Genomic DNA, 144,179 nt, shown 5'->3' with positions numbered 1-144,179 from the left:
CTTGTATCTAAAGCTTTATGCATGGAGTTAAGAACTCCTCATGAAACCTAACCCTATTTGTTTTACCAAATAAAAATTCAGAATTGAAAAAGGGGGAGATGGAGAGATTTAGAGAAGAAAGGGATCGATAAAATCCCAACCTAATGAAGATGTTGTGTGTTCCTCCTCTACTTGTTACTCTCTATCTTTTACTATCTCTCTTCTTCTTCTTTTTCTGTGTTTTGTTGTGCATTTTTTTTTTTTGTTATTTTTTTTTATGCGTGCTTTTCTCTTTGTAATTTGTTGGAGACTCTTTAATTTATAAAGAAATTGGGAAACCGTTCCCCTTTTTTTTTTCTTCTCAACTGGGCAACTTTCATGGACAATTAGGGGGTATTTGGATTTTTGATTTCCATAACTCATAACTCTGTTTCCATAACTCATAACTCAAAAATGGTGAGACCCATGATGGAAACAAGTTATGAAGCTTGTTTGGATTTCAATAACTCTGTTTTCAGTTTTTGTTTCCATCACTCAATTCTTTGATTTTTTTAGTTATGAGTTATGGAAACTGTAAACACATTTTAGGTGTTTTTAGTTTCCATAACTTAGTTTTCAATGGCATTTTCATAATTAAATACACATTCATGGGACCCAGGCGCACCTTTTTCTTCTTCTTTCTTATTCTTTCTTTCTTTCTTCTTCACAGACTCACTCCAACGGCCATTTTCTTCTTCTTCTTCATTCTTTTTCTTTCTTTTCTTCTTCACATAAACACCGAATATACTTTATCAAAAAAAAAAAAAAAAAAAACACATGGGTACCGATTTCTCAAACCCAGAAAATCAAACCCATAAACACATGAGTTAGATCATACACACTAACACAGAAACACAAACCCACAAACTTTTCTCTCCTTAATCTTGTTTTTGTGTGCTTTCTCTTCAGCCAAGCACCAACAGAGGTAACCACAACACCATAAAAAAAAAAAAAAAAAACCAATAAAGCGCAAGCAACAGAGACAAAGAAAGGGGCATGAACAACAACAGAAAAACAAAGCACAAACAGAACAATACCCACAAAAATCAAGCCTTGGGGTTTTCAAAAATCAACACCGATAAAACATGGAGATCGGCGCAGGGTTGAAAGGTGGGAGATCGGCACTGATCAATTCCACTACACGTTGGAGGTGGGAGATCGGCGCTGCCGCTACACCAATCGGCGCCACTGCTACACCGATCATCTTCTATCTTACCTGAGTTTGGGTTTGTGTTAGGAGAGTAATAGGGCAATGGTGACTAAAAGAGAAGAAAATGAAATGAAAAGAGTTGAGGGAGGTAAGAAAGCTAACTATATTCACTGACATGGTGCTCAGGCAGTGGGTCTCACAAACAGTAGAAATATTTGAGTGATGGGAAGTGAAAGCAAAAACCAAACGGGTATGATATTTTAAACGATGAGTAACAAGTGACGAGTGACGAAAATTGAGTGATGAATAATGAGTAATGAGTGATGAAAAAAAAATCCAAATAAGGTGTTAACTTCTTTCACGTGTTCATGCCATTACCCACTTTTCAACTTTTCAATTTATTTATTTATTATTTTGTTGCCGTCGCCACCTTTTGTGCCTTTATCTCGTTTGTTTATTTTGGATAATGGTAGACTAGGTTTTGATAATGCTGTGCCCACCTTTTCTTTGGCTCATTTTTCTCTTCTTAGTCCTTTTTTTATAGGTAATGGTAGATTAGGTAGCATTTCAGCCTCACGTGGACCCTTATATATAAATTAATTACCTTTTTGTAGATGACCAAACACGTGGTCTCTTCCTATTGTATAGTCCACAGCATTAGTGTCACTGCTGTCTGTGTTGCCGTGTAGGTGCATGACACGTTTTATCACTCACTTTTTTTAGTTTCAAATGCCTTCCTTTTTGTTTTTGTTTTTGTTTTTTTTCTTGTTTTTTCCTTTTGGTAAAAGAAATTATTCTTTTATAATTTGAGAGTCTTTCGGTACTAGGTAATAGGTAATAATGGACTTACGTTTAGGCGTAGAGCCGCCCACACATGTGACGTTGGTTGTGTTAAAGAAGAGTGAGTCAATATATCAATATGAACGTGAAACTATTTTTTAGTGTTTATTTGATTACGACTTGACACTTTTTCCTGCTTGAAATTAGATTGATTTAGTGTCATGAAGTTCCTTTCTATGACACTTTTTCTTCATATAAATAATCACTTGAGCTAGTTGTGTAATCATTGAATCATAAAAAGGAACTTCATGAAGAAAAAAGATCAACGAGAGCTTACTTTTGATATAACAGAGAATCATCACTATGAATGATACAAAATTTACTCAGATTTCTGTAGTCGTATAAGTCTTATGCTTCCTAGAAAAAGAAAAAGGGACAAAGAAGAAGCTTATGCTGGTCGGAAATAGAACTCAATTGAGCTAGCCTTCAATATCAATCACATTCTTGTAATCTTAATATAGAGCCATTTAAGCTTGATAATAACTGCCCATGTTAGATTCACCAATTCACGTCAAACTTCTAGTACACATATATGTTGCTGATCCCAGTTGTTACTTGTTACAATTCAACATTTACCTGCCAAAAAAAAAAAAAAAAAGAATACAACTGTTACATGCATTGGCAAAGAGACAGCAAATACCTATAGCAAAGACAAAGTTAGAAACCATTACAAGCTTATTTGTCGGTATAGTCACGATACTGAAGCTGCAGGCATGAAATGATTATGTGCAGGTGACTGACAGTGCAATTCTCCTTTGACGAAACAGAAGTATGCAATATGCATTTGCATGTTCTCTTTTGCCAAAGGAGATTTGCACTGTTATTCTCTAACCCCACATCTGCTTCCTTTGCTATGCCTCATGTTCGAGTTGTTACTGTGACTCTACTGTGCCTTTTATACCACATGATTCGCACCAAATTTTGGATATGCGGAGGAAAGAAATAGAATATTTGGAAATGCTTGCCCGAGTGGTATATAGGATCACTTTCCATTACTCATGGCCTCATGGTCCCACATTTCCAATTCCCTCACCATCAGAGTTGGAAACCAAGGACTTGAATATATATATTCGTTACATCTTCGAGTTTTTCTGCACACTTTCTACTATTGAAAGCACTGATATACATTATCATTTATTGTAGCTGGATTTTATTTGAGTAAAAGGTAATTAAATTGTACCTAGATTTATTATTTGGCTTTCAGAAGCATAAGAAATTTTTTTTCATTTGTTCGTCGCACTGTTAGTGTAATAATCAGAAATTCAACCATTCAGTAAAATGACTCGGGAATATTAATCCAGTTACAAAGGAGGTCTGTATACATTCAAGCGAACTTTTGGTGCAATATTTTTGATTTCCAACACCATCTTGATCATTCCAGGACTAATGTGAGTTAAGATTATGAATTTACGACTATAACTTTTACGACATTATCTCTTCGTAATCAAAGGGGATTGAAATAATAAACCACCAATTCTTGGCGACAAACAATTTTTCATTTTTATTTTTATTTTTTTACCTTATTAGATTTTATGAGATTTTGTTCAATCTCTTCAACTTAAGGGCTTAAGGCATACCAACTATGTTTATATAAAGCAATTTTAAATTTTTAACTATTCACTCCTTAGGAATATCCATATATTAATTTTTTTTTAAATCCCTCTGGATCTACCAAACCAATCAAGAAAATCTTATATAAAAAAGAATTTAAAAAATATCAATTCTTTTTTAAGTTCTATAATCCTCATGAATAATATAAAAGGAAATGTGCATACTAATAGTTCATGACAATTATCCCTATTGTTAATTTCTACTATACGTATCTACATAAATCTTAAGAGTAATGTTACACACATAAACTATTTTACAATATTTTTATAAACTGTTGATGTGACAAATTCTTACTAGTTCTAATATAGGTCCATCACTAACATCACATTTTTACTTATAATAAATATTTGGAAAATAATAAACATACATCAATAATTTGTAAAAATATTGTAAAATAATTTATGCCTATAGCATTATTCAAATCTTAAACCAACAAGCAAATTCTGTTATCATGGTTATGGCTTTTTTGTTGTTGCCACGCTTATTAATCCTATCCAATAACGCCATCGTATCTAGTAAGAATAATTGTCGGTACTTTTTACACCACATATTACTTGTTGGGTGTCACCTTGACATTTAACAGAATTTGTCCTATATAAGGATTTCTCCGTAGTAATATCGGAGAATTGCTAAAATCTTAATCGACTTGACCAGTGTAATAAATAGGCTCTGATAACAACTAACCAGTGTAATAAAGAGGCTCTAATAACAACTAAAACTTTTTTTGATGAACTAATAACAACTAACACAATTGGGTAACTACAAGACATATAATATATCTATTTAAAGATAAACTTTTATGTTATCAAGTTGGTCCTTTAATCCATAAGGATAATCCAGAATCTACCAAAAAATAAGAAGAGAAGACCTTTATGAAATTTATTAATCAAAAGTCTAAATATCGGAAAATTATTGTGTATTCTCGAAGTATTATAAATGCGTATTCCCTCTTCTCACATGAATGATGAATCCCATTAATTAAATTCATGGTATGACCCACCATTCATGTAAGAGGAGGGAGTATAACCGTTAATTTACGGAGTCTTAGGGTGGTCTAGAATCCTAGAAAATCTTAATTCATGTTAGGCTAAATTTTTAGAGTAATGTTATAAATACAAATTATTTTATAATATTTTTACAAATCGCTGATGTGACAAATATTTTATTGGTTTTCATCTAGGCCCATCATTAATATCATTTTTTTATTTACCAATAATCACTGGCCACATCAACAATTTGTAAAATTTGTTATAAAATAGTTTGTATCTCTAGCATTATTCAAATTTTAATATATATAATCCAACCATTAATACCCTACCATATAAAGCCTCAATTTTAACTAAAAGTTTTCTAAAAATCTCTTTAATGTAATTAGAAATTAATGCCTTGTTCTAGGAATTTCTTACCGACAACAGTAAACTATCAAAGATCATATCCATTATGGCATATTCGGCCCTAAATTGTCGTGCATGTCAATACCCTTTGCAGGAACCTTTTGACCAACTAAATATAAACTGAAGAAAGAAAACTAGAGGTCAGAATTGAAGATAAGAATCACAAGTTGGTGGCAGAGAGAGAGAGAGAGAGAGAGCACACTATTAGATCTCCCCGAATGTTCTCTTTCAGTTTATTTATTTATTTATTTTTTAAATTTTAACCATTTTTCTTGTTGGGCTAACTAGTATATCCCTATGCTAGCTCTCCCCCTAACAAAAAGACTACTCTCATATACAAAATTCTTCCCCTGTTCTGTCATGAATGATAAAAGGTGAATCACTGAGAGGCAATCATCTCATCATCAGTCTCTGAGGAAGAAGCATCATCATCATCATCATCTCCACCATCCAAAGAAGACTCAGTTGGTTCGTGTGAGGGAGAAGGAGCAAAACCACCAAGGCGAGACTGGTGGCGAGTGATGCGACCAATCCTGGTGTTCATTTGACACATCTCATCGGAAAAATGGTCAAGACAACTACCGAAATTAGTACACTTGAGCTAAAGCTAATCCATGTTGGCAGCGAGAGAGACCTCAACTCCAAAAGAAAAAGAGGGAGAAACCGATGAGGAAAAGGGTCTAGAGGCAAGAGCAACATCTGTTGAAGTAGACTCCACCGAGGCCGCATAGTAGCCAATTGTGTATCACTCCTCCGAACAAATTCCTTGCTGATGGCAACCATGACATAAAAAGGAGAAGAGGGAGGAATAGTGACATGCACGTGAGAAAGGATGTGTGTGATAGTTGAAGGAAAGATTAGCTTATCACGTGTGGCAATGTCTCGATAGCAATCTATCATAGATTCTATCATGTGTAAAGGAAAATCTATAGAAAGAACTTCCATGAGAGAAAGAAGAAATGGAGCATGAGGCTCAGTAATAGTGTTATAGTGAGACCATGGAGTGTGAACAAAGATCATTATCATCTAAAGGATTCTTGGACCTTTAGCAAACTTAGTGGTGGAGAAATTTAGAATTTCTCCCTACACCATGGCCTTCTCACAAAAAAGTGAGGCCATCTCATCTCAAGAAATAGAAGTGAGATGACAGTGACTAGGGTAATTAGGACAATCAACCCCAAGAACATGTAGTACCTCGAAAATGAACTCCAAAGTGACTATGATATGTGTACCTCGGAATACTGTAGTAAACCTAGGTACAGAGGTATCGATGGCGTGCATATTGGAGTAGAAATCCTAAATGAGCACAATGGGACACCTCTTAGGTATCTCACATAAAGAAGCCCAACTCCGCGAGCTAAACGCACTAGGTAGAGGAGTGTCTGGAAAGTTAGATAGAATGACCTTATGTTCCAAATGAATTGCTCGGTCAGAGAAGTTCTAAAAGAAGTCATCTTTGGCCTTCTCATCATGGAACCTCATAGAATCAGGAAGAGAGGGAGCAAAAGAAGAATAAGAAGAAGAAGAAGAAGAATCATGATGTCTTATAAGGTTCTTGGAGGGAACATACTTTTTAGGTGCCATGAGAATGAAATCGAGAGAGAGAAGAAGAGAAACAGAGAAACACAGCAAGAGTATAAGACACAGGAAAGAAGAAAAGAACAAAGTGCAATGCATGAACATGTTATGAGCTAAAGAAAATTGCATCATAGGTAAAAAAAAACCAAATCCAAACTATAGCACTCACAAGATATAATCAATCACACAATCCTAGAATGCATGAAACATTGTTATCTTTAGAGAATGCAATGCATGAACATGTGAGATTATCTTTAGAGAACCCATCCCAAGAATCTTAGCAAAACCACAAAAACCCCAAAATTTTCCCAAAACCTAAGACCTAGGTCACAAAAAATGCATGAATGCATGAAAGATGAAGAGAAAGAGAGTTTAGAGAGAGATACCAACAAATTGATGCAAGGATTAGGTTGAAAACTTGATGGGTAGAGAGATTTGAGAGAAGAAATGGTGTTTGGGTTGAGAGAAAAGAGAAAAGAATTGAGATATTTAAGTGAAGAGCAAATCGGGTTAAACCTTAAGTATGTATAGAAACAGATAGCTCGATAGATCAAGAACGTGTTAAGGATGTTTTGAGAACTAAATCTTGATAGATTGAGGAGGTATCGATGGCAAAACAAGCTCAATAGATTGAAGAGATGTTGAGCAAATATCAAGCAGACAGTGACTTCAGAGAAAAGGCTTGATGGAACGGGTTATCTGTCAAGAGGTATCAAGAAAACCCAGAAAATCTTGATAGATCGAGGAGGTGTCGAGCGGCTATCAAGTTGCTATTGAGAATTCATAAAAGATGTTTCCCAAGGAGGAAAATAACAAGAGATGAATGCAATCAAGATAGACACCAAAACAAGCAATCAAAAAGCATGTTAAGTACTTAAACACATTATCAACTCTAGATGCAAAGCATTCCTAGATCAAAAACACACTAAATAAGTCTAACTAATTTTATTTTAAAAACAAGTTTAGAGAGCATATACTACCACATATATTCCTTGTAATGGACAAATAACACTGTACTTGTACAATAATATCAAGAGTAGCAAAAAGTATGTGTGTTGTGTGTGAAACTTTTTCAAGAGAGCATAAGAGGATCAAATATATTCACACACAATCATAACTGTTTGATAGAGACTATTACCTTCGAGATATATCATATAACTCCTACATCTACTAGAAACATGCTTGCAACCATATTTAAAATCATTTTGATTTTTTTACTTTACATGTTCTTTGCATATTTTTCTTTTAAGCATAAAATGACATAACATGCATGGGTATTTAAGAAAGAGAGGAAGTACCCAATTATGTAAGCCAAACATCTTGTTTTCGCTGTGCAAGTGCTACACCTTATCGAGCACGACTTTTATGAATTGCACGTAAATGTTATATGATTGATGAGTTTTAGTGGTGAGATTGTTATTTATACATTTCTCTTAAGATTTTCTAGTCCTTCCCGTAAAAAAGAGTGATTTAAGATATGAAAGATAGAAGATCAATAAAATCGTACAAATCACATAAAAGAGCCACAAAACTCACATTGCTTAGTTGTGCATGAAAATGCTCATCTAAACTACAAGAGATACAAAATTAAGAATTTTGTTTCAATAGCCATCCAAGGTACACAAATACTAGTATACACAAACACACACTGTTTTTGTATTTTTCAATTTTATTTATTTATTTATTGGTTAAAAAAACTTAAAACAAAGCATAAAGAAAACAAACAAAGCATAAAAATTAGACTAACTTAAACCATAACTCACACCATGCATGAGATCAGGAAAGTGAAGAAATCACTTGGAATCTTTTTCCTTCCAGATGGGAGACCTGGATGGAGAGAATTTATTTTGTATGAACATTTGTTCAGATGGATAAGGAGGAGAGTTGAAACCATTGAAGTTAGAGAGTAACATGATCGCCTTAATAAGTTCTCCAAGAGGGGCTAAAGAGAGTTGGAGTTGATTTTGGTTTCCAAAAGACGACACACTATTGCTTTATCGAGTGGCTAACCACTTATAATAATTTGGACGAGTGTGCCCAGATGATCCATAGTAGTGATAGAAATGAGGTTTCTTTGGTTGAGACTTCTTGTTGGTGGAGCGATGATTATTCTGCTTAATCTCTTTCTTACCAACCTTAAGGAGTGCTCTTAGAATGAATTTTTCCTTATCACTTTTATCCTTATTCACATTTTTAGTCTTAGGACCAGTTACCTCAGAGTTATCATTATTAGCAAGGAGAACAAAAATAACACCATTTAAAACATTAAAAGAGGTACTGCAAAAAGAGAGAGAGTGATCATACCCCAGACTTGTTTTGTCAAATGTAGACATCTAGAAATTTAGCATTTTATCCAGTTTAGCACTTGAAGTCTTTTCCAATTGTGCCCTTACCTAAAACAGTTCAGCATCTAGTTTCTTGATCTTTTCAACAAGAAAGTTATTCTCAAATCTCAATGCTCCGATGGTTTGATTAGCCTCATCAACCTTGGTGGAGAGTTCCTCTTGTTCCAACTCCACTTCACTAAGCTTTTTCGTAGCTAGCCTATAAAGTTTCGCATACTTCTCAGAGACCTTATACAACTTAGAGTAGGTAGTGTGGATGTTGTCTTGTTCATTTATCTTCTCAAACTTTGATTCCATCAGCTCTTCTTCCTCATCAATTAGTTCTACTCCTTCCTCAAGGGATTCAATAGTAGTTGTGAAAGCACTCACTATCTCGTCTTGATCACTATCATCTGAATCTGCTTCTGGATCCGTATCACTCAAGGTGGCAGATAGGGCTTTGCTTTTGCCAATGGATTTGAGATATGTGGGACATTCTTGCTTCATGTGTCCAAATCCTTGACACCCGTAACACTTTGGCCCAGCAAGAACATTATTGCCTTGACCATCATTCTTGAATTCTCTCTTGCCTTTGTCTTGGGACTTGAATTGAAAGAATCTAGGTTGTTTGCAATCCTTGTGACTTGCTTTCACATTCGCATTTTTTATAAACTTCTTGAATTGTCTGGTGATATAAGATTTGAGCTTAGTATCCTCTTCTTTAGACAACTCATCATTATCATCATTCTTAACTTTCAAAGCCATGTTCTTGCCTTTTGCTACCCTTGTGAACTCTTGCTAACCCTAGTTCATAGGTTTGCAAATTTCCAATCAGCTTTGTCAAAGGAATAGAGTCAAGATCCTTTGATTCTTTTATGGTAGTGATCTTGGCATGGAATCTCTCCAGAAGAGATATGAGGATCTTCCTAACAATTTTGGGTTCTGGAATCTGTTCTCCAAAATTGAAAGTTAAATTCACTATGTCCTTGAGCTTGGCATAGGATTCATTGAAAGACTCATCCTCATCTATCTTTATTTCCTCAAAGTTTGTAGTGAGCCTTTGGAGCTTGGATTTTTTAATAGCTTTTGTGCCCTCATAGGTATTCTGAAAAATAATCCATGCTTCCTTTGCATTGTTAGTGGAAGAGATCTTCTAGAATTCTTCATCAGTGACAATGCTAAATAGAGCATTGAGTGCTCTACTATTAAAGTTTGCGGCTTTGATCTTGGCATCATCCCACGATATTGGTGGCTCTTTAGGCTTCTTCTAACCTACTTCAATTGAAAGCCATACTTTATCATCCAAAGACTGTAAAAAAGCTCTTATGCATACTTCCTAGTATGCATAATTAGTACCATCAAATATTGGAAGAATAATCAGGGATTGCCTATGATCCACAATAACAAGGGTCAATGGATCACATAGCAATGATTAAAATCTAATTAGAGTATGTCCGCTTTGATACCACTTGTTCAATTAAGATAACTTGACCCTGGTTAATTAATTCAATTATCCAAGTTTATTAATTAGGTTTAATTGCATGCAAATCGTGAAGGCACCAACAAATCACCAAATAAACTAAATGCAGTGGAAAATAAATTGACACTATGATTCGTTGATAAATGGAGAAAATCTCTTGCAAGACAAATACCCTACCAAGTGATTTTATGGTCACCACTCCTAAAAATCCACTAATCAACAATCAAGTGGTTACAAGTATAAAGAATCTTACCAACTGCCCTGACTTATCCCGAAATACTAACCTAAAGTTGAACCTTCGCTTCAATACCTAATTGGACTTGATCTTGTAGTAGTCTTCTTTCCCTTGATGCATGAATCTCCAATCTGTGACTAATCATTTTGCACAAATCCTAGCACATGACTAACTCCAGCAACTTGAACGATATTGTTGGTTGTATAGTTCTTCACTTCATCAACAATGAAGATCAGGAAGCACTTGGTTACAAAATCTTATGGCGTACAAACGCATTAGCTTCTCATAGAGAAAATAAATCTCTAGGTCTCTATATCCGTATGTTGGTGGCTTTTAAAATAAGCCTTATATATGTCTAGGGCTGTGAGAAAAGAAAGCCTAAACAAATACAAAAGTCTGGGCCGAAATTCAAATTTGGAAAACTGAAAATCGTCGTTCTTGGTAAATTGAGTTGCTATCGAGCTATCTATTGAGTTTCACAATAAGTCTCAATAGTAGGCACTGTCAAGCTATCTGTTGAAACTTAATAAACAGCCTTTTTTTTTTTCACTTGTTTTTAAGACCAATCATCATGTCTTTTAATACAAACACTTGATGTGCTTGAACAATATATTTCTTGATGTATTAAACCCATCTTAGATCTACCAATTATAAATAAAGTGCATTTTGTCAAATGATTAGCCTATAACATAAAATATGACCCTAACATCTCTGATGGGTATCCGATGATCCGCTTGGAATGAAAAGTGATAAAAGCTTGATGCTTCCATTTCATATATGCATGTGCATACGTGAATTTTCTCTAGTTGTTGAAAGTCTTGAAGATGAAGTCCAGGACCACACTCTTGCGGTTTGAAGTTCACTCCATGCACAGAAGAGATATTAAAATAATTACTACAAGAAAATAATCATTGTAAAATCGGGCTGTTAGGAGCTTCAATATTTAGTTGAAAGGAATAATACTTGTCATAAGTTTCCTTAGAATTTATGCTTGTCCTTTTAGGATGTACTTACACTATGTGGAATAAGTTTAAGTTTCAACATGCATGACAATTGCGTTTCAATTGGCAGTACATGAAATTGAAATATCAAATTGACTTCGGCCTTTAGAATACCACTTTTAGGCTTACAAAAGAAATAAAGCTAATAATGCAAGAAAGAATGTACGAATAACAACGAAGGAATTCTAATTTATACTTATAAGAGAAAAGTTCTAGTAAATAAACTTAAGTGTGAATGGAGGGAGAGAGTTTAATCAAATATACCCAAGAATGAGTTGGCCAAGTCCTTTTATTGATCACTAGCTTAGAAGGATATGAGTATCCTTAATTAATAAGGGTTATTTGCCTTTCTTAAGAAGGGTTTCTAGCAAAGTGAAGTGAGGAATAATGAGAGAACGGAGTTTGGAAATGGTTTTCTACGAGGTGTATAAGCCATGGGCAGTATGAGGGCATGGATTTTCTGAGTGGGTTATGATGATTAAGGTTATTTTTTTTGACTTATGATTGAGTTAAGTATGCCTCTTAGTTTTTAAAAAATATATAGTTAAATGGTCAAGACATACTATACACATGTGAGAGAAGCCGCACATTGTAGAATTATGACAAGATCGTAAGTAATTAATATAACATAATTAGCTCAAAGATCCCAAACTCATAAGCTTAAGATTTTTGGTTAATTAAGTGAGGTCTCTATATGTTATATTAATTACTTATTTGGAGTCTCCTCAAATGTATTCTCCCAAGCATGTGGTATCAGAGCACATATCAGTATGCAAAAGGGGGCAAGGTGTTCAAGGTCCCTTTAGCATGTTAAGCAAAGATGAGTCATTTTCACAATTAGTTAAGATGGGACACTTGTACTTGACACACACACAAGTGTGCATCAAAAAAGGCAAGCCAATAAAACCTATATAAAAGGTAATGACTCACTTGTAAGGGAGAGGTTTTTGGTTATATTGTGAGAGTGAAATCTCACATTGAATAATAATGACAAAAGTTAGTGATTTTTATAATATAATTAAGTCCAAATTATAAGTTTAAACTTTTAAGTTAAGTGATGTCCTTATAAGTTATATTTAACTAATCAATTTGAGTCTTCCAAATTGTTATCTCTCCAACATAATAAGATTTGAAGATGAAAAATAAGTGGAAAACGAGAGAGAAACCAACATCTACGATCAGTTTTCCTTCCTTGGATAGTGGGTTCTTCGAATTTCTATATGGTCTTAGGCTTAGAAATGCAAGGTATAAAAGTTTGAGTCATTGGGTTTAATTTCCTCAATGGATAAAGATAGGGCCACTTCCATTAGGAAAACAAATATGGGCTTCATTCCAATCAATGATGCAAGAAAAACACATGTTGTGAGCCCTTTTTATTATGTAGATAAGATACGAGCTATGAGCCCAATCAATATAGAACAAAAATGTGGGCGTTGAGTCCATTTTGTGAAGTGAAGAAATTTGAATCTTTTTGGCTTTTTAAATAATTTAACTTAAAATTTATTTATTATTCATTGTAAATATATAATATTGATGTGGTCCACTAAAATTGTGCCTTATTGATGTGAAGATATAGCGAGCTCAAAAATATATATTAATTAATTGGTTCCTCAAATTTGATCCATATGGCGTGAAGGCTAACTTCAATATATTAGCAGCGTGCTTGGTAAAGAAAGCAAGTCAATAAAGGTGATCCACTGATCTGTATACAAGACTCGAGCTAAATATTTTCTTGAACCATCTAAATACAATCGGGGATAAAGAATGAAATGTCTTAAGATAACCAGAGGATGACAGATTGTTGAATATAATTCAAAATTATCAGCATCTTCCCCCACAAACAGTTATGTAAAGAAGATTGAAAAGGCTATGGAGAATTAAACTTTTCAGTTGGAATCAAGTTCCTACCCCAAAAGTCAACCCACCACTTTGTTTCCAATGTTCTTTAGCAATCAAAACACCGTAAAATTATTTCCATTCCTATATATATGCATGTAAAACCACCGTATTATGTTCACTTGAAATTAATTGTTTCTTCTTTTCCATAAGTTTTGTGTTGAAAAATGTTCATGCACATGACTTAAACAAGAAGAAGAAGCGAATTGAAGAATTATTATGCGGATATTCTTTATGGATAATTCATATTTCTTTATTCTTTCTACCAAGAGAGGAATTTTAATTTTTGCCATCTAACCTAGTGCAGAAAAAGAGCTAGGGTTGCGTGAATTGAAGCCACAGGACCACTTTGCAACTTACCAAACAAAGGGTATGTGCTAAGAATATCCTATTTACATGGCACATCCCAGAATTGTCTGGTTTTTTTCTCAGGTATATATAGATATGAACACCCAAAACTATTCGTCAACGAAATGGATCAAGCGTATGCACGGTTGCATTGCTGGGCAATTAGTCTTTTGGCAGTTAACCACTCACCTGCACTTCATACACGTATGTGATTTAGGTCACAAGGTGGAGACGTTCATTGCCAAAGGATATTTGCCCGGCAATTCAGCTGTGCAATCATTCAGTCACCTTAGATATATATCAAACCCAGGGTAATGTTTATATAATGCCTAGGCACTAGTTGTTAGTTAGTCTTCTTCTTCTTCTTTTTTTTCCATATGTAACTAGGGCATATACGTGCATGTATAACAGTCAAACACGTGGCTGCACATATACTCACAAGGTGTTTAATTTTCTCTTTGCGTTCACAATTACATTTTTGCAATATGGTGGTTCTAGAGATACTATAGATTTTTCTCCATAGGTATTATACTACACCAACATATCACTAATCACAACAAGTAAGTTAAATAGTTATTTATTATCTTGTTAGAGTGATTCTAAATAAATTTATTGTCAATTTAAATTTATAAGTTTATTATACTAAAATTTCTTTTAACTTTATTTTGTAAAGCCCTTGTAAAAAAATGCCCTAACGGTAATGGTTAAAATTCATTTAATGTTTTATTAAATAAATTTTTTATATATTTTTAAAAAATAAAGTACAATTGATCAACACTTAATCAAAAAAAATAAACATAATAACAATGAATCTGTGCATGTAATCCAATAAAACATTAAATCTTATATCCTATTCTTGGAAAAATGTGTATTACGAACCAGAATTGAGCATTTTATTATCCCTTAACATTTGCTCTATAACAAGATGACGAATGGGGTCCAACCAAAGTCTAACTCATCAATTAATCCAAGTCAAGTCCATGATTTATTATTATTATAAAATAAGTCAAGTCCACGTTAGCAAAATTAACGAAAGCTATTCTTTCCATTACTAATCCAAATCCAACCCACTTTGCCTTTTTTTTCCCTCCTCATCTTTGTCATCCTCCATCACTAATTTCATGACCAGAAGATCCTCACCATCGCTATCTCCACAGACTCCACTTACTACAACAAAGTTGTCTTTTTTTGAGGGATCAAAACCCTTGAAAAAAGTATGAAAAGCCCTAAAAAAAAAACCCTTGATGAACACTCATCATTTTCTTGTCCAGAAAGTAGATAGTAGCTCCTCACTCACCGAGTTGACCCAAACCCATGTCCTTGCTCTCTTTGACCCGACCTCTAGAAAGCTCCTAATCCTCGTGGATGTTCATTTCAGCAAACTGATTTCAACTGTGGTAGGTTTGAGTATGTGTGTGGATCTGTTTGGCAATGAATGGGTAAGTAATGTATTTTGCTGTGTTGGGCTTAGAAGTTGTTTTGGTTGTGGTTTTGTGTTGCAGATGAAGTGAAAATGAGTTGTGAGTTTGTGTTTTGTGTTTGTTGTGAAAATTTTGGCATCTTCGTGGGCATTTGATTTGAGTTTATACTTTCAAAAAAATTGATATTACATGTTTGAAATTTCATATCTAATATTGTTCATCATTTTTGCAAAAAATTCAAAACCTAACTTTTTAATTTGTTTCAAGTTTGATTTTGTGATAAAAACCTTTTTTTTTTTTTTTTTTTTGGTAGTAATGGAAAGTTAGAAGTGAGTTACAGAAGCTTAATGGAATTGACTGTAGATACATAAAATGCTAATTTTGAACCACGGGCTAATAAGATAAAGGTGAACTTAACCCTCATGTAGATTTGAGGTAATTACCCTAAGTACGTAAAATATGTCACTATAACTATTAACACGTGAGCGCCCAAAAAGCAATAAAGTATTTAACTAATTATATACTTCCCTAAAATGAATTAAAGAATTTTATTGTTGGTTATATTGATCCTCCAAACATTTCTTAATTAAAGAATGCTGCAAAATAATACTACTAATAATAATAATAATTATAGTGCTCAATTTGTATTCTTGTAAATGTGAGACATACCATTTTTTAACGAATTCTTAGTTCTCACATGCATTAAATATTTTGAAGATATATTTTTTTTAATGAGATTTGAAAATGTTCTCACGTATAAGGTTTTTTTAATTAGTAAACCATATAGATGTGTTTAATGAGTGAAGATTTAACGTTAACTTTATTTTTAATGGTAAATAGAAGATAAAGTTTTACTTCAAATTCATTTGGAAGAAATTTTTTCCAATTTACCTATTATATGACAATTTATAAAATCATTCATATATATTATTTAAATAAATTATATGATTCATTTAAAAGTTATGAAGTGAATACTTTTATGTGTAAATTACAGTGACCTACCCTGAGGTTTGGGATAATACTAATCACATCCATGGGTTTTTAAAAATGACAAATTTGGTCCTAAAACACTTACATCGTGTACTGCCGTTTGTTCACTCTCAACCAAACAATTTTCTAATTCATTTATATTCTCCATTTCTTCATTTTCTCTCTTGTTTGCCCAGAAAGACCAGAACATAAGTGCCTCTCTCACTCACTCTCAACCTCAAACCAGGACTCAAAGGATATACATTTCCATGTATTTAAGAAACATTCAAAAAACAAATCTCACTAAACTTGTATTCATTTTCCAAAACCATACATAGTCTCATTTAGGGGAAAAATTTACAGAACATTGAAAAAAAAAATCTCACCGGCCACATCAATGATCAAACCAAGATCAACCTAGTTAGATTTAGCTTCACAACGAAGACATTTTCATTATAAAAAATAAAAAAATAAAAAAATAAAAAAACTTTGATGAGAAAAACTCCACGAAACATGGGCAACAAATAGTATACTATATAACGTGGGCAACTGGGCGAACTTGCACTAAAAACTTGGCACTTTTAAATCAACTAGGCAAATCACATATAAGCTGGGCAAAATCACATAAATTTAACTTGGCAGAGTCATATATAAGCTAATCATCAAAATATTTAACAAAGCAGTTTATCTTCCCAGCTGGGCAGAAACAATGTGGGCAACAAATTAATTACAATAGAATGTGGAATAGAATGAGGACAAAAGAGAGAGAGAGAGAGAGAGAGAGAGAGAGAGAGAGGGAGAGAGAGAGGCTGAGTTCACCATTGCTGTGAAGAGGGAGAGAGAGAAGCTGAGTTCACCATTACTGTGAAGAGGTTGAGAGATAAGGATGATCAGGTCACGAGAGACGGGAAATATATTGAGAGGGGTAAGTGAGAGCAATAAAAAGTGAGGGTAATTTTGTAGCACTGTATGTCTCAAACTTTTCTCTCCTCTTTTCTCTCGATTTTGGAGAGAAAAGTTTTGTGTGGGCCCAGGTGGAAAATGCTTGGCCCCACACAAAAGTTTTCTCCCCCCCCCCCCCCTCCAACCAAACAACACACAAACTCATTTTCTCTCCTATTTTCACTTGAAAGTTTTCCATTCACCCTGTTTCACCTCCAAACAAACACACATTTAGAGCATTGTAAAAGTCTCATCCTATAAGTCTTTTTCTTGCCTACATAAACAAAAGTATAAAAGAGAAAAAGTCAAATCCACTTTGTAAAAGTTGAGATTTTATGATTGTGTTTAGGAAAGTTCTTAGTTTACATTTTACTAGCAATCTAAGATTTATATGGTAAATTAAACAATTGTGTACATTTTATGTAAATGTGTGCAATATTGTAAACTTTGTTTAGTCTACAACATAAGATTTACATTAATAATACAATTTAAATTAATAATTACCCTTGTATTTATATCAACTTTGTTTGGTTAAAGTTGAAACAATTAAATTAATTAATTATTCAAGTTTTTTAATATGTCTAATTACATTTAAAGTCCAGTTAATACAAGACAACATCATCAATCTAGAATAAAGTGTAGTAGAAAATAAATTTGGCACAAGTGATATGGTCACGATGGGAAAAATTTTCTTAGGAAAAACTCAACTGGTGATTATGTAAATCACCAATTCTGAAGAATTCACTAATAAAGATGAGGTTACAAGTATAAAGAATCTTATTTTATTTTAAAGTACCTACCTACAGTAGAACTTGTTAATCTATCGAAACTTATCTTTGACCCAGTTGGACTACTCTTCTTAGCAGACTTCTTCTATGCACGAATCTACCAATTTGTGACTAACTTTTACAACAACACTTGATTGATGCATTTGATTGATTTATGTTATTCGCAGCAATATGCTCCAATATGAACTAGTATTAGCTTGCTACAAAGCCCTAGGGGCACAAAGTTGCAGTAGCTTCTCAATACATGTCTCCTCTTTGTTGTACGATAACGGTTGTAAAGTATAGTTTTTACATCATTGGGAACCCTAGTGCACATATCCAACGACGTGCCAAGTTATCATGGGTTGAAACAGGAAAATTTGTTCGAAATTCTCATAGCTCGATTGGCCAAGAGGTGTTGAGTTAGATATTAAGCTTTAGTAATGCCCTATCAATCAACCTACTATCAAGATGCAGTTGAGGCACAAGAATTAGCAGTTTTCTTGAGTAGTTTTCTTGTTTCTTCAACACAGATCTTCGACACACAAGAGTACATAAGTACATAAATGTCCTAGAATATATTCTACTCATGTTACACGAAAAATAGACTAATCTAAAAGAGATTACTATCTCCCCCTCTAGCAATCTGATATAAAGGATTTCTATTGTTTCTTGTTTGCCCCAAATTTGATGTAATGATAAGATATTTTAACGAGACAATTAAAGGGTCGAGCAACTACATTGATTTAACAAAATATTTTAGTATAAATTAATATTATCATTGTATAGTTTTAGGATTATTATATATAAGTTTTAAAATCCCACATATTTTATAAGTTTTAAACTCATCAGAATGCCGTCCTTCCAAGGAGAATGATGCAATATGTTTGCTAAGATGAGGGAGGTGGTATTTACAAAAAGCCTAAATAGAGTAGCACGTGAGACAAGGGTGTCTGGAGTGCGCATATTTGAGACTTTCGAATGTTGCCTTTGATTTCTGGAGGCTTGTTGAGGGTCTACCTGGGGTCTTGATATTGAACAAACAAGGTACCAATGGAAATTTCATAAAATTAATTTTCCAACAAAATCAAGTTTGCACAAATCATAGCTTAGGGTGAGAAGTTATGCCTCCTGAAAGTTGGTACATTATAAAAAATTTCAAATGTTTAGTTTATGGGTGTGTATGGGTCGGGTTGAGGAGTATATTCAATCCAACCCACCACTGTATGTTAAAAAAAATCCAATCCATCATAGGGGTCCAACCCAACCCACATGGATCGGGTTGGACCCATGGTTTGAATATATATATTTTTTTAATTACTATTGTTATTATTAAATTGAGTATTAGAACAACACAACCACAAACTATTTTAAATTTTGATAGCACTTCAAAGTTTAAGCCAACAAGTGAGATAAGAAGGAGATTGAAATAAGAAAAACTTAGTTTATGTTTGATAACAGTTTTTATTTTCTATTTTCAAAAACTTGTTTTTGGGAATAGAAAGAAAGAAAAATCTTTTATTTTTGAAATAAAAAACATGTTTGGTTAGTTTAAATATAAAAAAAAAAAAAAGTTTTCTGAAGAAAAAAAATATAAAATTTGTTTGGTAATTTTGATGATGCTGAAATAGTATTATATACTTGTTACAAAAGGCAAATGGAAATTATTATCCAAATATAAAATGTAGCACTTATGGTGATAAAAAATTTCTAAAGAATTTATATGTTATATAGTTTATACTTTATGTGCACAAAGCTATATGGTATTAGAATTAGATGGACATTGCACAAAACTTTTGGCAATGCAGGTGACTGTACAACCAATTTTAACATTAAAAATAGGAAAAGTATTAGTTTACATTTTATTGTTATATAAAATTTAAATTGTAGATTAAACAAATGTGTATATGTATATATCTGCATTAATAGTGTATAATATTGTACACTTTGCATGAACAGTCAATATAAACCATCTTTTGACATCAAAAAATATTTGCTACTAATATATATAGTGAGAACCAACCTGGGAACTAAGCCACCATTGCACATGGAGACCCACCAAGAAATTATGAACAATTTATGCAATTTTCTAACAACACGCATAAATACTTTTTCAATATGCTTGCCTAAGATCTTCCAGCCTGTGATGCTTCTCTATAGGTCCGTTGAGTTTCACACAATGGAGGTTAAAAAAAAAAAATAGAGTGCAAAATAAAGAGAGAAAATTCTATGCGAGAGAAGAAAGGAGATAGAAAAAAAAAATTATTGAAATCTGTTGTTATTAAGATTCAAATTCTAGTGCTAACTCATTAAATAAGGCAAATTTATTAAATCAAGCTCATATTTTCATTGACTTTTGAAAACTAGAAATTTAAAATAGTTTTTTGCCTGTTTTTAATTTTCTTTACAAATTGAGTTTTGAGAACAATTTTTGTTTTCTATCTATTTTGGGTTGCCGAACAAGTTTTTTAGTTTCAAAAATAGAAAATTGATTTGAAAACAGAAAAAAAGGGAGAAAAAAAACAGTTACCAAACATACCCTTAGCGTTTGGGTTTTATTTAGGAAGATGAGAAAAAAAGTAAACAATAAAATTGTATAATATATTTTTAAATATATATGAAATATTTTTTTTTGAATTTTAAATAAATATTAAATATATGCAGATTGGGTTGAGTTAGGCGGATTTGTGAATCTTATTACACAAACCCAACCCTACCCACTCTAAAAAGCAATTTCAAAATCCAACCCAACCCACCTACCCCTAAAAATTGACCCAACCTAGTGGATTGGGTTAGATCGGATCAGTTTTGGCAGGTTGGCAGGTTGGCACACCCTTAGTTTTGGAAGGGGTTAAGCATTTTGCTCTTAGTTTGGAAGGTTTTTGTTTTTTGTTTTCTGTTTTGTTTCTGTGATATATCATTTGGTTTACATCTGATATGGGAAGTTATCATTATTTTTTAAAGGGATCAAAATACATGTGCGGTGGCTCAGGAATCATTTGGGTTGACCAATCGAATTTTCTAGTCACAATCGGTCAAACTTGGTCAAACCTTATGTTTTATCGTGGAACTCTTGAGTTTGACCTAATTTAACTATTTTTAGCAAAGCTAAAGAGTTTGAGGAGTTTTGGGGTCATGGTTCATGTCTCGGTTGAAATTAAAATTTTTATCATTTTTAACTTACAAATGGTAATTTACTTTCAGATCCAAACATGGTAACAACAATGCATTTGGGAAAATTTTATAATCTTTTTCTATATTTTAGAACTGATATATTAGATGTTTTGAATATCTTTATGATAATATTCAGTCTCTTTTTTATTAATATATTTTATTCATTTGTGAAATTTTCATGTAAATTTCCTATTATATTTTTAATATTGCGAGAAATAAATTTATCAAGAGTAGCTAGGAGTGTTCACGGGTCGAGTTTCTACTTAACCGAAACTCAACCTTTCAACTTCGGGTGTTGGAGAGGGAGACCCTCTGCCGACCGACAATTCAGTAAAAATTGACTACCAGACACTATGAAACACCTTTAGTCAAGTAGACCGAAGTCATTTTTTGTGGAACTCAAGAGATTTGGCACAAATATAAAGTGACGGAAGAGTGTAGAGCTGTCCACACAAATGTCGTTGGTTGTGTCAAGGAAGAGTGTCAATATATAAATATGACCGTGAAACTATTTTAATGTTTATTTGAAAATGGCATGACATTTTTTTCCCTCTTGAAATCAATTGGATATACTTCTGTTTCTTCATATAAATAATCACTTTAGCTAGTTAATTAAGTAATCAGAGGATCATAAGAAGGTTCTTCATGGAGAAAAAAAAATCAACACGAGGTTACTTTTGATATAACAGTAAATCATCACGATGAAGAATACAAAATTCACACAAAGATTTGTGTAGTGTACAAGTCTAATGCTTCCTAGAAAAAGAAAAGTGGGAAAAGAAGAAGAAGCTTATGCTGGTCGGAAATAGTACTAAATTGAGCTACCTTTCAATATAAATCACATTCTTGTAACCCATATTACACCTTAATATAGAGATCTATCTAAGCTTATACTACAAACAAGATAACCTGTTTCGACCCTTTTTTTTCAAGGGTTACTAAAATTTGTTCAAATAAACACTAAAGTATGACTATTACTAGATTTATTAAGTACCTTCAAAATAATTAACACAACCCTTGGAATAAATATATAAAAAAGTGGTTAGTTTTGTCACTAAAATGTAAATCCTCTTAAATTCACAACCCCTAATAAAAAATACCCAAAAAATATTTTCAACCCTTGAAAAAAATTTCAAAAAAACAAAAGAATATGCTGTTCGTGATTTCTTCGTCTGTGTCTCTTTGTCTCTCCCAATCAAAGCTCGGTGTTCTCTTCGTGACTTCGTCTCTCTCGGTCACGGTGTATTTCCTTCGTCTCTCAATCGCATTGATAAGAATTGGTATTGCCTAATCACAAACCCTAATTTCTTCTTTGAATTTTTGTGTTTCTTTGTTTTCTCCCACTTTCTCGTCGATTTTCATCGCATTTCTTTGATTTTCCTTTCGCACATTTCTCAGAAAACTCAAAAATCGAACGTCTCCTCTCATCTCGACTCCAACACCGCTGATTCCACTAGTTTGATTACAGGTTCTACCCTCTCTTATGAAATGTTCATTGTTGATTATTGATTGTTGATTTTGAAATTGGAAAATTCTCTGTACCTATTGATTGTTGATTTGTATGGTTGAACCTGTGCTCTATTCTGAAGTAATTATTTAATTTGCTCCTTCAAGCTTCATTTTCTTTGATTTTTGGGAGATTTTGTTGTGTTTGTTTATCGATTTGATTTTTCAGGAATTTCCCGCGCTTTTGGGTGGTTACCTATAACTTCTACTCCATTTTTTTTAAATTAAATACGAAATTCAAATAATTATTTAATTAGATCATCCAAAATTTGTTTAAATCTAGGAGATTTTTCTGTATTTCTTTATAAGATTTAACATTTCACGAATTTCCTGCGTTTTTTGAAGCACTACCTATAAGTACTTAGAACTGAATTGTTAATTACATAATTAACAAAAATAGAAAGAAGTTCTGTAACTTCTCATGGTTTAGCAAAAGAGTACTTCAGCAGATAGGAATGAGTTTTGGCTAAGGCAATTGCAGGCATGTTAAAGATTGCTTGGCAATGCAGCCTTTGAGGGAAACCATTTGTGGTGCACACAAAAGGAAAACATCATAAAATCCTCTGCAATACCTGTCATCCAATTTTTTATATTTTAATTGTAAAAGACACTGATGGAGAATCCATTTATTTTAATTGTGAAATGGGCAATGAGTATACAGGACCACAATTGTTCTGTTTACATGGGAAATTTCTTAGTTTACTTGTTTTATTGCTATCTGTTAGAGTTGTTGTTTTGTTTATTTTCAAATTGAAATCTAATATAATATTCCAAAGTGATAATTTTGGTTTTTGGTCTTTAAGCGTGTGCATAACATTTGAATTTGTTGTGATTAAATGCAAGGTTGTTCTTGTTGCAGTTATCCTTTGTTTTGAAAAACAAAAGAAGGGTAAAAGAGCAAAAACTGTGTCCAAATTCAACAGCTAGTCCATGTTTTGGTATGTATGAAGTTAGAATAATGTGTCATTAAGATTGGCTTCTAAAGTTACCATTGCTGCACTTATACAGGGTGTGCCTAATTAATTTATGTTTTTTTTTTTTTTTTTTTTAATTATTTTTTTAATTTTAGAAGAGAGAATTATTTCAAGATTTGGCTCTATTGTACAGGTATGCTCTTTATTATTGTCAATTTATTCTCATTGGTTTTATGCTCATGTTTTTTTCTTTGAATGGTTATGCAATTTAACTGTTGTATGCTGTAATTATAAACTTCTGTCTGCCTTTGGTTTCATTTTTTGGAACAAGGAATTATTTCAAGATTTGGCTCACGCATATACGACTTTAAAAAGATTCTGTAGCACATCTAGATTTTGAACTATCAAAGTAATTCTTAAAGAAGGATTATTTAAAACTTAGGATAGAAAAATGCACAGATCTTGAGTATGTCTCTCCTTAAGGCTAGTTATGCAAACAGGGAAATCTGAAGAGAGAATTTTATTACAGTTCATTATGTCTCCAGCTAGCTGCACCCCAAATAGGAGTTCATTTGCATTCCAAATTTCAACTTTCATCAAGTATTTTTCCATATAATTTCAAATCTAAATAGTAGAATAAATAATTTGGGACCATGCCTTAGGAAGTGAATGTCCCAAATTAAACTCCCTGCTGGGGCTATTACTACCAGATTTTCCTGGGTTTACATATATATATATATATATATATATATATAATTGGGGGCATTTTTTGCATTCCCTGGATTTGAATTCACCAATTCATGTTAAACTTCTAATCCACATGTTGTTGATCCTAGTTGTTACTTGTTATAATTCAGCTTTTTCCTGCCAAACAATTAAAGAATACAACTGTAACCATGGTAAGGGAAACCAAATACTTATAGTAAAGACAAAATTAGAAACCATCACAAGCTTATTTATTGGTATGGTCCTGATATCGAAGCTGCAAGGATGAAATGATAATTATGTGCAGGTGAATGGCAGAGCAATTCTCCTTTGTCGAAACAGAAGTTTGCAATATACATTAGTCTGCATGTTCTCTTTTGCCAAAGGAGATTTGCATTGTTATTCCCTTACCCAACATCTTCTTCCTTTGCTATGCCTCATGTTCAAGTTGCTACCATAACTCTGCTGTACCTTTTATACTACATGATTCGCACCAAATTTTGAATATGCATGGGAATGAAACAGGATATTTGGATATGCTTGCACAAGTTGTATATAGGATTGCTTTCTCATTACTAATGGCCTCGTGGTCCCAATTCCCTCAGCGGCAGAGTTGGAAACCAAGGACTTGAAGATATATTCGTTACATCTTCAAGTTTTTCTACGCACTTTCTACGTATTGAAAAAACTGATAGACACTATCATCAATTGTACCTAGATTTTCATTATGGCATATTCGGCCCTAAATTGTTTTTGCATGCCAATTCCCTTTGCATGAACCTTTAGCCCAACTAAGTATAAAGTGAAGAAAGAAAACTAAAGGTCAGAATTGAAGATAAGAATGGCAAGTTGGTGGCAAAGAGAGAGCACGCTATTAGATCTCCCCGAATGTTCTCTTTCAGTTTCTTTTTTCTCTTAATTTTAACAATTTCTCTAATGGGTATCCGATGATCTGCTTGGAATAAAAAGCGATAAAAGCTTGATGCTTCCATTTCATATATATATATATGTGTGTGTGTGTGTGTGAATTTCCACTAGTTGTTGAAAGTCTTTGAAGAGGAAGTCCAGGACCACACTTACGGAAGCACAGAAAAAAGGGCCAATCAACTGCACCATGCATGGATGGTTAAGTCTTAATTACAAGAAAATAGTCATCGCAAAATCGGGCTGTTAGGAGCTTCGATATTTAGGGTCTGTTTGGATTGAACTTATTGTTGCCGAAACTAAAAACTGAAAACACCGTAGCAAAATAATTTTTAAATGAGTGAATAGTGTTGTGAGACTTGTGAACAGTACATGAACTGTGTGTGAATACTGTTTTTTGTCTTTTACATAGTAAAATCATGTGATTTTACTGTCCATGTGCAGGAAAAAAAAAAAAAAAAGCTTGAAAACACCGCTTTCAGCCCAATCCAAACGGGTACTTAGTTGAAAGGAATTCAACTTGTCACAAGTTTCGTTAGAATTTATGTGTGTCCTTTTAGGATATACCTACGCACCATGTGGATAAGTTTAAGTTTCAACATGCATGACATTGCGTTTCAATTGGCAGTACATGTACCCGGAATATCAAACTTGACCTCGGCTAACGCTTTTTGGCCTACAAAAGAAATAAAGCTCCTAGTCCAAGAAAGAATGTACAAATAATAAAGGAATTGTAATTTATATCTAATAGTAAAGTAAAGAGTATAAGAGAAAAGGTCTAGCAATGAACTTTAGGGTGAATGGAGGGAGAGAGTGGAATCAAATATAAACGAGGATGAGTTTGCCGAATCCTTTTATTAATCACTACCTTAGAAGGATATGAGTATCCTTAATTAATAAGGGTTATTTGCCTTTCTTAAGAAGGGTTTCTAGCGAAGTGAAGTAAGGAATGAGAAAATGGAGTTTGGAAATGGTTTCTATGAGGCGTAAAAGCCATGGGCAGTATGATGGCATGGATTTTCTAAGTGGGTAATGATGATTAAGGTTATTTTGTTTGACTTGTGATTGAGTTCAGTATGCCTCTTAGATTTTTAAAATATGGATAAATTGTTAAGTCATATAGTATATCCATGCAAGACAAGTCGCATATTGAAAAATTATAACAAGAGTAAATGGTTAATATAATATAGTTAGCCCAAAAATCCCAAACTCATAAGCTTAAAATTTTTGGTTAATTAAGTGGAGTCTTTATATGCTATATTAATTACTCATTCAGAATCTCCACAAGATGTCCTCTCTCAAGCTAGTGGTATCAGAGTACATGTTGGTATGCAACAAGAAGGTAAGGTGTTCAATGTCCCTCTTGCATAAGCAGAGGTGAGTCCTTTTCACAGTTAGTTGAGATGGGACACGTATACTTGGAACCCGCACAAGTGTGCATCAAAAAAGGCAAGCCAATAACGATTTAGCTTAAAATTTATTTCTTCTTCATTGTAGATATATAATATTGATGTGGTCCACTAAAATTGCGCCTTATTGATGTGAATAGAGATACCTCAAAAGAAAAATATAATAATTAATTGGCCCCTCAAATTTGATCCATTTACATGAAGGCTAACTTCAATATATTAGCAGCGTGCTTGGTAAAGAAAGCAACTCAATAAAGGTAATCCACTGATCTGTATACAAGATTCGAGCTAAATATTTTCTTGAACCATCTACATACAAGAGGGGATAAAGAATGAAATGTCTTAAGATAACCAGAGGATGACACAATGTTGAATATAATTCAATTATTAGCATCTTCCCCCACAAACAGTTTTATAAAGAAGATTGAAAAGGCTATGGAGAATTAAACTTTTCAGATGGAATCAAGTTCCTACCCCAAAAGTCAACCTACCTCTTAGTTTCCAATGTTCTTTAGCAATCAAAACACGATAAAATTATTTCCATTTCTGTATATATGCATGTAAAACCATCTAATGATGTCCACTTGAAATTAATTGTTTCTTCTTTTCCATAAGTTTTGTGTTGAAAAACGCTCATGCACATGACTTAAACAAGAAGAAGAAGCGAATTGAAGAATTATTATGCGGATATTCTCTATAGATAATTCATATTTCTTTATTCTTTCTGAAAAGAGAGGAATGTTAATTTTTGCTATCTAAACTAGTACAGAAAAGGAGCTAGGGTTGCGTGAACTGAAGCCACAGGACCACTTTGCAACTTACCAAACAAAGGGTACGTGCTAAGAATATCCTGTTTACATAGCATATACCAGAATTGTCTCATTTTTTTATCAGGTATATATAGATATGAACACCCAAAACTATTCATCAACGAAATGGATCAAGCGTATGCATATATGCATGGTTGCATTACTGGGCAATTAGTCCTTTGGCAGTTAACCACTCACCTGCACTTCATACACGTACGTGATTTAGTTCACAAGGCAGAGACGTTCATTGCCAAAGGATATTTGCCCGGCAATTCAGCTGTGCAATCATTCAGTCACCTTAGATATATATCAAACCCAAGGTGATGTTTCTATAATACCAAGGCACTAGTTGTTACTGACATACACGCATTAACCTTTTTCTCTCTCCTTTTCTTAGGGTAACTAGGTCATATCTGTGCATGTATAACAGTCAAACACGTCGTTGCACATACACGCACATGGTGTCTAATTTTCTCTTTGCATTCACAATTACAAGCAAGAGAAACGTGAACAAAGTTTAACATTTTTGCAATACGGTGGTGCTAGGGATACTATCGATTTTTCTCCATAGGTATTGCACACCAATATATCATCAATTACAAAAAGTAAGTTAAACACTTATTTATTACCTTGTTAAAGTGATTTCAAATAAATTTATTCAATTTATAAGTTTATTATACTAAAATTTCTATTAACTTTATTTTGTAATTTATATATATATATATATATATATATGTGTGTGTGTATATATATCAAACCGAAACCTCTGACTTTTTTGCCAAGCTTCACAATTTTCCACATCGTCATTTAATTTTTTTTCTATTTTTAAAATTTTGATTTTGTTGACTGAGCTTGCCACATTATTATTATTTTTTAATTTGTTTATTATTTGGTTTTTAACTCTATAAAAACCAAACCAAACCCTAGATAACTTGAATCTAAAACTCTAAAACACTCAAATGTAACGATTCAATCTTTGCCCAAGTCTTCCTTGCAAATCAGATTTGGACTTTCAATGGAGATTCTGATATGGGCTTGGATCTCTGGTTTGATTGTGGATTTTGATACGGGTTTTCAATGGGGTTTTTGATGTAATTTTCTTATATTGTGATGGTTAAGTTATTTGGATCTATAGTTAGATCATATGGATGATATTGATAATGGTTTAATCATGGTTGACATTGGTATATGCGGTGGGGGTTGGCCAATTTTCTTTAATATTTGATGGCTGATTTTCTTCCATTCTTGGTATATTGTTTATGCGGTGATTTTCTTTAATCTTTTTTTTTTCTTTTTTCTTTTTTTTTGAGAGAATTCCTTGGTAGTTGATGTTGTATTTGCGGTGGTTGTTGAAATAAATTAATAGCTATTCATAAGATCATGATGAGAAAGTTGAAGAAGAAGAAGAAGAAGGAGATGGGAGTGTGTTAGAAAGAGAGTTTTTGTTAAATTGATCGGGTTTTGTTTTTAGGGAGGAGAGTTCTGTTAAAATAAGCTGATAGGTGGTGTGTTTTTTATTTTTTAATTTCTAACTAGAATTTTTGTTTTTTTTTTTAAATAAAATTTATTTAAATAATGTTGATATGTAAAAATGTCAGAGCTCTAAAAAAAAGTCAAAGGCACATTAGCCACATATTCAACAAGACATAAATTCATGTAATACATTTTTTTTTTCTCTTTTTATTTATATTTAATACCCGCAGACCAGACTACAATAAAGTTCCTCATTTTATAAATATAAATATGATGAGTTAGGTAGTTGGATCAGGATTTGATCAAGTAAAGATTTTTTATTTATTTATTTATTTTTTATTATAAGTATTTTTGAATGCAAAGTTAAAAAAGTTTGCATGGTTGTATAAGAATAAAAAATAGTGAAAAAAAGAGTTTGAAGAACTTTTGAAACAATCTAAACAAAAAAGTTTTTTAAAAAAATTTCTTTCATTCGTAATCCTTATAGTTATTCTGATTTTTATTTAACTTTTTTTTAACTACATAACGCACGTTTGTTTTTCAAGCCGTTCATACTAGCCACACTTCTCCTTTTCGAGCTACGGTTTCAGCCATTCATACTTTCTTCTTCTTTAGCGCTCTTTCTCTGGTTGCTACATTTGAGAAATCAAATCAAGGTTAGGCCTTTTCTATTTGCTAAATTTTTCTATTTGGATATAATATATTCAATCAAAACTCTATCTCCTAATTGTATCCTTTTGTAAGGATATATCCAAGTGTGTTGTTCATAAATTACTGTTGTTGTTGTTGTGTTTTTTTTTTCCCCCCTACTTTTTTATTTATTTTCAATGTTAAGATAGTCTTAAATTTGTGGTTGAAATTAGTTTTTCTTTCTTCTTCTTCTAATCTATGTGGGAGTATCTTCAGAGGGTGAATTTCCTTAAAAGCTAGCCCAGTTCTTAAAAACCAATTGATTATACTAAATTACAAAAAAAAGCAACATTATGATTCTATGGGTAGTTATAATTTTTTCCTATTTGCAGAAATACTGAAAACCCCTAAATTTAATTTAATTTGGGGTTTAGGCTCTTTTTGAAAATTTGAAATTTGATTTCCTTTAGGCTCATATTCCATGTTAATTAGAATTTAGAGGTGCATGATGTTTAAAAAGCAATCACACATTTGTTTTATTTCTATTACTAGAAATATATGTGATTTTAAATTTAACTATCATGTACATCGCATGGATTAGCGACTAGTACTTTTGTAAAAGAATGTCCTAAGAGCAGTAGTTAAAATTCATTTAATATTTTTTTTAAATAATTTTTTTATAAAAAAAAAAAAAAAAAAAAAAAAAAAAAACTCAAATTTTACATATATAAAAAAAAAAAAAAATACATATAATAACAATAAATTTGTACATATAAGCCAATAAAACATTAATGCATATATCTTATTTTTTAAAAATGTGTATTACGTACCATAATTAAGCAATTATTAACCCTTAACATGTGCTGTATAACAAGAAGATGGGTTTGGTTTTAAGATTTGTAGATATGGGAATAAAAGTCTTCCATTTTAAGTTCTATTCTTGTTTTCAAATGGAGTGGCTTCCTTTCTTTTGCTTTATTTGTGGGGTTTTGGGTCTTGGTGAGAATCATTGTTCTAGGTTTCAAGGTAAGTCCGAATGTCACAAGCATTTTGGGGACTGGACCAAAGAAAACAGTGGCCTTAAGGGAGTTTTTGAGAAACATGGAGCTGCTTGCAGGGGTGGATTGGAGGAGGAAAGAATGGAAGAAGACACCGGTGTCCAGCACATTCCGATGGTCGTTTGTCTGGCGAGTCTAGGTATGGAGCACTCAATTGCTTTATCAAATCACATAAGCTTCAACAACACAAACCGAGAGCTAGGCAGCTGGTCAGTTGTGCTGTTAGTGGAGAACCAGAGTAATGATGCTCTGGCGAGCCCATCGAGCCCAGCGCCCTCCCCTGTTGTGCACTCTCGTGTTTCCCAAAGGTTCTCAGTATGGGCTTTCAAATGTCATTCTCTGGGGCCCACAAATCACCTTAACCCGAAACCCACAAGTAAACCCTCTCCTAAGAATGAGCCCACCAATATCCCTTTATGCCCAATGATAGGGAATTTAAAAAAGGTTGCTAGAGCCCAAGAAATGAATGTCCAAAATTTTAATATGCAAGCACAAGAATACTTATGGGCTCTCGGGTTCATTGAGGAGAGGGGTGTGCTGTTGTTTGTTGTTTTTCTCCCAGTTGTTGTTTGCTTTCTTGATGTATCTCTTTCCAGTTGAATGAATAGTTCATGTTTTTATCCCAAAAAAAAAAAAAAAAAAAGATATGTGTTCTATAACAAGATGACAAATGGGGTCAAACCAAAGTCTAACGCATCAGTTAATCCAAGTCAAGTCCATGATTTCTTATTATTATTATTTTTTATAAAACTAGTCGCTAACCCGTGCGATGCACGGGAAAACTATTAGAAAATAATAAAGCATGCATATATTAAAAGACAATTTAAGTTCATGTGTGCTTGCAAGGGATACATACCTAAATAGTTCTTGCGGTAGAAATAAAAACCTTATCTTTGAGATAAAGAACTGATGTAAACAAACTAACCTTACATAAAACAAATTAAAAAAATAAAAAAATAAAAAAACATAAAACTGATGTCACGGGAAATTTAGCCACATAGTAGTAATATATAAATCTCTTAAAACCTAAACCTAAACCTAAACATAAGGACTAAATATATAAACAAACTAACCTTATAAAAGCTGAACTTTATAAGCTAAAATCTATATCGTGAGTTGTAGATCTTGAATGTTATACCGTGCGTTTAAGGCTTCCTACATCTGGAGAGAGAGAGAGTTTGCAGAAACCAAAGAAAATCTCTCTATAGTTTAAGAAACACAATATACCAAAATCAAAGAGATAAAATTTTCAGAGGACAAAATATTATAGATAATTTAAAAGAATTTTGGTTTAATTCTTTATATTTCTTAACTTGAGAAAGGGGTAAGGTTGCTAGGGTTTTGTAGATCTTAAATGCTTTAGGGCTTCCTACATCTGGAGAGAGAGAGTTTGCAGAAACCGTGGCTTTATATTTCTTAACTTGAGAGAGGGGTAAGGTTGCTAGGGTTTTGAGGAGTTATAATTTTTATTTATTTTTTATTTTTTATTTTTTAAATATTGTGCTGACGTGGAAAATTGTGGTGCCAACAAAGGCTTCGGTTTTATATATATATATAGATAAGTCAAGTCCTCGTTAGCAAAATTAACAAAAGCTATTCTTTCCATTACTAATCCAAATCCAACCCAGTTTCCCTCCTTTTCCCCTCCTCATATTTGTCATCCTCCATCACCAATTTCATGACCAGAGGTTCTTCACCACTGCCATGTCCACTACTACAAGAAAGTTGTCTACCCTTGAAGAACTACTCATCATTTTCTTGTTCGGAAAGTAGATAGCAGCTCCTCACTCACCGAGTTGACCCAAACCCATGTCCTCGTTCTCTTTGACCCGGCCTCTAGAGAGGTCCTAAAACTAAACTGCTCGTGGATGTTCATTTTAGCAAACTCATTTAAACTGTGGTAGGTTTGAGTATGTGTGTGGATCTGTTTGGCAATGAATTGGTGAGTAATGCATTTTGCTGTGTCGGGCTTGGAAGTTGTTTTTGGTTGTGGTTTTATGTTGCAGATGCAGTGAAAATGGGTTGTGAGTTTGTGTTTTTTGTTGGTTGTGAAAATTTTGGCATCTTCGTGGGCATTTGATTTGTGTTTATACTTTCAAACAATTTGATTTTACATGTTTGAAATTTCATATCTAATGTTCATCATTTTTGCAAAAAATTTCAAAACCAAACTTTTTGATTTGTTTTAAGTTTGATTTTGTGATAAAAATCGTTTTTTCTAAAGGAAAGTCATAAATGAGTTACAAAAGCTTAATGGAGCTGGATTTAAATATGTAAAATGCTAATTTTAAACCACGGATAAGTAAGATAAATACGAACCTAATCTCTTATAAATTTGAGGTAATTACCCTAAATATGTAAAGCATGTCACTGTCACTACTAACGTGTGAGCACCAAAAATTAAGGAATAAAGTACTTAGCTAATTATATACTTCCCTAAAAAGAATTAAAGAATTTTAATATTGGTTATATTGATCCACCGGACATTTCTCAATTAAAGAATGATAAAATTTGGTTACAAAATTGGTTGTAGCTTTAGCTTACAACCTTACTCAATGAAATAAATATTTTTATATATTTTGAAAATTTGACCGTTGAATTACATATTTTTTATGCTCTTAATACACATATCAAATTTTGTATCAATAAGATATTATTTACTATATGATCTATATGTTTATATTTTATGCATAATTTTAAATTACAAAAATTTGCAATTTAAAAAATTTATTGATGACATAACTATTGATCTTTAATTTTCTAGAAATTTTGCAAGTATGGAGGATATAAGAAGAAGAAGATGTAATCCAATGGTGAATTTGTCAAAATTCACTTCCAATAAAAAGATATTGAGTAAGGTTGTAGCCGAAGGCTACAACTAATTTTGTAGCTAAACTTTGTCCATTAAAAAATGCTGTAATAAAAATAATAATTGTTGTGCTCAATTTGTATTCTTGTAAATGTGACATACCATTTTTTTAATGAATTCTTAGTTCTCACATGCATTAAATATTTTGAAAGATTTTTTTTAATGAGATTTGAAAATGTTCTCATGTATAAGGTGTTTTCAATTAGTAAAAGATATAGACGCATTTAATGAGTGAAGATTCAACCTTCACTTTATTTTTAATGGTAAGTAAAAGATAAAGTTTTACTTCAAACTCATCTTTAAGAATTTCTTCCCATTTTCCTATTACGTGATGATTTATAAAATGATAAAATTTAGCTATAAAATTAGTTGTAACCAAAAGGTACAATCTTACTCAATATCATTAACATTACTACATATTTTTAAAATCTAACCGTTGGATTGCTTATTATTTAAACTCTTAATATACTTGTCAAATTTTGTGTCAATCAGATATTATTTACTATATAATCTATAAATTTATAAGTTATGCATAATTTTGAACTACAAAAATTTGCAATTTAAACAATTTATTGATGATATAACTATTGATCTTTAATTAATTTTCTAGAAAATTTTCATGTATGGAGGATATAGGAAGAAATTGTAATCCAATAGTGGATTTGTCACCTCCAATAAAAAAATATTAAGTAAGGTTGTAACCTTAGGCTACAATCAATTTGGTACCTAAACTTTATCCTTTATAATATCATTCATATATATATATATATATATATATATTATTTAAATAAATTACATGACTCATCGAATAACTTATGAAGTGAATAATTTTATTAAGGCGGAAATACCTTTTTCGTCCTTACATTTTGGTCCCTACTTTTCTATTTTAACAGTTTTAGTACCCAAAATGAAAAAACATATTCTATTTTGGTTCCTACTATCATCTCACTAAAAAACGTTGTCTACATGATAGATTGAGTGCACTGTTGGCACACAAAATGTTTATGTGTTCATAATAGTAATAATAATAATAAATTTTATTTGGCATTTAAAAAAAATGCCACATCAACATTTAAATTTAAAATTTTAATTTATCAATTTTAACGAAATAAAAAAAGAATTAAAAACCAAAAATTACATGAATTGAGATCTAAATTTATCTTGATCAAGAATAACAAGAACACAAACCTAGATTTAAATAGAAGAAGAACATTTTCCTTTTTTTGAGATTTTGTTTCTAAGATAACAAACACAAAATTAAGCACACAAACAAACCCAAAAAAATTAAAATTATACCCACACACACACACACACACACTCTCTCTCTCTCTCTCTCTCTCTCTCTCTCTTGACTAGCTCAGCCTCTTTCTTTTCCTCTCTTTTCTTCTTTAACTTTCTTTTCCTCAGCCCAAACTCAGCCTCTCTCACAGAGCCCTATCCCAACCATCCTCTTTTCCTCTCTCACTCTTGTTTCCTCTCATGGCTCATTAAGCCAATCCCAACCATGGCCGAAAGTCATTCACCTTCTCTACCTTATCCTCTTAAACCCACACCCTAAGCAAACACGAGCAAGAAGAAAGCAGAGGCAGCAGTAGGGGTGGCTAAGAGAAGAGGTGGTTTTGTTGTCAGATATGAGGTTAATTACCTTTGGGTTTGATAGTTTCGAATCTGAGGTTGGAGGTGGATTGGTTGTTAGCTCTAAGGTTTGGATTCGAGGTTTGTGTTTGGTTTCTCAGAAAGCACAAGATCGAAAATTTGGGTTTTGAGTTTTGAGTTTGTGTTTAGTGGCCGAAAATCTGGGTTTGAGTTTAGTGTTTTGTGTTCGGTTTCTCAAAAAGTATAAGAAAATGGAAGAAAAGTTTAGTGTTCTTCCAAAAAATAATGAAAAAAAGAAAAAAGAAAAAGTGTGTGGCCATGTGATTTGAAAGTGAAATATATACTCAATTTTGATGTTTTGGTGGTGTGAGGGTTTCATTTTTTGGATTTGTTCATGGTTAATTTTGTGTTGATGTGGATTTGCTATTAACTTTTTGGGTTTTAAATTTTTTAGGTTTGTGTTCTTGTTCAAATGTTTAATATGTTCATGTTTAATCTAGGTTTCAATCTAGGTTTTAATCTAGATTTTAATTTCTTGCTCAAATTTTCTGGGTTTTAAATTTTGTGTTCATGTTTAATCTAATGTGGATCTGATGTTTAATTTTGTGTTCTTATTAATTAGGTTTGTGATATTTGGTTTTTAATTCTGTTTTTAATTTATTTTTTATTTAGTTAAAATTAATAAATTAAAATTTTAAATTTAGATATTGACGTGGAATTTTTTAAATGCTAAATAAATTTTTTTTTTATTATTTTAATGGTTACGTCAGCATTTTGTGTGACAACAGTGTACTCCATTTGTCATTTATATAATTTCCGTTAGTACCAAAATAAAATGCGTTTTTTATTTTAAGAATTAAAAGTAGTAAAATAGAAAAGTAGAGATCAAAATGAAAATGAGACCAAAATGTAGAGAAGAAAAAGGTATTTCTGCCTTTTATTAACAGTGACATATCAAGATCTTTGATGAACCCATAAAGATAGTTTACCTGTCATACTAATTCATTATTAGGAGTTGTATTTAGTGTAATTTAGAACCAACCAACCAGCCAAACATCATTGGCCCATAATAGTCTCATGACCACATAATTGTCTGGTGTAGTTACCTGCTACATGATAGGATGTGTAAGTACCAAATCAACGTCTTTGAATTTTACACAAAAATATACACATTCATGGTTGCCATCAAGAACGCTGATATCATTAGGGGGGTTCATCTAGAAAATGCTACACTAATAATTAGTTTATTATTGACACAATAATTTTAAAAATGATTGATTCATAATGAAAATAATGGTGAACTCTACACAATATTTTTCACGACCGTAAACATATCTTTTTTTTTTTTTTTTTTTCAGAACAGTATCTTGCTGTGCCTTGTGATTTGTGAATAATATACATAATAAACGTAGGGTTCATAATGAGCTTGGAAAAAAAAAAAAACTATAAAAAAAATATTAAGTGGCAAGGCAATTACTAATCAGCAATATCTGTTTTTCTTTTTTTTAATAAGAAATACCTTGAACTTTCTTTAATGAAAGTTAGCCATAATCGACAAGAACATTGAGGTGTGGAGGAGTGTTGTTTTGTTTTGTTTTTTATGTTTTTTTTTTTTTTTTTTTTTTTTTGAGTGTGGCAAAATGTGCATTAGGGTGTGTTTATTTGAAAGTGAAATAGAGTGGATAGAAAAATTTAATAAAAAAATGGGAAATAAAACTTTTTGGGAGTATGTTTGGTTAAATGGAAAGAGAGAAAAAAAAAAAAAAAAAAAGTTGGGAGTAATTGCTTTACCACTTCATAAAGCCAATACGGTCCCATCGATCATTTTTCAGGTGCGTTCTCATCATTTTTCCTTCCAGGAAAAAGCTACTTATTAATTATTATTAAAAGTAGTTCAATGTTATTAAAAAAATGTAACCCAAATGATGAAAAAAAAAAAAACGTGTTAGGAATCAGTTGAAGGATTTGAAGTAATATTCTACGACACGAAGGTCAATTCCGTGATAAAATTGACCATATATTGAGCCTCAAATGCTTCAGCCTCTCATAGTACGCAACAAGAAAACCCAAACATTTCACAGCCACAATTGATGGACGCAGAGGAAGTCATGAAACTCTTTGATTATTGTTGGTTCGAGCCTCAAATCTTCACAAAACAACCAAATCTATCCAATTCATCAAGTTTTGAAGCAAACCCAGATAACGAAATTCAAGAAAAACCATCAAAACCTGAGATTTCACGCATCTCTACCCTCCATACTAGGTCCATGAGTGACCAACTGAGCTTCAAAACAAGCTTTGGATATGGTTCGGTTGTTGGGATAAATCCCGTCAATGTGTAAATTAAATTAAATATAACTCAAGCAATAAAAAAAATAGAGATATACAGAAGCGATAAAAAAAAAAATTAAAAATTAACCAACAAGAAAACAAAGAAATTACATGAAAAACCCTCTAGGGTAGAGGGAAAAACCACGGGGAAAATCCAATCAATCTACTATAATAAATTACAAATTACTATTTACAACACTTAAGTTATACCCAAAACTTTACAACACTTAAGTTATACCCAAAACCTAAGTTCACAATAAATTGGAAAAATGTAATAATACCTCTAAGAACAAATACAACTTTACCACAAAAGCCGGTAGCAAGATCTTCTACTCTAAATACTTTAACTCTCTGTGGTTGTTGTATCCAAATAATCGTCCTAGAAAAAACCTCAATTTATCTTTCTTATATGTATTGAGCAAAAGAAAAATCACATTTTCTTTTTTTCCTTAATGCCACACAAAGCACTATTATTTTTCCTTTCCGTCAGCTTCAAATCTATGTTTCTCTCACTCACTATTCATGAAACCCACGTACAAAGCTTTATATAAAAGCTTTCAACCCACCTGACACTCCTATTATAATTAGGAATAGGAGTTTTATTCATGCAAGCCAACTATTCCTTTCTCTATTACAATTAGGAGTCTTCAATGCTTGCATTCCTAATTGGGCTGGACTATTGGTGCAGCCGTGCACCCTAACATCAATCTCTATCTCCTAACTCGGACCTCCTCACCCCGAAGCTCAATACCATCCTTTCAGGAAAAGAGGTCACAGAATCAGAGACACCAAAACAGAGAGATTTTGAAGTATTATCATCGAAAAATAAAGTTAAAAAGTAGTAGTGGGAGGAAAAGTGGTGAAGTAAGAGCTTGTCAGACCTTGAATTTGAAGAGCTAAAAGGGTTTACGGATTTGGGTTTTTTTTTTTTTTTTTTTTTTTTTTTTTGAAGATAGGAATTCAAGCTTGGCTTCAGTCATTCCTGGATTGCATAGATTGGGAAAGAAAGATGATGAAGAAGAGGAAGTGGATGAGTCTACAATTCCAAGGCCTTGTCTTTCTGAAGCTTGGGAGGTTTTAGATAGGAGAAAGAGAGAAAACCCATTGATAAATTGGAGAATTTCTGCTTTGAGCAATGAGACTGACATGAAAGACACTGAGTTTGTGGGCTCATGCTGTTGCTTCCACTGTGAGGTAATGATGTGAACATTCTTGTTAAGGTTTTCCTTCTTTTTTTCTTTTTCAAATTCTTTATACAAAATTGTAAATTTTATTGTTTTTGCTTCTTATTTTCCTTTGTTCACGTATACAAGTTTTAATAAAGGTAGAAGAAAATTTTCTCTAGCTTTTTGTTGATAATATGATTAAAATAAAAATAATAATCATTCATTTTTCCCCCTCCTCCAAATGATAGAAGAACCTTAATCTCAATCATTTGAAAGTCAAATCTTCACTTTTATAAATGTTAAAGGTAAAAAGATTAAATGATATGGTCATAAATTTCTTGGCTTCTAATATGTTTCTTATTGTAAACATCTCAAACTTAACCATGTAAATTGTCATTTGGAGATTAGTTGTTTCTTTGCATAATTTGGATATTCAATATGGAATATCCAATGCCTAAAACCAAGGCTAGTCCAAACGTTTTGGAGGCTTAATGCGAAATCTTCTAATGGGCCTTTACATTGTTACTTCAATAATATTTAACTAATATTTTATATAATAATAAAAAATCCATTCTTTTTACTTTTTAATATGACTTTTTTTATTTTAGAGAATGCTAAAGTTATAACAAATTTTACTACAAACTGATGTCACAACGAATGTGATCAATGATATGAGGCTTACAAAGATGCTAGACATATTATAAAATTTACAACATGATGAATACAAAGATATATCACCAATTACAAAAATTCATTCAAAAAGACAATAGTTTGTTAAAGTCTGTCTATCATATTCATTGTCACATCAAATTATAAAGGTTATGAAGTAAACTTTATAGTATTTTTAACATTTTTCTATTTGAATTACTTGTGATTAGTGACACGTCTATTTATAAGACCTATTTATTTAACTTTGTCTTATCTCTATATCTAGGATTACTTAATTCTTTGGGCCTTCTTATTAGTGAAAAAAAAAAATATAAACTAATTTTTTTAATATTTCCCTAAAATATTAACTTTTCTCTATTATGGGGCCCTAGGCAATGGCCTAAGTGGCCTAGGCCTTGGGCTAGCCCTGCGTGAAATTGCCAAGTATTTGCCCAAGCCTTGGCAATTGGAACCCTCAGTAAAAGACAGATCCCATGAGTCTCTCCTTGCTTGCACAAACAACAAAAGTACAATGGACAAAAAGTCCAATCCACTTTGCGAGAGTCAAGATTCTACTATTGTATATTATATTTGTTGAAATACTCACTTACGAGTGGTGTGGTTGGTTAAGAAGTATAATCTCATATTGAATACTAATGAGAAAAATGAGTAATTAATATTAGTTGAACTCATACCCATAGTCATTGGGAGGCTTAAGTAGTGTTTTTATATGTTATATTAATTTTTCAATTTGAATCTTCTTAAGATTTTTATCTCCCCACAATATCAACTCAATTTGAGAAATTGAAATTTATCAACTCAATTTGATAAATGGAAATTTTTTTAAAAAATGACAAAGAAAATCAATTTTTTGTTCACATATTGGCCAAAATATTTGGTGGAATTAACCCAAACAAACAAAATGCATCGGGATGAACTAGAATTTAGGTCAAGATGAAATACAAGGGTAATTCGTACAATTAACTAATCGGAATGAAATTCTTCAGTTATTTTGGGCATAAAGAAATGGAAGTGATTACTTCAAATTTGTGATCAATTGGACTTGAATTTCATTTAGCATGCTCGTATTGCAGCAAACATGGTAAGTCTCCATATCTTACCTAGAAAAATCTACATCTCTTTTAAATGAACAATTCTTTATCCTCTTCCTCAAAAAAAAAAAAAAAAAAAAAACAACAACAACAACAACAACAATTCTTTATCCTTGGATCTTTCCTAGAAAAAAATTATTTTCTCTTTTAAAATGAACAAATCCTCATCTTTGGAATTAATATTTAAAATTTTTCCACCCTTTTAAAATAGTTATATCCTTATTGAAAAAGTCCCCATATCTTATTTATTTATTTATTTATTTAAAATCCAATCCCCATATCTTTTAAGATAATTAAATCCTAAAATCCATTAACTGAAATTAACTACTGAATTAAAAAATAAAATAAAATAAATTAACGGAAGTCCACAAGGTTTTTTTTTTTTTTTTGATAAACAGGAAGTCCACAAGTTAGTTGAAAGATTAAGTGAAATACAAGATTAGTCTCTCATCTTAGCAAACCCAAAGTGCACCAAATAAAATATCACCTGTAGGTGATGCAATCCTTCACTCCTAACTAAAATAACTGAAACAACCATCCCTAACTCCCTCCTATAAAATCCTAATACTTTTGCCCTCTCTGTCTCTCAAAACTCTCAAGATTTCTGCACTAATGAGTCAGTCATTTACTTTCCAACCACTATCTCCCTCTCAAATGCTTTCGCTAGACCTATCAATGGCTAACAAAAATCAACCAATCCTTGATATTGACATTGCCAGTGATGTAGAATTTCGTCCTTCCACAGAAACATTGGACCCAAAGATAACCCAGCTGATCATGCATCTTAAATCACTGCAGAAGGACATAAAAGACTATAGCAAGAGGTTCAATGAGTTGCTGAAGCCTTTCGTTCAAGAATATCGGTGGTAACAGTGAAGGAACTAAAGAATTAAAGAATGATGGAGGCCTGTAGGGAGATGATGGAGGCCTGTAGGGAGATGATGGAGTCCGATTCATTACATGATCAAGGTGGTGAACTTACTGCTAATGCTGAAGACATTTCTACTAATATTGAAGGATTGGAAGAAGATTTACGGGAAATGATAGCCGCAAGTAGTGGTGAAGCTGATGAGCCTTTTGAGCAAACCATGCGGACACTCATGCGTGAATGTAAAGAAAGACGCAAGAAAGATAGAAATGATGGAAAGATGAGTTTGATGGAGTGCAAAGAAGAGTTTGACGTATCTAGGAAATAATCCAGGGCTCTAATTGTGAGGAAGGCTCATTCTTTTGAAGTTCGGATTAATATGTCTCAACTGCTCGTTGATTTAGTGTTTATGATGTCAGGGAAAGAAGAATTTGAAGCAAAGATTGAAAGGTTCAAATCTGCACTCAAATTGGTCAGTACTGAGGATGAGAATTCCATGGTGATTAACAAGATTGGCACTCTACTGGAACAGGCCAAAAGGAATGAACCAATGAAAGGAAAGTGGGCTGGTTTGGAACAAACAGGACTAGATGAAAGCAATAAGGAGGAAAGCTCAAACAAAAGAAGCCGAACTGATGACCTATTTGATCAATTCCTCAAGAATGTTCTGCATCTGCTCCTTGATCAATTCCTTGAGCTGGCTCTGCATTTGGAATGTATTATGAGTCATCCACATCATCCCAAAACACAAAACTGAATGTATGTGGCTCAGTCAAAATTGAAAAGTGATCTCAAACAATCTAAGAAGAAGCCGAACGGTATATGGAAGGAAATTGATAAATTGAAGGAAATTTTTTCATTCAAACAAGAGCATAAAGATGTCAAGGAAACTCCGGATATAATGGAGTATATGATAGCTGAATTATGGAATTAATCAGAATCTTCATACAAGTTCGAATGAAAGGTTTGAGGCTTAATTTCCTTGCTCTTGTAGTATCCGAATCTTCCATGCAAGGTGCAAAGGTTAAACATAGATTAGATATATTTCTGTTTTGTTTCCTGATTTGATATTGTGGGATTTGTTTAGCTCTGTTGGTAATAGTACAAACCACTTGTTAGTTGTTTGGCACAGAGATTTAAACACCAAATTGTAGTTGGTAAAATGAATTGAATTGTAAACTTTTTCCAAATAAACATACATTTGATAATGGTAGATAGTTGATAATGAATTTGAATTCTAGTTTGTTCCCCCTTTATTACTGTGTTTTATGCTCAAAGTCCACAACTTAGTTGACAGATTAAGTGAACTTTTGTAAAAGGTTCTTGGATTCTTTTTAAGGATTGAACTTAAATGGGAAGATAGTGTGTAAATTTGGGTCATCTTAAAACATATAAACAAATGTATCCTACCTATATCATTTTCAAAAATTTGAAAGAAGAAGAGAGAATTTGGCTAATATTCTATTAGTTCAATTGAAAAAATTATTGTAAAATGTCTTGGAGTTTGACAGAATATATGACATGCATGGTCACTCTTGGAAAGACTGGAATTTAAATTTTCTTCTCTTATGCTAGGTGGAACTCATTATGGCATGTTACTTATCCCCCAAAAATAACTTTTATGAAGCTTAACTCTGATATAATGGAACCTGTGTGCATACCCCAAAGTATCAAAGTTGTGTCAGACTGTGAGTTCTTGGTACAACTTGACTGTCGTTATTGATAACCAGAAGGAAAAGTTCAAGCCTCGCAGTAAAAGTGTGAAACTCCACATTGAAATGCATCATTTCACAAGGACAATACAGTAAAACCTCGGCATCTTCGTTGTAATGTATTCTGAGGAGCAGCATTGTACTAAACCATGTTCTACGTTTAGCATTTCTCAAAACACATCCTTCAAATGTGCACCACCTTTATAAGCCATTAGTTCATCATGCATAATAGTAGTGAGTTTCAGATTGATAACTTATCTCTAAATTCTTGGAGGTTCTTTTTATGGGAGGATAACTTGCTTGTACCATAAAAAAATAACAATAATAATAACAACAAATATTTTGCAGTATATAACTAGTAAGACATTGTTATATTGCTCCTGCATTTATTCTTGTCCCAGTTTCCAAATCAACACAGTATTTCACGGACCACGGTTTGTTTAATTTGGGGTTTAGTTACCTCTCTCACAGAAGAAATGAGAGAGATGTTAGATAATTTTATTTAATCCAAAAATATGTATTGTGTTAACGTATATTATGTTATGGGCTTTAGGCCCAGCTAGATTATTTGTATAGCACACTTGTACTACACTTTACTTGTACCGCACACACATACCTCTTATATAAAGGCACTCTTGTATATTCTTTGATTATGAAATACAATACAATCATTCAGTATTTCTAACATGGTATCAAAGCCACTGCTCTGACATTTTCTTAGCAGTCTTGTCTTTATTGGTGTTACTCCATTCTCAACATCGCTTCTGCCATCACAACAGTTGCCACAGCCTCTCATCGTTGAACCTCCGACATCTTCCAGTCGTTGCCTTTGGGTTCCAGACCTATAGCCACTGTTGTTGAGGAGTCCTACACCACACAGATCACTACATGTGTCATCACCGTCGCGAATATTACTTCAATCACATTTCTAGAGGCATCACTGAAATCGTCTTGCGCCGATCTACCTGTTGATGAAAGCCTCGCAGTCATTGGAGACCGCACGCGCCCTCACGCGCTGCCTGAAGCTTCTTCGTCAGCGTCCCACGCGCCCCACGTGCCACACGTGCTGTCCTCAGCTTTAGCTAATGTCACCCGTGACGTCATCAATGCCACGTCAGCCCTAGCTGCGTCAACATCCAGTCATCTGCTGACGTTAGCGCCATGTCATCTTGCTGACATCATCCACTGACCGTTGACCGCGTTGACTTGGGCCATTGACTTTGACCTTTAACTTTTCTTTAGGGTTGACTTTTGCAGTCCAGGTTTTCCTTACCCAGCTTTTCGTGTAGATTTCATTTTTGCAGTTTGTTTTTGCATATTGTGTCTCTAAATGGATAAAAATGATATTTTTCTTCCTCACCCCATCAATACTATATTGAAGAGGAATAAGAATTACTTATCTTAATCTTAAGCTATGCGTAGTTTTCTTAAGGGTCGCATGCTCTAGCATTATTGTACTAGTGCGATCACCATTCCTATCAAGGGAGCAAGTGTAGAAGATGCAGCCTTCCTTGGTCGCATGATTGAATGAGATAGTCACAACCACATGATCCTCACATGGATTCTGAACACTTCCATTCCCTCCATCTCCAATCTATTGGGCAGTTTTGAGGATGCAAAATCAGCATGGGATATGTTTGCCAAAAGGTATTCCATTACTCACGGATTCATGAAATATCAATTAGTGGTTGAATTGTATCAACTCAAGCAAGAACCAGGGCAATCCATCAATGACTACTATGATTAGCTTCACTTCATTTGGGACCAAATTGACATTTCTGATCCAACTTGGGCATGCTCAAAGTATGCTCAGCAATATGCTTCCATTTGAGATGAATTTCGCCTCTATGAATTCCTGATGTCACTTCACAAGGACTTTGAGCCCATTCGAGGTCAGCTTCTAAATCGCAGTCCTGCTCCCTCTCTTGATACTACTGTGAACGAGTTGGTTAGAGAAGAAACTCGTCTTGCAACCCTTCAAGCTTAAAATAAGCTCAATGTTTTGGCTATTACTCCTTCTGCTCCACCCATAGAGCAACCTCAGCAATCAGGTGATTCCTCTGGCTCTAGCAATCGTCGCAAGTAGACCAACAAAAAGTTCTGTAACTATTGCAAGCATCCTGGCCACACCATTGAGACTTGTTACCGTCGCAACAAATCTACTGCTGCTGTTGCTAATACTGAGCCTACTTCGTTGATGGCTTCCATTTCAGCTGAGTCCCAGTCTTCTGGATCCACTATCAACCTCCCCCCCATTGAACTACAGGAGATCATAGCTCAGGCTGTTCATATGGTTGGTAATGCATCTCTTTCCACTGCTCTCTCAGTTCTACCGGGTAAGTCTCAAACTTGGCTTTTTGATTCTACCTGTTGCAATCACATGACACCTCACACGTCCTTATTTTCCAAACTTGACCCTGCACCACATCCTTTAAATATTCATATAGCTGATGGTTCCACCATGCATGGGAATAGTCTAGGTTTTGTTTCCACCTCCAACCTCTCTGTTCTTGGAGTCTTCCATATACCTGACCTATCCTATAATTTGTGCTCTGTGGGACAATTAGCTGAACTACGTTATCACCTTATTTTTTATTATTCTGGGTGTATTATGGAGGATCCGAGGACGGGGCAAGAGCTTGGGACCGGTCCTAGAGTTGGGCGTATGTTTCCTGTGGACAATCTTCATCTTCCACCTATTGCTCTTGTTTCTGTTGCTGCTGTAACTGCTGCAGTTCCTTCCTTACCATCTCTCGCACTTTGGCATTCTTGTCTTGGTCATGCACCATTTTCTCAGGTACAATAATTAGCTTCTAAGGGTCTGTTGGGTTCTGTGTCCAAAGACAATTTTGATTGTAGTTCATGTCAGTTAGGAAAACAACCAGTTTTGCCTTTCAATAATAGTGAATCCATTTCTAATAGTATTTTTAAGTTAATTCATTTTGATGTTTGGGGACCTTCTCCTGTTGCTAGTATTGGTGGATTTCGATATTTTATTGTTTTTATTGATGATTATTCTCGTTATAGTTGGATCTTTCTTATGAAATCTCGTTCTGAAATTTTACCAATATACAGCAACTTTGCAAAAATGGTTGAAACACAATTCTTCAAACATATCAAAACTTTTCGATTTGATAATGCTCTTGATAATACTCAATATGCATTTCAAGCTCTGTTACATTCCTATGGCATTGTACATCATTTAACTTGTCCAGGTACCTCTCAGCAAAATGGTCCAGCCGAAAGAAAACTTCGTCATATTTTTGACACTGTTCGTGCTCTTCTTCTTTCTACCAAAGTTCCTGCCTCATTTTGGGGTGAAACTGCTCTTCATGCTGTTCATACGATTAATCACATTCCAAGCGTTGTCATCCATAATCAGACTCCGTATGATCGTCTGTTTGGGTCACCCCCTGACTATCATCACCTTCTCTTCTTTGGATCTGCTTGTTTCATTTTTCTTCAACCTCATGAGCACAACAAACTTGAACCTCAATCTAGACTCTGTTGTTTCCTTGGTTATGGAGAAACTCAAAAAGGGTATAGGTGTTATGATCCTGTCTCTCATTGTCTTCGTGTTTCTTGTAATGTTGTCTTTTGGGAACACCGATTGTTTGTTGAACTCTCTCACTTTCGTTCTTCCTTGACTATCTCCTCGGTTTTAGAAATCTTTCCAGATGAGTCTCTTATTCCTTCTACAAATACTTTTGATCCTCCTTTGGACTTCTCTATTCAACCTCCAGATATTTTTTATGCTTCTCCTAGACAGGTCGAAGATGAACAGGTTGATGACGAGCTACCCCACCTTGAGCCTGGGTCCCCTGCTCCTGCTCTGCTTGAAAATCCTCCATAAGACATTCCACCTCGCCATTCAACCCGGGTAAGATCCATTCTTGCACATTTACTTGACTATCATTGTTACACTGCCCTTGCTACAGTTCACGAGCCTCACACCTATCATGAGGCCTTCACTGACCTTTTATGGCAGATTGCAATGAAAGAGGAACTTGATGCATTAACGAAACCATTGTCTAATCCTTCTCTTTACAAACGATTGGTTGGCAGCCTAGTTTGTCTCACAGTTACTCGTCCAGACATCTCCTATGCTGTTCATCAGGTGAGCCAGTATCTGTCTGCTCCATGATCAACTCACTATGCTGCTGTTCTGTGCATTCTTTGATACCTGAAGGGCACTCTCTTCCATGGTCTTTTCTACTCAGCTCAGTCTCCTCTTGTACTTCGTGCATTCTCTGATGTTGATTGGGCAGGAGATCCCACTAATCGCAGGTCCACTACAGGTTATTGCTTTCTCCTTAGTTCATCTTTGATTTCTTGGCGAAGTAAGAAATAAACCTTTGTACCCGCTCCAGTACTGAAGCTAAATATCGTGTCCTTGCTAATACCACATCTGAGCTCATTTGGCTACAATGGCTTCTTAAGGATTTGGGTGCATCCACATCCTCTGCTACTCCCCTTTATTGTGACAACTAGAGTGCCATTCACATTGCTCACAATGATGTCTTCTATGAACGGACTAAACACATCGAGATTGATTGTCATTTTATCCGTTATCATCTTGTCCATAGTGCTCTCAAGTTTTTCTCCGTCTCCTCCAAAGATCAACTTGTAGATATCTTTACCAAGTCACTTCCTAAGGGACGCACTCGTGATTTGGTTGACAACCTCAAGCTGGTCTCACACCCACCTTGAGTTTAAGGGGGGCTGTTAACGTATATTATGTTATGGGTTTTAGACCCAGTTAGATTACTTGTATAACACACTTGTACTACACTTTACTTGTACCACACACATAGGCTTACTTGTACCGCACACATATGCCTCCTATTTAAAGGCACTCTTTTATATTCTTTGATTATGAAATACAATACAATCATTCAATATTTTTAACATATTGCAATTACAGAGTGTCTCCCATGTGAAGTCCAGCACCAATCTAGTACATTGTTCTAATATTGACATAGGGAATTAAGGGTGAGACTACAAATGCTAGGTAGTTTACAAAGCCCAAATTCTGGTGGTTAAAAAGACTCACATTAGTGCTTGTATGATAGAAAAAAGACTACATTTTAGCTAACCAAACTCAAATTTTACCTGCATCAAGTCATGCAAAGTTGTGTAAACATATATGGTTGCTATAGTAACGGTATAATTTATCCTGACATTATTCATTTTGCATTTAGTTTATTGTTTTTCTTTATGTATCTAGATGATGAAGAAATAAAGTGAATGGTAATTTTTGTGTATAAAAAAAATGAACAATTAAAAAAATAAAGAAAATTGATATTTTAATGAAATTTAGTATAAAATAGATAATCTAATGTGGGGTATTTTCAGAAGTGAGTATGTAAAATAGAAGAAGTAAGTTCTTATACTATAATATACATGAATTTTTGCATGAACTAATTCAAATGTATATGGTTATTTACCTCACATGTATAAAGGATAAGCAAGGTTCATACTCCATACCCTTTATTCCCTTTATTTTAGAACACCAAAAGAATCAAGTCCCTCAACTCCTACACCGACTATATCTATGGCTTAGATAACTTTGGACAAAAGGAACTACCCTAAACAACACACTATATTGTAAATCACAATATGCAATTCTTGAAAATAAAAAAACTTAATAATTATTATGTTTATTCTTTTTTTTAGTAATCTATGTGTTTTCAATATACACCAGGTTCAACATTTTAATAATTCGTGTTTGTTACGTTTATACATATAATTATCATTTTTATTATCACAATGTCTTGTTAGAATAAGTTTTCACACAAAAAATTAATCGCTTTTATGTTTATTAAAATTGTTGTTAGTTATGTTTATTAAAATAACTTCAACATGATTCTGGCAATACAATGCAATGTATTTGGATTGGGTTGCTTCTGTAACTAGATAATTAGCATCAAAAAACCATTTTTAATGTAAAAGCAAATTAAATGATGATGAGCAATAAGAGTTCGAGTCTATGAGATCCTTTTGATGACTTATATTGCGTATTGAAAGAATTTGATATTCATTACACTACATTTAGAACATATGGGGTCATTATGAGTTCTTAATTATGTCATTTGTACTCATAAATGCACCATCAATCTTTCAAAGCTTAATGAATGCAGTGTTTAAGTGTTTCTTAAGAAAGTTTGTGTTAGTATTTTTTGATGATATTATGGTTTGTAGATCTCAGAGGTTCACATGTTGAATCTAAAGCAGTATAAATTCTACACAAAAACATCTGATATGCCAAACAATCAAAATGTCACTTTGGTTGTAAGAGGTGGAATATTTGGGACACATAATTTCGGAAAAAGTTTCTCTCCAAAAGAGAAACCCTTCAAATTTTGCCAATATTTTATTTTAGATGTGAATTTTGAAAATCTAACTGTTGAATTATATATACGTTATGTTTTTAACACACACACCAAATTTCATTCAAATCTAATTTATTTGATATTCAATTAATAAATTTATTTTTAATACATAATTTTAGACTACAAAAGAAGGTTGTGCGTCAACTTTGGTGTGACAAGCTCATACTTACGTATATACTTGTCCATGCCCAATACCCTACCCAAAAATTTACTAACCCACCAAGTCCAAGCCGCCTTGATTTTCAACAAATTTGTGCAGTTGTAGAGGTTGGTGGATTGGAAATGTTTTTACGTGCTAGTTTACACATCTAACATAAAAGTGAATTACTTTTATTAATTTTTATGTTTCTCAAAATTGTTGTTAGTTATGTTTATCATAATACTTTCAACACAACAAGGATTGAGGCAATGCAATGTATTTGGATGGGAGTGCTTCTATAACTAGATGACCAGCATTGAAAACCATTTTTAATGCAATAGCTAAATGATAATGTGCAATATTAGTCAAGACTCCTCTTAAATTTAAAAAAAAAAAACAATAAGAGTTCATGAGAGATTCTTTTGATGATGACTTAATGAACACAATATATTAAGTGTTTCTTAAGAAGGTTGTATTAGTATGTTTTTATTATATTTTGGTCAATAACACCTTAAGGATCACTTGCTACTTCTAAAGCAAGTCCTAGAAGTTCTACACAAAAACATCTTTTATGTCAAACAATCTAAATGTCACTTTGGTTGTGAAAAAGAGGTGGAATATTTGGGACACATAATTTCAGAAAAGGTTTCTCTCCAAAAGAGAAACCCTTCAAATTTTGCCAATATTTTTTCTTTAGATATTAATTTTAAAAATCTAACTGTTGAATCGCATATTCTTTATGTTCTTAACACACATGTTAAATTTTGTTCAAAAATCAGTGTTATTTACTATTAGATTAATAAACTTATATTTTTATACATAATTTTAGACTACAAAAATATGAAATTTAAACATTTAATTAATGTCATAGTTATTGATCTTTGAACTTCTTGAAAGTTTGCAAGTATGGAGGATGTATTAATAATATACAATCTAATAGTTAGATTTTCAAAATTCACATCTAATAAAAAGATATAAGAGTATTTCGATGGATTTCTCTTCAAACTAGTTTGGAGAGAAACTTTTTCCCATAATTTCTAGGGTGGAGTTAGAAGTGATTCTTGAAGAGGGATTTTTAACTATTAGATCTCAACATAAATGATTATGGTCACTAGATGCCATAATCGTAATTGCCTTCCTATCTTTCCCAGTAGCATCCACATTCACTTTAATTTACCCCAATTTACACTTGCAGGCTCTAAACAAAGGTTAACTGGATTTGATCCCATTTGATTTATCTACACATTTAATCTTTGTTTGTTTACCTTTTTTTTTTTTTTTTTTGAGAAGAAAGAAACTAAGTTATTTTATTCCAAAACGATGGCTAAATCAGCTTGAACAAAAGAAAAAACTGATGGTGGGACATCTTCCATCCATATTACATTATTTGGGTAATTTACTACTAGTTTAGCCAAATAATGTGCAACTTTGTTACCCTCTCTCTTAACATGAGAGTTGGATAATTTAGAAAAAAGGTTCTCAAAAACACATGCATCCGAAATAAGCAAACCATAGGAAGACAAGCTTGGTTCCTTCATCTTCAAACCATTCATCACGATGCTTGAATCACCCTCGACTACCACTCCGTCCAAGCCTAGCTTTGCAGCAAATTCCAAAACTCTGATGGCTGCCATGGCCTCCACTTCAATGGACTTATATGCTTGATTAAGTTGTTGTGATAGCGAATCGATGACTTGCCCATTGTTGTTTCGAACAACGACTCCAATAGTCGACTTGTTTGATTTTGAGAAAATAGCACCATCGCAATTAACCTTGAAGACCTCTACTTGGGGTGGCTACCATGTATGTTGGAAGCTGAAAGGGTTTAGCAGCAGAAACAGGTCAAACAACCCAAAACAAGCAATCAACCATAGCTTCTTCCAATGATTCCCGAACTGGTGTTGTAATATTGGAAGGGTGTTTTATGGGTAACCAACAGTGTTGCCAAATCTTGATGTACGCACCATTAAGGATAACATCATGCCCTCCCAATATAATCTTCCATGCATATGAACCTGAAACTAAATCCTGGGTGGCAGAAATTTTTTGTTGTTGCAGGACAAAAAGGGTGTCTCGACTTAGGGCATTAAAGAAGATGTTGAGTCAGGTTTAAGTCTCAGTTAGGGAGCCCATGTGATTGCACTTGGGACCCTGCACTTGATTGCCCTTAAAAACCTTAACACCCTGCACGTGATAAGAGTAAGTGGTATAATTGGTATTATACCCGTAACTTCTCCCCCCATTATCTCCTCGCAAGCATGTTACCGAACTAGCTAGATTTGAAGGAGATTTATTATCCTTGAAACTCAATCCCCAAATTTTAGGGAGAGTAGTATCCAGAATTGAGCTTTTATGATAATAAAGAGTTTCTGTTTCAAGTAACCTTGTCGTTTCAACCAATCTCTTCGGTTCAGCCACCTTTTCCAAATCAACTATTGTTGGGTGTCATGATATGGAGCCAGAATTAATGTCATCATCAATTTCAGTTAATATTGATAGAAAATCATTCTCAATTAATATCAATCCCGACTTTTAGGGAGAGAAAAATCCAGAATTTTGATATTATGAGAATTAATTCCTTCCATTGCACGCTCCTTTCCCGTTTCTGCTGTTACCAAGCCTTTTGAATTAATTACAACATTAATGCTCTCCTCATCATCCTCAGTTACCGTATCAGGTTTCCCTACCACTACAACAACTGATGGACTTCCCTCCTTCGATGAAAATTTCTCAGTCATTGCCACTTGACCTTCTTCGTTGCTAGCATTATTTTTTCTATCATAGTACCCAGGCACCAGAATTACCCTTCTTCCACTTGTTTGATATGGTGCCACTCTGAGATAGGAACCAAACTATTGTTTATCAGTGGTCAGAGAGATCTTACTTCGAATTTAGAGCTCGCATTTTTTGTCATCGTGTTTAAAACTGTAAAGTTGTGATTTCCAACTATATTGTGTTGGCTTTAATTCCATGTCAAATTTGATTGTAATTTCTTCAATCATTTTCCCTGTATGTATGTGGGTTTATCTATAAGGGATGAGTGTGAGAGATCAATGAAGAATCAAGCTTCAAAAGTTGAATCAGTGGATTTCACGACTGGCTCGCGAGTAGCTCGTGAGAAGCAACCCATGAAAAGGCCATGTGTAGAGCACATGACTGGAAGATGAAGAGTCGTGCCAGGCTGTCAATTTTGTGATTATCTCGCAAGAAGGGCCAACCCGTAAAGGACCCGTGAAAGTTTTTGTTTAGCAAAAAATTGTGTTTTGCTTTACCAAGTATTTACCCACACTATATATACCTTCATTACCCATAAATTGTAAGGAGTGCTTTTTAGAGAGAAAACCCTAAAAATACACTTGAGAGTTAGAGATTGTTATATCCACAAACATTTCCTTGTGGTTTTCCTCAACTTCTACCTCTCCATCTCTAAATCTTTGAGAGGTTGCTAGCCCAAACACTTACTACATCCATTCTGAGTGTAAAGTGAGATTTTGGTGCTGTTGGGAAGCATTGGAAGGAGCCATTCATTGGCGAATGTAATCGGGCTGAATTGCAAGATCTGGAAAGCTAAAGAAGACAAGACTCTAAGAAGTCTGTTGGTAGCAAGAGCTTGGAGGGCTCAAGTACATGGGGTAGACTAGGCTTGAAGAGTCTTTTGTTATTCGTGTACTCTAAGTTTATTCTCTATTGGATCAATTTCGACTTGGAGAGTTGTGGAGAGGTTTTTTGCCAAGTTCTTCGGTTTCCTCTTCGATAACATGTCTCGGTGTTATATAGTGTTTGCATCTCTCTTCCATACTCTTTAAGCTTTCATTTTATTGTTGATGATGGATGAATATGACTTAGGGTAGTGTTATCGGTTCATTGCGCTTATTTACTCTTGTTTTGCACTTAGTCTAAGTTAGTGTAAAAGTAATCTAACCGCAATTTTTAATTAGGGGTCTAAACAAGTTCTTGGGTTTTACTACAAATCCGAGCTTTCATAAATGACCACACCTCTCATACTAAAAACAAACCTAGGATTTCTCCCCATTCTCTAGCTTGAAAACCCTACCTCGGCATAAAGGAAGGGTAATATCCACTATGACACGTACCCGAATGAAGTTACCTCGATCGTTATCTGTGGATTCAAGTGACCTTCGAACCTCTCCAATGGTCTCGCAAATGCTTTCTGCAACCTTTTTTGGCATGAAGCGGATAGGAATATTGTGTACCTGAACCCAAAAACATTGCTTTATCAAAAACTAGATCACTAAGTTTTGAAAACTCTTCAAATCTTTGCAAGACCACAAGGCGTTTGTCAAACTCCATGGCTAATTTTCAATTATCCTTTCCACATTTGAACTGTTGTCGAAAACAAAAAGCACATATGATCTCCCAAATTTCTAATTTTATAACCATTCACCGACCTCCATTGCTGTTGAAAAGTACAGACCACTGCCTCCATAACGAGATGGCATGAAGTTAAAAACTTTGCTACTATAATGTATTCTCCTGATTTGTGAATTTTTGGAAGGAAAAAGCCAGTATGTTCTCTGTTGGATAGAGATAATTCAGACCAATTTTTAGTGAGGTCTTCCATGGTGAGCAGTGAAGAAAAAGAAAGAGAAGTAACACTGCGAAGGAGAGTAACAAAAGGAGGAAAAGTGTTTCCCAAAACCCCAAACAAAAAACAAACCAACAAACTCAAGAGGCACTAAGAGAAGAGGGAAAAAACCCAACTTTCTCAACGATAGAGAGACCGACTTAAACTTGGTTAAGCCATGAGGTATTACCTTAGCTTAAACTTATCTCATTCTCAAAAAAAAAAAAAAAAAAAAAAAAAAAAAAAAACCTTATCTCTTATTATAACCATTACTTCGTTACTTGTAATGGTTATGTTTGACCTATTGAACTCATTAGTAGGCCTTTAAATACTAACGCTATTTTTTAAAACTTATAATGGAGTTTTATAAGAATTTTATAAATGACTATGAAAGGTTAGGCACAATTCATTATCTCATAACCACTTGCATTTAAAGCTTAAATCTTTCCTAATTAAAGGTTGTTGAGAGACCTCTCTTTTTTTTTTTTTTTTGGGTAATTTAGCAACAAAAAAAAGAAAGTCTCAACAAAAAGCAAGTAGATTGATGAAACAAAACCCTTTATATACGAAATCCCATTTGGGTGCCCTGTATTTATCCTTTTTTGAAAAGACTATATTTATCCTTTACTAGAGTATCATCTCATAATCACGGATTCATTCACTTTCTGATGACAAAAAAGATTCTCCACACAAACCCAAAGTGCACCAAATAAAATATCACCTGCAGGTGATGCAATCCTTCACTCATAACTGAAATAACTGAAACAACCATCCATAAGTCCCTGCTATAAAATTCTAATACTTTGGCCCTCTCTGTCTCTCAAACACCCAATATTTCTGAACTAATCAGTCTGTCTTTTATTTCCCAAAAGATTTTTGTAGAGATATCAATGGCTACCAAAGATCAAGAAATCCTTGATCTTGATGACCCAAAGATAAGCCAACTTATCATGGATCTTCAGTCACTGCAGAAGGACATAAATGGCCATAGTAGGAGGTTCGATGAGTTGCTGAAGCCTTTCGATCAAGAAGAAGATGCTGTCAAGGAGACTTTGAATGATATTGATATTGACCTTGCCAGAGATTCAGAATTTCGTCTTTCCACAGAAACATTGGACCCAAAGATAAGCCAACGGATCATGCATCTTATGTCACTACAGGAGGACATAAATGACCATAGTAAGAGGTTCGATGAGTTGCTGAAGCCTTTCGATCAAGAAGAAGATGCTGTCAAGGAGACTTTGAATGATATTGATATTGACCTTGCCAGAGATTCAGAATTTCGTCTTTCCACAGAAACATTGGACCCAAAGATAAGCCAACGGATCATGCATCTTATGTCACTACAGGAGGACATAAATGACCATAGTAAGAGGTTCAATGAGTTGCTGAAGCCTTTCGTTCAAGAAGAAGATGCTGTCAAGAAGACTTTGAATGATATTGATATTGACCTTGCCAGCGATTCAGAATTTCATCTTTCCACAGAAACATTGGACCCAAAGATAAGCCAACTGATCATGGATCTTCAGTCACTGCAGAAGGACTTAAATGACCACAGTAAAAGGTTCAATGAGTTGCTGAAGCCATTCGCTCAAGATGAAGATGCTGTCAAGGAGACTTCGAATGAGTTTCCAAAGTTATCGAAGGATATCAGTGATATTGATCTTGGAGATGGAAGCTTCGACCCAGGCCCGAGCAGCGAAGACAGTGAAAAAACTGAAGAGGAAAATGAAGAATTAAAGGAAGATGAAAATGTGAAAAGGCGGTTCCTTGCGAAGGTGGAGAAGGCCTTTGGAAACTCATCAGATGATGAAGGTGATGACAATTGTATTGAAGATTTGGAACAAGATTTACGGGGAATGATAGCTGCAAGAATTAGTCAAACATTCGGGAAAGATAGAGATGATGGAAAGAAGAGTTTGATGGAGTGCATAGAAGAGTTTGACATAGAAAGTGAAGAATTCAGTAAAATGATTTTGATAAAGGCTGATGCTTTTGAAGTTGGGAAAAAACTGTCTCGACTGCTCGTTGATCTAGTGTTTATGATGTCAGGGAAAGAAGAATTTGAAGCAAAGATTGATGGGTTGAGATCTGCACTCAAATGGGCCAGTACTGAAGTTGAGAATTCCACGGTGATAAACAAGATTGCCACTGTACTGGAACACGCCATAATATTGAATGAAGTAATGAAAGAAAATCGTACGCAGGAGGCTGATCTGTGTCTTCTCTTTCATCAATTCTGCAACCTAGCTCTAGATTTGGAATCTATTATGAGTCATCCACAACTTCCCAAAGAGCAAAACTTAATATACATGGCTCTGTCAACATTTGAATGTGGTCTCAAGCAATCTGAGAAGAAGCTGAACGATCTACGGAAGGATGTTAATAAATTTCAGGCAATTTTTTCATTCAAACTACATAATATGGATGATGAAATGGAAAATATGATTGCCAAATCATGGAAGTTCGAGTGAAAGGTTTGAGGCTCAATTTCCCTGTTCTTGTAATGTCAAAAGCTCCGATGCAAAGGTTAGGAAGGTGAAAAGATTAATCATACATTCATAGATTAGATATAAATTTCTGATTTGTAGCCTTATTTGATATTGTGGGATTTGTTTAGTTCTGTAGGTACCTGTAAAAACCGTTTGTTAGTTGTTTGGAGCAGAGATTTAAACCCCAAATTGTAGTTGGTAAAATGAATTGAATTGTAAACTTGTGCCAAATAAACATGTTTTTGGTAATCGTAGATAGTTGATGATGAATTTGTATTCTGGTTTGCTCCCTCCTCCCCTTATTACTGTGTGTTTTGCTCAAAGTCCACAACTTAGTTGAAAGATTAAGTAAACTTTTGTAAAAGTTTCTTGGATTATTTTTAAGGGCTGAACTTTAATAGGAATATTGTTTGTAAATTTGGGCCATTTTAAAGCATAACAACAAAAGTGTCCCACCTATATCATTTCAAAAATGTGAAAGAAGAGAGAATTTGGCCAATATTCTATTGGTTCAGTTCAAAAGAATATTGCAAATTGGCTTGGAGTTTGACAGAGTATTTGATATGTAGGGTCAATCTTGGAAGGACCGGAATTTTTTAATTTTCTACTCTTATGCCAAGTGGAACTCACTATGGCATGTTACTAATCCCCCAAATGAACTTTTATGAAGCTTAACTGTGATATAAAGGAACCTGTGTGCATGAACCAAAGTATCAAAGTAGTGTCAGACTGAATTCTAGGTACAGCTTAACCAATGGTGAAACTACACATCGAAACGCAGCATTTTGCATGGAAAACACAGTAAAAACATTTTCATATTCTTTGTAATGAATTCTAAGGAGCAGCACCATACCAAATCATGTTCTGCATTTAGCCTTTCTCAAAACACATTCCTCAAATGTGCACCACCCACCCACACAACTGCAGCTTGTTGCCTTTATAAGCTATTACTTCTTCATGCATAATAATGTGGATTTTCAATTTGAATAATGTCTTGCTTTACTTGTCTATAATATTGCCATTGGGAATTGAGGGTGTGACTAAATTACTATGTAGTTTTAAAAGCCCAAATTCCTGAGGAAAGACATGGTTATGTACCACTCAAACATAAAGGATAAGCAAGGACCATGCTGCATGCCCTATTTTTCCAGCCTATCTTAGATCACCAAAAGTCTTAACTCCTACACCAGCTTATACTTATAGGTTAAGACTTCATCATAGACAGCCATAATCCTCTAAGCCTTCGAACCAACAGGTGGCTGATTGAGTTGTTATTATTGCAGTAGTGGCCCATATGGCCATATCCCTTTGCACCTTTGTTCTTGACTTGTCACTAGGACATACAGCGTAATCAGGAATGACAAAATCTGCCACAAATGTAACAAAACTCAGATAGTCTTCCGAACTTTTAAACAGAATCCATAATTTGGTGTGGGGGATTGTGTGTGTGTGTGTGTGTGTGTGTTTGATTGCTGCTAATTGATAATGGCAAATGCAATTGTTTGACCTCTAAAAAACGACCAGTGATAGTTACCCACTATATGTATAGGATACTGTTGAGATCGTGTTTTCACCATTTAGTAATTATAACTAAAATCGTGTTTCCAAAACACAATTTCACAATTATAACATGTACGATTGTATGTAACACAGTGTGCAATGATAATTTTCCTCTAAAAACTTTGTTTTGGGCTTTTTTCCCACCAATGTGCATATCTCTCTCTCTCTTTCTCTCTCATTTTTAGCCAAAAAGTAAAAATATCATTCTTATTGTTTTTTAGAAAATAAAAATTAATGAGCATTTGAATCATGATGGGGAATATGGGTGGCTAACTGGCCATGGATTGGGTTTAAGACATGAACCGGTTGACTAGTGAATGACCCATAATTAGCATGTTGTAATATTAGACCAAAAGAAACACTAGAAAGGAGTCTGCTCTTTTTTTCTTTTTTCTTTTATTATTATTATTATTATTATTATTTATCTCTCATGGTATTGTGAGTGCAACTTTTTGATGAGGTGAGGTTCTAATTTCATGAATAAGGGTTATTAGTAATTTCCTAACCTAATTACACTGAAACATGATCCGGAAAAATCATCTTATTTATTACTACAAGGTCTACAACATGTATAAAATAAAGAATTTTTCATGTACTATTTGCCTTCATTCGCACCAGCTCGTATTAAGACTTTTAACTATTTTAATATAAGAACTTAATTTTTCTATTTTACCTAACCATTTTTCAAAACATCCCACATAGATTATCTATTCTACCTTTTTATTTTATTTAAATAATCATTTTTTATTTATTATTATTATTATTATTATTATTATTATTATTATTATCTTTCCTTTGTTTTCTAAGCAAACAAACAGCAACTCAACCCAAATCCCCATCCAAATCAAACCCACTAATCAACCCAATCCATGTCCATAGCAACTTCCTGCTTTTCCTTTTAATGTTCTTCACTCTTCCATTGAAGACTCAAAGCTCTACTAGGTTAGCTGAGATTATATCGACAATAGAAGGTTCTCATGGGCTTTTTGTCAAACACCTAGGCAACAAAGTGAACCAATACATTTTCTTTGATTAGTCACACTAATTTCAACCAAACCCAATTTGTTACTCATGGTCAAATCACCAAACACTTTAGTGGCAATGCAAAAAAGGCATGAAGTATGACCACCAAGTTCATATTTTTTTTTCTTGAAGGTAGACACAACACAAAAAAACCTCAACCTAAATAAAGGTTTTGTCCCCTTCAATGATCTAGCGGCAGCCAACCCCTCTTTCAATTTTAATGAAAACCCAGATGGAAAATGGGGCATTTGTTAGCTGGGCATAGTCCGTTGGCTCTGGTGAGTCTAGTTGTGGATGCGGTGACTCGGTCTTAAAGGTGAGGCAAGGCAAAAAGAACACTAGCCTTGCCACTGTGCAAATCAATTCTATAGGAGAAACGAGGCGGCATGGTCAACAAACGTTAGCTTGGCTTAGGATTTGAGCTTTAGCCAATGATTGAATCTCAAATGGCAATGTTGGGTTTAGGATTTAAACAGTAGTGTTGTTGGTAACTTGGGATTCAAGAGGAGATAGATAAAGAATATAGTTAAGGAGAGAAGAGCATTTGATGGATGGTGGAGAAGTGAGAGAAAAACTCATTTAAAAAATGAAAATACACATCTACAAGCTGTATTTGGAGTGTATTTTTGCATTTTAATAGTTTATATGTTAGTTATGTTTATACATATTATTATCATTTTTATTCTCACAAAGTTCCATAAGAATAAGATCTCAACAATAATAATCATATTTATGTTTATTTGTTGTTGGTTATGTTGTTATCAACATGGATTTTGACAATGCAATGCAATGTATGTAGATGGGGTTGCTTATATATCTAGATAAACAATATCAAAAAAATTATTTAAATAAAATAACAAAATGATGATGATCAATATTAGTCAAAATCCCTCTTGAAACATTTTTCAAATACAATAAGAGTTCAAGTCTCTAAAAATATTTTGATGACTGATGTTTTGTTAAAGATATATATATATATATATATATATATATATATAATATGATTGATTGTATTTTTGCCTAATAAGTTGTTATTGTTCTTATTAATAGTAGGGGAGAATTTATTGCATTAGAAATATCATATTTGTCATCGATGTCCTACTGTCTTATGTCATGATTCATTTTTTTTTTTTTTAATTGGATACATGGTTAGATTAAAAAATTTCTTCACATTTTATACTCTGTTAGTTTTGCTACATCCTGCATGTATATTTTTTTTTCACATTTTACGTGTTAGTTTCTCATAAAAAATTGTAAAAAGAATATCGTATTAAGTATGTAGTACTATGAATTCTATTTTGATTTCATTATACAAAGACCATATGAGAGAACTCCTAAAGACTAGGACAACCCAAACATGGAAATTACTAATTTCCTCAACAATCCCTCCCTTAAACTGATGTTCCGAGAGAGAGAGAGAGAGAGAGAGAGAGAGAGAGAGAGAGAGAGAGAGAGAGAGAGAGAGAGAGAGAGAGAGAGAGAGAGAGAGAGAGAGAGAGAGTAATTCAATTCATAAAGTATTTATTTTATTTTTATTTTCTAGTTTGGCTAGAACCTCATTATAGGATTTGTTGCCATCCAAGTTATTGCCCAACTAATATTAGTTCTCAAGATGTCTGTGGTTTGTTATGAGAAATTATCTTTTATTAATTAACTAGTGTGTAATCTGCACAATGCAAATGATACTTTTATTTATTTATTTATTTAGAATCATTATACTTTCATTTAGGCCAATATATATTATTGATCTATAAAAATTACTATGTATAAACATAACGAACATAAAATATTTGAACTTGATTTATTTTGAAAAAAATCATCTTGTTTACTTAAAAAAAAATATATATGAATAAAAATAATGAATAAACATAACAAGTATTATGTATATTTTCATATTTTCAACATGTCATATCGTGATTTAAGACAATAATATTGTATAAAGTTTTCTTTAGGATGCTACTAACTTTTGGAGAGAAACCCTTCAAATTCTGCCAAAATTTTTTTTTTAGATGTGAATTTTGAAAATCTAACCATTGAATTGTATGTTATTTATATTCTTAACACATACTTTAAATTTTGTTTAAATCGGATGTTATTTGCTATTCCATTAATAAACTTATTTTTATCCATAATTTTAGACTACAAAAACATAAAATTTAAACACTTGATTGATGTTATAGCTATTTATTTTTGAACTTCGTGAAAGTTTGCAAGCATGGAAGATATAATAAGAATATGTAATCCAACAGTTAGAGCAATTGCATCTGTGTGTGCAAAATAGAAAAAGCAATAAGTTTTACATATTTTTTCTCAAAAATTGCCCACATCAATGGGTCTATAATACTTTTCATATGCAAAACTGCTGCAGTAACCGTGTTAATAAACACAATTATTGTAGCTTTGCATTTTAATATTTTATTAATTTTTTCTCTCACCATCAAACCTCTACACTCTCTCTCTTCACTCTTCTACTTCATCTCTTCTTCTCCATCTCTCTCTCTCTCTCTCTCTCTCTCTCTCTCTCATCAATCCATCCACCCACCACCACAACCCAGCACCATCCAACCACCACCACCACAATATTACAATACAAAATAATCCAACCTCAAAATCAACGAAAAATCAAACACACACACGCACATGCACACACACACACACTAATAGAGACAGAGAGAGTATTGTTGCAAACTTCTGGTTGTGGGTTAGTGCTTGGAGGTCGACTAGAACATGTCTTGGTGCTTGTGAAGGAAGTTGGTGTTTATGGGTTAACTGGAACAGTTTCTGTGCTTGACACTACTTATGGAGATAGATGCTTGTGGCGGTGTGGGGTTTGAATAGTAGGAGAGGCGGTTTGGCCATGAGGGAGAGAGGGAGAGGTGATCTAAGCAAAGGAGAAGAAGAAGAAATAGTTAGGGGCGACAGCTAAGACATAAGAAAGAGATTGTGGGTTTGGATGAGAGAGGGATGAGAGAGATTAGATCTGATGAGTTTGCGTGTTTATCATGAAAGGAGAGAGAGAGAGAGAGAGATATTAAATGAAAATATTAAAAAAATGATAAAACTGATTATTTAAATAAGATAAAGGTGTATAATAAGTAAATTGATGTGGGTACTTTTGCAAAGTGGTTGTGTAAAATAGAAAAGGTGGGTTCTTAGTATAAAATAGACATAAAATTTTAGAAAAATTGATGTTAATGCTCTTAGATTTTCAAAATTTACATCCAATAAAAAAAATATAGAAATAATTTGAAAGATTTCTCCAAATTAGTTTGGAGAGAAACTTTTTCCCATAATTTGGGTGAGTTAAAAGTAATTTGTGAAGAGAGATTTTTAACTATTGAATCTCAACACAAATGTTTTTTTTCTTTTTTTTCTTCATATGGTCATTGGATGCCACAACCACAAATTTCTTCCTATCTTTCCACGTAGCATCCAGATTCAATTTAATCCACCCCAATTTACACTTGCAAGCTCCAAATAGAGGTTAATTCAGTTTGATCCCATTCGAATAAACTATAGTTTTTGACAGTTTTTAGACCCCTTAAAAACACAATTGGATTAACCTAAGTAATTAGCCAAGTTGTTACTTAGTCTAAATTTCAAATCTAGGTTATCACAATCAAACAATCATATCATGCAAAGCAGCGGAAAGATAAATAATACAAAGATATGATCACCTAGGAAACCAAACCGGTAAAAACTTGGGGAGGATTTAACCTAGCTATCCTCAAGGTAAACCTAAATCCACTATCTTGAAAGAATCGAAGTTCATACAATAAGACTTACAAGCCCCCACGCTCGACTTCTTATTACTACCCACCAGTAGAACTTATTGACACGACCACGTGCAAGCTCCGAATCCACGGACACCTTCTTTCTTGGATTCACCACCAGATACAAGCACACCTGCTTATGTTTCTTTAAGTTTCAATGGCAGTAACTAAATTGATCATCAAGGTGTAGATAATATCTCCTCCTTGAAAACCCTAAATTTGTGTAAAGGAAAGCTCCTCTAGATCTCACAAGAGATTTACACAAACAGCAATATGAGTAACACTAAAACGTGGCTAGGGTTTGCCTTTTATACCTAGGGTAAATTAGAAAACCCTAAACGCTTTAAACAAACTAGGGTTGAGTTGGAATTCTACAGAAAAACGCCTCTGACCAGATTTTTGATTGATCGAGCTTAAGCTTTGATCGATCGAACCAGGCCGAGAAGCTTAAATGGTTCCTACATCAGCTTATTTCAACTTTACATAAACGAACCAACTTTGAGCAAGTCTAAACACGACTAAACATATTATTTTGATCATGGTTTGCCAACAATACACATTAGAGTTCTAAATACATAAAATCTAAGTCTTTAGAACCTAACAAACTCCCCTTTTGGCAATCCGTGACAAAACACAACTAGAAGCTCAAAGTTTACAAAGAAAAGCCCTTTACAAAAGTAATGCTCATAAAAAAAAAATCCAATCCTAACTACTATCCATCAGTTGCAAGTGTAGATAGCAGCTCAATTGAATCAACCTGTATTTTTCCTGAAATACTAAACAAAACGCATAACCGCATGTATGGAAAATACAAGTAAACAAAATAAATTCTTGATTTCAAACAACACACAATAAAGATATATATCAATGAAAAACTCATAAATATAAATCAATAAGCAATTGAAAACAAAGAAACATATAAAGCAATAAAAGTAACTCCCCCTAACACGAATATCCCAACAAAAGTATGGCAAGAGCTAAAAAAGATAAAATACAAAGTGAAGCACCTAGATACAATCTAAAATCCACAAGTTCCAACCAACAAAAAATACTCTCCCCCTGAAGGCAAAACTCTACAAGTGCTCAAAATAAGTACTCCCCCTTTTTGTGACGAAGTGCCAAAGGGCAATCAAAATCCATCATCAAAAGGGAGGTGGCGGTGAAGATTGTCTAAACTATGCCAACTCTACGCGTAAAGCATGGATCTCATCGAGCACGTCCACCAAAATCTGTCCATGAGCCGCCTAAACGGTCAAGACATGATCCAATGTACGTCAAATGTCTGAATCATCCGAAGTAGTCGGTGGAGGAATATCAGCATCAACAGCAGTAGCACCAGACGTCTCAGCAGCATCAGCACCTGTAGAAGAGGGAGGAGGGGGAACAACACCAGAAGGCACACCTTTAGGACGCATAGGATCAACTCTCAAGTGAGCAGCCCTCTGCTTAAGAAAGGTAGCACCTATGGGAGCAACCATATGAACAGGCTCGCCAGAAGGGAAACCATCTAGACCAAGAAACAACAAAATCCTATGAATGAAAATAGGATGGATAAGCACATGCCCTACGGCAGAACTCCTATGAACCTTGTTCAAAGAGTGAAGGAACAGATGTGGAAAGCTGATAGACGCACCAAAAACAAAATCGTACAAAAACACACATCGCTCTAGAGGGATGGTGTGGAGATGAGAAATAGGCCACAAAGAATGACATGCTATCCTAAAGAAAAGATAGGCAGTCTCGGTAAGCTCAGCATACATGATCCGAGGATTAGAACCCCACTAGATAGAAGACCTAGTGATGTATGACATGACGACATCTAAGGGTGGAGACTCATCATAAGGATAGTCAGGCTCCTTGACGACCAGAACCCCAAGAGCTTCAGCCACTACCCGAGGAGTAACGATGAACTCAACACCTCGTATCCAACTCCTAATAAGGGTGTTGGAATCATAGACGTGACAAGAGAGATTCGAGAAGAACTCTCTAATCAGGGCGATCGAGGGTGGATGATCTATCTCTAATAGGGACAACCAACCTCTAGACTCAAAGTTAGCCCTAATGGCAAGATCAATCTCATCTAAAACCACAAAACGCTCAGCCCAAATCTTACGCTTACAATTTAGTTTCTCAAAGGCCTCTCTGCTTCTGTCATTCCTAAACGCCTCACTCCTAGAGGGAGACTCAAAGGAAGTGTTGGGGGTCCTATTGGCTCTAGTTTTCCTAGGCATGGTGCTAGGATAAGGACCAAGACACAAAGCAAGAAAAAAAAAACAAAAAACCAAGGGCAGACTGCAAGTTAGCACAAAAAAATATAGAACAAAAATCTATATGATGCATAAACAAATTAAATGTAGTGATGCATGGCCTAATGCAGTGCGATTAAGTTCAAGTTCACAAATTTGGCTTGAACATAGAGTTTCTAACAAAAACCTCAAAATTTTGAAAAACCACTTGATCAATTTGTAATAAATTGACGAATTGATCATTACATAAGATAGATTACATAAAACAATGATCAATTACATCACTTTAACAAGCCAATTTCATCAATTGAAACCAATTTGAACAAAATCCCCAAATCGGGTTCAATACAAGCCCTAGAATTTTCAATTTCTCACAAAACACCAAATTGATCAAATTAATCATCATGTAACATGATTATTACAATATAGGAACAAAACCCAATGATCAATTTCAGAAAAAGAAGCTTGATTCAACAAAAATCCCAAATTTTAAAAGGTCCGAAAATCCCAACAAAATGCATGAGTTTATGCATGAAAACATGAAAATAAATGCAAAGGGAAGGGTATAAAGGTCTTACCGGCCTTGGGAGAGGAAAACCTTGCAAAAAGAATGGACGAAAACGACAAAAAAAAATTGAGATTAAGCCTTGACCGAGTCGAATGGAGAGAGAAAAGTTAAAAAAACCTTTTAAAAACCCACTTGATAGTTTTTAAAAAACTTCTCATACGACTTTTGATTGATCGAAGTATTAGGTTCGATCGATCGAAACAAATAGAGGCTCACCTAAATTTTTAAAACTAATTTCGATTGATCGAAAAACAGACTCGATCAATCGAAACAGACAGAGACTCACAAAAATTTTGAGAAAACACAATTTTTGAAAAAGTTGTAGAAACATCTCAAAGCATTGAAATTGAGGAACAAAATGCATGAGCATGTGATGATATGATTTTCAAAAACAAGGATTGAAGCCCAAATTTCACAAAATTAAAATTTCCTACATTCTCCATAAATTTTCATGCATCAAATTAGTTTTGCACAAAAACCAAAGTATTTGCAAACTTGGTTGGTCAAACCAAAGACACACACAATAACATGTACAATGTTTAGCAAAGAGTAACTTGTGTAGTGTGTGCAACTAGCAAAAACTTGAAAAACATGTGAGGTGATATGTAAATAGAAATCAATCACAATTTCTACAAAATTCATCACATAGAATTTGAAAGAGACTATCACCAAAAGAGTTACATCATATAACTCCCACATCTCCTAGATTATAAGCTTACAATCATGTAAGTTTCTTGATTTTGCCTCATATTGTACACAAAAATTTTAATTATTCAGAAACTTATTAAAATAGCCGGGATAATGTACACACCAATTTTATTTGATAGATTTAATCATTAAGTCCAATAATGTACACACCAATTTTAGCATTTAAACCAAGGCTACGCCTTATGTTTTTTTTTTTTTTTTTTTTTGTGTGCATGTGCTACACTTTCTCAAGCACAAAATCTTACGATATGCATTAAGGCGTTCATGATTGGCTAGTGAACAGTGGTGAGATGGTTATTTATGCATTTCTCTAAAAGTTCAAGTTCGACAATCAAAGAAATGTGACTTCAAGATCAAGACAAAGTGATCAAAACCATAAACATCTTTCCCACACAACATGTATTACAAAGCTTCAACTAGTAAAGTGTAATAAGTAAGCTCATCAAAGCTAAACAAGGTACAAAAGACATGTTATGTGAAAATATATTGACCAACCTTGTTCTCAAAAACCATGAAAATAGTGCAAAACACAATTTGGATCCATTTGCTTCCCTTTTTTTTTTTTTTCTTCTTTTTTTTTATTTAAAAAAAAATAAATAAATAACCTAGAATGAAATGCATGAATGTTATGCAATGCAAATCTTAGAAAACAAAGAAAACACAAAACCAAAAAACAAATGGTCACAAAGGGTAGAGCAACAAAGTACAAGGACCATGTCAGAAAGACTCAATTAGTTCGAGTCTTTTGCATCCAAAACCTTTTAGATACACCATGAGCATTGGAGTTCTTATTCATATGGGAATGATTACCAACTCCAGGATTGGAATAAAGGTTTAAAGCCTTTACCAATTCACCAATGAGTACCATAGGATCTTGTGCTTGAGGCACAGGTACTTTTGGTTTGTTTGCTCTCTTAACAGCTTGCAGCTTGTAACAGTTTGGACGAATGTGTCCAAACTTTCCACAAAAATGACAAACCCATGCAGGTTTATCATGTGACTTGTCCTTAGAAAAGGTAGGCTGCTTAGGTTTAGACTCTTTCAGATCAACCCTAATCTTCCTAAATGGTGAAAGTAATGAAGTTTCCATCCTCGTCATAATCAAACTCATCATTAGAAACTTCACCATCACTAAGGGTTACAGCCATAGCCTTACCCTTAGACTTCAAATAGGTAGGACATTCAGATTTCATGTGACCATACCCTTGACATTCAAAACACCGAGGACCCATAGAATTATTTGAAGATTGACCTACTTTTTCTCTAGGTTTATCATTATTGTTAACCTTAGTGGGGTCATTCTTCCTAAAGTTTCTAGGTTCAGCAGTGTTCGTACCTCTTGCCTTTCTGTTACTATTCCTGAGAAAGTTTCTAAAGTTCTTGGCAAGGTAAGCAATCTCTATAGCAGATAGCTCATCATCAGATCCACCAATCTCAACATCATCAACTGACTTAAGAGCCATTGATTTGGATTTGCTAGTTTTGGGTAGGTCCAACTCATAAGATTGAAGTGATCCTACAAGTTCATCAATAGGGATGGAGTCCACATCCTTGCTTTCAGTGATGGCGGTTACCTTGGGTCTAAAATCTTCAGTTAATGATCTAAGAATCTTCCTAACAATTTTAAGTTGATCATAAATTTCACCCAAGTTAAAAGCAAAATTAACAATATCATTGAGTTTAACATAGAATTCATCAAAAGATTCATCATCAAACATCCTAATGCTTTCAAATTTAGAAATTAACTTCTGCAATTTGTTGATTTTGACAGCCTTTGTGCCTTCATGCACAATCTGGAGGATATTCCAAGCAGTATGAGTAACCTCAACATTAGAGATTCTCTTAAATTCCTCCATAGAAACAGCATTAAAGATAGCATTCATAGCCTTGCTATTGAACGCGACTGCTTCTTTTTGAGAAGTTTGCCACTCACTAACAGGAGTAGTGGGCTTCTCCCATCCGGATTCAACGGAATTCTAGACTCTCTCATCAATCGATTTCAGGATTGCTTTCATCCTTACTTTCCAATAAGCATAATTATTCCCATCAAAATGAGGAGGAATAACAAGAGAGTGTCCGTGTTCTATGACAATAGGGGTCAAGGATCAGCTCAGTGATCAAAAGATCAACAATAAGAGAGTAACCTGCTCTGATACCACTTGATAGTTTTTAGACCCCTTAAAAACACAATTGGATTAATCTAGGTAATTAGCCAAGTTGTTACTTAGTCCAAATTCCAAATCTAGGTTATCACAATCAAACAATCATATCATGCAAAGCAGCGAAAAGATAAATAACACAAAGATATGATCATCCAGGAAACCAAATCGGTAAAAACCTGGGGAGGATTTAATCTAGATATCCTCAAGGTAAACCTGAATCCACTATCTTGAAAGAATCGAAGTTCATACAATAAGACTTACAAGCCCCCACGCTCGACTTCTTATTACTACCCACCAGTAGAACTTACTAACACGACCATGTGCAAGCTCCGAATCCACGGACTCCTTCTTTCTTGGATTCACCACCAGATACAAGCACACCTGCTTGTGTTTCTTTAAGTTTCAATGGCAACAACTGAATTGATCATCAAGGTGTAGATAATATCTCCTCCTTGAAAACCCTAAGTTTGTGTAAAGGAAAGCTCCTCTAGATCTCACAAGAGATTTACACAAACAACAATATGAGCAACATTAAAACGTGGCTAGGGTTTGCCTTTTATATCTAGGGCAAATTAGAAAACCCTAAACATTTTAAACAAACTAGGGCTGAGTTGGAATTCTGTAGAAAAACGTCTCTGACTCGATTTTCGATTGATCGAGCCTAAGCTTCGATCGATCGAACCAGGCCAAGAAGCTTAAATGGTTCCTGCATCAGCTTATTCCAACTTTACATAAACGAACCAACTTTGAGCAAGACTAAATACGACTAAACATATTGTTTTGATCATAGTTTGCCAACAATACACATTAGAGTTCTAAATACATAAAGTCTAAGTCATTAGAACCTAACAGTTTTTTTCCCCTTCAGAGCTACAGTAAACTCTTAAAGATAGAAGTTTACTATTCATAGATTGCAAAATGTTTTAGATATAGCACCATCATTGTAGCATGGTTTTTAGTATTTGAGGTGCTAAAAATAGTAATTTGGTATTTTAGCGTCATCAATGCTAATGCTCTTAGTAAGGCTTGAAATACTATCGTTATTTTGCTTAACTAATAATAGAATTTTATAAGAATTTTATAAATGATTATTAAAGGTTAGGCACAATTCATCATCTCATAATCACTTTAAAGGTTTTTGAGAGGCAGGTTTTTTTGTAATTTAGAGGAAAAAAAAAAAAAAAAAAAAAGAAGAAGAAGATTGATGGAACAATACTCTTTATATATGAAATCCCATTTGGGTGCCCTGTATTTATCCATTTTTGAATACTATATATATCCTTTATATGTAATCAGAAGTGAACGCGCCCGTGTCCGTTGACCTCCACACCATTTCCACCGATACCCACTTCGATCGGGTCCTCGCTGAGGCTCAACAGCTCGAGGACTCCCTAATCATCGTTTGGATGGCAAGCTGGTGCAGAAAATGTATATATTTGAAACCAAAACTGGAAAAGCTGGCTGCAGATTACTATCCAAGATTGAAGTTCTGCTGTGTTGATGCCAATACTGTTCCACACAAGCTTGTCACTTGTGCTGGAGTAACTGTAAGTTTCTCGTGAGGCTCCAATAATTTTGGTGTTTTAGAAAGGTGCAGAGGCAAACTAAGAGTAAAATGAGAAATGACTTGAGTGTGTTTGATTGTTGCACCATCTGCAGAAACTGAATGTATATTAGCAATTATTGACTGTGTAGGCTTCAAAGGTTTGCCTTACAAGGAGTATCTACCCAAGCAATACTTGGTTCATTTGTCAATTGAGGGATCCACATTCTTCATATGTTTGCTGTGTTGACTAGTTTTGATGAGTTTATAGCACACTCAGAGAGAAAAGAGAAGCTGGACTCTGAGCTCTGTCAGGGTTTTGAACTCTGAGCTCTGTCAGCCAAAGCAAAAATGCCAAAATTTGTATTATCTAAACGGCAACTAGAAAGATTTGATTGCAACTATCAAATATATACTTTACTACAGTAGTCAAAATATTTAACTCCACCATAAGTTCATTCACATTCTGATGACAGACAAGATTCTCCACTCATTAGTCTCCTATCTCAGCAAATTAACCAAAAGTGCACCAAATAAAATATCACCTGCAGGTGATGCAATCCTTCTCTCATAACTTAAATAACTGAAAAAACGATCCCCAAGTCCATCCCATAAAATCCTAATACTTTGGCCCTCTCTGTCTCTCAAATTCTCAAGCTTTAATTCCCAAACATTATCTCCCTCTCAAAAGCTGATCACACGTCTTACGTCTCTGCAGAATTGCATTAAAGACAATACTAAGAGCTTCAATGAATTGCAGAAGCTTTTATATCAACAAGAAGATGCTGTCAAGGAGACTTTGAATGAGAATTTACGGTTACGGGGAATGATAGCCGCAAGGAGTAGTAAAACATTCAAGAAGGAAGAAACTGGTCAGGATTTTCGGCAAAAGAGGCAAAATTGGATGCATGAAAGAAAAGAAAGCTGCAAGAAAGATAGAGATGATGGAAAGAAGAGTTGATAGAGTGCATAAAAGAGGTTGACGTATCTAGTAGAGAATTCAGCGCTCTGATTTTGATGAAGTTTCATGCTTTTAAAGTTGGTAAAAGTCTGTCTCTACTGCTCGTTGATTAGTGTCTATGATATCGGGGAAAGAAGAATATGAAGCAAAGATTGAAGGGTTGAAATCTGCACTCAAATGGGCCAGTACTGAAGAAGAGGATTCCATGGTGATAAACAAGATTGTCACTGTACTGGAACACGCCATAGTATTGAATGAACCGGTGAAAAAAAACTGGGCTGGTATGGAACAAAGAGAACTAGATGAAAGCAATCAGGAGAAAAGCTCAAAGAAAAGAAGCAAAATTGATGATGAATGTGATCAATTCTTCAAGAATGTTCTGCCTCTTCTCATTAATAAATTCTTCAAATTAGCTGCAGATTTGGAATCTTTTATGAGTCATCCACAACTTCCAAAAGCACAAAACTTAACATATATGAATCTGTCAACATTTGAATGTGATCTCAAGAAACCTGAGAAGAAGCTGAAGGGTCTACAGAGGTATATTGATATATTGAGGGGATTTTTTTCATTAAAACTAGAGGATACGGATGTGAAGATAATTTTGGGTGTAATGGGGCATGTGATAGCGGAATCATGAAAGTTTGAGTAGAAAGTTTGAGGCTCAATTTTCCTGTTCTTGAAATGTCCAAAGCAAAGGTTAGGAAGGTACAAAGATAATCATAGATTCATAGATTCATTTCTGTTTTGTTGCCTGATTTGATATTGTGGGATTTGTTTAGTTCTGTAGGTACTAGTGCAAACCGCTTGTTAGTTGTTTGGAGCAGAGATTTAAACACCAAATTGTAGTTGGTAAAATGAATTGAATTGTAAACTTTTGCCAAATAAACATGTTTTTGATAATGGTAGATAGATGATGATGAATTTGAATTCTGGTTTGCTGCTCCCCTTATTACGGTGTGTTTTGCTCAAAGTCCACCACTTGAAAGATTTTGTGAACTTTTGTAAAAGTTGGTTCTTGGATTCTTTTCAAGGGCTGAATTTAATGGAAATATTGTTTGTAAATTTGGGTCATTTTAAAGCATAACAACCAAAGTGTCCCACCTATATCGTTTTAAAAAATATGAAAGAAGAGAGAATTTAGTCAATATTCTATCGGTTCAGTTCAAAAAATTATTGCAAAATGTCTTGGAGTTTGACAGAATATTTGATATGCATGGTCAATCTTGGAAGGACTGCAGGAGTCTGAATTTTCTTCTGTTATGCTAAGTGGAACTTACACTGGCATGTTACTAATCCCTCAAAATGAACTGTTTTGAATAATTTGTTTTGGCTTTTGCCCACCAATGTGCATATCTCTCCCTCTCTTTTAGCCAAAAAGCAGAAATATATTTTTTTATTGGTTTTTAAAAAAATATAGATTAATGAGCATTTGAATCATGACGTGGCTGATTGGCCATGGATTGGCTGACAGGTGAATGGTCCATAGTATTGTTAGTGCAAGACTTCTTGATGAAGTGAAGTTCTAAATATTTCTTTTTAGCAGGTGCAAGGTTCTAATTTCATTAGTGCAACCTAATGACACTGACACATGATCTGGCATCATGTTTATTAATACAAGGTCTACCACGTGTGAAATAAAGGAATTTCCATATACTATTTGTCTTCTACTGTCTAAAGTATTCTTTTACATGAGTTAAGGTTAGTTTATGGCTGTCACTTAGGTTTTGGGTTTAACCCACCTGAAGCAGCACCTCTGAAGCCCTTTAATATTTAGGCTCTTCGAATTAATTCCTCAATATATGTAAGGTTATTGTGTTCATAATTTAGTACAGTTCAGAGATAATTGTGCTTATTTACTGTTCCTGTTAATGAAAAAAAATACAGAGAAAAATAAATAAGCTTCACATTGATGGAGATAAAAATATGATCAGTTAAACCATCATATTGAATTGTAGATGTATAGGTTTCAGTGAAGGCAGATATATATATATATATATATATATATATATATATATATAATTTGATATTTAGGGGTATAGAATTTGAATTTTGATGTCACATTTGAAAGCACCAAAAGGAGCCAACCAATTGAATTAAAATACTCCTAACAATCAATAGTTAATACAAATAGTTGACAGAGATCCTATTTTGCAACTTTAGGAAAAATCAAAATTTTTGAGCAAAAATTTCCGCAAGGGAAAAATGACTGGTTTACACATCTAAGGTCAAAATCCTCATTTTATGTTCATATATATTTTAAATAAATCTAAAATAAGGTAAAATCCACACCATAACAATTAACAAGTCTCTATGGATGTTAGGGCAAACCCATATCCAAGTCTTTATTCATGTATTTGAATTGTATGTTTTAGCAAAGATCTACGTTGAAGACACGAGAAAGCATTTCAAAGATTATAAACACCCCATTTTGCAACTAACATTTAACTTCAACCGAGGGCAAAAGAGTAATTTTATATCTCGAGGGTAACCATAATTTTGACAGTTTTATTTCTAATTATATCACGTAGAGTAAATCTTGAAGTCATAACGATCAAAATGACAAATCATGGACCTCAATCAAACTATCGGATTGAAAGATTTTATGAAATAAATTTTAATGACTAATATGCACTTACACGAACTAAGTCCAACCTTATGTGATTATGAAAAATTGATTTTATTTAATCTAATTTGCGTCCAATTTAAATTTAATGACGTGTCATAATCCTATTGATTGAGACTATGAACTATTCTAGAATTGCATGTGTCCAATTTAATTCGAATAATCAATATTAATTAAATTCTTAATCTTGGTTAAATTAATCTTTGATTGGATGGATTTAATATTTATTAGCTAAAATGAGGCCCAATGTAGTATTAGCGAGGTTGAATTTATATGAAAAATCATGCAAAAGAGGAAAGTTGATGGGCTATCACTAGGTTCAAGTGTCAATTCGCACTTGGACTAGACATTATTGATCTCCTTCTGTTTTCGGTCCTTTCTTGCTCCCAACTCACTTTGACTACGAACTAAACCACCTACCCCTCTAAAATCATCCCCCTCACTATAAAAAGGGGGTGGAATGCTCATCCAATGAACCCAACCCCCCTAGAACTCTAGAGGAGGTAATAAAGAGGATTTTCTTTGATGCTTTGGTCTTTTTGGTCTCCAACCACTTGAAGGTGAAGACCGCTCTTCTTAGTCTCGGGTTTAGAACTTATTACTTGTTACCTCACTCCTTAAAGGATCTAAAGGATTACCTTGGTTCTCTTTTATGGCCTGTTTGGAAGTTTAAAAAAGGAGGGGGAGTAGAGTAGAGAGAGGGAGAGTAATTCAATTACCTTATTTGGAAGTTTTTTAAGGAAGGAGGGGGAGGAGTTTGGAGGGGTTTGAAAGGGTTTCAACTACCTCTAACCCCTTATTTTTAATTCCCCAAAATTGGAGAGATTTGGAGGGAGAGTAAAGTAGATAAATTATTGACTAGATAAATTTCTCAATTTACCTTTCTGAATTAATAATAGACCAATATTGCAAGTCCATTTTCCAATAGGGGTAAATTTTTCTATTTTAATCATTTCCTCTCCTCTCCATCCTAATTTTTAAAACATCCAAACTAGGAGAAGGGCTAATTACTTCCTTCCTCAGTAATTTTAAAAACATCCAAATAAGGTGGAGGGGAACTATTCCCCTCTACTCTCCTCCCCACTACTCTCCTTCCCTCTACTTCCCTCTACTCTCCTCCCTCTTTAAACTTCCAAACAAGCCATTAAGGTTTTAGAGGAAGCAACAAAGAACGGTAGCATTGTGGTTTGGCCTTCTAGTCAGGCCACATTGAGACAATTTGTTGCCTCACTCCTCCACAACCTCTAAAAAGAATCTCCTCCCTCCCTTATGGCCTGTTTGGAAGTTAAAAAAAGGAGGGGGAGTAAAGTAAAGGGAGGGAGAGTAATTCAATTACCTTGTTTGGAAGTTTTTTAAGGAATGAGGGGGAGAGGTTTGGAGGGGTTTCAACTACGTCTAAACCCTCATTTTTAATTCCCCCAAATTGGAGAGATTTGGAAGGAGAGTAGAGTAAATAAATTATTTTCCAAATGAATTCTCCAATTTACCCTTTCTAAATTAAAAAAAGTACAAACCGATTATATAAATCATCTTTGTTTGTTTCCTGAGAAAATTTAAGGTGAATGAAAAAAAAAAAAAAATGAATCTCACTATTTCACTGACATTGAAGCTAAACAACCATGTAATTTTTGTTAAAAACCATTGAAAGACCACGAAAATGAAAAAATAAATAATAAAAAATCAGAAAATTTTGAGGTATTAAAGCTGTTGAAGCTCTCCAAAGCTCGCCGAAATCTCACCGAAGAACTGGTTGTACGAGAGTTTGATGAGCTGAAGCTGAGTCAAGTTCGCGACACTCCTCAGAATTATGCCGGAGAAGGCGTTTGATGAAAGATCAAGGTAGTTGAGGCCGATAGGAAGTTTACCGAAGATCTTGCCGAAGAGATGGTTCTACGCGAGGTTGAGGATTTTCAAACCAGTGAGATTCCCGATACCCAACAGGAGAATTCTGGTGAGCGAGTTGTACTGCAAGAACACGGAGCGTAGGAGCGTGAGCGTAGACTCTATCTCTCTCTCCCGGTCTTTGTTTCCAGGTGGGTCTGCTGGTTCTTGGTCTTTGTTTCGTTGCTCAGAAAATTTTGAATTCTAATTTTACTTTTTGGATGTCATATGATAGACTGAGGTGGAGCTAGTTTTTTGTTTGGTTGGTGAGAAATGCAGGGAACTGTAGAAATTTATGAAGGATTTTTATTTTTATTATAATTTTTTGAGGTAATAAAAATTATTTTATAATAGTTAATAGTAGTTTTATATTTTTATTAGTGGTATTTAATGGAATGAGAATGTTGATTAAATAATTATTTAATCTAACAAATTAATTATAGACCAATGTTGCAAGTGCATTTTCAAATAGAGGTAAATTTGTCTATTTAAATCATTTTCTCTTTCCTCCATCCTAATGTTTAAAACATCCAAACAAGAGGAAGAACTAATTACTCCCTTCCCCCTTACTAGTTTTAAAAAAAGTCCAAACAAGGTAGAAGATAACCATTCCTCTCTACTCTTCTCTCCACTACTCTCCTCCCCTCTACTCCCCTCTACTCTCCTCTCTCTCTAAACTTCCAAACAAGCCATTAGAGTGCTTTGCAAGTTTTTATAACATGTCTCTTTCAATAATATGTTAGAATCTCGGATCTATATGTGTTTATATTTTATATGTGCTTTGGATGATGTAACATGACCATTGATCACTATAGTGTTGAAGATTGATTTCATGGTAACTTAGCCTGATCTCAGCCCACCTAGTAACCTAGCCTCCAAACTTAGATAAAAAGATTAATTGATCAATGTTTTTCCATATTGTTTAGATATTTGGTTGACCCCAATCAAATTAACCAATTACCCAAGTTTATTAACATCACTATCACATAACATGGAGGTTTATAATGTCTCTTTACATAATAAGGTGCCTATTAATTTAGGATGAATAAATAAAATCCAAAAACCCATTCATTGATGACTCAAAATAATAAATAAAAAGGTTAAATTATAAAATTGCACTCTCTAATTTTGTCCAAAATAAAATTAAATCTATAGCTTCTTATTTATTTATTACAGTTTTATGACTATTAGTTTTATTAAATGTAATCCTTCTATCTAATTTTGTCCAAAAACAAGATTGGTTTCTCATCTAAGCAAACCCAAAGTGCACCAAATAAAATATCACCAGCACGTGATGGAATCTTTCACTCGTAACTGATAATAACTGAAACAAAACCATCCCTAAAAGTCCCTCCTATAAAATCCTAATACTTTGGCCCTCTCTGTCTCTCGGACTCTCAAGTTATCTGCACCGATCAGTCTGTCCTTTATTTCCCGAACACTTTCTCCCTTTTATTTCCCGAACACTTTCTCCCTCTCAAAGGCTTTCGTAGAGATATATCAATGGCTAACAAAGATCAAGAAATCCTTGATCTTGACCTTGCTAGAGTTTCAGAATTGCGTCTTTCCACAGAAACATCGGACATAAAAGACTATAGTAAGAGGTTCAATGAGTCGCTGAAGCTTTTCCTTCAAGAAGAAGATGATGTGAAGTATATCAGTGATATCAATCTTGGAGACTACGAAAATTTCAACCCAGGACCGAGAAGTGATGACAGTAAAGAAACTGAAGAATTAAAGAAAGATGAAGATGTGAGAAAGCGGTTCTTAGGGAAGGTGACGGAGGCCTTTGGAAACTCATCTGATGATGAAGGTGATGAATATACTGCTAATACTGAAGACATTTCCACCAATGTTGAAAGATTGGAACAAGATTTACGGGGAATGATAGCTGCAAGTATTGTTGAAGCATTCAAGAAGGAAGAAGCTGGTGAGGATTTTGAACAAAAGATGCAAACACTGATGCGTGAATGTAAAGAAAGATTCAAGAATGATAGAGATGATGGAAAGAAGAGTTTGATGGAGTACATAGAAGAGTGTGACATCGAAGTATCTGATAAAGAATTCAGGGTTCTGAGTGTGATAAAGGCTCATGCTTTTAAAGTTGGGATTAATCTGTCTCGACTGCTTGTTGATTTAGTGTTTATGATGTCAGGGAAAGAAGAATTTGAAGCAAAGATTGAAAGGTTCAACTCTGCACTCGAATGGATCTGTACTGAAGATGCGAATTCCATTGTGATTAAGAACATTGTCATTCTGCTGGATCTGGCCAAAACGAATGTACCAATGAAAGGAAAGTGGGCTGGTTTGGAACAAACAGAAATAGATGAAAGTGTTCAGTAGGAAAGCTCAAACAAAAGAAGCCAAATTGATGTCCTATTTGATCAACTCCTCAAGAAAGTTCTGCATCTGCTCCTTGATCAATTCCTAGAGCTAGCTCTGCATTTGGAATGTATTATGAGTCATCCACATCTTCCCAAAGAACTAAATGTGGCTCAGTCAGCCCTTGAATGTGGTCTCGAGCAATCTAAGAAGAAGCTGAATGATATATGGAAGGATATTAATAAATTGAAGGTAATTTCTTCATTCAAACTAGAGCATACAGATGTGAAGGAAACTCGGGATGTAATGGAGTGTATGATAGTTGAATTATGGAATTAATCAGAATCTTCGTACAAGCTCGAGTTAAAGGTTTGAGGCTCAATTTCCTTGTTCTTGTAGTGTCCAAAGCTCTCATGCAAAGGTTAGGAAGGTGAAAAGGTTAAACATAGATTCATTGATTAGATTTAAACTTCTGTTTTGTCGCCTGATTTGATATTGTGTGATTTGGTTAGTTCTGTTGGTACTAGTACAAACTGCTTGTTAGTTGTTTGGGGCAGAGATTTGAACTCCAAATTGTACTTGGCAAAAATGAATTGAATTGTAAACTTTTGCCAAATAAACATGTATTTGATAATGGTAGATAGTTGATGATGAAATTGAATTCTGGTTTGCTCCCCCTTTAAAATACTGAGTATTTTGCTTTGAACTCCACAACTTAGTTGAAAGATTAAGTGAACTTTTGTAAAAGGTTCTTGGATTCTTTTTGAGGACTGAACTTAAATGGGAAGATTGTGCCTAAATTTGGGTCATCTTAAAGCTTATCAACAAATGTATACCACCTATATTGTTTTCAAAAATGTGAAAGAATAAGAGAATTTGGCTAATATTCTGTTAGTTCAATTGAAACAATTATTGTCAAATATCTTGGAGTTTAATATTTTACATGCATGGTCAATCTTTGAAAAAACTAGAATTCTAATTTTCTTCTCTTTTTTAATTTTGCTTCAAAAAGTGGAAATTAATATGAAGTTGTGTGCATGACCCCAAAGTATCAGATTCAAAGTTGTGTCAGACTAAATTCTTTGTACAACTTGACCAAATGGTATTGATAACCAGAATGAAAAATTTATGCCTCACAGTGAAACTACCCATTGAAATGTAGCACTTCACATGGGCAATACAATAAAACTTTTACATCCAAATTCTTTGCAAGGAGCAGCATTGTACCAAACCATGTTCTTCATTTAGCCTTTATCAAAACACAATATTCATCAAATGTACACAGGAGAAATGAGAGAGATGTTACTAGCTTAATGATGAATCATTTCACTAATCACATTTATATTATTATATACCTCTCTTTCTTACATAACACACTCTGATTATATAAATATATTTTGTATTTAATCTCTAACTAACAATAATATCTTGTAACTGATCTTATAATCCTCTAATAGACCCGCGGCTAGGAGCAAAACGTCACCGTTCTATCTTTGTCTAGTCTTCTTTAATGTCTCTAACTATACGGCATCGTTTATGTAAGTGGCTTCACGTGCGTTTGGTTGCTGAACAGTAACAATGGCACGTGAGGTTTTTAGTGACCGTCCCCAAGTTGAAAAAAGTCCAGCATCAACTAGAATGGCAGGTAGTTTACAAAAGGCCCAAAAGAGGTAAGATGGATCTGGGCTTGCTGGTGGACCTGTCAAGGCAGATGGATAAAAAGATTCAATAGATCTACTCCAAATTCAATTTGTTGAAATTATAAATTGATGCCAGCTCTGTTGTTAGCATGTTCACCAATAATGATTCCTTAAATGTTGAATATGCACCTATGGTTGATGATTGCAAGACATCAAATCCCCCAATAGAATATCAACCACGGCTTTAGAGAAGCCTAATCTTGTGTTGATTCCCTTGCAAAGATGGTTATCCACTTACAACAAACTTTCTAATTTTGGATATTCTGCATGTAGAGTTAATTTTACTTTTGATGTATGTCTTATTGATCTGAGATATAGCAGAATTTGTACTGATACTACCTCTGTGGTATACCGTAGGTCATGCACTTGTTTCTCACTATTTTAGGAACTTGGTCAATTTCTTTGTCCAATGTAAAATATTTTATATATAAAAATTTTACATGTAAAATATTTTCACAAAAATATTTTACGGTGTTTGTTGTGACATGCAAAATTGGTTGTTTAGCCACATAAGTTGCAAATGAGCAGATGACTAGACCACCTATATTAGCCACCAGAACAGTAGCTTACTGTATGTTTTTAGACTCTTTAAATTAGATTAACCTAGTAGATTAGCTAAGTGATTACTTAGTCCAAATTTCAGATCTAAGTTAACACAATCATATAATCATATCAATGTAAAGTGCGGAAAATAAAGAACACAAAAATATGATGACCTAGGAAACCAAACCGGTAAAAACCTGGGAGGATTTAACCTAACTATCCTCAAGGTAAACTTGAATCTACTATGAAAGAATCGAAGTTTTACAATAGGACTTAGACCACTAACATCCTATTGCTACCCACCAGTAGAAACTTACTAACACGACCACGTGCAAGCTCCGAGACCACGAACTCCTTCTTTCTTGGATTCTCCAGCAAATACAAGCACACTCACTTGTGTTTCTTTAAGCTTTTTAATGCAGCAACTGAATTGATCACCAAGTTCTTGACATAGTCTTGAATCTTGGAAACCCTAAGTATGTGTGAAGGCAACCACCTTTTGATCTCACAAAAGATTCACACACACAGCATAATGGACAATCAAAAACATGGCTAGAGTTTTCCCTTTTATACTTAAGACAAAACATAAAACCCTACACGTCAAATGGGCTTGAGCTGAGTTGGAAGAATTTTGCATAAAAACATTCTGCCTGAGTTTCGATCAATCAAGTCTAATTCTCGATCAATCGAGCTAGACAGAATTGTACAGTAAATTCTGCATTAACTCGATTCGAACTTTACATAAAACACATACACTTTGAGCAAGTCTAAACAAAACTAAAACTTGGTTTGATTATGGTTTACCAACAATACAAATTAGAGTTCTAATACATTAGTTCCTAATCCTTAGAACCTAACAAATATCCCCTTTGGCAATCCATGACAAAACACAAAACTAAACAAAATTGCTCAAAGTTTACATAAAGATAACCCAATATAAAAACATAGCCCAACACAACAAATTCAACCTAACTACTATCTATCAGTTGTAAGTGTAGATAGCAGCACCACTGAATCAACTTGTATATTTCCTGAAATACTCAACAAACACATAAACGCACGTGGAAAATACAAGTAAAACAAAAATAACTTCGTGATTTCACATAACGCACAATAAAGACATATATCATGAATAACTCATAAATATAAATCAATAAACAATGTGAAACAAGAAACATATACCAATCAATGTATCTCCCACTATCATGAAAAACCCAAAAATACATCATGAAGCAAAAATGTAAATACACAATGAAGCATCTAGATACAATCTAATAGCTCCACGAGCTCCACAAGTACAAAAAAATCTCCCCCTAACTACAAAAATCCTCTAGAAGTGTACTCCCCCTTTTTGTGACGGAATGCCAAAGGGCAATCACAAATCATCAAAAGGAGGTGGTAGAGACGATCGTCTCAAATGCTCCAGATCTGTTCGCAAAGCACGAAGCTCATTAAGCATGTCTACCAAAAGCTGTCCATGAGCCACCTGAACGGTCATGACAATATCCAACATACGTCGAATGTCTGAATCATCCGAGGTAGGAGGTGGAGGAACATCAGCAGCATCAGCATTAGCAGCATGATCAACAGGCTCCTCAGTTGTTGCATCACCTGTAGAAGAGGGAGGAGGAGGTGCGACACTAGAAGGCTTTACCCTAGGGCATTTAGAGCTAGCTCTTAAATGAGTAGCCCTCTACCTAAGAAAGGTGGCACCTATGAGAGCAATAATGTATACAGGCTCAGACAAGGAAAACTCAACTAAACCGAGATGCAAAAGAATCCGGTGAATAAAGACAGGGAAGAACAAAGCATGAGCAGTAGAACTACTCCTATGCACCTCAATCAAGGAACGAATGAAAAGATGAGGAAAGCTAATAGGAGTATTAGTAACTAGGGCATACAAAAATGCACAACACTCCAAAGGAATGGTGTGTAGATGAGAGATAGGCCAAAATGAATGACAAGCAATCCTAAAGAAAATATAATGAATCGGAGTAAGCTCAGCAGTGGTGATCCGAGGATCAGAACCCCACTGGATAGAAGACCCAGTGATATAAGACATGATGTCATCCAAAGAAGGAGGCTCATCATAAGGGTAGACAGGATGCCAGACCACTGGTACCCCAAAGGCATCAGCCACTATCGAAGGAGTAATGGTATACCCTACACCCCATACCTAACTCCTCATAAGAGTGTTGGCATCATAGGAGTGGACAGAAAGATTCGAATAGAACTCTCTAATCAAGGCAGCCGGAGGTGAACGTGAAATATCCAACAAAGGTAGCCAACCCCTACGGTCAAAGTTACGCCTAATCTCGGGATTTAGCTCATCTAAAAGTACCTTTCTCTTAACCCAAATGTTTCTCCTAAGGTTAAGCTTCTCAAATGCTTCCTAGTTTTTCTCACTCAAGAACCTATCACTATCAAAGGTGGGGGAAGGAAAAGAAGTGGAGGTCCTATTGGCTCTAGTTTTCCTAGGCATGATGCTGAGGAAAGGACAAGACACACAGAAAAGAACCAAACAAAAAAACAAAGAAAAACCAAGGCAGACTGCAAGTTAGCACAAAAAAATAGAAATAACAATTCTATATGATGCATGAACATTATCAACACATGATGCATGCCCTAATGCAATGAGAATAAGTTCAATTTATCTTTAAAATCACAAAATTGGCTTGAGCATAGAGTTTACATAAAAAACCCCAAAAATTTTGAAAAACCACTTGTTCGATTTGTACTAAATTGACCAATTGATCATCACACAAGTTAGAAAACAGTTTAGAATGATCAAATTAATCAATCAAACAAGCCAATTTTATCAATTAAACTCAAATTGAACAAAATCCTCAAATCAGGTAGTTTCAAGCCCTAGAATTTTCAATTTCTCACAATACATCAAATTGATCAAATTAAACACCAAAGATCATGTTTATAACATCCCCCAACAAAAACCCATTGATCAATTGTGAAAGAAAAGACTTAATTCATCAAAAACCCCAAAAATTTCATAGGTTCGAAATTTCCCAAATAATGCATGATTTGATGCATGAAAAGTGAAATTAAATGCAAAAGAAAGGGTATAAAGGTCTTACCGGCCTTGGGAGAGAAAAAACTTCCAAAAAGAATGGTGGAAAACGACAAAAAATCGGATTGGAACCTTGACCGAGTCATATAGAGAGAGAAAAAGTTGAAAAACTTTTGAAAAAGTGAGTTTGAACATGTGAAAATCAAGTGTTTTAAAAAAATCTCTATACGATTTTCGATTGATCGAAAATAAGGTTCGATCGATCGAAACACATAAAACCAACCAAGAAATTTTAAATGCGGTTTCAATTGATTGAAAAATAGATTTGATCAATCGAAATACACAGAACCAACAAAAATTTTTTGGAAACAAGATTTTTGAAAAACAAAGGAAAATATTGCAAAAACTCCTCAAAGCATTGAATTTTGTGAACAAAATGCATGAGTATGAGATGAAATGCTTTTCAAAATCACATGTTTTGAACCCAGTTTTCCCAAAATTAAGATTTTCAAACAATTCTCCTTAAATTCTCAGGCTTCAAGCATATTTTGCATAAAATACAAGGAATTTTAAAACTTGGTTGGCCAAACCAAAATCACACACAATAACATGTACAGAGTTTAGAAAGAGTAACTTGTGTAGTGTGTGCAACTAGCAAAAACTTGAGATACATGTGAGGTGATATGTAAATAGAAATCAACCACAATTTCAACAAAATTCATCACATTGAATTTGAAAGAGACTATCACCTAAAGAGTTACATCATATAACTCTCACATCTTCTAGAAAACAAGCTTGCAATCATGTAAGTTTCTTGAATAGCCTCATATTGTACACACCAATTTTATTTGTTCAGAAACTTATTAATAATAGCCGGGATAATGTACACACCAATTTTATTTGCTTAATTTAACATTATGTCCAATAATGTACACACCAATTTTATCATTTAAGCCAAGGCTATACCTTATGTTCTTTTTGTGCATGTGCTACACTTTCTCGAGCACAAAATCTTACGATATGCACTAAAGTGTTTATGATTGGCTAGTAAACAGTGGTGAGATGGTTATTTATTCATTTCTCAATAAGTTCAAGTCCGACAATCAAAAGCATGTGACTTCATGATCAAGATCATGAGATCAAAAGCTATAAATATCTTCCCACATAACATGCACTATAAAGCTTCAACTAGTAAAGTGCAATAAATAAGCTCATCCAAGCTAAACAAAGTACATAGACATGTTATGTAAAGATTAAATTGGCCAACCTAGATTTCAAATCCAAGAAAAAAAAATGCAAAACACAATTTGCTTCCCTTTTCCTTTTTCCATTTTTTTTTAATTATGAAAAGAAGAAACAAAAACAATCCTAAAATGAAATGCATGAATGTTATGCAATGCAAGTCCTAAAAACAAAAATAAAACAAAATAAATAAATAATTACAATGGTCACAAAGAGTAGAGTAATGAAGCACAAGGACCATGTCAGAAAGACTCACTAATTAGATTGAGCCTTTTGCATCCAAAACTTTTTAGATGCACCTCGAGCATTGGAGTTCTTATTCACATGAGAATAATTACCAACTCCAGAATTGGAATAAAGGTTTAAAGCTTTTACCAATTCACCAATAAGTACCATAAGATCTTGTGCTTGAGGCATAGGCACTTTTGGTTTGTTTGCTCTCTTAACAGCTTGCAGCATGTAACAGTTTGGACGAATGTGTCCAGACTTTCCACAAAAAATGACAAACCCAAGCAGGCTTACCATGCAACTTGTCCTTAGTAAGGGTAGAATCCTTAGGTTTAGATTTTTCCAGATCAACCCTAATCTTCCTAGGTGGTGTAACTTCTACAGATTTAGCCTCACTCACAGAGGGTTTGACAATCTCACTCACAAGGGGTTCAGAAGAAGAAGAAGGAACAAAGTTTGTGGAATGGGGTGAAGACACAGAGATGCTTTCTACAAAACCTAAGCCAGTTTTGTCAGAGGGAGACTTTTGAACACTTAGCATGTGATCTAGTTTGGAGCTTGCAGACCTATCAGTTTGTTCTCTAGCAACAGATAGTTCGTGTTCCAATTTCTTGACTTTTTCAAGCAAAAGCATATTCTCAGCCTTCAAATTATTCAAAAGTTCAGTAGCATCAAATAAATTCACAAGAAAACTTTTCTTATCAAGCTCAAGAGATGCAATTTTCTTTAAGCCTAATTCAACATTCATAGTATCCTTTGTAGCAACTTTGCAAAGTTTATTATAGGCTTCTTGAAGACCTGCATCCTCAGAGAGTTCCCCATCAAAAGGGTTCTCTTCAATAGACAAACTTTTATTGACTACAGCAGTAGAAGTGAAAGCAATGAAGTTTCCATCCTCATCATAACCAGACCCATCATCAGAAACTTCATCATCGCTAAGGGTTACAGCCATAGCCTTACCCTTAGACCTCAAGTATGTAGGACATTCAGATTTCATATGACCATACCCTTGACATCCAAAACATTGAGGACCCATTGAATTATTAGAAGGTTGACCTACTTTTTCTTTAGGTTTTTCAGTGTTATTAACCTTAGTAGGATCATTCCTCCTAAAATTTCTAGGTTTAGCAGTGTTATTGCCTCTTGCCCTTCTGTTATTGTTCCTAAGAAAATTTCTAAAGTTTTTGGCAAAGTAAGCAATTTCAGTAGCAGAGAGATCATCATCAAATCCACTCGCCTCAACATCATCAACAGAATTGAGAGCCATTGATTTTGATTTGCTAGTCTTAGGTAGGTCCAACTCATAGGATTGAAGAGATCCTACAAGTTCATCAACAGGGATGGAGTCCACATCCTTCTCTTTGTGATGGCTGTCACTTTGGGTCTAAATTATTCAGTTAAAGATCTAAAAATCTTCCTAACAATTTTAGGTTGATTATAGATTTCACCCAAATTATATGCAGAATTAACAATATCATTAAACTTAGGATAGAATTCATCAAAAGATTCATCATCAAACATCCTAATACTTTCAAATTTAGAAGTTAATTGCTGCAACTTATTAATTTTAATAGCCTTTGTGCCTTCATGCACAGTTTAGAGGATATTCCAAACAGTGTAAGGAACCTCAGCATTAGAGATTCTCTTAAATTCCTCCATAGAAACAGCGTTAAAGATAGCATTCATAGCTTTGCTATTGAACGCGGCTGCTTCTTTTTGAGAAATTTGCCACTCACTAACAAGAGTAGTAGGCTTCTCCCATCCATATTCAACGGAATTCCAGACTCTCTCATCAATAGATTTCAAGAAAGCTTTCATCCTTATTTTCCAATAAGCATAATTATTCCTATCAAAGTGAGGTGGAATAACAAGAGAGTGTCCGTATTCCATGACAACAGGGGTCAAGGATCTGCTCAGAGATCAAAAGATCTACAACAAGAGAGCAACCTACTCTGATACTACTTGTATGTTTTTAGACCCCTTAAAACACAATTAGATTAACTTAGTAAATTAGCCAATTAATTACTTAGTCCAAATTTCAGATCTAGGTTAACACAATCATATAATCATATCAATGTAAAGTGCGGAAAATAAAGAACACAAAGATGATGACTCAGGAAACCAAACCGGTAAAAACCTGGGGAGGATTTAACCTAGCTATCCTCAAGGTAAACTTGAATCCACTATGAAAGAATCGAAGTTTTACAATAGGACTTAGACCACTAACATCCTATTGCTATCCACTAGTAGAAACTTATTGACACGACCACGTGCAAGCTCCAAGACCACAGACTTCTTCTTTCTTGGATTCTCCAGCAAATACAAGTACACCCGCTTGTGTTTCTTTAAGCTCTTTAATGCAGCAACTGAATTGATCACTAAGTTCTTGACATAGTCTTGAATCTTGGAAACCCTAAGTATGTGTGAAGGCAACCACCTCTTAATCTCACAAAAGATTCACACACACAGCATAATGGACAACCAAAAACGTTGCTAGAGTTTTCTTTTTTATACTTAAGACAAAACATAAAACCCTACACGTCAAACGGGCTTGGACTGAGTTGGAAGAATTCTGCAGAAAAACATTCTGCCCAAGTTTCGATCGATCGAGTCTAATTCTCAATTGATTGAGCTAGACAGAATTGCACAGTAAATTCTGCATTAACTCAATTCCAACTTTACATAAAACGCATACACTTTGAGCAAGTCGAAACAAGACTAAAACTTGTTTTGATCATGGTTTGCCAACAATACAAAGTAGAGTTCTAATACATTAGTTCCTAATCCTTAGAACCTAACACTTACATATTGTTATAAAATGATTTTACCAATTTTTTAAAAATCAAAGGTTTCACTACAATTTACAAAAGATTTTACGTTTAACAGAAAACATTTTTAAATTTTATCAAATTTTACAATGAAATGAACAAATGTTTCCTAAAAACATTTTAGTTACACGAAACAACAATGGAGTCCATTATATTTAAAGTCTTAAAGGTTGTTGAGACTTTAGAGTACTATAAGCCTACTAGGTCTCTAGTCTAGGAACTATTTTTAAAGGGAAGAATTAATGGATGTTCTAAGTGCATTAGCTTAAAAACTATTTTTATAAACTTTTAAAGGAAGAATAAAAAAGTAACTAATTTTTCTTTATCTCTTTTTATATTTTCGATGAAAGTGATGTCAAAATTTTACTAAAATGATTTATTAACAATTGTCGCAAGGACACTTATTAATAGAACATTTCTTTAAAAAATTTATTTATTATCTTTCAAGTTATACAATTTGAATTTCTAATCTAATTTTATGCATTGAGATTCGGTGCCATGCTACTTTTTTATGTGAGAGAGATGTTAAAAAAGTAAAAGTTAATGAATGATCTAAATGCATTAATTCAAAAAATATTTTTAGAAACTTTTGCTATTGTTGAAGTTAAAAGTACTATGAATGATTGAGATTAAAAGCAAAAGCATTTGTAACTACTCATATACACATAATTAGACGAGACTAGCCCGACCGAAAGGAAAGCGAACACCTCTAAGAATAGAAGAATCCATGGAGACTAATAAGGGATCATAAGGATGTGTTTGGTATAGTAGATTTTAGAGAGGATGAAAAATTAAAAAAATTAAAAAAATTAAAATAAAATAAAAAGAGGAAAGAAAACTTTTTATCCTCTCTATTTTCCACCCTCTCTATTTTCTATCCTCCTATTTTTTCGTCTCTCCAATATGTTACATACTTACATTAAAAACAACAACAAAAAACATTGGTGAAAAATTATGCGTCATCCATTCAAATTTGGCTGGTGATATTTCTTTTTCTTAAACACGCTTTGTAAATTATCTCTTTATCAATGTATTTATTCTATCACCTACCTCAAAGATACAAATATTTAAAGAATAGGTATAATTTGAAAATAATATATATATATATATATATATATATATATATAAGAAACAAAAAAAGCATAAAAGAACAACAAAATTTCATAATATTTTCACAACATATTAAATTACGATTGGGTTTTTGAGTTATGGTTGGGTCTTAGTATAATCTTTTTTTTAATTAATTTTATTTTGACTTATGATGAACTGACACATTATTTTATTGTGAAAATATTGTGAGATTATGTTGAGTTGAAGAATAACTCAAAACTTACTAAGCATATATAAAGCTATATGTTATTTGCTCACATGTAAGTTCATCCACAATTTTCAATTATTGAGATTAAGTCATAAAACCAAGTCTTTTACAATTACAACAGAAGGAAAAAAAAAAAATGCTAAGCATATATATATATATATATATATATATATTTTTTTTTTTCTTTTTTCTTTTTGAGAGAATCTATAAGAATGATAATTTATAGTACAGTAATGGCTACACTAGATTATCAGTTGAGGTCTTTCACAAAAGAAGCAAAAATAAAAAATGATTAATTGAGGAGTGAGGAGTGAGGACTCTGATAGTCTGATAGACCAACATTTCCTCTGTTGGTTGGGCTTTGATCATGCTTGTTACCAACCAAATTTTAAGTGCACCTAGGGGCAAATACTAGCTCTGTTTGCCACCTACCTTATTGATTGGTCTCGTGAGCTCTAGTCTGCCACCATGGATCATCTTCATCTTCATCTTCATGCCATGCTCATAGTTAGTGTTCACTTTTGGGTGGTCTTCACTGTTAGGACATATGCAATTCATTGTTAGGAACATATGTCATTTTATGTAATTGACTAATCCTTTGACATAACGCACTTTACTTGTACTTGGGTAGATCTAGGATGTGTTTAATGCTTCAAGAAACAAGGTTTCAAGTTCAAGTGTTAAAACCATGCAAGTCTGTCCAAGAATCAAGGAATGAAGTGTAGGATTTTAAAACTCATCAGCTAGATTGATAGCTAGCATCTATTGAGGTTTAAAAGTTGCTGAAGCCCGTGGCTCTACAGCTACCTCGATAGATAGGGTATTTGTTGAGGTTTATGAAGTTCGGTTTTTTAGAACTGTTTTTCATCCAATTCGTGAGTATGTGTTTAGGCTTTCTTTTCTCACAGCCCTAAACATATATAAAGATTATTTTAAAGGCCGTAAAAGGTTGTGCAAGTGTGCAGAAAAGTCTTGTTCATGCAAATTGTGACGGGAAACAGAATTTGCCCTAGTTCATCTTTTTCTTGAAGAAGCTGCTGTGTTTGTACACCGTAGGGTTTTGTGACCAAGCAACTTCATGATCTTCATCGTCTGGATGAACTGAAGAACTTTGCAACCAACATCCTTCTCAAGTTGGTGATCAAGTCGCGTACTGGGATCTGCGTAATTGGTTAGTCACGTACTGAGAGCCGTGTATTGAAAAGGAGAGATTGTCACTACAGAACATGTCCAATTGGGTATTGGGGTAAGGGTTCAACTGTAAGTTGATATAAGGTATTAGGATTCCTTTACTTGCAACCTCCTGTTTTGATAATAGTGGATTTTTGGGAGTGATGACCTTAAAACCACCCGGTAGGGTTTTTGCCGTGTAGGCTTTCCTCATTCGTAAACAAATCACCGTGTCAATTTAATTTACATTGCATACTTTAGTTAATTGGTGATTTGTTTGTGCTGCCATGTAAAATTGCATGTTAATTTGATTAATTAATAAACTTGGCTAATTAATCAATTAATTCATTATAAGGGGTCAATACGTTTTTGGCCTATCAGGTGGTATCAGAGCGGGCACACTCTAATTAGGGTTAATCTTTGTTGTGTGATCCATTGACCCCTGTTTGTCATGGATAGATGACAGTCTCTTATATACCTCCTTTATTTGATAGCACTAAATATGCATACTAGAAAGTATGTATAAGAGATTTCTTGCAATCTTTAGATGAGAAAGTGTGGCAAGCTATAAAGAGAGGCTAGACCAAGCCTACAAAAGCACCGGCCAACTGGGATGATGCTAAGATCAAGGCGGCAAACTTCAATAGCAAGGCATTAAATGCTCTATTTAGTGCAGTCATGAATAAGGAGTTCAAGAAGATATCCTCCACTGAAACTGCAAAGGAAGCATGGACCATCCTCTAGACAACCTATGAAAGAACCAAGGCTGTCAAGGATTCAAAGTTTCAGAGGCTCACTACTAGCTTTGAAGAGATTAAGATGGAGGAGGATGAGTTGTTTGATGAGTTCTATGCTAAGCTCAAGAACATAGTAAACTTAACTTTTAATCTTGGGGAAACCATTCCTAAACCCAAGATTGTGAAAAAGATGCTCAGATCTTTGCAAGAAAGATTCCATGCCAAGATCACCGCGATTGAGGAATCAAAGGATATTGACAAAATTCCTTTGACAGAGTTAGTTGGCAATTTGCAGATTTATGAGTTGGGTTTGACAAGGATCGGGAAATCGAGCAAGAGCAAGAGCATGGCATTGAAGGCCAAGAGTAGTGATACTGATGAGTCTTCTGATGATGAAGATTCTAAGATAAAGTCCTACATCACTAGGAAATTCAAGAAGTTTATGAAGAATGTTAATACAAAGGGCTTTGACAAGGACCGTAGATAGTCAAGTTCTTCTCAGTCTAAAAGCCAAGATAAAAGGAAGAAGGATGCTAGGTATGGCGGTCAATACACTGTTGCCTCAGGACCAAAGTGCTTTGGGTGTCAAGGTTTCGATCATATGAAACAAGAGTGCCCTACTTATCTCAAGACCATTGGGAAGAGCAAGGCATTTGCTACTATGTTGAGTGACATTGAGCCTGAGGATGACTCCGATAATGAGGATGATGGAATCCTAAATGCCTTCACTGCCACTGTAAATCCTACTGAAGGGATTGTTGAAGATGTGGATGAAGAAGAGGAATTAGTGGAGTCCAAGTTTGAGAAGATGGATGAACAAGATGACATCCACACAACCTATGCAAAGTTATACAAGGTCTTAGAAAAGTATGAGAAGTTGTATAGGTTGGCCACCAAGAAACTTAGTGATGTGGAGCTTGAGCGGGAAGAAATCTCTACGAAATTTGATGAAGCAAATCAGATCTCGATGAGATGCTCAGTCTTCAGAAATCTGTTTTCGATCGAACCGGTTTAGGGTATGATTTCTCTTCTCCTAGTATTGCTTCTACTAGTGCTATTGTTTTTGTTCCTCCTGCTAATAATATTGAAGCTGAGAACAATGATGTTAAAAATGAATTAGCTAGTGAGAACATAGACAAGGGTAAATCTATCTTAGGAGCACCCCCTAAGCTTGATAAGAAAGAGATTAAACACCCTAGGGCTAAGAAGGAAAACTCTTAAAAGCCTAAGTAGAAAAAGCAGCATTTCTGTCATCATTGTGGAGCAGCTGGACATACTCGACGTAATTGCTACAAGTGGCTAGCCACTCAAAAGAGTAATAGCATGATCACGTCGAGAGATCAAAATCAGCTTCCATCCTCTTTCGCTCCTCTTAGTGATATGCTCAAAGCCCTCATGTTCCTTTCGAACTTGAATGGTTTTAACTCTTCCCCCTCACCGCCGGATCAAGGGTTCTCTAAATGAAAAGGTTTTTCCAAGGTGTGGGAGGAAAAGGGCTCCAAGTGATTTTGTCACTTCTTTTCTCTCTCTCTCTCTCTCTCTCTTCCTTTCTTGTTTTTGTTTTTGCATTACTTATGTGTTTTACTTTATTGTTTTGAGTCAGTCTAGTTTTATACATTGCTTTGTTTTGTTTAACATGTTTTTGTTTGGTTAGTTTTCAGTTTTGTTTTATTTTGTTTTTCATATAAAAATTAAAAAAAAAAATTGAAAAATTGAAAAATACAAAAACAGTGTGTGTTTGTGTACATTGGTACTTGTGTACCTTGGATGGCCATTGAAACAAACTTTTCTAAACTTTGCATCTCTTATAGCTTAAACGAGCATCTCTATGCATAATTTAGCAAGCGAGCTTTGTGGCTCATGTTTGTGATGTGTAAGATTAAGTAATTTCTTGTACTTAACACTCGTATCACTCTTTTTAACGGGAATGACTAGAAAATCTTAAGAGAAAGGCATAAATAACCATCTCACCACTGTTGCCTGCCAATCATGAAATGACATTTGTATGCTTCGGCATAGCAACAGTGGAATGTCAAATGCTTAACATATTTTGGTATTTCTTTTCTCTCTCCTATATGCCCATGCATGGTTTGCTCAGAAAGAAAAAATATATGCAAAGAAAAATTAAAAAGCCTTGCTTTATATATGATTGCAAGCGTATTCTAGGAGATGTGCGAGTTATAGGATGTACCTCGAAGGTGATAGTCCCCATCAAACAGTTATGATTGTGTGTGAGTTAAAGTGATTTTCCCATATCTCAAATCGTCATAACATGTAGACACATATGCAATCTTGCGATGTTTTTCACACACAACACGCAATATTCTTTGCTACTATTGATACATGTGCAAGTACAATGTGATTTGGCCATCATAAGAAATACTTGTGTCTATATATGCTCACTAAACTGTCTTAACTTGTTTTTGAAATATAAAATTGGTTAGACTTGTTTAGTGTGTGTGTGTGTGTGTGGTTTTGGGATCTATGTGATTACTTTTTTTCTTGATTAAGAGATGTTTTTGAGAGGTTAAAATGTTGTTTGGATCCTTGGTTGAGTTGCATGTTTGATTGCATTCATATCTATGTTTTTCTCTTCTTGAAAAACTGTTTTTAAGCAATCTCGACACCTCTCAACACCTGTTTTATCTATCGAGCTCCTCAGCTTCTTTTTATTGCAATTTCGACAACTTCTCAATAGCTCCTCAATCCATCGAGAAAGTTTCTATCTCCTTGATAGCTGCTCGATAGCTCCTTGATCTATCGAGCTTGTTTTTGCTATGGACACCTCTGGACAACTACTCGATAGCTATGTCTCTTCGTGCCTTTAAAGCTTGACACCTCTCGACACCTCTCGATTTGTCGAGAATTATGAGCTTCCTATAAATATGCACGTCGCGATTCAGATCTCATTTTCCTCAATCTCTCTCAATACTTTTGTGTCTTCTCACCTCCCAAACACAATTTTCTCACTTCAAACTCCTTTCCTAAGAGATTTTCGGCCTTGCTCAAGTGTTTCTTCACTGGTAAGGTTCCTAAATCCTTCATTCTTCATGCATTAGACCTAGGTTTTTAGGTTTTCAAAATTTTTTTTGGGTTTTTCAAAATTGGTGGAGTTTTTGCAAAAAATTTTGGTTGGGTTTTGCTTTAATAAGTTTCAAAACATCATGCATTGCATTTCATGAGCATTTTAACTATATTGTCATGCATTTTAGATGTGTGCTCTATATGTTGTCTCTTTGTGTGCTGCTAGGATTGGATTGGGTTGAGCCCATGATGTCTTTACAATTGCATATCACATGCTTATGCATATGTACTTTACATTCTCTATATTCTTATATATTGACTGTATTGGTGCTTTTCTGTGTGTCTTTTTCTCTCCCTCTCTCTAGTTTACATTAGTTATGTCATGGCACCTAAACATAAGTTCTTCTGACCCCACTCCCTCTCACATCCGGTTTTGTGATGAGAAGGCCAAATCGGACTTCTTTGAGAACTTTTCTAGATGAGGCGTTCATTCAGAACACCAAGTCATTTTGTCGGACTTCTCTGACACTGACCTACCCAGTTTCATTCACAGTAAGGGTTGGGAGTCACTGTGTGACGTCTCGGTCACTTGTCCATCCGTGCTGATACAAGAGTTCCACTCTAACATGCATGGATTTGATTATTTAGTACCTCTTTTGTTACTCGCGTTCGAGGTATGCGCATTGTGGTCACACCGGATATTATATCCGATGTGCTCCGTGTCTCGAGGGTAGAGCATCCTGACTACCCCGGTTGTTAGTGCCTGAGGACTATGTCTAAAGAAGAGCTTATGTCAGCTTTTTATGAGCGTCCCTCTGATTGGGGCGATCGTCAGTTTACTTCGTGTTCGACCTTTGCTAAAAGTCCTAGGTTCATGAACATGGTTATGACTTTTGTTTTGCATCCTCTTTCTCACTATAACTCTATTACCGAGCCCCGTGCTTGATTTTTGCTTTCTCTTTTAGAGCATCTTACTATAGATTTTCCCTCTCATTTCATTCTTTCCATCATAGATGTGTTTAGGGATACGGCGACCCGTGATAAGCTCATCTTCCCTTCGGCTATCATGAGGATCTTACGCCATTTTTCTGTTCCCTTTCTCGTTTCTGACCACTTCTCTATTATGTGTGCCATTGACGCTGCTACCGTTAAACGGAGCGAGGCATAGCTACTTTTGAGGCGGTTCAGTATGGCAGCTCCTCCCACTCCTTCAGCTCCATCCACCTTCGCTTCCTTTTCTTTTGCAAGTGGTGTGACTCTTGATGCGATCATGGCGCAGCTTCAGCGCTTGGATGCTCGCCTTGACACTCTCACTGATGAGTTGTGTCAAGTGAACACCTATGTGGGTCGTATTGCCAGACGGCAGGCTCGCCTTGGTGGCTTCGTAGAGTCTCCCTCTCCTCCTCTCAAGGCATCCGACGACTCCGACTCCAACGATGATGATGATGATGAGGATGGAGATGCTAGCTCGCCTAGCGATGACGAGATATCTACTTGATACTTTTACCCTTTATCACTCGTGACAAAAAAGGGGAGTAGTTTTGGATATGAGAGTAGTCATTCTCATAGGGGGAGGGCTAGCATAGGAGATTTTTGTTAGGGGGAGTGTGTATATTGATGGATGTAGTGAGGACTTTATGTATCTTTTTCTTTTCTTTCTATTTTAGATACATTGTTCATGTACCTTAGATCTTGTGATCATATTGTGATAGCAAACCTTGTACTCGTTTATATATATACATTTGAGGTTGTTATTATAGTTCTTTCACCTATCTTTACATGTGTTGTTTATTTTCTTTCTTTATACACATGTTTCTTATTAAGTGTATGCAATCTTTTATTTCTATTTCACACTAAGATGTCTTGATGAGTTTTGTTAAAAGTGTTTCAAAAATATAGGTTGTCAAAGTCTACTTGCCATAAACTCTCTTATTGCAAAGTTTTTCAAAAGTTTGTATTAGGATAGATTTTATTGTATTCAACAAGTGAATATAAGTTGAGTGATTTATGACTTCTCTCATATCTCATTTGTTTGTTGTGGTTTTGTCACAAATTGCCAAAGAGGGAGATTGTTAGGACATATGTGATTTATTGTTAGGAACATATGTCACTATTTTATGTAATTGGCTAATCCTTTGACAAAATGCACTTTACTTGTAATTAGGTAGATCTAGGATGTGTTTAATGCTTCAAGAAACAAGGTTTCAAGTTCAAGTGTTAAAGCCATGCAAGTCTATCCAAGAATTAAGGAATGAAGTGCAGGATTTTAAAGCTCAACAGCTAGCATCTATTGAGGTTTAAAAGCTGTTGAAGCCCGTGACTCGACAACTAGCTCGATAGATAGGGTATCTGTCGAGGTTTATGAAATTCAGTTTTTCAAGACTGTTTTTTATCCAATCCGTGAGTATGTGTTTAGGCTTTCTTTTATCACAATTCTAAACATATAAAAGGATTATTTTAAGGGCCGTAAAAGGTTGTGCAAGTGTGAAGAAAAGTCTTGTTCACATATGAAAGCTCGAAATGTGTGAAAACACAAGAGCTTGTTTAGACCCCCAATTCAAATTACAGCTTGATTGATTTTACACTAACTTAATACTAAGTGCGGAATAGTGTAAACGCAAGCAAACAAACAAGAGAGCTACTCTAATTCATATTTAAAGCAACACAGCAGTAAAATGAAATGAACAAGAGTAGGGAAGAGAGATGCAAACACAGATAACACTCCGATGTGTTATCGAAGAGGAAACCGAAGAATCTCGGCGAAAAACCTCTCCGCCGCCCTCCAAGCAGTAATCGATCCACTAGACAATCAGTTGGGATACATGGGTTAGCAAGAGACCCTCCCAGCCTAATCTACCCGCTGTACCTAAGCCCTCCAAGCTCCTACTCCAACAAGGCTTCTCGGAACCGTGTCTTGTCTAGCTCTCTGGATCCCGCAACAAGCTCCATGTTGCATCTGCCATCCTTGGCTTCTTCCAATGCTTCCCAGAAACTCCAAAAACACTTACTACACTCTGAAAAGGTGTGGATTGTGTTTTGGTACAAAATCTCCTCTCAATGTATGATAATGGGAGAGGGAAGGAGAAGAGGCTACAATGAATTCTCATTAAGGATGAGTAGCTCTCTCTCTAAAAGATGGGTGTGTGTTGTAGAAAACCTATCCAGGGTTTTTCTCTCTGAATAGTCTCTCTTACATTTGTGGGTAATGAGGGTATATATAGTATGGGTGAAAGGTAAGGAATTCACACATAAAAATCCTCCAGGTAGAATGTTTCGCAACTGTCTCACGGGAAGGCCTTACCCGCGAGACACTCGCAAACACGACAACCTGGCACGACTCTTCAACTTCCAGTCATGTACTCCTCACATACTCTTTTGCAGCTTAGCTTCTCGCGAGCTTCTCGCGAAATCCACTGATTCTTCATTTAAGCTTGAGTCTTCACCAACTTAATACTAAACCCAATACAATAAAATCCCAAAAAATACAAGGAACAAAATTAGAGCAATTACAACACTTTTTGTCATGAAATAAAGTCAACATAAAACATAGTTGTAAATCACAACTTTACAATGTAAATTGTGATCGGAGACAAAATTTGCCCTAGTTCATTTTTTCTTGAAGAAGCTGTTGTGTTTGTACACCTTAGGGTTTTGTGACCAAGCAACTTCATGATCTTCATCGTCTAGATGAACTGAAGAACTTTGCAGCCAACATCCTTCTCAAGGTGGTGTGATCAAGTCGTGTACTGGGATCCGTGCAATTGGTTAGTCACATACTGGGAGTCGTGCATTGAAAAGGAGAGATTGTCACTATAGAACAAGTCCACTTGGGTATTGGGGTAAGGGTTCAACTGTAGGTTGGTATAAGGTAATATGATTCCTTTACTTGTAACCGCTTGTTTTGATAATAGTGGATTCTTGGGAGTGGTGACCTTAAAATCACCTGGTGGGGTTTTTGCCGTGTAGGTTTTCCCCATTCATAAACAAATCACTGTGTCAATTTAATTTCCGCTGCATACTTTAGTTAATTGGTGATTTGTTTGTGCTACCACATAAAATTGCATGCAATTTGATTAATTAATAAACTTGGCTAATTAATCAATTAATTCATCATAAGGGATCAATACATTTTTGGCCTATCATTCACATTCTAAGATCACAGCTCCATCAATGACAGATGGTGTTGTTAATACTAGCTAAAATTGTAGCCTACATTTGTAACCATTATTTTTTACCATGCTCGTACCATTTTGTCAGTGTGGACTTGTGATCTTTGTAGGTGATGGGTCATTGTTGAACATGTTTCCCTCTTTCTTTTTAGGAAAACAATACTGTCAAGAAACAAGAATTGTGGGACAAATACAATAACATTAACTACTCTGGGCCTGTGTGGGGCCACCTAGCCCCCAAGAAAAACAAATATAGGACTACACAGATTAGGCCCATTTTGGAAATGGGTGGTGGTGAAGAAAACTTACCTCACATGGCTTCATTTTCACTTGTGGCTGTGGTTTCATTTTGTACTTGGTGGCTGCAAGTTAGAATTTGCAGCTGAAATGCATTGTTGGAGATGGTTGGGTTAGGATTTGGGCCAGTGAAAATGACTTTAAGCCTGTTCAAAGAGGTGATATGTGGGGCTTGAACTTCCGTCCACTTTATATGAGAATGGGATAAACCAAGGTAAAAAAACTATTTAGTGACTAAAGTGAATCGAGTTAGACCAAATATAATGGAATGGACAAAAGTGGACAGAGTAGGACTAGATTGGACAGAATAGGACCAAAAGGGACCAAAGTGGAACGAATAAACCAAATGGACCGAATAGGACCAAAGTTGATTGAAGTGGACCAAATAAGACCATAGTAGACCGAATAAGACTGAATGGACAAAATAAGATCAAATTGTACATAATGGACCACATAGGACCAAATCGGACCAAAGTAGACTAAATAGAACCAAACTGGACCAAATAAGAGCGAATAGGATTGAAGCGGACAGAATGGACCGAATTAGATTGAATAAGACAAAAGTGGATAGAATTGACTGAATAGAATCAAATTGGATTGAATAGAACCGAAGTGGACTGAATAGGACCAAATTGGACTAAATTAGATCAATGTTGACTGAAGTAGACCAAATAGAACCATAGTGGACCGAACAAGACCAAATAGAACCAAAGTGGACCGAATAAGACCGAAAAGGACTAAAATAGATTGAATGGAACGAGTTGGACCGAATATGACCAAAGTGGATTGAATAAGAAAAAAGTGGATAGAATTGATCGAATAAAACCATAGTGGACTGAATAGAACCAAAGTGGACCGAGTAGGACTAAAGTGGACTGAATAGGACCAAAATAGACCAAAATAAGATCAAATGGATCGAAGTGGACTAAATTGAACCAAAGTGGCCAAATAGGACCGAAGTGAACAAAATGGACCGAGTTGGATCAAATAGGACTAAAGTGTACCGAATGGACCAAATAAGACAAAAGTGGATAGAATTGACTGAATAGAACCAAAGTGGACCAAATAAGACCGAATTGGACCAAATTGGATTGAATATGACCAATGTGAACCAAATAGGACCAAAGTGGACCGAATAGAATCAATGTGGATCGAAGTGGACCAAATAGGACCAAAGTGGGCATAATGGACCGAATAGGAACAATGTGGATTGAAGTACACAACAAAAATATAAGCAAAATAAGTTTGTAGTTGTAAAAAATTTGGTTTAAAAACCAAATAAGTAAAATAATGATGTTGTGAAGCCTTCAAAATGAGGTAGCAAATATAGATATAAAATGTATATGATATTAAGTTTTATTTATTAATTATCATTTAAAAATGCAATTCATGCATCATAAATAAATATAGGACAATCAATATTTTGGCACCTTGTTGTCAACATGGGTTTCAATGTATTTGGCATCATAAAAAAGGGTGCACACAGTTGTTATTGTAGTGAAATAATTAATACTTCTTAATTTGTACACATTCTAAGGGTACTTGTTAGCAAGACGTAATGAAAATTATCACCAACATAGCCAAATTGACATAATCAAAATGACATAACTTAAACACACATTGAAAGGTATGGTACATAAATTTAATGAGGCACATTGTTAAATATCAACAACCATTTTTAAGGTCACTAACATGGCCTGGAAATTTGGGGGAAAAAATGAAAAAGAAAAATCTATTGTAATAGATATACCAAATCATCTTGTGATGGCTTTTATGTATCATGGTGTCATTTGCAAGGCAGTGCAATTAGTGCTTGACTAAATCTTGATTACACCTTGGATCTAAGACATTTGAAATTACAAGTATCTTTACTATTAAATATAAATTGAATAGTATTGTATTAAGAATAGTCAAAATTTTTATTTTCATTTTTAAAAATGGCAAGCCGAGTTGGGGTTCGGTAGCACCTAATCTATGTCCAAAAACCACTCCTAAAGGTGAAGAAGGTCTTTTTAGTTGCATTGTAAAAGAGGGGTTTGAATCTTAGACGTTTCCATAGGAAATATTATAATCCACTAGTTAAGATACAAGACTTTTAGCGTCGAAATTTTTTTAAGTACTCTTGAAATAGTACGAGTATGGATGTTTGTGTTGAATTCATAATTAGGAATTTTGGAAAATATTTATACATAATAAAGAAACGTCATACTTGAGTAGTTAAATAGACAAAAAAAAAAAAAAAGTACACCTTATTTTTATGTAGAAAATAATGGGAAAAATGTACAAAATCCTCTATGGTGGTCTACCAATGCATGAGTACGATGATGTTAACGGATAAAACTTTTCACATTGCACATGCTGGCTACCAAAATAATTGCTATTAAATTAAATTTCCTCAGTTTTCATATCAATTAATGATTGTTGATGTAAGAGGTACACTTAAGTTATATTGAATATTAACAAATATTAACTTACATGTTAAGGTAGTGGTAGAATACAATTGAACTTGAAATAGTAATTTCTCACGAAAAATTCATAACAAATAGTGTATGGGGTAAAATTTGATAATAAGATAAGTTTTGTTTTATTTCTTCTTCCTCAGAATTGCCGAGGTGCCTTTACACTTAGTAAGATATAAGATCAGACTCTTGTTTACTGTATTCTCTCTCTTTCTTTTTTTTTTTTTTTTTTCAAGATCTGATCCTTGTACATTGGGGATTTTTCCCTTCTTATAATCTTAGTGTTTCAATCCTAGCCCTCCACCTGGATGGCAAGTGATTCTTCTCTTAAATACTTGTCTCATCCCCCATATACCCTCTTTTGAGGTTGTGTTGAGCAGGTAACAGGCTATGCAGGCATTGTTTAGTTATCATTCAGCCATTAAATCTAGCACTTAAGAAGTCTTTAGTACCCACCAAATACCAATTAAGATTAGGTCAAGGAGAAAAGGTCAAAGAGGAGGAAAAGCAAGAACATAACATTAAAATTTCAAACTATACACTGCCATTTCAATTACGATTACTGTTGGTCACTTGGGTTATGTTGCAATTGCAAGTCGAAGAGGTCCCACTTGATTAGAACATTTTAGTAACGATTATCGTTTTATTGATTGATTTTGGCCAAAGTAAAAAAAGTAACATTAAATCTACACAATACCATTGAAGAGGTCCAACTTGATTGGGTTTTAAAATTGTCCGACAAGTACTGGTTAAAGAAAATTGGTTTACCTAATTAAATAAAATAAATGTGACAAAGGGTTGAACAATTACCAAGTTTTTACAAAAACATAGACCGCTTCTCTGATCACTACTCTCTATAAATAGACATTTCCATATTGTTAAGTTTCTCATCCCTCACTCAACCAAGAATAGTATACCAATATACCATATAAGATAGAGATAACCTCCTCAAATATGATGAAAGGTGTTTCTTTCCTTGTGACTGTGGCCATTTTGGCCTTGGCATCCTCCATTGCTTCTGCCTATGACCCTAGTCCTTTGCAAGACTTCTGTGTCGCAACTAACAACATCAAGTCTGGTGGTATGTATAAAACACACTCTCATTATTATTAGCACAAGTAGTAAGTTCTTTCAAATTTATTATAAGTTCTTACATTAATGAAATTATGCCCGAAGGCTCCCCCCCCCCCCCCCCCCCCCCTTACATGACATTGTTGCTGTCCATTGTTATGGAAACTGTCTTATTTGTGACCATAACAAACTTTTCTTTCTGTGTAGTATTTGTGAATGGAAAATTTTGCAAGAACCCTGCAATGGTCTCAAGGAATGATTTTTTCTTCTCTGGACTTAATGTTCCTGGAAACACTAGAAACAAAGTCGGATCAAATGTCACTCTTGTGAACGTCGATAAATTAGCAGGTCTCAACACTCTAGGTATATCTTTGGCTCGTCTTGATTTTGCACCACATGGCCTAAATCCTCCTCACACTCACCCTCGCGGCACTGAGCTTTTGGTAGTCATTAAGGGTACACTCTTAGTTGGATTTGTCACATCAAACCCAAACAAACTCTTCACCAAAGTTCTAAACCAGGGAGATGTCTTTGTATTCCCAATTGGTCTCATTCACTTCCAATTCAACATAGGGAAGACTGCTGCTCTTGCCTTTGCTGGTCTCAGTAGTCAAAATCCTGGGACGATCACCATAGCAAACGCAGTCTTTGGATCTGTTCCTCCCATCAATCCTGATGTTCTCATCAAGGCCTTCCAACTAGACAAGAATGTAGTTGAATATCTTCAAAAAGCATTCACGCCAAACTAGAATTCTGAAAAATCTATGAAATATTGATGGTGAACCACTATAAAGTTTGAATAAAATTCATTTGGTTTTCCTTAATTATTGTAATGCCATTTGAATAATTATTATCAAATAAAATGGTTTCTTATGATGGCTTTTATGTAGGTAGTGCAATTTGTGCATGACTAAATCTAGATTACACCTTGGATCCAAGACGTATGAAACCACAAGTATTTGTACTATTAAATATAAACTGAACAATATTTTATTAAGAGTAGACAAAAATTTTATTTTCATTTTAAAAAATGGCAAGCCAAGTTGAGGGCTCGGTAATACCCATTCTATGTCCAAAAACCATTCCTATAAATGGGTGGAAGAATGTGGTTCTTCTGTGGACTCGTGTGGTCCACTTGGGTCAGTAGGTTGTCGTGTATTGATTATTGACCTTTTGATCCACACATGTCATCCCAAGAAATCTTGGGGCTCAAAAATATAGTTAGAAAAATTAACTTGGATTCGATAGCCTTAGTTATTAGTGAAATTGAATCAAATGAATTATGATACTACCATTTGATAGTACATTTGAGTGAAGTGGAAGCTATATGAACACTAGTAAAATGGATGGCAGGCATGAACTGATCCATCATGTGAATTCAATTGTTCACTATACTTTTGGTCTATTCATCCAACATGAATCACATGATAAGTAGATAGATTCATGTGTTGGGCTTTTGTTCATGTTACTAGGCGTTTTAGTTTTCTAGCTCACAATTTGGCCAAGTAGGTATTGTCTTGTAATATATGAGGTATCTTATGCAAAGCTTGTGGATCCCACAATGGTGTTACACATTGTAAAAGAGGAAGGACACAATATGGGTGCATAATTAAAGATAATTATTGGTAATGTAGGAAAGGGTCATTGTCATTTTAATTATCTCTGCAAGGTGTTCGAATTGAAGGATAATATGAACTGCCCTTTGCTGCAATGTTTCTAGCTTGTAATTACGTCTCTCATTCAGGGGGGGAAAATCATCTATTTGATTAAGGCAGTGGAATTTATGGAAAAAAAGATTAGTGAAAGATCAAATGCCCTCCATATATTAAACTTTTTTACTTAATTTTAAAAACTTTGACTGATATTCTTCGTTAAAACTTGAACCCTTAAAATTGTCTAGTATTGATCAAAATTTAAACAAAGTGTGGACCAGTTATCTACCTTTGGGTCCTTTAATCATGTAACCCTTTTTCTCCTTAAAGTTTGTGAATTGGATGGTCTACAAATTGTCCTCACAAAACTTTATGCTTCTTATAGATAAGACACAAATTGTCCTTACAATTATATATAAGGCTGTCCATGGGTCGGGCCAGGTCAGTTTTGGACCCAACCTGGACTCGACCCACCGGCGTCGGGTGGAGGGGTAGAGGAACCCGAAACCGACCTCCAGAAAAATCGGTCGGTTCGGTTTTGGGTGATGGTTAGCGTTGGTTGGGCCGGGTCGGTTGCCGAAATAAAAAAAGGCATCGAAATTTGAAAAAAAAAAAAAATTCGCCAGAATTTGGATTTTTCTCCGGAAACTGGATTTTTTTTTTTATGAAATCTGCATTTTTTTGGCTAGAAATTGCTCAAATTTGGCTGAATTTGGCTAAATCCCAACAGATCTAGCTGGATCTGGTCGAGATCTCACTAGATTTAGTCGAGATATCGCCGGATCTGGCTTGTTTTTGCAGGATTTGGCTAGATATTTTTGGGTTGCTTGGGTTTTGGAGATGCAAACCCGCCACTCGACCCGTTGGTGTTGGTTTTTGAGAACAGAAACCCGCCGCCGATCGACTAGACCTTCGGTTCGGGCCAGAATCGGGTCGACATCGGGCGGTTTAACCAGGTTGTCGGGCTCCGGTCAGGTCTGGACAGCCCTAATTATATATAGTTTCCACGTGCTAACTATGATCATGGATATATAGTATGACACTATTAGGTTAGGAAGCATAGAAACTTCATTTAGGGTGTCATACCCATGTCATTCCGGCCATTTTATATTATAATTTTTTAGAAATTGCTTGTGTCATTTTATTGTACCTATATGTTCATACCCGTACCCATATATGTGTCTGTGCTTCCTAGCTATTAGGTACTAATTAATGTGACAACAATCTTAAGTGTGTCAATGAGAATTAAAATTTTGTAATTTGGATTGACAGATGAAACTTTTTTATGTGTAGGTGGGGGATTCAAACATAGACCATAGTTGTTGGGAAAGACCGAAGATATGGACACGGCCAGGACAATTTATGCCATTGATGCACCAAATCCAGCTTCTGATGTTGTTGGAGAGACAGCAGCAGCTCTAGCAACTTCATCAATAGAATTCCGATCATTAGACCCCGGATACTCTAACACCTTGTTACGAAATACCATCAAAGCTTTTCAATTTGCAGATAATTATAGAGGAGTTTACAGTGATAATTCAAATATTAGAGATGGTGTCTGCCAATTTTATTGCGATTTTGATGGTTATCAAGTAAGTAATTAAATATGACTCAATTGATTGTGGCTGATTCATTTTACTCAATTATTTTATAGTTGAATAAGGGACTTAGAATTGAATTCGGCTTACACAAAAATGAAACACATTAGTTTATTAGTATCTTAACCTATTGACCTATTGATAAAGAATAATTATCATGTAATGAATGCCAAATATTTCAAATTCTATTTTTATTATTAAAAAATCACTATATTAGTTAGTAATGACTTTACTAAGTGATCCTAATTGTGAAGAGCAAATCTATGCCTAGGGATTTCTTTATCAATTTGATCAGCAATTCTAGTTCTAAATTATAAAAAGGACGAGTGTTGCACACGCTGAAGTTGCAAGCAGCTTTATGCCTTTATCACATTAAGCATGTGTGTGAGGGTTGAGTCCAAACCATGCCAGAACAAGCAAACAAGATAAGGCCTATCCCTTTTTTGGGTTAACTAAAATGGCAATTCATGCATTACAAGAGAGTCTTAATTATTTGCATTTTGCAGCAGATCACCATTGAATGAATTCTGAAAGATTCCTATTTTATGGATGTCGTGTCATGTTGCTTGTTATCCCATGTGAACAGCCATGGCCGGGTTTAGTGGGTTTTCCGACCAATAAGTCTAGAGTAACAAAAAAATTTACAAGTATTGTTATTGGTAGGTAAAAAAAAAAAAAAAAAATGTTAGTAGTAGGTCCAAATTAGAACCTGTAATAACTTTTCAACTCAATTGGTATGAAATTGTTGTATCCGTAAGATTACTCTTTTTCCAACTAATCGGTTTTTATAGTTATATATGATCATACTTCAATCTGATGCAATTTAATTTTGTTCGGGTTGATAGGATGAGTTGCTGTGGGGAGCCGCATGGCTAAGGAAGGCTACACAGGATGGCATACAAAGCATTGGCAAAACCCTTGGTGCCGATTAGAATAACAATGAATTTGGGTGGGACAACATGCATGCTGGCCTTAACGTTTTAGTCTCTAAGGTCAGATTAATCAAATTTCCTAGACATTTCATTTGATGTTCAGCACAAAATCTTTGAACATACTTTAATTCTAACAAAAACAATTCTCACTCTTTATAGGAAGTCATAGAAGGAAATATGTACTCTCTCCAATCATACAAAGCCTCCGCTGATAGCTTCATGTGCACTCTCATACCCGAATCATCATCTTCGCACATAGATTACACTCCTGGTGGACTCCTATACAGGCCTGGAGGTAGCCACATGCAACATGCAACATCAAGTGCTTTCATTTCATTAGTCTATGCCAATTACCTAGCTCGAAAGTCACAAGCTATTAATTGTGGAAACATATATGTTACTCCAACCACACTACGCCAATAGGCTAAGAGGCAAGTTGACGATATTCTAGGTGATAACCCTAAGGGTTTATCATATATGGTTGGATTTAGTCACTACTATCCACAACATATTCACCATCGTGGCTCATCTTTACCATCCATTAAGGACTATCCCCAATTCATTGCTTGCACGGAGGGTTCAATATACTTCAACTCAACAAATCCTAATCCAAATGTCTTGGTTGGGGCTGTTGTGGGAGGACCAGGAGAAGATGATATCTATGAGGATGATCGAGTTGATTTTAAGAAGTCCGAGCCCACGACTTATATTAATGCACCATTAGTCGGAGCATTAGCACATTTGGCTGCTAATCCCAACCCTAGTTAAGAAAAATACAAGTCATTTTTTGTATATAAATTCAGTACTCTCAGCAATTGAGAATAGGGAAAAGATGCCTCTCATCTTGGGCAAAGAAGAGGGAAGAGGCTTGATAATTTGTTTGATTCTTGAGTTGTGTGATTTTCTGGTCACAAAAGCTTGTTGTGACTTTTTATAGAAGGATAATGTGAGAAGCTTAATGGCTTCTCAAGATCAATGACATTGTCTACATTTTGTTTCTTCCTATGCAATTTTCGATGGTAGAAGTGAGATTTCAATTTTTTTTTTTTTTTTTTTTTTTTTTTTTGAGGGGGGAAATTTCAATTTTCTAAAGACATAATTTTTCATTTTTTAAAGACATTATAATATCTAAACCACCTATGCCTATGTCAAGATGGCCTCGAAAACTTAGATTCATTAACCCTTAGTATGCATTTGATTTAGTTATTTCTTGAAGTTTATTTTCTTATAATTATCTTTCTAATTAAATTTTCACTTTATCTATGTACATCTATAGTTTCACTCATTTTCAGCAAATAAATTCTTCTCCAAATTAGTTTAGAGACAAACCATTCAAACTAGTTTATGAGTTCCGTGCATAGTGCCTCCTATATCTTTTGTCTTTTGACAGTAAGTTTATGAGTTATGCGCATAGTGCATGAAGGTAGGGTAACCAAACATTATCAGTTTATCATCACTATGATTATTACTAATTATATTATTATTAATATTTGGTCACGATTCCTAGTGATCTTGCAACAGCGACATGTGGAACCTAAAAGAAAATAATTATGCTGCCCGTGATTTTATTTTCTTTTTTTTCGTTTGTGTTTTCCTTTTAGGTGTTTAGCAATCTGATATTGATAAGTGATAACTACAATTCATTGTTATTATGTTTATATAGGAGGATAATTCTATTCAATTATGTTGATAGGAGGATAATTCTCTTTAATTAATTGTAGCCGCTTGTTCTTTAGATCACGAGGCTTTTGGCCGCTACATGCACATGATTTGATTTATTGAACCTCGTGATTACACGAGCTTTGTCCATGTCTGTTTGTATGAGATTAACCAAAAAATTTCTTCAATTGCCTTCATTAAAATCAAAGGAAAAATTCAGTGCACAATGACAATACTTCTCAATTTCTTATTTTATTTTATTTTTATTGGGACTTGATGCTTTTTTTTTAGAAGAGATTTGATACGTTCCTAAGTATATTAAAATAAACAAACAGAATATAATTGGTTCAAACTAATATGATATAACTAAGTTGTAAGGAGTCTAAATATTTTGTCCCATGATATAATTAGGTTGTAAGTCATGCTTATGCACGTAAATATTTATTAATAGCGATGATGAGGTGATCTTATTTAAGCGAGTAGAGTGATTGTCTTAGCTCTCTTGTTTAATATTATGAATATGCCACTTCGTATTAAAATAAAATAAAATTGGACATTTGCATGACACAAAATTAGATGAACATTTATAATTAATTTGGTTTCAATTTGAATTTCGACTGTGTTTCAACTTAAATATATATATATATATATATATATATATATATATATATATGTTTAAATGGTTCTTGTTTAGTTAAGGTCGGTGGGAGCTTCTTAATCACAGGCCAATACAAGAAATGAGTCCCTTATTTTTAAGCAATTTTATAAAATTTGGGGGACTTGGCCCAATTGCCCAACCCTTATTCAAACAGCCTTCCATAATAAGTGGGGACAAATGATCACTTTTTAAATTTAAAAAAAAAAGGAAATGATGAAATTAATATTTCAATATGTTACATACTTACATTAAAAACAACAACAAAAAACATAGGTGAAAAATTATACGTCATCCATTCAAATTTGGCTGATGATATTTCTTTTTGTTAAACACGCTTTGTAAATTATCTCTTTATCAATGTATTTATTCTATCACCTACCTCAAAGATACAAATATTTAAAGAATAGGTATAATTTGAAAAAAAAAATATATATATATATATATATATATAAAAGAAAAAAAAAAAGTCTAAAAGAACAACAAAATTTCATAATATTTTCACAACGTATTAAATTACGATTGGGTTTTTGAGTTATGGTTAGGTCTTAGTATAATCCTTTTTTTTTTTAATTAATTTTATTTTAACTTATGATGAATTGACACATTATTTTATTGGGAAAATATTGTGAGATTATGTTGAGTTGAAGAATAACTCAAAACTTATTAAGCATATATAAAGCTATATGTTATTTGCTCACATGTAAGTTCATCCACAATTTTCAATTATTGAGATTAAGCCATAAAACCAAGTCTTTTACAATTACAACAGAAGGAAAAAAAAAAAGAGGCTAAGCATGATTTTTATTTTTTTTTTCTTTCTGAGAGAATCTATAAGAATGATAATTTATAGTACAGTAATGGCTACACTAGATTATCAGTTGAGGTCTTTCACAAAAGAAGAAAAAATAAAAAATGATTAATTGAGGAGTGAGGACTCTGATAGCCTGATGGACCAACATTTCCTCTGTTGGTTGGGCTTTGATCATGCTTGTTACCAACCAAAATTTAAGTGCACCTAGGGGCAGATACCAGCTCTGTTTGCCACCTACCTTATTGATTGGTCTCGTGAGCTCTAGTCTGCCACCATGGATCATCTTCATCATCTTCATGCCATGCTCATAATTACTGTTCACTTTTGGGTGGTCTTCACATTCTAAGATCACAGCTCCATCAATGACAGATGGTGTTGTTAATACCAGCTAAAATTGTAGCCTACCTTTGTCACCATTATTTTGTACGATTTTGTCAGTGTGGACTTGTGATCTTTGTAGGTGATGGGTCATTATTGAACATGTATATTTCCCTCTTTCTTTTTAGGAAAATAATACTGTCAAGAAACAAGAATTGTGGGACAGATACAACAACATTAACTACTCTGGGGCTGTGTGGGGCCACCTAGCCCCCAAGAAAAACATATATAGGAGGGATGGCCATGGGTAGGGTATGGATCGGGAATACACATACCTGACCCGAAAAGTTTACTCATGGATACCCGATTATCAATACCCGTTAATATCCATACCCGAATCTTACCCGAACATATTATCCATGAATATCCATACCCTACCTGAAACCCATTTAATTTATTTATTTATTTTTATTCAAAACATTATAACATCAAAACTAACCAATCTTAAAACACATTCATATATCAAAACATAAAGATTGCAAATAAGAGAAGAAAGCATAAGAAGTTTATAACTTTGAATTGACAAATAGCTCCTTCACCATATAAGAAATCTCATCATCTCACATTTTTAAAACATATAAGAATTAAAAAAATTGAGCCTAGAACCACTTTTACAAATAAGGAACAGCTGGGAAAACCGCCAATACCCAGAAGATTGCAAAAGCAATTGAGCCTAGAACCACTTTTACAGAAGAAGCCAAAGCCATTTTTGCTGCTCAGCAAGAGAAAATCTTGTTGTTATACTATTCCAAGGGCTCTATGTTAATGAAATTCCCTAGCTGATGCCATATTATTGCAACATGCAAGAAAAGAAATACCCTGGTTAGAAAAAAGTAAGCGTATAACAAGTGCTAGGAAGATGAGCAAGTAAAGTTGTTGCAGCTATTAATAGATTACAAGGCATAATAAAGTAACAGAACATTCAAAATCAAGAAATATAAGGGATTGGGGAGTTCAACTAATACTAACTAACAATATAGACTCTTTTTTTTTTCCTCCTTTGTTCTTATCTTTCTAGAACTTCTTAAGAGAAGAAGCCAGAATTCAAATAGAAAGCAGAATCTAGCCAAATATGATACTTTGTATCTATTGCAATTCCCATAAATATTGATATTAACAGAAGGAATTATTTGACTATTTTCAAGAAATGTCACTTCCATAACCATCTCAGTAAGATTCTGTTAAGAGAAACAGAGAGAGAATGGAGCAAATAGGTTGAAAAATAAATCAATCCAAAGACAGCAACGAGAAAAGAAATGGAGCAACACAATTAATTAGCATCTTAAGGTGCTTGAAATGGACTGTATCATTTGTAGTCTAACACCATCCGAACAAGATACATATATTAATTCAATGCTCCAATCCGAACCATACCTTAACTAATACTCTGTAATTACACAACAGAACTGATGCTAGCTTAATGTGAAGATATGCTAAAACATCTGTTAACATTACATGCATCCAATTTCACTTGCAAAAAGTACTAGAGTTATGTCTTTCTTTCTTTTTTTGTTGAGAAATTACTAGAGTTACGTCTTTGGTAACTCATTATACTATTTATCTTAAAACATGAACAAACAATAATCTTCCCAGATAACCAAAGCCTCCATTTCCGATAAAGAATACAAGCATTAAGAAGACTAACTAAAGTTTTATCTTGCTCAACTCGCAACTTACTTATTTAAGAATGCATCCCTTTTAAGTGGTTGGTAATTTAGTTGGGCTGTGATTCCATAATGAATCAGGGGACTAGTGGAAATGAGCTTCAACAAAACTCATATCCCAAGTGACAGACTCAGATCGTACTTACTTCAATATATATGGGTCCACGTCATTTCTTTAAAATCTAAACTACAACTGCAAAAGCCAATACATGGACAGTGATTCCAAAACTCAGTTGCTACTAAATTAAACTGCAAAAACAAGCATAAAAGTTGAATATATACCCTAATAGGTTTCTTACAACCTTTCATATTTAACAAACAAAAAGATAGTTTTATAAATGCAAAGCTACACATGAAGAATCTAAAGAATAACAAAATTTTATAAAAAAAAAAAAAATGTTGTCTTTTATATGCATATCAGCCACTCAGGGTCTAAGAACATAAAAGTAGAAAACCAGTATCCCTAAGCTAGATATTTTTTTTTTTTTTTTAATAAAAGGCCTAAACTCAGAATACCCAGGTGAACACCCATATGCTCCATGAAAATCAAATTCAAAAGCACCCAGATGCTAGCCAAAACCCAAAAAGCAACAATAATCAAAGAACCCAGAAACCCAAAGGAAAAGATGGGAAATTTTGAACCCATATGCAGAAATCAAGAGTAAACAGTGAAACAATTTCATATTCACATACACAAACACAAATAATTTCATGAAAATCTTACAATTACGCCTCTCTTTACTTAGCATATCATTCTAACTCATCCGTGGAGGAGGTCGTAAATGCGATCGGCGATTTGGAGGAAGGTAGGGGCGGAAACGACGGCGAGGAGAGGCGGAGACTGGAGAGCTCTGAGAGAGAGAGAGAGAGAGTGACGGTGAGGATTGAGTGACCTTTTTTACACAAATTTTGGCAGAAAGAGTGTGAGACTGAGCGACGGTTAAAGAGGGTTTTTTTTTTTTTTTTTTTTTTTTTTTAGGGGTCAGGTATGGATAATATCCATACCCTACCCGAAAAATTCGGGTAATATCCATAGCCTACCTGATTAAGCTCTACCCATTAAGAACCGGATATTACCCAAAACATTTGAATCGGATAGGGTTGGATATCCATTACCCAATAGGTATGGCCATCCTTTTTCAAAATCCAATCCTTGTGCAATTTGTGCATGACTAAATCTAGATTACACCTTGGATCCAAGACAGATGAAACCACAAATATTTGTACTATTAAATATAAACTGAACAATATTTTATTAAGAGTAGACGAAAATTTTATTTTCATTTTAAAAAATGGCAAGCCAAGTTGAGGGCTTGGTAATACCCATTCTATGTCCAAAAACCATTCCTATAAATGGGTGGAAGAATTAACTTGGATTTGGTAGCCTTAGTTATTGGTGAAATTGAATCAAATGAATTATGATACTACCATTTGATAGTACATTTGAGTGAAGTGGAAGCTATTTGAACACTAGTAAAAGGGATGATAGGCATGAACTGATCCATCATGTGTGTTGGGAAATTTAGACCCTGATTGATAGAATTAACAAGTTTTAAACCCAAGTTGTTAATTAGATTTATTATGAACAAAAATTTTTGCAAGAGAAAAATGACTAGTTTACATATTTAAGGTCAAAATCATCATTTTGTAAGTTCATATATATTTTAAATAAATCTAAAATAGGGTAAAATCCACACCATAACAATTAACAAGTCTTTATGGATGTTAGGGCAAACCCATATCCAAGTCTTTATTCATGTATTTGAATGGTATGTTTTAGCGAAGATCTACATTGAATACACAAGAAAGCATTTCAAAGATTATAAACACCCCATTTTGCAACCAGCATTTAACTTCAACCGAGGGCAAAAGGGTAATTTTATATCTCGAGGGTAAGCCATAATTTTGATAGTTTTATTTCTAATTATATCACGTAAAGTAAATCTTGAAGTCATAATGATCAAAATGACAAATCATGGACCTCAATCAAACTATCGGATTGAAAGATTTTATGAAATAAATTTTAATGACTAATATGCACTTACACAAACTAAGTCCAACCTTATGTGATTATGAAAAATTGATTTAAATTAATCTAATTTGTGTCCAATTTAAATTTAATGACATGTCATAATCCTATTGATTGAGACTATAAACTACCCTAGAATTGCATGTGTCAAATTTAATTCGAATAATCAATATTAATTAAATTCTTAATCTTGGTTAAATTAATCTTTGATTGGATGGATTTAACGTTGATTAGCTAAAATGAGGCCCAATGTAGTATTAGCGAGGTTGAATTTATAAAATCATAGCATTTAATGAAAAATCATGCAAAAGAGGAAAGTTGATGGGCTATCATTGGGTTCAAGTCTCAATTCGCACTTGGACTAGACATTATTGATCTCCTTCTGTTTTCGGTCCTTTCTTGCTCCCGACTCACTTTGACCATGAACTAAACCACCTACCCCTCTAAAATCTTCCCCCTCACTATAAAAAGGGGTGGAATGCTCATCCAATGAACCTAACCCCTCTAGAACTCTAGAGGAGGTAATAAAGAGGATTTTCTTTGATGCTTTGGTCTTTTTGGTCTCCAAACACTAGAAGGTGAAGACCGGTCTTCTTAGTCTTGGGTTTAGAACTTATTACTTGTTACCTCACTCAAAGGATCTAAAGGATTACCTTAGTTCTCTTTTAAGGTTTTAAAGGAAGCAACAAAGAACGGTACCATTGTGGTTTGGCCTTCTAGTCAGGCCACATTGGGACAATTTGTTGCCTCACTCTCTCCACAACCTCTAAAAGGAATCTCCTCCCTCCCTTAGAGTGCTTTGCATGTCTTTATAACATGTCTCTTTCAGTAATATGTTAGAATCTAGGATCTATATGTGTATATATTTTATATGTGCTTTGGATGACGTAACATGAACATTGATCACTATAGTGTAGAAGATTGATTTCATAGTAACTTGGCCTGATCTCAACCCACCTCGTAACTTAGCCTCCAAACTTAGATAAAAAGATTAATAGATCAATGGTTTTCCATATTGTTTAGATATTTGTTTGACCCCAATTAGATTAACCAATCACCCAAGTTTATTAACATCACTATCACATAACATGGAGGTTTATAGTGTTTCTTTACATAATAAGGTGCCTATTAATTTAGGGTGAATAAATAAAATCCAAAAACTTGTTTGTTAGGTTCTAAAGACTTAGAATTTTATGTATTTAGAACTCTAATGTGTATTATTGGCAAACCATGATCAAAACAAGATGTTTAATCGTGTTTAGACTTGCTCAAAGTTGGTTCATTCATGTAAAGTTGGAATAAGCTGATACAGGAACCATTTAAGCTTCTCAGCCTGGTTCGATCTATCAAAGCTTAGGCTCGATCAATCGAAAATCGGGTCAGAGGCGTTTTCTACAGAACTCCAACTTAGCCCTAATTTTGTTTTAAAACGTTTAGAGTTTTCTAATTTGCCCAGGTATAAAAGGCAAACCCTAGCCACGTTTTAGTGTGGCTCATATTGCTGTTTGTGTAAATCTCTTGTGAAATCTGTGTGGAGCTTTCCTTTACACAAGCTTAGAATTATCAAAAAGGAGATTTCTTCAAGAGCTTGATAATCATTCAGTTGCTGCCATACGAACTTAAAGAAACACAAGCGGATGTGCTTGTACTTACTGGAGAATCCAAGAAAGAAGGAGTCCGTGGTTTCGGAGCTTACACGTGGTCATGTCAGTAAGTTTCTATTGGTGGGTAGCAATAGAATGTTAGTGGTCTAAGTCTTATTGAACAACTTCGATTCTTTCATAGTGGATTCAGGTGTACCTTGAGGATAGCTAGGTTAAATCCTTCTCAGGATTTTACCGGTTTGGTTTCCTAGGTGATTATATCATTATCTTATTTATCTTTCCGCTATTTTGCATGATATGATTATTTGATTGTGATAACCTAGATTTGAAATTTAGACTAAGTAACAACTTGACTAATTACCTAGGTTAATCCAATTGTGTTTTTTAAGGGGTTTAAAAACTGTCAAGTGGTATCAGAGCAGGTTGCTCTCTTGTTGTTAATCTTTTGATCACTGAGCTGATCCTTGACCCTTGTTGTCATGGAACACGGACATTCTCTTGTTATTCCTCCTCACTTTGATGGGAATAACTATGCTTATTAGAAAGTAAAGATAAAAGCATTCCTGAAATCAATTGATGAGAGAGTCTGGAACTCCGTCGAATACGGATGGGAGAAGCCCACTACTCCTATTAGTGAGTGGCAAACTTCTCAAAAAGAAGCAGCCGTGTTCAATAGCAAAGTTATGAATGCTATCTTTAACGCTGTTTCTATGGAGGAATTTAAGAGAATCTCTAATGTTGAGGTTGCTCATAGTGCTTGGAATATCCTCTAAACTATGCATGAAGGCACAAAGGTTGTTAAAATCAATAAATTGTAGCAGTTAACTTCTAAATTTGAAAGCATTAGGATGTCTGATGATGAATCTTTTGATGAATTCTATGCTAAACTTAATGATATTGTTAATTCTGCATATAACTTGGGTAAAATCTATGATCAACCTGAAATTGTTAGGAAGATTCTTAGATCTTTGACTGAAGATTTTAGACCCAAGGTGATTGTCATCACTGAGAGTAAGGATGTGGATTCCATCTCTGTTGATGAACTTTTAGGATCTCTTCAATCCTATGAGTTGGACCTACCTAAAACTAGCAAATCCAAATCAATGGCTCTTAAGTCAGTTGATGTTGGTGGATTTGATGATGAGCTCTCTGCTACAGAGATTGCTTACCTTGCCAAGAACTTTAGGAATTTCCTTAGAAACAACAACATAAGGGCAAAAGATAAGAACACTGCTGAACCTAGAAACTTTAGGAAGAATGATCCCACTAAGGTTAACAACACTGATAAACTTAGAGAAAAAGTAGGTCAATCTTCTAATAATTTTATGGGTCCCCAGTGTTTTGGATGTCAAGGGTATGGTCATATGAAATCTGAATGTCCTACCTACTTGAAGTCTAAGGGTAAGGTTATGGCTGTAACCCTTAGTGATGGTGAAGTTTCTGATGATGAGTCTGGTTGTGACGAGGATGGAAACTTCATTGCTTTCACTGTTACTGCTGTAGTCAATGAAAGCATATCTGCTGAAGAGAACTCTTTTGATGGGGAACTCTCTGAGGACGCAGATCTTCAAGAAGCTTACAATAAACTTTGCAAAGTTACTGCAAAGGATGCTATGAATGTTGAATTAGGCTTGAAGAAAATTGCATCTCTTGAGCTTGATAAGAAAAATTTGCTTGTTATACTGTTTGATGCTATTGAACTTTTGAATAATGTTAAGACTGAGAACATACTTTTAATTAATAAAGTTAAGAATTTGGAACATGAGCTTTCTATTGCTAGAGAACAATCTAATAGGTCTGCTAGTTCCAAACTTGATCATATGCTAAGTGTTCAAAAGTTTCCTTCTGACAAAACTGGGTTAGGTTTTATAGAAAGCATCAATGTGTCTGCTCCAAATTCCACTATCTTTGTTCCTTCATCTTCTTCTGAACCCCCTGTGAGTGAGGTTGTGAGTGAGGTTGTCAAACCCTTAGAAGATACACCTCCTAGGAAGATTAAGGTTGATCTGAAAGAGTCTAAACCTAAGCAGCCTACCCTTTCTAAGGACAAGTCACATGATAAGCCTGCATAAGTTTGTCATTTTTGTGGAAAGTCTAGACACATTTGTCCAAACTGTTACAAGCTGCAAGTTGCTAAGAGAGCAAACAAACCAAAAGTACCTGTGCCTCAAGCACAATATCCTATGGTACTCATTGGTGAATTGGTAAAGGCTCTAAACCTTTATTCCAATCTTGGAGTTGGTAATTATTTCCATGTGAATAAAAATTCCAATGCTCGTGGTGCATCTAAAGAGTTTTGGATGCAAAAGGCTCAATCTAATTGAGTCATTCTGACATGATCCTTGTGCTTCATTTATATTCTTTGTGACCATCGTTCTTTGGCTTTTGTTTTCTCTGTTTCTAGGATTTGCATTGCATAAAATTCATGCATTTTCATTCTAGGTTGTTTTTGGTTTTTTTTTTTTTTTTTTTTTTTTTTAAAGGGAAAAAGGAACCAAATTATGTTTTGCACTATTTTCTTGGTTTTTGAAAACAAGGTTGGTCAATTTATTTTCACATAACATGTCTTTTGTACCTTATTTAGCTTTGATGAGCTTACTTTTTGCACTCTACTAGTTGAAGTTTTGTAGTGCATATTGTGTGGGAAAAATGTTTATGGTTTTGATCACTTTGTCTTAATCTTGAAGTCACATGTCTTTGACTGTCGGACTTGAACCTTTAGAGAAAGGCATAAATAACTATCTCACCACTGTTCACTAGCCAATCAGGAACACCTTAGTGCATATCGTAAGATTTTGTACTCGAGAAAGTGTAGCACATACACAAAAAGAACATAAGGTGTAGCATCGGTTTAATTGCTAAAATTGGTGTATACATTATTGGATTTAATGTTAAATCTATCAAATAAAATTGGTGTGTACATTATCTCGACTATTTTTAATAAGTTTTTGAATAATTAAAATTTGTGTGTACAATATGAGGCAAAATCAAGAAACTTACATGATTGCAAGCTTATGATCTAGGAGATGTGGGAGTTATATGATGTAACTCTTTTGGTGATAGTCTCTTTCAAATCCTTGTGATGAATTTTGTAGACTTGGTGTTTAATTGCTATACACATATCACTTCACTTGTATCTCAAGTTTTTGCTAGTTGCACACACTACACAAGTTACTCTTTGCTAAACTTTGTACATGTTATTGTGTGTGTCTTTGGTCGGACCAACCAAATTTGCAAATACTTTGAGTTTTGTGCAAAACTAATTTGATGATTGAAAATTTATGGAGAATATAAGAAATTTTAACTTTGGGAAAATTGGGCTTAAATCCTTGTTTTTGAAAAACATATCATCACATACTCATGCATTTTGTTCATCAATTTCAATCCTTTGAGAAGTTTCTAAATTTTTTTTTTTTTTTTCAAAAACTGTGTATTTCCTCAAAATTTTATAAGCCTCTGTCTATTTCGATTGATCCAATTTGTTTTTCGATCAATCGAAATTGTTTTAAAATTGTTTAAGGAAGCCTCTGTCTGTTTTGATTGATCCAATTTGTTTTTAGATCAATCGAAATTGTTTTAAAATTTGTGAGAAGCCTCTGTCTGTTTCGATCAATCGAAACTGTTTTTCGATCAATCGAAACTTGTGAATCAGGTTTTTAAAAATCATATTTGACTTGTTCAAACCACTTTTTCAAAACTTTTTCTCTCTCTCCGACTCGACAAGGATCCTCCAAATTTCTTGCAAGGTTTCTCTCTCCATAAGCCGGTATGTCCATATTACCCTTCCTTTTGCATTGTTTTTCATGATTTCATGCATTCTTTCATTGTTTTTGGGTAAATTTTCGGACTATGCATAATTTGGGATTTTTGATTAATCAAGCCTTATCTTGTGAATTTGATCAATGGGTTTTGTTGCTATATTGATATATTCATGATCTATGTTAGCTAATTTGATCAATTTGGGGATTTGTGAAAAATTAAAAATTCTAGGGCTTGTATTAAACCTGAATTGGGGATTTTGTTCAAATTGGTTTCAATTGATGAAATTGGCTTGTTGAATTGATGTAATTGATCATTATTTTATGAAATCTTTCTTGTATGATGATCAATTGGTCAATTTTTTACAAATTGAACAAGTGGTTTTTCAAATTTTTTGGGGTTTTTGTTAGAAACTCTATGCTCAAACCAATTTTGTGAACTTGAACTAAATTTGAACTTAATTTTACTGCATTAGGGCATGCATCATGACATTTAATCTGTTCATGCATCATATAGATTTTTGTTCTATATTTTTTTGTATTAACTTGCAGTCTACCTTTGGTTTTTGTTTTTTTTCTTCGCTTTATGTCTTTGTTCTTATCCTAGCACCATACCTAGGAAGACTAGAGCTCATAGGACCCCCTCCACTTCCTCTGAGTCTCCCTCTAGGAGTGAGACTTTTAGGAATGACAAAAGCAAAGAGGTTTATGAGAAGCTGAACTGTAAGCGTAAGATTTGGGCTGAGCTTTCTGTGGTTTTACATGAGGTTGATCCGGCTATTAGGGCAAACCTTGAGTCTAGAGGTTGGTTGTCCCTGTCAGAGATAGATCATCCACCCCTGACCGCCCTGATTAGAGAGTTCTTTTCGAATCTTTCTTGTCACGTCTATGATTCCAACACTCTTGTTAGGAGTTGGATACGAGGTGTTGAGTTCACCATTACCCCTTGGGTAGTGGCTGATGCTTTTGGGGTTCCGGTCGTTAGGGAGCCTGTCTATTCTTATGAGGAGTCTCCACCCTTAGATGACGTCATGTCATACATCATTGGGTCTTCTATCCAGTGGAGTTCTGATCCTTATATCACGTCTACTGAGCTTACTAAGACTGTCTATCTTTTTTTTAGGATAGCGTGTCATTCTTTGTGGCCTATTTCTCATCTCCACACCATCCCTCTTGAGCAATGTGTGTTTTTGTACGCTTTTGTTTCTGGTGCGTCTATTAGCTTTCCTCATCTGTTTCTTTGTTCTTTGAATGAAGTTCATAGGAATTCTGCCGTATCGCATGCTCTTATTCATCCTATTTTCATTCATAGGATTTTCTTGTTTCTTGGTCTAGATGGTTTCCCTTCTGGCGAGCCCGTTCATGTTGTAGCTCCCATAGATGCCACCTTTCTTAGGCAGAGGGCTGTTCACTTGAGAGTTGGTCCTACGCGTCCTAGAGGTGCGTCATCTGGTGTTGTTCCCCCTCCTCCCTCTTCTACAGGTGCTGATACGGCTGAGGCATCTGGTGCTAGTGCTGCTGATGCTGATGTTCCTCCATCGACTACTTCGGATGATTCAAACATTCGACGTACGTTGGATCATATCTTGACTGTTCAGGCGGTTCATGGATAGATTTTGGTGGACATGCTCGATGAGATTCGTGCTATGCGCGTAGAGTTGGCACAGTTTCAACGATCTTCACCGCCACCTCCTTTTGATGATGGATTTTGATTGCCCTTTAGCATTCCGTCACAGAAAGGGGGAGTACATATTTGAGCTTGATATTTGAGCTTGTAGAGTTTTTGTTTTTAGGGGGAGAGCATTTTTGGTTGGTTGGAGCTTGTGGAGTTTAGAGTGTATCTAGGTGCTTCACATTTTATTTTTATCTTTTTAGCTCTTGCCATACTTTTGTTGGGTTATTCTTGTTAGGGGGAGATACTTTTATTACTTTATATGTTTCTTGTTTTAACTACTTATTGATTTATATTTATGAGTTATTCATTGATATATGTCATTATTGTGTGTTGGTTGATATCAAAAATTTATTTTGTTTACTTGTATTTTCCACACATGTGGTTATGCATTTTGTTTAGTGTTTCAGGAAATATACAGGTTGATTCAATTGAGCTGCTGTCTACACTTGCAACTGATGGATAGTAGTTAGGATTGAATTTGTTTTTATGAGCATTATTTTTGTAAATGACTTTTCTTTGTAAACTTTGAGTTTTTAGTTGTGTTTTGTCACGGATTGCTAAAGGGGGAGTTTGTTAGGTTCTAAAGACTTAGGATTTTATGTATTTAGAATTCTAATGTGTATTGTTGGCAAACCATGATCAAAACAAGATGTTTAGTCATGTTTAGACTTGCTCAAAATTGGTTCATTTATGTAAAGTTAGAATAAGCTGATGCAGGAATCATTTAAGCTTCTCAGCCTAGTTTGATCTATCGAAGCTTAGGCTTGATCAATCGAAAATCGGGTCAGAGGCGTTTTCTGTAGAATTCTAACTCAGCCCTAGTTTTGTTTTAAAACGTTTAGGGTTTTCTAATTTGCCCTAGATATAAAAAGCAAACCCTAGCCACATTTTAGTGTGGCTCATATTGCTATTTGTGTAAATCTCTTGTGAGATCTGTGAGGAGCTTTCCTTTACACAAGCTTAGAATTATCAAGAATGAGATTTCTTCAAGAGCTTGATGATCGTTTAGTTGCTGCCATAAGAACTTAAAGAAATACAAGCAGGTGTGCTTGTACTTGCTGGAGAATCCAAGAAAGAAGGAGTCCGTGGTTTCGAAGCTTGCACATGGTCGTGTCAGTAAGTTTCTACTGGTGGGTAGCAATAGGATGTTAGTGGTCTAAGTCCTGTTGAACAACTTTGATTCTTTTATAGTGGATTCAGGTTTACCTTGAGGATAGTTAGGTTAAATTTTCCCCAGGTTTTTACCGGTTTGGTTTCCTGGGTGATCATATCATTGTCTTATTTATTTTTTCGCTGTTTTGCATGATATGATTGTTTGATTGTGATAACCTAGATTTGAAATTTGGACTAAGTAACAACTTGGCTAATTACCTAGGTTAATCCAATTGTGTTTTTTAAGGGGTCTAAAAACTATCACTGTTCATTGATGACTCAAAATAATAAATAAAAATGTTAAATTATAAAATTGCACTCTCTAATTTTGTCCAAAATAAAATTAAATATATAACTTACTTATTTATTACAGTTTTATGACTATTAGTTTTATTAAATGTAATCCTTCTATCTAATTTTGTCCAAAAACAAGATTGGTTTCTCATCTAAGCAAACCCAAAGTGCACCAAATAAAATATCACCAGCACGTGATGGAATCTTTCACTCATAACTGATAATAACCGAAACAACCATCCCTAAAAGTCCCTCCTATAAAATCCTAATACTTTGGCCCTCTCTGTCTCTCAAACTCTCAAGTTATCTGCACTGATCAGTCTGTCCTTTATTTCCCAAACACTTTCTCCCTCTCGAAGGCTTTTGTAGAGATATATCAATGGCTAACAAAGATCAAGAAATCCTTGATCTTGACCTTGCTAGAGTTTCAGAATTGCGTCTTTCCACAGAAACATTGGACATAAAAGACTATAGTAAGAGGTTCAATGAGTCGTTGAAGCTTTTCCTTCAAGAAGAAGATGATGTGAAGTATATCAGTGATATCAATCTTGGAGACTACGAAAATTTCAACCCAGGACCGAGAAGTGATGACAGTAAAGAAACTGAAGTGATGATGCCGAAAAATCGTCAGTGAGCTACACGACACTCACGTGCTCGAAACAATGCCTGCACAACACAAAAAGAGAAGACCTCGCAGAGAGCACCGGTGTGGTGCCGGCCAAATACCCTCCGAAGGTCAAGTTAGAACTTCTCACAACTCTAAAGTGTTAGAGAGGGTAAATTCTGCGTACCTTAGCTAGTGAGGATATTGGGGCTTTTTATAGTAGTAGAGGATTGACCTCTTTTTCTTGCTGTAGAAGTCTTTTCCTTATAGGAGTCTTTATGAGCGTATTTTGCGGAATCCTTTCCTTGTAGGAGTTTAACACTGAGCGTGATGTGCAAGGTATTTCCTTATATACCCATGCGTGGAAGCCAAGTCAAGGTTATGTCGGGACCGTCAGCTTTGTGCATCCCCTTCAGCTTATTCCCTTCAGCTTACTGCCTTCAGCTTACTGCCTTCAGCTTACTCTCTTCAGCTTATGGTCTTCAGCTTACTGCCTTCAGCTTACTATCTTCAGCTTACTCTCTTCAGCTTACTCTCTTCAGCCTACTGCCTTCAGTTTACTGCCTTCAGCTTACTCTCTTCAGCTTACGGTCTTCAGCTTACTGCCTTCAGCTTACTATCTTCAGCTTACTCTCTTCAGCCTACTCTCTTCAGCTTACTGCCTTCAGCTTACTGCCTTCAGCTTCGCCTACTCCCTCGTCGAGGTCGTCAGTCTCGTTAGGGTCGTCAGCTTCGCCTACCCCCTCGTCGGGGTCGTCAGCTTCGCCTACTCCCTCGTCGAGGTCGTCAGCCTCGTCGAGGTCGTCAGCCGCGCCTACCCCCTCGTCGGGGTCGTCAGCTTCGTCAGGGTCGTCAGCTTCGTCTACTCCCTTGTTAGGGTCGTCAGCTTCGTCAGGGTCGTCAGTTTCGTCAGGGTCGTCAGCTTCGCCTACCCCCTCGTCGGGGTCGTCAGCTTCGCCTACTCAATCGTCGAGGTCGTCAGCCTCGTCAGGGTCGTCAGCTTCGCTAACTCCCTCGTCGAGGTCGTCAGCCTCGTTAGGGTCGTCAGCTTCGCCTACTCCCTTCAGCTTAGTAGTGTCAGCTTTCCATTTATGACAAGTGAGGCCGACGGGTCTATTTTGAACGTCGCTTCATGATACTATATTCATGAATATTCACATTCACAATTTTACCCTTATCATGAAGAATTAAAGAAAGATGAAGATGTGAGAAAGCGGTTCTTAGGGAAGGTGACGGAGGCCTTTGGAAACTCATCTGATGATGAAGGTGATGAATATACTGCTAATACTGAAGACATTTCCACCAATGTTGAAAGATTGGAACAAGATTTACGGGGAATGATAGCTGCAAGTATTGTTGAAGCATTCAAGAAGGAAGAAGCTGGTGAGGATTTTGAACAAAAGATGCAAACACTGATGCGTGAATGTAAAGAAAGATTCAAGAATGATAGAGATGATGGAAAGAAGAGTTTGATGGAGTACATAGAAGAGTGTGACATCGAAGTATCTGATAAAGAATTCAGGGTTCTGAGTGTGATAAAGGCTCATGCTTTTAAAGTTGGGATTAATCTGTCTCGACTGCTTGTTGATTTAGTGTTTATGATGTCAGGGAAAGAAGAATTTGAAGCAAAGATTGAAAGGTTCAACTCTGCACTCGAATGGATCTGTACTGAAGATGCGAATTCCATTGTGATTAAGAACATTGTCATTCTGCTGGATCTGGCCAAAACGAATGTACCAATGAAAGGAAAGTGGGCTGGTTTGGAACAAACAGAAATAGATGAAAGTGTTCAGAAGGAAAGCTCAAACAAAGAAGCCAGATTGATGTCCTATTTGATCAACTCCTCAAGAAAGTTCTGCATCTGCTCCTTGATCAATTCCTAGAGCTAGCTCTGCATTTGGAATGTATTATGAGTCATCCACATCTTCCCAAAGAACTAAATGTGGCTCAGTCAGCCCTTGAATGTGGTCTCGAGCAATCTAAGAAGAAGCTGAATGATATATGGAAGGATATTAATAAATTGAAGGTAATTTCTTCATTCAAACTAGAGCATACAGATGTGAAGGAAACTCGGGATGTAATGGAGTGTATGATAGTTGAATTATGGAATTAATCAGAATCTTCGTACAAGCTCGAGTTAAAGGTTTGAGGCTCAATTTCCTTGTTCTTGTAGTGTCCAAAGCTCTCATGCAAAGCTTAGGAAGGTGAAAAGGTTAAACATAGATTCATTGATTAGATTTAAACTTCTGTTTTGTCGCCTGATTTGATATTGTGTGATTTGGTTAGTTCTGTTGGTACTAGTACAAACTGCTTGTTAGTTGTTTGGGGCAGAGATTTGAACTCCAAATTGTACTTGGTAAAAATGAATTGAATTGTAAACTTTTGCCAAATAAACATGTATTTGATAATGGTAGATAGTTGATGATGAAATTGAATTCTGGTTTGCTCCCCCTTTAAAATACTGAGTATTTTGCTTTGAACTCCACAACTTAGTTGAAAGATTAAGGGAACTTTTGTAAAAGGTTCTTGGATTCTTTTTGAGGACTAAACTTAAATGGGAAGATTGTACTTAAATTTGGGTCATCTTAAAGCTTATCAACAAATGTATACCACCTATATCATTTTCAAAAATGTGAAAGAAGAAGAGAATTTGGCTAATATTCTGTCAGTTCAGTTGAAAAAATTATTGTGAAATATCTTGGAGTTTGACAAAATATTTTACATACACGGTCAATCTTGGAAAAAACTAGAATTCGAATTTTCTTCTCTTATGCTAAGTGGAACTCACTATTTTTTTTTTTTTTTTTTTAATTTTGCTTCAAAAAGTGGAAATCAATATGAAGCTATGTGCATGACCCCAAAGTATCAGATTCAAAGTTGTGTCAGATTAAATTCTTGGTACAACTTGACCAAATGGTGTTGATAACTAGAATGAAAAATTAATGCCCCACGGTGAAACTACCCATTGAAAAGTAGCACTTCACATGGGCAATACAATAAAACTTTTGCATCCAAATTCTTTGTAAGGAGCGGCACTGTACCAAACCATGTTCTTCATTTAGCCTTTATCAAAACACAATATTCATCAAATGTACAAAGGAGAAATGAGAGAGATGCTACTAGCTTAATGATGAATCATTTCACTAATCACATTTATATTATTATATACCTCTCTTTCTTACATAACAAACTCTGATTATATAAATATATTTTGTATTTAATCTCTAACTAACAATAATATCTTGTAACCGGTCTTATAATCCTCTAATAGACCTGCGGCTAGGAGCAAAACGTCACCGTTCTATCTTTGTCTAGTCTTCTTTAATGTCTCTATCTATACGGCATCGTTTATGTAAGTGGCTTCACGTGCGTTTGGTTGCTGAACAGTAACAATGGCACGAGAGGTTTTTAGTGACCGTGCCCAAGTTGAAGAAAGTCCAGCATCAACTAGAATGGCAGGTAGTTTACAAAAGGCCCAAATCCCAGAGGTAAGATGGATCTGAGCTTGCTGGTGGACCTGTCAAGGCAGATGGGTAAAAAGATTCAATAGATCTACTCCAAATTCAATTTGTTGAAATTATAAATTGATGCCAACTCTGTTGTTAGCATGCTCACCAATAATGATTCCTTAAATGTTGAATATGCACCTATGGTTGATGATTGCAAGACATCAAATCCCCCAATAGAATATCAATCACGGCTTTAGAGAAGCCTAATCTTGTGTTGATTCCCTCGCAAAGATGGTTGTCCACTTACAATAAAAGTTTCTTATTTTGGATATTCTGCATGTAGAGTTAATTTTACTTTTGATGTATGTCTTATTGATCTGGGATGCAACAGAACTTGTACTGATACTACCTCTGTAGTAGGCTAGTTTTCTTGTTTATATAATATCCCTATTACCAAAATATATATATATATATATATATAATTTTTTTTTTTTTTTTTTTATCTACCTCACATACATAAAGGATATACCGTAGGTCATGCACTTGTTTCCCACTATTTTAGGAACTCGGTCAATTTCTTTGTCCAATGTAAAATATTTTACATATAAAAATTTTACATGTAAAATATTTTTAGTTGTTTGTTGTGACATGCAATTTTTTTCAAGTACAAACAATCAAAATTGGTTGCTCAGCCATATAAGTTGCAAATGAGCAGATGACTAGACCACCTACATTAGCCACCAGAACAGTAGCTTACATATTGTTATAAAATGATTTTACCAATTTTTTAAAAATCAAAGGTTTCACTACAATTTACAAAGAAGTTTATGATTAACACAATTTACAAAAGATTTTACGTTTAACAGAAAAATATTTTTAAATTTTATCAAATTTTACAATGAAATGAACAAATGTTTCCTTAAAACATTTTAATTACACGAAACAACGATGGAGACCATTATATTTAAAGTCTTAAAGGTTGTTGAGACTTTAGAGTACTATAAGCCTACTGGGCCTCTAGTCTAGGAACTATTTTTAAAGGGAAAAATTAATGAATGTTCTAAGTGCATTAGCTTAAAAATTATTTTTATAAACTTTTAAATGAAAAATAAAAAAGTAACTAATTTTTCTTTATCTCTTTTTATATTTTCGATGAAAGTGATGTCAAAACTTTTCTAAAATGATTTATTAACAATTATCGTAAGAATACTTATTAATAGAACATTTCTTTAAAAAATTTATTTATTATCTTTCAAGTTATACAATTTGAATTTCTAATCTAATTTTCTGCATTGAGAATTGGTGCCGTACTACTTTTTATGTGAGAGAGATGTTAAAAAAGTAAAAATATGAAAAAGGTAAAAGTTAATGAATGATCTAAATGCATTAGTTTAAAAACTATTTTTAGAAACTTTTGCTGCCGTTAAAGTTAAAAGTACTGTGAATGATTAAGATTAAAAGCAAAAGCATTTGTTACTACTCATATAGACACAATTTGACAAGACCAGCCCGGCCAAAAGGAAAGCGAACACCTCTAAGAATAGAAGAATCCACATAGACTAATAAGGGATCATAAGGGTGTGTTTGGTAGAGTGGATTTTAGAGAGGATGACAGATAAATAAAATAATAAATAAAAAAATGAAAGAAAACTTTTTATCCTCTCTGTTTTTCACCCTCTTTATTTTCTATCCTCCTATTTTTTTCTCTCCAACCAAAAGGACCCTAAAGGACACAGCAACCCTCTGTTGTGATAATCCTCTCTCTCTCTCTCTCAAAATCTTCAATGACATGGCTTACAAATGTTAAACCTTGACTCAAATCTCATATAAATGAATGGACATCGTTTTGCTTTGCTTTTTATTGAAAAACCTCAAATACAGGGTTCAGAAATAATACTTGTGCATGCATTGCTCCCCATTAAGCTTTCACTATTAACTTGTGTAAAACCGTCTTCTATTACCTCCTCTTCGCTGATCCAGGTGAGGGAAGATCTGGAAAAGAATAGTATCAACAAGTTTGTTATATTGTATCCTCCATCTCTTCCAAACCAATAGTGGCCCAATGACAATTGCATAGCCAACAAAAAATCCAATTTCGGCACTGATGAGCTCCCATTTTATCTCAGTTCCAGAGTTCGTATTTCTTTCTATCAATGTTGGTGGTGACAACCTTGGGATTTCAATATCTTTGCAACTTGCCTTCAAAGGGTATCCCCATGGCCATAATCCTTCATTACCTATGAATGACGACTCTAAAAGTGATTGAAGTTGAGTGCTTGTCGGTATCCTTCCCACCAAGTGATTAAATGAGAGGTTCAAGAATGAAATGAAATGCAAGTTCGCAATCTGCGTAGGGATTAACCCACTCAAGTTATTCCATGATAGGTCTAACGACTCAAGAAGTTGCAAGTTTCCAAAAGACGGTGGTATTTGGCCTGTAAAAGCATTATGTGACAAGTTGAGAATATATAGCACTTGGGAACTTGGATCTTCACCAGCTGCATCTCCCGACCTTTGCCAGTTATAGTTATTGGATTCTGATAGTACAATCGACTATATTGCTCAGACTCAAATTGGAGATGATTGAGCTTTAACAAAGCATTAGCCATCATTGCTTTCCAGGTCAAGAATTGTTCATGTGGCAGATTGCCAGCAAGGTCTATGATTTGAAGCACTGGCCAGGTGGAGTTGGTGCCTGCACATCCAATGGTTCCATGGAATTTGTTGGATCGCAAGACAAGTACTCGCAAACGGGATATAATATGCAATGAGCATGGAAAGGTATCATAAATCTGATTGTTTCCGATGTCTAAAATCTCCAACATTTTGTAGTTGACCAGAGAAGCCGGAAGCTTTCCTTCTAACGGATTCCAATTGAGATCTAGAGTTGTTGAAACGGCAGTTGTCCACAAAAGTATCAGAAATAGTGCCATGGACTTTGTTTCTCCTCAAATTGAGTACCCCAAGATTCTCAATTCCTGCAGGTAAACATGTGGGAATTATGCCATTCAAGGAATATTTGGACAGATCAAGAACTTCAAGATATGGAGCCCTGCATATTGACTCTGGGATGCTCCCATAGAAATTATTGTTTGCGAGAGAGAAGAAATAAGTGAAAGAAAGGTAATCACCAATGTTGTTTGGGATGACAGAACTGAAATTACTCCTTGAGTAATCCAAATATGTAGCAGACGGTGGAAGAATTGGGATAACCCCTTGAAATTGGTTGGAATGAAGGTCAAGTAAAATCAGATTAGAAGTAGCACTGAGAAAAGGTCTTCCCATATCCACTAGAGAGTTGCTAGATAGATTTAGGTGACGAAGGTTTTTGAGTTTCCAAATCCAGTTGGGTGTTTCCCCGTGAAGCAGGTTGTCTGAAAGGTCCAGATGTATCAAATTTGATTGGTTTTTCAAGAAATCAGGAAATTCTCACAGTTTGCAATGGGCCAGTCTTAAGTTGGTAAGTTGGGGGAGCATAAACCCGGTAGAATCACTCCAACTAGCACCAGATGATAAGTTGTTGAATGAAAGTTCAAGAACAGTGAGATTTGGAAGGTTTTTCAATATGCTTAGCTCAAAAGTGCCACCAAACCTGTTGGAAGATAGTGAGAGGACGCTAAGACTAGAAAATTGGAAGAAAAACATTGGTATTGGCCCTTCGAAATTATTGCTACTTAAATCGAGGGTGTTTAGAAGACCAGGGGCCATGTTTGAAAACTTTCCAACTAAACCAGAAAATTGGTTATTGGACAGTATTATCTTCTGAAGTTCTGGAATGTTGAAGAGGGCTAATGGTGTACACCTGCTGAATGAATTGTTATTTAATTCAATATTTCTTAGATTTTGAAGAGCTTCCCAATCAGTTGAAAGAATTGAACCAGTTAAAAAGTTATGAGCAAGATTCAAATTCACAAGTTTTTTAACAATGTAAACGATGGGATTGGACCTACAAAACCATTGGCTTAAAGGTCCAGATCTACTAGTTCATCGAGTTTTGCCAAGGAATTTGGAAGTGGTCCACTAAAATAGCAACGATCAAGCTTTAACATAGATAACTTCAGGTTAGTGATGGAATGTGGTAATGGCCTAGAAAGATTTGTATGACTGAGCAACAGGTTCTGAAGGGAACTATTCTCAGGCAATACTGGCAAAACCCCATTAAGCAATTGGTTTTCTGAAATGTCAAGAGTCTGTAATGTGGTTACCTGGAAAATGTTCTTTGGAAACCTTGCATGCAAATTACAAGAACTGACATGCAGGGAACTCAAGTTCGAGAAATTAGCAAAAATTCTGGAACTGAAGTAGATAGATTGTTCATGTCCAAATGTATCACTGAGAGTGACCGAAGCATTGCAAGAGAAGAATGAATAGGGCCTGAAAGAAAACATTCAAACATGCTAAAAACTCTCAGATTAGGTAGTGAAGACGATAATGCATGGCACCACTCTTTTCCCTGAGCTGATATATTTACCCCATCAAGATAAAGCTCTGTAATTGTCTTTAAGTTATGAACAAGCATCATTAAGTTTGGATTCTCTAGTTTTAATGAACAAATACTGCGAAAGCATAAAGAGAGATCAAGAATTTCCAACCTTATCAAGCTTGATATCCCAACCGGTATTTGGCCAACGAAATCAGAGTTTGAAAGGTTAAGATAAATCAAATTAACAAGGTTTTCGAACCCAGATGGTATTTGAGTATCATAGAAGCTATTTTCTGCTAAATTCAGACTCTCAAGATAATGAAGATTAAAGAGGCTGCTTGAGTTATCAAGTCCACCTAATATTGACTCATTGACAAGTTCAAGACCAATAACATGACCCATATTGCAGGTCACACCAGTCCAGGAACAACAATCTGTGCTTGAATCCCATGAGACCAACTTAGAGGATTGAGAAGAATTGAACTTGAGGCTTTGTATGAGATGGAGTAATAATAGTTGTTAGAAATACTGAATAATTGTATTGTATTTCATGATCATAGAATATACATGAATGCCTTTATATAGGAGGCATATGTATGTGGTACAAGTAAATATGTGTGCAGTACAAGTAAGAGTGTAGTACAAGAATGTGTGCTATACAAGTAATCTAACTGGGCCTAAAGCTCATAACACAATATACGTTAACAGTCCCCCTCAAACTCAAGGTGGATGTGAGACCAACTTGAGGTTGTTAACCAAATCACGAGTGCGTCCCTTAGGAAGTGACTTGGTGAAAATATTTGCAAGTTGATCTTTGGAGGAGACTGAGAAAAGCTTGAGAGCATCATGGACAAGATGATAACGGATAAACTGACAATCAATCTCGATGTGTTTAGTCCGTTCATGGAAGACATCATTGTGAGCAATATGAATGGCAATTGTCACAATAAAGAGGAGTAGCAGAGGATGTGGACACACCCAAATCCCTAAGAAGCCATCGTAGCCAAAGGAGCTCAGATGTGGTATCAGCAAGGGCACGATATTTTGCTTCAATACTAGAGCGGGTTACAAAAGTTTGTTTCTTACTTCGCCAAGAAATTAAAGAAGAACCAAGAAGAAAGCAATAACCCGTAATGGACCTGCGATCAGTGGGATCTCCTACCCAATCAGTATTAGAGAATGCACGGAGTACAAGAGGAGACTGAGCTGGGCAGAAAAGGTCATGGAAGAGAGTGCCCTTCAAGTATCGAAGAATGCGCAGAATAGTAGCATAGTGAGTTGATTGTGGGGCAAACAGATACTGGCTCACCTAATGAATAGCATAGGAAATGTCTGGATGAGTAACTGTGAGATAAACTAGGCTGCCAACCAATCGTCTGTAAAGAGAAGGATTAGACAATGATTTCCCCCCCCCCCCCGAGGGTGTCAGATGCGCATTAAGTTTAACTGTCAACAGTCTTGCTGTCAGTGAGTCCAGCTCGAGACAAAAGGTCAGAAGCATACTTGGCTTGAGTAATATAAAGACCATCTGTGGAATGAGTAATTTCAAGACCCAAGAAATAGCTGAGATGTCCAAGATCTTTCATCTCAAACTACTGACTAAGAAAATCTTTGAGTTCTTGAATGCCACTAAGGTCATCACCAGTTATGATCATATCATCCACATATAAGAGAAGCAAAATGGTACCTATATCAGTGCAACGAAGAAATAAGGCAGAATCATACGGACTGGCAGTGTAACCCAAACGAAAGATAGTGAAGCTGAACTTGGCAAACCAAGCTCGTGGAGCTTGTTTAAGGCCATAAAGTGCACATCGAAAGCGATAAACCTTGTTTGATTTAACAGAGAGACCAAACGGAGGTTGCATATAGACTTCTTCACTGAGATCCCCATTAAGGAAGGCATTTTTAACATCCATCTGAAAAAGATCTCATTTACTAGCAGTAACAACAGCTAAGAGGGCACGAACAGATGAAATACGAGCAATTGGAGCAAAGGTCTCTTCATAATCAATCTCATACTCCTGTGTAAAACCTTTTACAACAAGATAAGCCTTGTAGCGCTCAACGGACCCATTAGAGCGAGTCTTGATCTTATAGATCCACTTACAACCAACCACAGACTGTCCAAGAGGGAGAGTGACCAGATTCCAAGTATGGTTTTTGGTTAATGCATCAAGTTCCTCTTTCATCACAATCTGCCATAAAAGGGTCAATGGAGGCCTCACGATAGGTGTGAGGCTCGTGAAGTGTAGCAAGGGCAGTGTAACAATGATAGTCAAGTAAATGAGCAGGAATGGATCTTACCCGGGTTGAGTGGCAAGGTGGAATGTCTTGTGGAGGATCTTCAGGCGGAGCAGGAGCAGGGGACCCAAGCTCAAGGTAGGGTAGCTCGTCATCAACCTGTTCATCTTCGACCTGTCTAGGAGAAGCATAAAAAATATCTGGAGGTTGAATAGAGAAGTTCAAAGAAGGATCAAAAGTATTTGTAGAAGGAACAAGAGACTTATCTAGAAATATTTCTAAAACAGAGGAGGTAGTTAAGGAAGAACGAAAGTGAGAGAGTTCAACAAACAATCGGTGTTCCCAAAAGACAACATTACGAGAAACACGAAAATGATGAGAGAAAGGATCATAACACCTATACCCTTTTTGAGTTTCGCCATAACCAAGAGAACAACAAAGTCTAGATCAAGGCTCAAGTTTGTTGTGCTCATGAGGCTGAAGAAGAACGAAACAAGCAGATCCAAAGGAGCGAAGGTGATGATAGTCAAGGGGTGACCCAAAGAGATGCTCATACGGAGTCTGATTATGGATGACAGCGCTTGGAATGCGATTAATCACATGAACAGCATGAAGAGCAGTTTCACCCCAAAATGGGGCAGGAACTTTGGCAGAAAGAAGAAAAGCACGAACAGTGTCAAAAATATGACGAAGTTTTCTTTCGACTCGACCATTTTACTAAGAGGTACCTGGACAAGTTAGATGATGTACAATGCCATAGGAATGTAACAGAGCTTGAAACGCATATTGAGTATATTCAAGAGCATTATCAAATCGAAAAGTTTTGATACGTTTAGAGAATTATGTTTCAACCATTTTTGCAAAGTTGCTGTATATTGGTAAAATTTCAAAATGAGATTTTATAGGAAAGATCCAACTATAACGAGAATAATCATCAATAAAAACAACAAAATATCGAGATCCACCAATACTAGCAATAGGAGAAGGTCCCCAAACATCAGAATGAATAAACTCAAAAATACTATTAGAAATGGATTCACTGTTATTGAAAAGCAAAGCTGGCTGTTTTCCTAATTGACATGAAGTACAATCAAAATTGTCTTTGGACACAGAACCCAACAGACCCTTAGAAGCTAACTGTTGTACTCGAGAAGATGGTGCATGACCAAGATGAGAATGCTAAAGTGCGAGAGATGGTAAGGAAGAAACTACAGCAACAACAGAAACAGGAGCAACAGGTGGAAGATGAAGATTGTCCACGGTCAAAGTCAACGGTCAAAAGTCAACACGGCCAATGGTCAGCGAATGACGTCAGCAAGATGATGTGGCGTTGACATCAGCAAATGACTGGATGCTGACGTAAGCTAGGGCTGACGTGGCACTAATGACGTCACAAGGTGACGTCAGTTGGAGTTGAGGACGGCACGTAGGGCACGTGGGCTTTGACGTAGAAGCTTTGGGTGGCGCATGAGGGCGCGTGCGGTCTCCGATGACTGTGAGGCTTCCACCGACATGTAGATCAACTCAAGACGATCTCAATAATACCTCCAGAAATGTGATCGGAGCAATATTCACGGCAATGATGACACATGCAGTGGTCTGTGTGGTGTAGGACTCCTCAACGACAGTGGCTGCAGGTCCAGAACCCAAAGACAACGGTTGGAAGATGTTGGAGGTTCAACGGCGAGAGGCTGCGGCGACTGTTGTGATGGCGAAAGCGATGTTGAAAATGGAGTAACACCAATAAAGACAAGAATGCTAAGAAAAGGTCAGAGCAGTGGCTCTGATATCATGTTGGAAATACTGAGTAATTGTATTGTATTTCATAATCATAGAATATACATAAGTGCCTTTATATAGGAGGTATATGTGTGTGGTACAAGTAAATATGTGTGCAGTACAAGTAAGAGTGTAGTACAAGAATGTGTGCTATACAAGTTATTTAGCTGGGCCTAAAGCCCATAACACAATATACGTTAACAATAGTTGCTGCTCTTCAAGACATTGACTGTGAACTGAGACAATGTTTTTGTAGAGGAACATAGGGAGTGTGGTGATCAATAATAGCAATGAGAAGTGTGAGAAACTCATTAGGGGCAGCTGTGAAGGACACTTGTGAGACTAGTTGAAGAAAAAATCCACTTTATAACTCACTAGAGGGTCCATAAGCTTGACTTTTGGCGTGCGGGTTTGCTCTTGTTTAGTTGCACAGAGGTTGCAAGAAGTGCAAACAAAAAACAGTAATACGCGCGATTGAAGAACAAATGATAAATAACAAGTCTGCTTACTGGGTCTTCCTAGCAATTACTTATCAACATTGGTCTTTCTATAATAGCGTGTTTTTTGGATTTGGAAAAAATGGAAGAAGACAAATGAAATGGAATAAAAATGTTCTCATATTTGGATATTTAGTGAGGAGAAAAGTCGTGTGAAATGGAAGAAAATAAGCCCTAATTATACTCTTCCAAAAATAGTCAGATTCGGGGGATTCTATAATCTAAAATATACAGCATACTATTCTTGTGACTCAACAGCATTTTCTAATCTCCTATATGGAAAGAATTTGGGTTCAAGTTCCTCTCCACCTCTTGTTTTAAGCATATATACATTGTATAAACAAATATCTAGTGCCCAAAACTCACATTTTTACGGGGACTAAGATAGGTCAATGTAAATAGAAGAACTTCAAGTTCCTCTCCCTCTCTTGTTTTAAGCATAAATACATTGTATAGGCAAATATCTAGTGCCAAAAACTCTCATTTCTACGGGGACTAAGATAGGTTAATGTAGATAGTCTTACTCCCAATTTTTTGGAAATGCTGATTTCCAAACTCAAACTTGCCCCAAAATATAGCATAGTCTTCATGAACCCTAATTTCTCAACATATTCTTTTAAGTTTTAATTAAAAAGTTAAATAATAAGTTAGTGTCAATTTTATTTTTAATCTCATCGTTTCTTTTCTTTATAACTAAAATTCGTTTACCATGCCAAACATCAAATGAGGACCGTGTTACAAAATTTTCATTTAAAACTTGTTTTTTTCTTTTCTTTTCTCGTTTTTTAAGAAATATTGTGTAGTTTTCCAAATTTTCAGTTTCCAAATAAAATATAGAAAATAAAAAATATTAATGAATAAGTAAAACAAATACATTCATATCAATTTTTGAATGAAGGTAAAATGTAAGTATAGAATCTATACTATAGATAGCAAGAGTCTTGAATTTCTGAGCTATAAGGTTCTCTTCTTTATTAGGAAGAGCCATAAATCAAACCTCTCTCATTGTCGAATTATCAAAAAAATAGAAACGTAACTATAGTTAAATGGTTTTTCTTTTCATCCATCTTCTCTATCAAACAAGGAAATTTGATATTCATTTTTATCTTTCCACCTTCCATCTCCCTGCCAAATATCCGAACGTCTAGAATAAAGCACTACAATTTCTTTTCTCCCACTTTTTTATACCTTCTATTTCTCTTTCTAGCTTTTCATTTTTCCTCTCATTTTTATTTTATTTTTATTTTCTCTATCCTTTCACTTTTTAATCTCAATCCTTTTTATAGTTGATTTTTTGAAAAGCTCAATCTTGATTGGCTAAAATTCCGTCTTATATTGCAGTCAAATGCTTAAAATTGAGAAGGTTTAATTTTATTAGTCCTTGGGTGAATTAATAAAAATCAACACAATAATTGGTTTATATTGATTCCAAGTTCATTTTAAAAAAATTAAATAAATAAATAGTACACCCTTACTTTGGCTAAAATCCGGTCTTATGTTGAACCATAACTTTGGCTAGAGTTCATTTAAAAAATAATAATAATAATAATACTTTAGCAAAAGTTTGATCAAAATTTCCCGAATTTTTCTTGGGTTGTGTTTGGCAATATGTAAAATGTTTTTCGAGTCTAAATATTTTCAATTGAAAATATTTTCCATAAAGGAAAACATTTTCTGCTTTTTGATTGTGTTGTGAAAATTATACCGGAAAATTATTTCTTGAGTTTGGTATTGGATGTAAAAAAATCTATTTCAAAAAATGTAAGCCCAAGCCAGCCACCAACCACCAACACCAAGGACAAGCACAACCCACCACCACCCACACAAAATCCAGATCGGAAAGAGGGAAAAAACCGCCTCATTGCTCCGTTGCCATCACCACCCATAGAAAATCCACCACTACCTATTCAAAACCCACCAAAACACCACTACCTACACCACCACAACAACAACAAAATCAAAGTTCAAAGAAAAAGAAAATCAGACTCAAAGGGCACTTGAGTGAAGGCACTAGATTGGTGACATGCAATGTCCGATCTGACCTCGATTGGTAGGAGAGAAAGAGAGAGAAGGTAGATCAGCAAATGGTGACGACAAGATCGAGTGGAGATGGGTTGGTCAAAGGTGGGTTTGAGAGACAGATTCTTGTATATTAGGTTTGAGAGAGATGAAGGAGAAGAGATTGAAAATGGAAGAGAAGAGGAGATGAGGAAGAAGAGAGAAAAGAGAGGAAGCAAGGGAGAACTCACCGACACGTGGATGGAGATGGGCAACGTGATTTGGGTTTGGTCCGAAGCTTGAAGATGGGTCTCTTGGGTGTGTCTTTCTTCTAACGCTTTCTCTCTCTTCGAGTGTGTGAGTCTAGAAATAGAATGAAGGTAAAATGGATGTGTAAAATGTTTTACAGGTCAGTTGGGGGTATTTTACGGTTAATTGAAAATTATTTTCAATTTAACCAAATTTTCATGTGCACCCCAAACACATCAAGTTGTAAAATAATTTCCTAATTCTATTTACACCCGAATCAAACGCAGCCTTAGTGTCAAAATTATTTATTGAAAATTTTTCAAAGCCTTTTTTTGGGACTCAAATACTTCAATTATCATTATCATATGAATATTCAGTCTCCAAATTCCTTAGGCAACTCAAGGCTCCTTCCTCTATTACATCAAAAGAAAATAGAAAAAGCTTCTAGAGATAATGTGTTTTTGGGTGATGACCAACTGAATTTGCATGTGAGTGACTTGATTGATAGTACAACAATACAATAGGATAGGGAAAAGATCTTTGATCTCTTTGTTTATCAAACTAGAAAAGAAATACTAGCCATTCCTTTGTCCATGACTGCCTCTCGGGACAAGCTAATATGGAAGGAAAATTCAGCAAAGTTGTTTACAGTGAAGTCTGCATATCAGGTTGCTTTAAAGCTAAAGGAAAAAAATCGGGTTGAGCACTCTAGAGCAGTAACTGATCGGGCTCTCTGGAAAAAAACTGGACTCTTAAGACTCCTCCTAAGGTTAAGATGTTTGTGTGGTGCGCCTGCTCAAATATTTTACATACAAGAGAAAACTTGCATGGGAGAAAAATGAAAATTGACCCCCAATGTGAAATATGCTGCCAGAAACCTGAATCCATTGGTCATCTTCTTTGGGAATGTCCCTTAGCAAGGAATGTATGGGCACTTTACCGAGGGAAAATCCAAAAATGTTCGAATGCAGAACAAGACTTCTTTGCACTCTTTAGGATGATGGCAAATAGGCTTACACAGATGGAGTTGGACAGATGGGCAACGATATCGCGGGCATTATGGAATGCTAGAAATAAATTCTATTTTGAGAAGGTCCAACAACATCCTAAAGCTATATTGGAAGGGGCAATTGGCTATTTGGAAGAATATCAGAGATTATGTGTAGCAATGGGGAACCATTAATAATGTTTTTGAACCTTGTTATAATTTGTTGTGTGTTGTTCTGGTATTTAGTATAGTTCTCCAACAGTTTTGCAATTATGCACATGTGCTGTGAGATTGGAAGGGGCAATTGGCTTCTTGGAAGAGTATTAAAGATTATGTACAATAATGGGAGTTTTTTTTAACCTTGTTATAATTTGTTGGAGGCTGTTCTGGTATTTGATGTACTTCTCTAGCAGCTCTGAAATTATGCACATGTGCTGTGAATTTGGAAATGGCAATTGACTTGGAAGAGTATTAATGATTATGTGCAGTAATGGGGTTGTTTTTGTATGCTAATCTGGTATTTAGTAATGCTGAAACTCTGCACCTGTGCTGTGATATTGGAAGGGGCAATTGGCTTGGAAGAGTATTAAAGATTATGTGCAGTAATGGGGTTGTTTGTATGCTGGTCTAGTCTTTAGCAATGCGTATATAGTAATGATGAAACTACACACTTGTGCCGTGATATTGGAAGGGGCAATGGAGAACCATTAATTCTATTTTGAATATTGTTATAATTTGTTGTGTGTTGTTGTGGTATTTTTTATTTTGATGTATTTTTTTCTACTAGGCTTGGAGTTTATGCGCTTGTGCTGTGATGGCTATGGTGCTGTACCTTTATACTTTTATATAAATAAAAGTTTCTATCTTTATCTCAAAAAAAAAAAAAAAAAAAAAAAAAACTCCAGTCATAAAATTATTAACGTTTAAATAAATTGCATGACTCATTAATTAGGTCATGCAATTAAAATTTTTCTTCATTTTTTACTTATAGTTCTCCAACAATTAGCTTCTAAAAAACACTAAGTCAAATGAATTTTTTGGGATTAACAAATTAAAAAGAAAACTGTATCCTGTTTATAAAAATATAAAACCATGTTTAACTTTTGGGATTAACAATCTATATAAAAATAAAATATATATATATATAAAAAAAAGCAGTATTCTATCTACAAAAATATAAAACCATGTTTAATTTTATGAGAAAAGTTAACCGATGTTCTAATGATATTAGTTTAGAAAATATTTTGTAAACTTTTTATGGGGGAAAAAAAAAACAATTAAATTTTTTATGACTTTTTATATTTCTCATAAAAATTGCATCAAAATTTTCCTGAAATTATTATATACAATTGTTATAAAAACACCGATTCTAAATTTATTTAACTTATCTAAGACTATATGTTTACATCTAATTTTCCATGTACAGTCATCTTATATGGTAGATTATAATTGATTCCTTAACACTTTTACCGTCAACATATAACTAGCAATAGGTGTGAAATTGGTTTTATAGTTGTCAAATTTTACAAAAAAAATTTCTTTTTTCTAAAAAACTGCAACCAAACTACACTACCAATTACAGGTTGTTTTTATGTTTCTCAAAAAAAAAAAAAAAAAAATTACAGGTTGTTTTCGACCGTTGGGTGACTTGTCACCGATTTTAACGGACTTAGGAATAGTCAAAGAGTCACAAAGTTCAAATAAAAGAGGCTGCTACTATCACTTTCGAGTGAGCCGCGTGGGAATCACTCTCACCAATAATTGTAACTGACAAATGCATTTAATCGCACGAAAATTATTGCACTTTCGGTGAAAACCGCCCACTGTTTTTTCCCGAAAGGACCACACTATCCTCGTCGATCAACCTAAAATGTCAGATAAAAGGGATATTTTAGTCAATCAAAAATAACAACCAATGAATGACAATAATGTCAACAAGGTCAGTCCAAAAATTACTGTAGCAAATCACGAAGTTCATTCTTCTATTCTTAAATGATTATAGTTACTGTCCACTCTACTCTTGTTTTACCCAAGTTTGATGGTTTTGTTTGGCTTTGTTGTTGTTGTTTATTTCTCATGGATGGTCCATGGGTCATTGAGAGCTTAGACTCTCTTTGGTTCTTCACCAACATTTTTGCATCAAAGAACGAGTCTTTGGATTCAGCCAGTGATGGAATTGACACACAAGAACATGTCAATGATGAGCCTTCCAAAGAAGAATCATCCGAACCCATTTCTCCAATCCTTCAAAACCAGCCAGATGAGTTGCCAAATGATGAGAATTTGGACCCAATGTGCACCAAATGTGGTGAATTTGCTGATGAAATTGAACCCCAGATGGCCAATCATGTTGAAGATGAAGTGATCGAGCTCAAAATGTCAGCTGAGAAGGAAGAGAGAAGGAAGACAAGGAGAAGAAGCAGCAAGAGAGGGTTGAGTCATAGGAAAGAGATTCTTGGAGAGCTTGATTTGTGCCTTGATGTGGAGGAAGTTTCTATGTTTTCAATGTTTAAGGAAACATGTGGGTATCAGAATCAGAGTTTTGGAGATCAACATCGAAGTAAGAATCTGATGCCATCATTCAAAGATAATGTGGCCATGAAAGAGCATCTCAAGTATTGGGCTTATGCAGTTGCCTGTACTGTCAGATAAACCAATTTGAAGGTGGGGACTAGCTCTCTTAACTTAGCATAGGATTGCGTCTCATGGTCACGGACTTACTCTCTAATTTAACCCTTTCTTCTCTCCTTTTTCTCTTGCTTTGTTTCAAATTAGACTAAATTAGGTAATATGGGATGCTCATGACAGTGTATTGATCTGTGTAAGAATTTGGCTTGATCTAGTTAATCCAACAAAGTTACAAATTTCCTCTTCCTTTTATTTGTTTATTTGTTCATTTTTTTTTTTTAAATTATATAATTTGTGTGGATATTATACGGTGGTAGTGGCAATGTGGCATTTTAAGAGCAGCATACAATACAAGCATATTTCAGTTGTACAAGAAATGGCATGATTTTTGCATATGGAATTTATGATTCAATTAATGCAAGCATATTTTAGTTGTACAAGAAATGGCATGATTTTTGCATATGGAATTTATGATTCAATTAATGGAGACAGTAACAAATTCAAAAATTCAATTTCAAGCGAATGGAGAAAAACACTAATATAAAGAAATAATTTCATTTTCCCGCTGAAGGGAAAGGAAAAAAAAAATCGAATCATTGATTTTATAGACTAATCAAAATGAATTGGGACTAAGAATTCTGAAAGTTGACCCAAAATTTTGCCTTGTCTCCTTGTTACTGAAACCTGAAGATCTTAATATTCAATCTGTCATGTTAGATTTTTGAAGTTGGAATTATTCTACCTTTTAGCTCATAAAAATGAATAATCCACCTATTGTATACTTTCTTTTGGAACGAAAATTAGAATTCCAATCCCAGACTATCAAATCATATAAAATAAAATAAAATAAAAAAGCCTAATTCTTGAATATATATTAATCCACATATGATTGAATTAGCTCATACATGAATCATTTACCCTATTCCAACTACGTGACATTGATTTCATTTTCACCCACCCATTTCTAAGAGAATCTATCTCTTATAGTATAAATTATATGAATTGTGGATTTATCTCTCACATTGTATTAGCTTCTCACAAGGTATGGCTCGCACACCACATACTATATATGAGAGGAAATTGTGCATATATCCAAATCATTGAATCCTATGAATCAAAAATGACATTCGAACTATCCCCCCCCCCCCCCCCCCAAAAAAAAAAAATCCTCCACCTAGTGAAAGTCAAAATAATATACATGAGATAAATATTGCTTTCCTCACGATGATTCTCTCCTTCAAGCTTTCTATTTCACTAGCATTTCCTTGCCAAATGTGAACACTACAAAACTAGTGCCTCAATTTTAGTTCTTCTATTTGGATTTCAAGTTTTCAACCAAGACTTACTCTAGTTCAGTTACACAGAGTCATAATTAGTTCCACCCCTATTGAATGCTAGGATTGCCTACCAAGAGTGAAGCCGTGAATTTATTTAAACAATTGAGTAATGGTTCTAAACTGCTAATACATTAATCAACACAAACCCCACACCAGCAGTTATATATATAAACGACATCAAGTTTACCATTTTGTTAATGTTATACCACTTAATAACATTTTATAAAATTAAGATTTTAAAAATAGATTACTTATTCTCATTTTTCTTAATATGAATATTAAGTTTCTTGTTAATTGGAAGTTGGACACTAGTATTCACTTACCTTCAGTAATGAACACTTAAGGTTTATTTGGTTCGAGGGGTGGAAAAATGGGAGGATAGAAAAGTTAGATCATAAAAGAGATTTTGTTTTCTCTCTTATGTGTTTAGTTTGGAAGCTGAAAAAGTGGTGGGGTGAAAAACTTATTTGTTTAGTTGGAAAGAAATGTGAGTAGATTGAAAATGAAGTTTGCATAAAATTACTCTCATGCTCCAATTACATAATATAAAAAATAATTTCCTTACAATCATTAAAAACAAAAATACTTATTATCAATTAAAATTAAAAGAATAATATCCTATATAAATTAACATGTCATTAATATTGTAATAATATTTTATTTTCTTTGTTATTTTATTTATATATAACAATTCGAGGTGCCTTCTTTAAAATAAAAATAAATAAATAAGTGAAAGCCACTATCTACATCTACATATATCTAAAAGCTGAAGCGTAGCATTTATTGTTGCTACGCTCCAATTAAGCCATGTCAACGTCATGTCATTATTTATTTTCTTTCTTTCATTTTTATTTTTTGATTTATTGATTGACATTTATTGAATATCTCCTTAGATTCAGGTGTTACTTTATCTCCAATTCTACTATGTGTCTCTCCATTAAGGTAGGGTTTGGATTGGGCGTCTAGGTTTACAAAAGCGCATTTTCTCTTTTCTTTTCTTTTTTCTTTTTTTTTTTTAAGCTGTAGTTATTGACTTTCAGAAACAAAATTCACTGTTTATGAACAGTGCATTCATTGTTTATGAACAGTGCACTGTGCATGCCATGTTCACGCATTTAAAAATATTAAAAATGGGTCCCAAGGTACTATTCACACATTTAAAAATTATTCTACTATAGTGTTTTCAGTTTTTAGTTTTTAGTTTTCAGTTTTAGCAACAATAAGTTCAATCCAAATGGACCGTAACACAAACTCTTCAAATGCCGCTATTATATGGAATTTTGATAGTCACCGATAGATTGTAACTTCTTCACCTCCTCACCTCTCATTTCTTTCTTTATAAATTATCAGTTGTTCTCTCTCCACAAATTGATCGGTATGGCCTTCAATGGGATAGTTTCTTGAGTGTTTTAACTGTTCTTTCTATCATGACTCAAGTATGTCTGCCAAAACCCAATCAAATGAGTGCAAGAGACAAAGAATGACTCTAAAGCTTGCAGATGCAACTGAAGCACATGAGTGGCAAACATTAGTAGCCTAGGGGTATGAACTCAAAAAGAGTTTTGTTATTTTTATTATTCTTATTATTTATTTATTTCCATCTCATTACTTGAAAAAAAAATCTAATTCAATTTTGGGATTTCATAATGAATAAGTTTGAGTTTTCACGGCCTTAAAACTATTCAAATATATTTTTTTCTTTTTCAAAATTGATTCGAGTTTGGCATTTGATCATGTTTGTTATAAATTGCTTTATGGTTTCTCTTCTCTAGGCTGCAAGAATGTTGCTCTCAATATGTTTGCGATAATATTCTTCTATTTAATAATTAACTTCAATGTGATGTTTTCATTTTGGCCTTTGTTTTATAGTAAGAGTGTTATTTATTTTCACCAAAGAAAATTTGCTTTAATTTCTCTTTTTCCTGTCATTTTATATGATGAACTAAATTTCTTTTTTATCTCTATTCCATTTGTCCACTCATTGGCTGATGTCAACAATCAAGCCTCGCAATCACTGGAAGCTTTTTATTCTATTGAAGATCTTACCAATCAATTGGTAATCATTCTATTCTTAGAAACTTTTGAAGGAAGGGGAATAAATATTTTTTTTTTCTTGGGTGGTGCTTGATAATTTGCTTTTAATGGTTCAATACACATCAGTTATTTTAGATTTCCTTTTTCTTATATTAATATTTTGTTGTTTATTACTTAATTGGACTGTTTGGTGACACAAAAATTGTGAAAATGGAAGAGAAAAGAGAGTAGAGTTTGAATCCTTTTTTTTTTTTGGTAGGGAACTTGGGGTCTAACAATTTTTTTAAAAAAATTATCTTAATTTTTTAAATGAAACTTAAATTCTTCAAAGTATATCAATTTAAGTAGACTGCTGTGTTGTGGCTGAAATTTTTGTGTTTTGGACCTTAGTTGGCCTGTTTGGTTGATGAATAAC

The 144,179-nt window shown here is 34.6% G+C and overlaps 5 protein-coding genes, 2 long non-coding RNA genes and 1 pseudogene across 8 annotated transcripts; 6 read left to right on the top strand and 2 right to left on the bottom strand.

The window, feature by feature from the left end:
- The first annotated feature begins 22,256 nt into the window (after positions 1–22,256).
- LOC115992946 lies at positions 22,257–24,171 on the top strand. 2 transcript variants are annotated; one of them, XR_004092732.1, is made up of 4 exons: positions 22,257–22,428; positions 22,547–22,616; positions 23,514–23,592; positions 23,724–24,171. It is a non-coding gene; the product is annotated as an uncharacterized LOC115992946 (long non-coding RNA). The 2 variants fall into 2 exon arrangements; XR_004092733.1 differs by having other exon boundaries at positions 23,498–23,592.
- A 52,869-nt stretch (positions 24,172–77,040) lies between these two features.
- On the top strand, positions 77,041–78,436 carry LOC115990613. Its single transcript, XM_031114426.1, has 2 exons — positions 77,041–77,867; positions 77,913–78,436. Exons 1-2 carry the CDS (start codon positions 77,041–77,043, stop codon positions 78,196–78,198), a joined length of 1,113 nt encoding a protein of 370 aa, XP_030970286.1. The 3' UTR covers positions 78,199–78,436.
- A 23,075-nt stretch (positions 78,437–101,511) lies between these two features.
- On the top strand, positions 101,512–102,445 carry LOC115992972 (germin-like protein subfamily 1 member 7). The gene is made up of 2 exons (XM_031117226.1): positions 101,512–101,680; positions 101,878–102,445. Exons 1-2 carry the CDS (start codon positions 101,554–101,556, stop codon positions 102,417–102,419), a joined length of 669 nt encoding a protein of 222 aa, XP_030973086.1. The 5' UTR covers positions 101,512–101,553; the 3' UTR covers positions 102,420–102,445.
- A 255-nt stretch (positions 102,446–102,700) lies between these two features.
- Positions 102,701–106,822, top strand: LOC115990612 (annotated as a pseudogene).
- A 3,019-nt stretch (positions 106,823–109,841) lies between these two features.
- On the bottom strand, positions 109,842–111,940 carry LOC115992894. Its single transcript, XR_004092714.1, has 2 exons — positions 111,747–111,940; positions 109,842–110,137 (listed from the first exon to the last, which is right to left on the bottom strand). It is a non-coding gene; the product is annotated as an uncharacterized LOC115992894 (long non-coding RNA).
- Positions 111,941–121,765: 9,825 nt separating this feature from the next.
- Positions 121,766–124,327, top strand: LOC115993054. Its single transcript, XM_031117326.1, has 3 exons — positions 121,766–122,141; positions 123,323–123,921; positions 123,966–124,327. The coding sequence occupies exons 1-3, from the start codon at positions 121,914–121,916 to the stop codon at positions 124,249–124,251; spliced, it is 1,113 nt and encodes a 370-aa protein (XP_030973186.1). The 5' UTR covers positions 121,766–121,913; the 3' UTR covers positions 124,252–124,327.
- Positions 124,328–129,016: 4,689 nt separating this feature from the next.
- On the bottom strand, positions 129,017–132,202 carry LOC115990611 (receptor-like protein 7). Its single transcript, XM_031114425.1, has 6 exons — positions 132,053–132,202; positions 131,840–131,929; positions 131,150–131,319; positions 130,180–130,500; positions 129,644–129,961; positions 129,017–129,533 (listed from the first exon to the last, which is right to left on the bottom strand). Exons 1-6 carry the CDS (start codon positions 132,200–132,202, stop codon positions 129,017–129,019), a joined length of 1,566 nt encoding a protein of 521 aa, XP_030970285.1.
- A 7,545-nt stretch (positions 132,203–139,747) lies between these two features.
- On the top strand, positions 139,748–140,656 carry LOC115992527. Its single transcript, XM_031116731.1, has one exon. The coding sequence runs from the start codon at positions 139,758–139,760 to the stop codon at positions 140,415–140,417; it is 660 nt and encodes a 219-aa protein (XP_030972591.1). The 5' UTR covers positions 139,748–139,757; the 3' UTR covers positions 140,418–140,656.
- The last annotated feature ends 3,523 nt before the right edge of the window (positions 140,657–144,179 follow it).

Source organism: Quercus lobata, chromosome 5 (assembly GCF_001633185.2).
Source record: "Quercus lobata isolate SW786 chromosome 5, ValleyOak3.0 Primary Assembly, whole genome shotgun sequence".
Lineage (NCBI taxonomy): Eukaryota > Viridiplantae > Streptophyta > Magnoliopsida > Fagales > Fagaceae > Quercus > Quercus lobata.
This window is presented reverse-complemented; position numbering and strand designations above follow the sequence as displayed.

Excerpts from the sequence above, each read along its gene's own strand:
- LOC115990613 (XM_031114426.1), top strand. The coding sequence starts at position 77,041 with ATGGCTAACAAAGATCAAGAAATCCTTGATCTTGACCTTGCTAGAGTT. Across the intron at positions 77,868-77,912 it reads GAACAAACAGAAATAGATGA|CCTATTTGATCAACTCCTCA; the intron begins AAGTGTTCAGTA and ends CCAAATTGATGT.
- LOC115992972 (XM_031117226.1), top strand. The coding sequence starts at position 101,554 with ATGATGAAAGGTGTTTCTTTCCTTGTGACTGTGGCCATTTTGGCCTTG. Across the intron at positions 101,681-101,877 it reads TAACAACATCAAGTCTGGTG|TATTTGTGAATGGAAAATTT; the intron begins GTATGTATAAAA and ends CTTTCTGTGTAG.
- LOC115993054 (XM_031117326.1), top strand. The coding sequence starts at position 121,914 with ATGGCTAACAAAGATCAAGAAATCCTTGATCTTGACCTTGCTAGAGTT. Across the intron at positions 122,142-123,322 it reads ATGACAGTAAAGAAACTGAA|GAATTAAAGAAAGATGAAGA; the intron begins GTGATGATGCCG and ends CCTTATCATGAA. Across the intron at positions 123,922-123,965 it reads GAACAAACAGAAATAGATGA|CCTATTTGATCAACTCCTCA; the intron begins AAGTGTTCAGAA and ends CCAGATTGATGT.
- LOC115990611 (XM_031114425.1), bottom strand. The coding sequence starts at position 132,202 with ATGAAAGAGGAACTTGATGCATTAACCAAAAACCATACTTGGAATCTG. Across the intron at positions 130,501-131,149 it reads GGAGATCCCACTGATCGCAG|CCTCAAGTTCAATTCTTCTC; the intron begins GTCCATTACGGG and ends TCTCATACAAAG. Across the intron at positions 129,534-129,643 it reads CATTCCATCACTAACCTGAA|GTCCAATCCCATCGTTTACA; the intron begins GTTATCTATGTT and ends ATGGTTTTGTAG.
- LOC115992527 (XM_031116731.1), top strand. The coding sequence starts at position 139,758 with ATGATTATAGTTACTGTCCACTCTACTCTTGTTTTACCCAAGTTTGAT.